Source organism: Pelodiscus sinensis, chromosome 4 (assembly GCF_052426305.1).
Source record: "Pelodiscus sinensis isolate ZL-2025 chromosome 4, ASM5242630v1, whole genome shotgun sequence".
Classification (NCBI taxonomy): Eukaryota; Metazoa; Chordata; order Testudines; family Trionychidae; genus Pelodiscus; species Pelodiscus sinensis.
The window spans coordinates 1,706,326-1,841,173 of NC_143055.1; the positions used below are offsets into that span (position 1 = coordinate 1,706,326).

The window sequence follows — 134,848 nt, forward strand, 5'->3', positions numbered from 1 at the left end:
TGGCGGAGATGCTCAATGACTTCTTTGTTTCGGTCTTCACCGAGAAGTCTGGAGGTGTGCCTAACGTAGTGAATACAAGCAGAGAGAGGGTAAGTTTAGAAGACAGTGTTGGGACCAGGAAAACAAGGCCTGGTCAACGTTATGCTAAGGAAAGTTAACAAAGGCTAATTACGTAGGCCTCTGGGTATTCTTGACCAGAACCAGGAATGTGGTTCAATCAGAGGCGCCCTCCATGCTGGCTTAGGTTATAAAGTAAGATAAGTGATAATTATATATTTGTACCTACTGTAAGTAGAATGGTTTGCTCTGGGAACTGGTCAGTAACTCCCTGTTTTCGTTCCTCTTCGCTAATCTTACCTCCCTATTTTTGCCCTTTGTTTGTACCCGAGTCCTTTGTCTCCTTGTTCCTGGTACCTGCCTTTTGTGATTGATAAGAAAGTTACTGATGCATTATGAAGCGCTTTTGGCCACAATGTATAGTTGGCTAAGATATGCATAGATATTAAAAGTTTCTAGAAAGGGGGGTAAGTGGCCTGGGTGAAGAGCTTATGACGCGACGGAACTGTCTTTATAAGCCTACCTGATACTAAAATCGCGGCTGGTTCTCTTTGGAGACGGGCCGCTCTCTATTGTTGTGTGCACTCTTCAATAAAGAGCTTGTGATTGGACTTTGCTGGTGTTGCCTGTCTCTTTGCGGTCAGACAACGAACCGAGCCGTCTGGGTTAGAGGCCCTGACAACAGGATACACAAAGAACAAGTTAAAAATCACTTAGGAAAGTTAGATGTCAGCAAGTCACCAGGTCCTGATGAAATGCATCCCAGGATACTCAAGGAGCTGATAGAGGAGGTATCTGAGCCTTTAGCTATGATCTTTGAAAAATCATGGCAGACAGGGGAGATTCCAGAAGACTGGAAAAGGGCAAATATTGTGGCCATTTATAAAAAGGGGAATAAGAACAACCCAGGAAACTACAGACCGGTCAGTTTAACGTCTGTCCCAGGGAAGATAATGGAGCAGGTATTTAAGGAAATCCTATGCAAACACTTGGAAGGTAATAAAGTGATAGGGAATAGCCAGCATGGGTTTGTGAAGAACAAGTCATGCCAAACTAATCTGATAGCTTTCTTTGATAGGATAACGAGCCTTGTGGATAAGGGAGAAGCGGTGGATGTCATATACCTAGACTTTAGTAAGGCATTTGATACGGTCTCGCATGATATTCTTATTGATAAACTAGGCAAATATAACTTAGATAGGGCCACGATAAGGTGGGTGCATAATTGGCTGGATAACCATAGTCAGAGAGTTGTTGTTAACGGTTCTAAATCCTGCTGGAAAGGGATAACAGGTGGAGTTCCTCAAGGGTCTGTTTTGGGACCCGTACTGTTCAATATCTTCATCAATGATGTAGATATTGGGATAGAGAGTACGCTTGTTAAGTTTGCAGATGATACCAAACTGGGTGGGGTTGCGACTTCTTTGGAGGATAGGGACATAATTCAAAATGACCTTAGCAAGTTAGAGAAATGGTCAGAGGTAAACAGGATGAGGTTTAATAAAGAGAAATGCAAAGTGCTCCACTTAGGAAGGAACAATCAGTTCCATACATACAAGATGGGAAGCGACTGTCTAGGAAGGAGCATGGCGGAAAGGGATCTAGGGGTCATAGTGGACCACAAGTTGAATATGAGTCAACAGTGTGACGCTGTTGCAAAGAAAGCAAATATGATTCTAGGTTGTATCAACAGGTGTGTTGTAAGCAAAACTCGTGAAGTCATTCTGCCGCTCTACTCTGTACTAGTTAGGCCTCAGCTGGAGTACTGTGTCCAGTTCTGGGCGCCACATTTCAAGAAAGATGTGGAGAAATTGGAAAGGGTACAGAGAAGAGCGACAAGAATGATTAAAGGTTTAGAGAACATGACCTATGAAGCCAGGCTTCATGAACTGGGCTTGTTTAGTTTGGAAAAAAGAAGATTAAGGGGGGGCCATGATAGCGGTTTTCAAATATCTAAAAGGGTGTCACAAGGAGGAAGGAGAAAATTTGTTCCTCTTGGTTTCTGAGGACAGGACAAGGAGTAATGGGCTTAAAGTGAAGCAGGGGAGGTTTAGATTGGACATTAGGAAAAAATTCCTAACTGTCAGGGTGGTCAAATATTGGAATAAATTGCCAAGGGAGGTGGTGGAATCTCCCTCTCTGGAGATATTTAAGAACAGGTTAGATAGACATCTGTCAGGGATGGTGTAGACGGAGCTTGGTCCTGCCTTGAGGGCGGGGGGCTGGACTCGATGACCTCTCGAGGTCCCTTCCAGTCCTGTGATTCTATGATTCTATGATTTCGGCTGGGCTGGCTGGGAGCCCTGCTGCTCCGACCGCCCGAGGGACGCTGACCGTGCCGTGTCCCTGGCCTAGCCGTACCCCCCAGGCCTGTGAGCGCTGCAGGCTGCTCCGGGGAAGTGAGTGACCCGGCGCATTGTCCCCGGGGCTCTCCCACCCAGGCCTCCCCAGGTGCACGCTCTGCCAGGCGGTGTCGGGAAATAACCCAGGGGGGCCCGGCCGATGCTGGGGGGCGCAGACAGGACAGCACACACGTCACGGAAAGCTAAACCGTACGCAGTCCCAAGCACTTTCCTGCATCCGCAGGAGGCTAGTGACCCCCCGGATCATGACCGACATGGGGCCTGGTTCCCGAGCGACAGCAACAGGCTCGGGCGGGCGGCCCTCTGTCTGCCAGTGGTGACCGAAGATGTGTCCAGACGCAGGGTCCCTCAAAGGGTCGCCAAGGAGTCCAGCTCTCCCCAACTTTCCTTGCCTACTCACCCACGAGTATGCCGGGAACACGGCATCCAGCGTCTTAGACCAGCACTCTGGCCAGCTTAGGCGGCAGGCTTTCTTCTGGCCATCACGGCACAACTGGTGGGTGAACTCTGCGAATTCCTCCTCACACACAACTATTTCAGATTTGGTGACAATATACCTCCAGACCAGTGGCCCCCGCATGGCCCCCAATACGCCAACATTTTTATGGCTGACCTGGAACAGCGCTTCCTCAGCTCTCGTCCACTTACGCCCCTCCTCTACCTCGCTACATTGATGACATCTTCATCATCATCTGGACCCATGGGAAGGAGACTCTGGAAGAATTTCACCAGGATTTCAACAGCTTCCACCCCACCATCAACCTCAGCATGGACCAGTCTACACGGGAGGTCCATTTCCTGGACACCACGGTGCAAATAAGTGACGGTCACAAACACCAACCTATACCGAAAGCCTACCGACCGCTATGCTTACCTGCATGCCTCCAGCTTCCATCCCGGACACACCACACGATCCATTGTCTACGGCCAAGCACTGAGGTACAACCGCATATGCTCCAACCCCTCAGACAGAGACCTACACCTACAAGATCTTCAACAAGCATTCTGTAAACTGCGATACCCACACGAGGAAGTGAGGAGACAGATTGACAGAGCCAGACGGGAACCCAGAAGCCTCCTGCTATGGGACAAGCCCAAGAAAGAAACCAACAGAACACCACTGGCCATCACCTACAGTCCCCAGCTAAAACCTCTCCAATGCATCATTAGTGATCTACAGCCCATCCTGGACAATGATCCCTCGCTCTCACAGGCCTTGGGAGGCAGGCCAGTCCTCGCCCACAGACAACCCGCCTACCACCAGCAACTATACACTGCACCATAACTCAGGAACCAATCCTTGCAACAAACCTCGGTGCCAACTCTGCCCACATATCTACACCAGCAACAACATCACAGGACCTAACCAGATCAGCCATACTGTCACTGGTTCATTCTCCTGCACATCCACCAACGTAATATACGCCATTATCGGCCAAACTGGACAGTCCCCATGTAAAAGAATAACTGGACACAAATCAGATATTAGGAACGGCAACATACAAAACCCTGTAGGGAACACTTCCCTCTCCCTGCACACACAATTGCAGATCTAAAGGTAGCCATCCTGCAGCAAAAAAACTTCAGGACCAGACTTCAAAGAGAAACTGCTGAGCTACAGCAAAATGCAGGACAATGTAGCACTTTAAAGACTAACAAGATGGTTTATTAGATGATGAGCTTTCGTGGGCCACCTGCATTCTGCTACAAAGACCTTTTACATCTGCACTTGAAAGGGAATCCTCTGAACTGTCATTCATGTTAAAATTCGACACTCTCCAAAAAGGACTCAACAAACACTTGAACTATCTCACCCATTACCAAGATAGTTTCCCCAATTATCACCTCTAATACCATTAGCTCACAGACGTCCCACTCTCCCCACCTCTAATATCATCGATTCACAGACACTTACCTTCCTTCCCCCCCCCCCCGCATCCCCCTCCTGTTCTGCAATGTGATTTGTCCTTTTCATATGTGTTCATTTTTTTAATTGTATCCTTTGGTATATATGGTTGTGACTACTTTCTTCCACTATTTGATCTGAGGAAGTGGGTCTGGCCCACGAAAGCTCATCACCTAATAAACCATCTTGTTAGTCTTTAAAGTGCTACATTGTCCTGCATTTTGCTTCAGCTACCCCAGACTAACAGGGCTACATTTCTATCACTATGCTGAGCTCCAGTTCATCTGCAAGTTTGACACAATCAACTCTGGATTAAACAAAGACTGTGAATGGCTCGCTAACTACACAAGCAGCTTCTGCTCTCTTGGAATTCACACCTCCAGATCAGCTGCTAGAAGTGGGCCTCATCCTCCCTGATTGGATCCACCTCCTCATCTCCAGCCTGATTCTGGCCTGCATATTTATACCTGCCTCTGGAAATTTCCACTACATGAATGTGCCCGCTCCGTGGCACCCAAACCATGTCCCTCTGTGGCGCAGTGGGGGGGCTGCCCGCTCCGTGGCACCCAAACCATGTCCCCCTGTGGTGCAGTGGGGGGGCTGCCTGCTCCGTGGCACCCAAACCATGTCCCCCTGTGGCGCAGTGGGGGGTCTGCCCGCTCCGTGGCACCCAAACCATGTCCCCCTGTGGCGCAGTGGGGGGGCTGCCCGTTCCGTGGCACCCAAACCATGTCCCCCTGTGGCGCAGTGGGGGGCTGCCCGCTCCGTGGCACCCAAACCATGTCCCCCTGTGGCGCAGTGGGGGGGCTGCCCGCTCCGTGGCACCCAAACCATGTCCCCCTGTGGCGCAGTGGGGGGGCTGCCCGCTCCGTGGCACCCAAACCATGTCCCCCTGTGGCGCAGTGGGGGGGCTGCCCGCTCCGTGGCACCCAAACCATGTCCCCCTGTGGCGCAGTGGGGGGGCTGCCCGCTCCGTGGCACCCAAACCATGTCCCCCTGTGGTGCAGTGGGGGGGCTGCCTGCTCCGTGGCACCCAAACCATGTCCCCCTGTGGCGCAGTGGGGGGTCTGCCCGCTCCGTGGCACCCAAACCATGTCCCCCTGTGGCGCAGTGGGGGGCTGCCCGCTCCGTGGCACCCAAACCATGTCCCCCTGTGGCGCAGTGGGGGGGCTGCCCGCTCCATGGCACCCAAACCATGTCCCTCTGTGGCGCAGTGGGGGGGCTGTCTGCTCCGTGGCACCCAAACCATGTCCCCCTGTGGTGCAGTGGGGGGGCTGCCCGCTCCGTGGCACCCAAACCATGTCCCCCTGTGGTGCAGTGGGGGGGCTGCCTGCTCCGTGGCACCCAAACCATGTCCCCCTGTGGCGCAGTGGGGGGTCTGCCCGCTCCATGGCACCCAAACCATGTCCCCCTGTGGCGCAGTGGGGGGGCTGCCCGCTCCGTGGCACCCAAACCATGTCCCCCTGTGGCGCAGTGGGGGGGCTGCCCGCTCCGTGGCACCCAAACCATGTCCCCCTGTGGCGCAGTGGGGGGTCTGCCCGCTCCGTGGCACCCAAACCATGTCCCCCTGTGGCGCAGTGGGGGGGCTGCCCGCTCCGTGGCACCCAAACCATGTCCCCCTGTGGCGCAGTGGGGGGGCTGCCCGCTCCGTGGCACCCAAACCATGTCCCCCTGTGGTGCAGTGGGGGGGCTGCCCACTCCGTGGCACCCAAACCATGTCCCTCTGTGGCGCAGTGGGGGGCTGCCCACTCCGTGGCACCCAAACCATGTCCCTCTGTGGTGCAGTGGGGGGGGCTGCCTGCTCTGTGGCACCCAAGCCATGTCCCCCTGTGGAGCAGTGGGGGGGCTGCCCGCTCCGTGGCACCCAAGCCATGTCCCCCTGTGGCGCAGTGGGGGGGCTGCCTGCTCTGTGGGTTCAGGGGCAGCGGGGCTGGCCGTGGAAAATCGAGGGAGGGGGGGTCGGGGCAGCGGGGCTGGCTGGGGGAGATCGAGAGGGGTCGAGGGCAGCGGGGCTGGCTGGGGGAGATTGAGGGGGGGGGGGCAGCGGGGCTGGCCGTGGGGAGGGGGGGGGTCGGGGCAGTGGGGCTGGCCAGGGGAGAGAGGGGGGTCTGGGGCAGTGGGGCCGGCCGGGGGAGATCGAGGAGGGTTGGGGGCAGTGGGGCTGGCCGGGGAAGATCGAGGGGGGGGGTCAGGTGCAGCGGGGCTGGCCGGGGGAGATTGAGGGGGGTCGGGGGCAGCGGGGCTGGCCGGGGGAGATCGAGGGGGGTCAGGGGCAGCGGGGCTGGCTGGGGGAGATCGAGGGGGGTCGAGGGCAGCGGGGCTGGCTGGGAGAGATTGAGGGGGGGGTCAGGGGCAGCGGGGCTGGCTGGGGGAGATCGAGGGGGGTCGAGGGCAGCGGGGCTGGCCAGGGAAGATTGAGGGGGGTCGGGGGCAGCGGGGCCGGCCGGGGGAGATTGAGGGGGGTCGGTGGCAGTGGGGCTGGCCGGGGGATATCGAGGGGGGTCGGGGGCAGTGGAGCTGGCCGGGGGAGATTGAGGGGGTCGGTGGCAGCGGGGCTGGCTGGGGGAGATTGAGGGGGTCGGTGGCAGCGGGGCTGGCCAGGGAAGATTGAGGGGTGTCGGGGGCAGTGGAGCCGGCCGGGGGAGATCGAGGGGGGTCGGGGGCAGTGGAGCCGGCCGGGGGAGATTGAGGGGGTCGGGGGCAGTGGAGCCGGCCGGGGCAGATCGAGGGGGGTCGGTGGCAGTGGGGCCGGCCGGGGGATATCGAGGGGGGTCGGGGGCAGTGGGCCGGCCGGGGGAGATCGAGGGGGGTCGGTGGCAGCGGGGCTGGCCAGGGAAGATTGAGGGGGGTCGGTGGCAGCGGGGCCGGCCGGGGGAGATTGAGGGGGGTCGGTGGCAGTGGGGCTGGCCGGGGGATATCGAGGGGGGTCGGGGGCAGTGGAGCCGGCCGGGGGATATCGAGGGGGGTCGGTGGCAGCGGGGCCGGCCGGGGGAGATTGAGGGGGGTCGGTGGCAGCGGGGCTGGCCAGGGAAGATTGAGGGGTGTCGGGGGCAGTGGAGCCGGCCGGGGGAGATCGAGGGGGGTCGGGGCAGTGGGGCCGGCCGGGGGAGAGGGGGGTCGGTGGCAGTGGGGCTGGCCGTGGGAGATTGGGGGGGGGGTCGGGGCAGTGGGGCCGGCCAGGGGAGATGGGGGGGGGGTCGGGGCAGTGGGGCCGGCCGGGGAAGATCGAGGGGGGTCGAGGGCAGTGGGGCCGGCCGGGGGAGATCAAGGGGGTTCAGGGGCAGCGGGGCTGGCCGTGGGAAATCGACAGAGGGGGGTCAGGGGCAGCGGGGCTGGCTGGGGGAGATCGAGGGGGGTCGAGGGCAGCAGGGCTGGCTGGGGGAGATTGAGGGGGTCGGGGGCAGCGGGGCTGGCCGTGGGAGATTGGGGGGGGGGGTCGGGGCAGTGGGGCCGGCCAGGGGAGATGGGGGGGGGTCGGGGCAGTGGGGCCGGCCGGGGGAGATCGAGGGGGGTCGAGGGCAGTGGGGCCGGCCGGGGGAGATCAAGGGGGTCGGTGGCAGTGGGGCTGGCCGGGGGATATCGAGGGGGGTCGGGGGCAGTGGAGCCGGCTGGAGGAGATCGAGGGGGGTCGAGGGCAGTGGGGCCGGCCGGGGGAGATCAAGGGGGTTCAGGGGCAGCGGGGCTGGCCGTGGGAAATCGAGGGAGGGGGGGTCAGGGGCAGCGGGGCTGGCTGGGGGAGATCGAGAGGGGTCGAGGGCAGCGGGGCTGGCTGGGGGAGATTGAGGGGGTCGGGGGCAGCGGGGCTGGCCGTGGGAGATGGGGGGGGGGGGGGGGGCAGTGGGGCCGGCCAGGGGAGATGGGGGGGGGTCGGGGCAGTGGGGCCGGCCGGGGGAGATCGAGGGGGGTTGGGGGCAGTGGGGCTGGCCGGGGGAGATCGAGGGGGGGTCGGGGGCAGTGGGGCTGGCTGGGGGAGATCGAGGGGGGTCGAGGGCAGCGGGGCTGGCCGGGAGACATTGGGGGGGGGTCAGGGGCAGTGGGGCTGGCTGGGGGAGATCGAGGGGGGTCGAGGGCAGCGGGGCTGGCCAGGGAAGATTGAGGGGGGTCGGGGCAGCGGGGCTGGCCGGGGGAGATTGAGGGGGTCGGTGGCAGTGGGGCTGGCCGGGGGATATCGAGGGGGGTCGGGGGCAGTGGAGGCGGCCGGGGGAGATTGAGGGGGGTCGGTGGCAGCGGGGCCGGCCGGGGGAGATTGAGGGGGGTCGGTGGCAGCGGGGCTGGCCAGGGAAGATTGAGGGGGGTCGGGGGCAGTGGAGCCGGCCGGGGGAGATCGAGGGGGGTCGAGGGCAGTGGGGCCGGCCGGGGGAGATTGAGGGGGTCGGTGGCAGTGGGGCTGGCCGGTGGAGATCGAGGGGGGTTGGGGGCAGTGGGGCTGGCCGGGGAGATCGAGGGGGGGTCGGGCCAGCGGGGGCCGCCGGGAGAGATCGAGGGGGGTCGGGGGCAGTGGGGCCGGCCGGTGGAGATCGAGGGGGGGTCGGGGCAGCGGGGCTGGCCGGGGGAGATCGAGGGGGGTCAGGGGCAGTGGGGCTGGTCGGGAGGGGTTGGGGGGAGCGGGGCTAGCCAGGGGAGAGTGTGGGGGGAGGGAGTGGGACTGACCCGGGCACATGCAGATCCCAGGGCGCTGCTCATCCTGCGCACGGTCCCAGCAAAGCACGAGCGAGTCCGGCTTCGGCTCCACAACGTGCTGGACCAGTGCTCAGGAGCATGGACGGGGCTTCTCCTCCCCAAGGCGTCACTCCTACGTCAGACGCAACCAGAGGCTCCCAGCGCCAATCGCACCCCGCCCCCTGCCACTCCCCCCGCCCCCACCAGGTGTCCGTCAGGCGCCCCACTGGAAAACCAGAAAATACCGGAAATTGCACATGTCCAGTATTTTCTGAATATTTTTTACTGGACAGATGGACCAAAAACCAGACTGTCCGGTTGAATACCAGTCACCTGGCAACCCTAATAGCATCTCCTGGAGGCCAGTAACTCTGAATTCCAGTGCACTGTGTTTACACTGCCCCGGTAACTCCGGATTACAATGCACAGTGTTTACACTGCCCCGGTAACTCCGGATTACAATGCACAGTGTTTACACTGCCCCGGTAACTCCGGATTACAATGCACAGTGTTTACACAGCCCCGGTAACTCCGGATTACAATGCGCAGTGTTTACACTGCCCCGGTAACTCCGGATTACAATGCGCAGTGTTTACACTGCCCCGGTAACTCCGGATTACAATGCACTGTGTTTACACTGCCCGGGTAACTCCGGATTACAATGCACAGTGTTTACACTGCCCCGGTAACTCCGGATTACAATGCACAGTGTTTACACTGCCCCGGTAACTCCGGATTACAATGCACAGTGTTTACACAGCCCCGGTAACTCCAGATTACAATGCGCAGTGTTTACACTGCCCCGGTAACTCCGGATTACAATGCGCAGTGTTTACACTGCCCCGGTAACTCCGGGATTACAATGCACAGTGTTTACACAGCCCCGGTAACTCCAGATTACAATGCGCAGTGTTTACACTGCCCCGGTAACTCCGGATTACAATGCACAGTGTTTACACTGCCCCGGTAACTCCGGATTACAATGCGCAGTGTTTACACTGCCCCGGTAACTCCGGGATTACAATGCACAGTGTTTACACAGCCCCGGTAACTCCGGGATTACAATGCACAGTGTTTACACTGCCCCGGTAACTCCGGATTACAATGCACTGTGTTTACACTGCCCCGGTAACTCCGGATTACAATGCACAGTGTTTACACTGCCCCGGTAACTCCGGATTACAATGCACAGTGTTTACACTGCCCCGGTAACTCCGGGTATGTCTACACTACCCCGCTAGTTCGAACTAGCGGGGTAATGTATGCATACCGCACTTGCTAATGAAGCCCGAGATTCGAATTTCCCGGGCTTCATTAGCATAAGCGGGGAGCCGCCATTTTTAAATCCCCGCTGCTTCGAACCCCGTGTAGCGCGGCTACACGGGGCTCGAACTAGGTAGTTCGGACTAGGGTCCTATTCCGAACTACCGGTACTCCTCGTGAAACGAGGTGTACCGGTAGTTCGGAATAGGCACCCTAGTCCGAACTACCTAGTTCGAGCCCCGTGTAGCCGCGCTACACGGGGTTCGAAGCAGCGGGGATTTAAAAAATGGCGGCTCCCCGCTTATGCTAATGAAGCCCGGGAAATTCAAATCCCGGGCTTCATTAGCAAGTGCGGTATGCATACATTACCCTCCTAGTTCGAACTAGGAGGGTAGTGTAGACATACCCTCCGGGATTACAATGCACAGTGTTTACACTGCCCCGGTAACTCCGGATTACAATGCACAGTGTTTACACTGCCCCGGTAACTCCGGATTACAATGCACAGTGTTTACACTGCCCCGGTAACTCCGGATTACAATGCACTGTGTTTACACTGCCCCGGTAACTCCGGATTACAATGCACAGTGTTTACACTGCCCCGGTAACTCCGGATTACAATGCGCAGTGTTTACACTGCCCCGGTAACTCCGGATTACAATGCGCAGTGTTTACACTGCCCCGGTAACTCCGGATTACAATGCGCAGTGTTTACACTGCCCCGGTAACTCCGGATTACAATGCACAGTGTTTACACTGCCCCGGTAACTCCGGATTACAATGCACAGTGTTTACACAGCCCCGGTAACTCCGGATTACAATGCACAGTGTTTACACAGCCCCGGTAACTCCAGATTACAATGCGCAGTGTTTACACTGCCCCGGTAACTCCGGATTACAATGCGCAGTGTTTACACTGCCCCGGTAACTCCGGATTACAATGCACAGTGTTTACACTGCCCCGGTAACTCTGGATTACAATGCACAGTGTTTACACTGCCCCGGTAACTCCGGATTACAATGCACAGTGTTTACACAGCCCCGGTAACTCCGGATTACAATGCACAGTGTTTACACAGCCCCGGTAACTCCAGATTACAATGCGCAGTGTTTACACTGCCCCGGTAACTCCGGATTACAATGCGCAGTGTTTTCACTGCCCCGGTAACTCCGGGATTACAATGCACAGTGTTTACACAGCCCCGGTAACTCCGGATTACAATGCGCAGTGTTTACACTGCCCCGGTAACTCCGGATTACAATGCGCAGTGTTTACACTGCCCCGGTAACTCCGGGATTACAATGCACAGTGTTTACACAGCCCCGGTAACTCCGGGATTACAATGCACAGTGTTTACACTGCCCCGGTAACTCCGGATTACAATGCACTGTGTTTACACTGCCCCGGTAACTCCGGATTACAATGCACAGTGTTTACACTGCCCCGGTAACTCCGGATTACAATGCACAGTGTTTACACTGCCCCGGTAACTCCGGGATTACAATGCACAGTGTTTACACTGCCCCGGTAACTCCGGATTACAATGCACAGTGTTTACACTGCCCCGGTAACTCCGGATTACAATGCGCAGTGTTTACACTGCCCCGGTAACTCCGGATTACAATGCGCAGTGTTTACACTGCCCCGGTAACTCCGGATTACAATGCGCAGTGTTTACACAGCCCCGGTAACTCCGGATTACAATGCACAGTGTTTACACAGCCCCGGTAACTCCGGATTACAATGCGCAGTGTTTACACTGCCCCGGTAACTCCGGGATTACAATGCACTGTGTTTACACTGCCCCGGTAACTCCGGATTACAATGCACAGTGTTTACACTGCCCCGGTAACTCCGGATTACAATGCACAGTGTTTACACTGCCCCGGTAACTCCGGATTACAATGCGCAGTGTTTACACTGCCCCGGTAACTCCGGATTACAATGCACTGTGTTTACACTGCCCCGGTAACTCCGGATTACAATGCACAGTGTTTACACTGCCCCGGTAACTCCGGATTACAATGCGCAGTGTTTACACTGCCCCGGTAACTCCGGATTACAATGCACAGTGTTTACACTGCCCCGGTAACTCCGGATTACAATGCGCAGTGTTTACACTGCCCCGGTAACTCCGGATTACAATGCACTGTGTTTACACTGCCCCGGTAACTCCGGATTACAATGCACTGTGTTTACACTGCCCCGGTAACTCCGGATTACAATGCACTGTGTTTACACTGCCCCGGTAACTCCGGATTACAATGCACAGTGTTTACACTGCCCTAATTCAAGGTCCGAATGTGGCCTCAGGCTTTACTCCACTCCTTCAAGTAGGGAACGGGGGTGGATTAATTCCACCTGAGGCTGAACCCTTTGGCCTAAGCATCTAGTGGAGACCGGCCCGTGGGCACGGAATGAGTCAGGCTGTGTCTACGCTGCGCAGTCACGGCGCTGAGAGCTGGCTAGTGCAGCCGCTGTTTGTGGGCTCTTGCCGCCCCACCCCTGCCGCTCCCAAGGAGCAGCGTCCCGCCAACGGCAGGAGAGCGCTCCGCGGGCCCAAAGCCTTGCTGACCAATGGCCAGTGCAGACAAAGCCTCCGTTGCTGAAAGTTGTGCGTGTGCGTGTCTGTGTGTGCGTGTCTGTGTGTGCGTGTCTGCGTGTGCGTGTCTGCGTGTGCGTGTGTGTGTCTGCGTGTGCGTGTGCGTGTCTGCGTGTGCATGTCTGTGTGTGCGTGCACATGTGTGCACGTACGTATGCGTGTGTGTATGTATGTTTGCATGTGTGTGTGCTCCCAGGAGCTGGGTGTGGAGCAGATTGCGGGGCAGAAGCAGTTAACCCAGGTACTGTCCTTACCCCTGCTGGCAGCGTTGCGGGCGGGGCGGCCTGGTAGAGCCTTTGTCCACAGGCTGGACAGCCCAGGGCCTGGGCAGAGAGCGGGTTGCACCGAACCCAGCCCAAGGGCTCTGTCCCACCTGGCGCTTGGCAGGACTCGCCCAGCCCCGCCTGGGGGCTCTAGAGCTCCTGTCCCTCCCCAGCGCGCGAGGCCAGTCACAAATGCCCCCCGGCAGGAGGAGTGGGGTAGGGACGCCAGGCTCTGGGAGCCGGGGTGTGGGCACGAGGCGATGCCTAGGGCCTTGCCTGGACATGCCCAGATGGGCCTTTTCCATCCTCACCAGGGTTCACCGGAGGAGGCTGGGGGGGGGACATTGCTGCCAGCCAAGAACTGGCGGCCTGTCACAGTTCAGAACATCCGAGCGGCCAGGCTGGGGCCGACCAAAGACCCCTCCAGCCCAGCATCCATCGGCTGCCAGCGGCCAGGGCTCCGAGGAGTGAGAACAGGGAACCACCCAGCGACCCCTCACGCCGCCCGCTCCCCGCTTCTGGCAAGCGCCCGTGGGCCCCAGCGCATGGGGCTGTGGGGTGCGTATGGGAAGCCAGAACATTGTGTCCCAAAGCTGCGGGGGGCTCAGAGCTAGCACCATCGGAGTGAGAGCAATGGGCATCTCCCCCGCCAGCCCGGCCATGGGGTGCCAGGCCCATCTGTGTCCAACGAGGGGCTGTCTGGTTTGGACAGGTGCTACGCAGACTGCTGAACCCAGGAGAGCCAGTGGGCCGGGGCGGGGCTGCTCCCACGCAGGCAGCGAATCTCTGCACTGGGGGTATCCGGCGGCGGAGGGCTGGGCCAGAGAGGATGGGGGGACGTGCACGGAGCCGGGGGGCCCTGCGCTGTGGGGCCAGAGCTCTGGGGTAACAGTCTCCAGGACTCGCTCAGGAGTTGGGGAGCGGAGCGGTGCCCAGCGCCCAGAGTGGGCAGCAGCTGGTGGCTGTGGTGAGTCTTCCCCGGCTCCTCTGTTGCCGGGGGATTTGTGCTCCGCAGCCGCTTGGCAGAGCTGGGGCTGTAGGTTCTAGCCACCGTCTCAGCCGCAGCCGAGTCGTGGTTGTGGAGTTCTGGGTCTGACCGGGAGCCCGGTACACAGGGCGGCAACACTGTGCCGAGGGCAGCGCAAAGTCTGGAGCAATTTCATTGGCCTGGGTGCTCCAGGGCACATAGCCACGTAGCAGAGGTACAGAGCCACCCATGCACGGGCGCCCCTGCTGTTACCCGCACAAATGCCTCTGTCCCTGCCACCTTCACCCAGCTCCTAGGGCTCAGGGAGGAACTTTGCAGGATCTTTAGCCACTGCAAGAGCCTCACCCAGTAATATTCTTATTCTCGATTTACTGACAATTCCCAAGCAAGCAGAAGACACATGCTGGGCACACAGGGTCATGCTCACCAATCCCGATACAGGCAGACTTCCCCTGTTGGCCAGGCAAGGGCCGTCTCTCTGGATCCTGGCTGCTGCACGTCACAGTTGTGCAGAGGAGTCCTGGCCGCTCTGCCTTACGCTGGGTCTAGGAGCGGATTTCTTCTTCCAGGTCTTCTCTCCTTCGTCTCAGTGTTCCTTCCTTCGGGTATGTCTACACTACCCCCCTAATTCGAACTAGGGGGGTAATGTATGCATACAGAATTTGCTAATGAAGCCCGGGATTTGAATTTCCTGGGCTTCATTAGCATAAAGCCGGCGCCACCATTTTTAAAAGCCGGCTAGTGTGAACCCCGTGCCGCGCGGCTACACGCGGCACGGACTAGATAGTTCGGATTAGGCTTCCTAATCCGAACTATCTGTACACCTCGTTCCACCTCGTGTGTCTGTGTGTGCGTGTGTGGAACGAGGTGTACAGATAGTTCGGATTAGGAAGCCTAATCCGAACTATCTAGTCCGTGCCGCATGTAGCCGCGCGGCACGGGGTTCGCACTAGCCGGCTTTTAAAAATGGCGGCGCCGGCTTTATGCTAATGAAGCCTGGGAAATTCAAATCCCGGGCTTCATTAGCAAGTTCGGTATGCATACATTACCCCCCTAGTTCGAACTAGCGGGGTAGCGTAGACATACCCTTCCTCCCTGAGCCCTAGGAAAAACAACTGAGGAGAGTTGGAAGTATTTCAAAGGGACGTTGTTAAGGGCCCAAAAGCAAACAATTCCGCTGTGTAGGAAAGATAGAAAATATGGCAAAAGACCAGCTTGGCTTAACAAGGAGATCTTGCATGATCTCAAAATAAAAAAGGAGTCATATAAAAAATGGAAACTAGGACAACTAACAAAGGATGAATATAGGCAAGCAACACGGGAATGCAGGGGCAAGATTAGAAAGGCAAAGGCACAAAATGAGATCAAACTAGCTACAGGCATTAAGGGAAACAAGAAGACCTTTTATAAATACATTAAAAGCAAGAGGAAGACCAAGGACAGGGTAGGCCCACTGCTTAGTGAGGAGGGAGAAGCAGTAACAGGAAACTTGGAAATGGCGGAGATGCTCAATGACTTCTTTGTTTCGGTCTTCACCGAGAAGTCTGGAGGTGTGCCTAACGTAGTGAATACAAGCAGAGAGAGGGTAAGTTTAGAAGATAGGATACACAAAGAACAAGTTAAAAATCACTTAGGAAAGTTAGATGTCAGCAAGTCACCAGGTCCTGATGAAATGCATCCCAGGATACTCAAGGAGCTGATAGAGGAGGTATCTGAGCCTTTAGCTATGATCTTTGAAAAATCATGGCAGACAGGGGAGATTCCAGAAGACTGGAAAAGCGCAAATATTGTACCCATCTATAAAAAGGGGAATAAGAACAACCCAGGAAACTATAGACCGGTCAGTTTAACGTCTGTCCCAGGGAAGATAATGGAGCAGGTAATTAAGGAAATCCTATGCAAACACTTGGAAGGTAATAAAGTGATAGGGAATAGCCAGCATGGGTTTGTGAAGAACAAGTCATGCCAAACTAATCTGATAGCTTTCTTTGATAGGATAACGAGCCTTGTGGATAAGGGAGAAGCGGTGGATGTCATATACCTAGACTTTAGTAAGGCATTTGATACGGTCTCCCATGATATTCTTATTGATAAACTAGGCAAATATAACTTAGATAGGGCCACGATAAGGTGGGTGCATAACTGGCTGGATAACCGTAGTCAGAGAGTTGTTGCTAACGGTTCTAAATCCTGCTGGAAAGGGATAACGAGTGGAGTTCCGCAAGGGTCTGTTTTGGGACCCGTACTGTTCAATATCTTCATCAATGATGTAGATATTGGGATAGAGAGTACGCTTATTAAGTTTGCAGATGATACCAAACTGGGTGGGGTTGCGACTTCTTTGGAGGATAGGGACATAATTCAAAATGACCTTAGCAAGTTAGAGAAATGGTCAGAGGTAAACAGGATGAGGTTTAATAAAGAGAAATGCAAAGTGCTCCACTTAGGAAGGAACAATCAGTTCCATACATACAAGATGGGAAGCGACTGTCTAGGAAGGAGCATGGCGGAAAGGGATCTAGGGGTCATAGTGGACCACAAGTTGAATATGAGTCAACAGTGTGATGCTGTTGCAAAAAAAGCAAATATGATTCTAGGTTGTATCAACAGGTGTGTTGTAAGCAAAACTCGTGAAGTCATTCTGCCGCTCTACTCTGCACTAGTTAGGCCTCAGCTGGAGTACTGTGTCCAGTTCTGGGCGCCACATTTCAAGAAAGATGTGGAGAAATTGGAAAGGGTACAGAGAAGAGCGACAAGAATGATTAAAGGTTTAGAGAACATGACCTATGAAGCCAGGCTTCATGAACTGGGCTTGTTTAGTTTGGAAAAAAGAAGATTAAGGGGGGACATGATAGCGGTTTTCAAATATCTAAAAGGGTGTCACAAGGAGGAAGGAGAAAATTTGTTCCTCTTGGTTTCTGAGGACAGGACAAGGAGTAATGGGCTTAAAGTGCAGCAGGGGAGGTTTAGATTGGACATTAGGAAAAAATTCCTAACTGTCAGGGTGGTCAAATATTGGAATAAATTGCCAAGGGAGGTGGTGGAATCTCCCTCTCTGGAGATATTTAAGAACAGGTTAGATAGACATCTGTCAGGGATGGTGTAGACGGAGCTTGGTCCTGCCTTGAGGGCGGGGGGCTGGACTCGATGACCTCTCGAGCTCCCTTCCAGTCCTATGATTCTGTGATTCTATGATTCCTTCCTTCCTTCCCCCTTTTTTTTCCTTCCTTCCTTCCTTCCTTCCTTCCTTCCTTCCTTCCTTCCTTCCTTCCTTCCTTCACCCCAGTTTAAAGAGTGAGACTTGAGTCCTGCTTAGCTCTGTGTTAACCAATTCTTTTAGTATAATGTTACTAACCAATCATAACCTACTGTAACAGAATGACCTAACCAATCCTACCCCGCCACCCTGGCTGATTTACACCTGGCAACATTAATTATCCAGCAGACAGAAACAGTGCCCGACCAGACAGGGATCACAGGGACGAGCACGAGGAGCGTGCGGACGATACTCACGGAATGCGGATTCCACAGCCGCACTATGGCACAGTTTCTTGCCAGAGGAAATGCCGTTAATTAGTTTTCTCTACCCGCCTTGAGATCTGTTTCTTATCTGGTGCCAGGGGGGCCATCGGGACAGGATCCTGGGGTGACACTATTTAACGCAGTTTACAAGGAATGGGAGGATGTGACTCCAGGCTTTACAGGAACGGCTGCTGCTCGTCTGTCTGGCTGCAGAAGGAGGCTTTCCTTAACCCTACCAATATGGCTACAGGCCTTCCAAGGCCCCTTACAGCATGCCTTCCGCTGGGGAGCCAGGGCTACCCCGGCCCGAGGGCTGGCTCGCCCTTCCGCCCCGCTCGGGCTTGTCTCGGGGCCTAGAGCCGGGTCTCACAGCACGTTGTTGGGGGGCCTCGAAGCGCAGCCCCTGACTCTCGCAGGCAGCCACTCTCACAGGTTTTCCTCAACCCATCGTTGCCTTCAGGAGAACCGCAGCCACGGAGGCCCACGCAGCCATGCCACCGTGAGAACAGCGCAGTCGTCTGCACCTCCGCAGACCAGACGCACGAGCGAGGTGCCTGTGCCGTCGTGTCTTGTGCGAGAGCGCCACGCGTGGCCATGAGCCAGGCCGGGGTCCCGGGCCTGTGTCAGGGCTGGGAACGGGCGGCGGGGGGCGAAGGTTCCCTGCTGTTCCCTCCCTCTGGGGCCCCGGCAAGGACCCGGGGCTGGCAAGCCTGGGGGCCCCTGCGCCCTGGATGGAGGCGGGGAAGGAGCGCTGGGGCCAGTGGTGATGGGGCACTGGGGGAGGCAGCGGGGGCCCAGGTGATGGGGGTGAGCTCTGGGCCAGGGAGCCTGCAACCCGCACAACCCAGGGGCTAAGCCTGCTCCCCCGGGCCAGGTGGGGAACGCTCTGGCGCCTGCCCCTCCCCCTTTTCTGTCCCGGGGGGGTAGGGCGCACCCACCCCGGTGCTCCGAGGGAGGGGCCGATGCTTTGGGGCTGCCCACCCCCATCGAGGCCGCGGCCCCAGGAGACGCCCCGGGGGCTGTCTGGGAACCTGGGGCTGCCGGGAGTGCTCGTGCAAAGGCCCAGCAGCGTGCCCGGCCACAAGGCCCTTCTGCCCCCAGCGCGGGGGCTGCTGGCTCAGGGACTGCAGCCGATTCGCACACGTCTCTGTCGCCAGGGGAAGTCTGTGGTCGGACCCGCCAGCGTGTTCACTTAAAATAGCCAGGCTCGTTTCGGTTCCGGGTGTCGCTTTGCTCCGGCCTGTGTCCGGGCGCCCAGACACAGGAGCCGGGTTCCTGCCTCCCGCTGCCTCTAGCTCTGTGCGGGGCCCCCTCTGCGAGGTTCCAGGGGACAGGCAGGAGGCCCCCCAACGTGGCAGCAAATGGCTGGCCGGACTCAGAGGCGTGGAACCCTTATCCCCGCAGGCTGGGGCGGAAGCCCTTCGAAAGGTGCAAAGCACCCGCTTTCCAGGGTCAGCACCTGGCTTGAGAAACGGGGGGGGGGTCGCTCCCCTCTCTTCCGCGCTGCTGCTGGCGCTGGAGCTGCCCCGGAGCCAGGCGGCGGGAGAACAGCACCCTCCCTCCGCTCTCCCACAGGCTTCTTGCCGGCACGTGAGGGAGTCTGGCTTGGCTAAGCGGGCTGTGAGGCCGAGAGGAGCCGGCTGGACCGGCGGGCGCTGAGCAGCGGCTGCCGGTCGGTAGGCGGGTGCCCCACGGATCAGTCCTGGGGCTGGTTTTGTTCAGCATCATCCTTAAGGATCCAGGTCTAGGCACTGACTCCTGCTCTGGCTGGGGGGGGGAGGGAGGCTCGAACCCCCCCCCCCCGCTCCACCCCTCCACTCCGCCCTCCCCTCCAACTCCCAACCCCCCACTTCTTCCCATCTCTGCTCCGCCCCTCTTCCAAGCTTCCACCCCTGCCCACCCCTCCCCCAAGCCACCACTGACCTGGGTGCCCCAGTGGTGGGGGCAGTAGGATGAGGCTGCGTCCCATGGCAAGGGCGGATCTGCGGCTGCTGGCAGCAAATCTCTCCAGGGCTGGAGGCACGACGCCAGCTGGGGAGGGCTCGGGGGCCCTGCCAAGGGCTCTTTCCCAGGGGTCTGCCTGGTGGGTCGCGGCAGGGTCGGTGCCACAGAGCCCCTGGGGCGTGCAGCACGGGGCCGGGCACCAGCAGGCAGAGCCGCTCTGGGCGGCGGATTCGCTCTCACCGGGACGGATGACTTGAGTCGACAGTGAGGCAGCCACAGGTGGGGGTCTGTTACGGGGGGGGGGGTCTGTTACGGGGGGTGGGGGTCTGTTACGGGGGGTGGGGGGGTCTGTTATGGGGGGTGGGGGGTCTGTTATGGGGGGGGTCTGTTACGGGGGGTGGGGGGTCTGTTACGGGGGGGGTCGGGCAGTGGCCTGCGACGGGCAGGGCTCCAACTAGACCGTGGTGGTCCCTCCTGGCCTTACAGTCTAGGCCCTGTGCCACAGCAAGTGACACCCACACCCCACGGGGAGCCCCGCCACCGTCCCTCTGAGCGGTGGGACTGGGGCCAAGCAGATTTCCTTGGGCCCAGGACGGACGTGTAACATGGGGCCTCTCCCACACATTCCTCAATCTGCAGCCTGGGCCGGTGTATCCCCTCCCTCCCGCGGGGTCCTGCATGGAGCAGCAGCCTCCTACGCCTCAGCACTCCCCAGAGCTAGGCGCAGCAGCTGGATCTTTGCTCCTTGTGGGCAGCGGGGGCAGGTTCGTGGCAGGGACGCAGGCCAGGGCCCTAGCATCTCACTAGTGCCAAGGCGGTGCTGGGGCCGGGCACTGCCGTGCAGGGCAGCCCAGGCGGCAGAACGCACCGCGGGCCAGGCAGCGAGCAGGGCAGGCTGCACCCAGGGAGGCGCCTGGAGGCATTTCCTGTGGCTGGAAGGGAGGCTCCGGAGCACTAGGCTGTGACAGCAGCAAAACTCTCTGCTGGCTTATCTCGCTCAGGCAGGGCTCCTGGGGGGCGGTTACCCCACGTTCTAGCACCACTCTGGGCCGGTGGCACAGGACACTCTCTAGCAAGTCTGCCTGCTGCCCTGGAAGGGGGTTGATTGTGGGGCCCTGAGAACTGTCCCCCGGTGGGGACCCGGTTACAGCGCAGCGAGGCGCCTGCGTGTCTGTGCGTCTCCCCCGGCCTGGGCGCTCCCTGCAGACCCAGCGGCTCCTATCTGGGTTTATTTTTGGGTGGCCTTGAGGTCTGTCCACTTCCCAGCTAGCCAGCCTTGGCAGCAGGGGAGGCTCTCGTCACACCCCCGCTCTCCCGAACAATAGGAGCAGGCGGGGGGGGGGGGGCGGTTTATGCCCCTCTCTGCCTAGTAGGGGGCTTTGGACAAGTGGGTTTGTTTGCTAAGGCAGGTCGGCTCATCTTGGGTCGCCCCGGGGCTCATGGGTGGTAGCTGAAGGCTCTGACAAGGCTCCTGTGCTGAACCCCAGCCAAGAAACGCAGGGCCAGAGCGTGGCATGGGACGGGGGCTCTGGGAGTCTCCATCTCTCTTCAGTGCCCCACCTCAGGTAGCGTCACAAGGGGCTGCGGGAGGGGGAGAGCATGGCCACATGGGGCATATTTCCCCTGGAGGGCTCTGCTCCGGGGAGGCCTGGGGCCTTCCCCTTCTTGAGCCCGCTAGTACGGGGGGGGAGGGGGATGGTGCAGAGGTCGGTGCCTCCTCTCCGTGCTGCCCCGTCCTGGCTCCTAACTCCCCTTGGCTGGACCCTGCCTCCAGGGGCTCAGTACGGGGGGGGGGGGGCTGGAGCAGAGGTCGGTGCCTCCTTTCTGTGCTTCCGCGTCCTGGCTCCTGACTCCCCTGGGCTGGACCCTGGGGTGGGGGGCTCAGGCCTAGCGCAGCCCATGTCTCCACACGCTGGCCCGGGGGCCCTGACCACTGTGCGCCAGGCATGGGGGAGCTGAGAGCCACTGCTGGGCTGGGCCCCAAGATCCAGCACCCATGGGCCAGTCCCCCCCTGCCAGCTGGTCCCGGCTCCTGCTCCAGTCTCCCCTCCCTGCAGGCGGGCAGGCGGGGGAGGGGGAGGGTCTCCCCGCTGACCTCTGCCCCCGCCCCCTGCCGGCCAACCCCCCCAGCTGGGCTGTCTGCCCCCGCGGGGCACGGCGGGGAGGGAGCCCAGCCAGGCGCCGGCAGCCGAGGAGGAAGCGGCGGAGGGCAGAGCCTGGCGGGCTGCCCGGCCGGGCGCCCCGGGGCAGGTAGGGCACCCCCGGGGCGGGCACGCTGCGGGCCGGGGGGCTGCCCCCGAGGGGGCGGGGCTCGCTCGCTGCCCGGAGCCGGGAGCGACCGGCGGGTGCAGCCAGCCCGGCTTTGCCCCGCTCCCCGCATCGCCCCACGTGGCTGGCCGGGCGGCGAGTGCCCGGTTCGTCCGGCCCTTCCGCGGGGGGCTGCTCTGACCCCCCCACTGGAGCCGGGCAGCGAGCGCGGCTGGTGCCCCCCGGGGGCACGCGGGGCTGTGCGGGGCGCGCCGGGGGGGGGGTGTCAGGGGTTTGTCTCTTTAAATCCCCCCCCGGGCGCACCTGCTCCAATCCCAGCCCCGCATCGGGAACGGGCCGGGGGCGCCGACGGTTCGCGGGCAGCTGGAGCCTGCGCCCCAAGGGCCCCCCCGGGCTGCAGGGACATCGGAGCCCCCGCCCCGCCCCGCCCCACGGCCCGGCCCAGCCCCTCCGGCCGGGGGGGCAGTAACTCGGGCTGGCCCAGTTCAGTGACCGAGGGCCGCGCTCTACCGCGGTATGGACCGAGACGGTGGGGCTGGGATGGGGGGGGGAGGATTGGGGGGCGGGGTCTGGGGTGGAGGCTGGTGCGGGAGGGAGTTCGGGGAGAGGATGGGGGGCGGGGTCTGGGGTGGAGGCTGGTGCGGGAGGGAGTTCGGGGGGGGGGGGGGGAGGATTGGGGGCGGGGTCTGGGATGGAGGCTGGTGAGGGAGGGAGTTCGGGGGGGGGGGGGCGGGGGGGAGGATTGGGGGGCGGGGTCTGGGGTGGAGGCTGGTGAGGGAGGGAGTTCGGGGGGGGGGAGGATTGGGGGGCGGGGTCTGGGGTGGAGGCTGGTGAGGGAGGGAGTTCGGGGGGGGGGAGGATTGGGGGCGGGGTCTGGGGTGGAGGCTGGTGCGGGAGGGAGTTCGGGGGTGGGAGCATTGGGGGGCGGGGTCTGGGGTGGAGGCTGGTGAGGGAGGGAGTTCGGGGGGGGGGATTGGGGGCGGGGTCTGGGGTGGAGGCTGGTGCGGGAGGGAGTTCGGGGTAGGGAATTGTGGGGCGGGGGCTGGGATGGAGGCTGGTGCGGGAGGGAGTTCGGGGGGGGGAGGGGGGGATTGGGGGGCGGGGGGCTGGGATGGAGGCTGGTGCGGGAGGGATTTCGGGGGGAGGATTGGGGGGCGGGGTCTGGGACGGAGGCTGGTGCGGGAGGGAGTTCGGGGGGAGGATTGGGGGGCGGGGTCTGGGATGGAGGCTGGTGCGGGAGGGAGTTCGGGGGGAGGATTGTGGGGCAGGGGCTGGGATGGAGGCTGGTGCGGGAGGGATTTCGGGGGGAGGATTGGGGGGCGGGGTCTGGGACGGAGGCTGGTGCGGGAGGGAGTTCGGGGGGAGGATTGTGGGGCAGGGGCTGGGATGGAGGCTGGTGCGGGAGGGATTTCGGGGGGAGGATTGGGGGGCGGGGTCTGGGACGGAGGCTGGTGCGGGAGGGATTTCGGGGGGGGATTGTGGGGCGGGGGCTGGGATGGAGGCTGGTGCGGGAGGGAGTTCGGGGTAGGGGATTGTGGGGCGGGGGCTGGGATGGAGGCTGGTGCGGGAGGGAGTTCGGGGCAGGGGATTGTGGGGCGGGGGCTGGGATGGAGGCTTGCCCGTCCTTCCGCCCACCTGTCTCCTGGAGGTGGGAGCAGCAGCCTGGGCACCCCCAGCAGCGGGGGCTGAGCCATGCCAGGCATGGATCGCGCCTCAGTTTCCCTTTGTGGGGCTCGGCGTCGTGAGCAAACTTGCTTTGTGTGGCCGCAGTTGGGGTTGCCTGGCAAATCGGCAGCTGGCTCGGGCGGGGGCTGTGAATCTGAGCTCGGGCCGTGTCCTCCCCAGCCCGCAGAGCTGCCCTGCAGATAAGGGGCGATGTGTCCTGGTGCCCTGGGCTCTGCGCTTTCGCCCCCGCCCTTCCGGGTTCCGGCCTCCGGCCCTGGGCGTGCCAGCTTCTTATCTCGCTTCAAACATCCTTCCCAAAGTCAGCTGCACGGCGGCGTCTGGGCCCCTGGCCTCAGCCTGCTGCCCTGCCCCTCCCCTCCCGCCGTGCTGCTGCACCGGGCCTGTGCAGCACCGTTCCCTGGCACCGGCCCTGCTCGCTTGGCCCCCGGGCAAAGTATGTGGGCGGATTCCAGCCGTCTCCCTAGGCACGAGCACAGCGGCCTTGAGGAGAAACGTGACGGGACACTTGTCCCCACTACACGCACCCTGACTCGACACCGGCCCTGCCCGTGGGGGGGTGTCCTTGGGCCGTCCGTGTCCATAGCTGGCAGCTCCACGGAGGTCCCTGGGCCAGTCCTGCCCGTGGCTGGCAGCTCCGGGGGGGTTGGGGAGGGCCCTGGGCCTTCCCTGCCCGTGGCTAGCAGCTCCATGGGGGTCCCTGGGCTGGCCCTGCCCGTGGCTCCGTGGCATTCCTGCTGGCGGTGGCGCAGCGCACCAGCAGCGTGCGTGTTTCTCCGGGCGGGCGCGGTGCCTGGCGCAGGTGGAGGAGGAGGCCGGCCTGAGTCTCTCCCCTCTCTCCGGCAGGGCTGTGCTGGCGGGGGAGCTGCCGGAGCCATGGCCACGTTCTTAACGCGAGAAGTCCAGCAGCTGCTGCACAACAAGTTTGTGGTGATCATGGGGGACTCCAGTGAGTCAGCAACGGGGGACGCCGGGGCCCTGGGGGGGAGGGAGGGTGGCTCCCTGGCCTCTTGATAGCCACGCAGCACGCCTGCCCCCCCATAGCCACGCAGCACAGCTGCCCTGCCCCCCCATAGCCACGCAGCACAGCTGCCCTGCCCCCCCATAGCCACGCAGCACAGCTGCCCTGCCCCCCCATAGCCACGCAGCACGCCTGCCCCCCCATAGCCACGCAGCACAGCTGGCCCGCCCCCCCATAGCCACGCAGCACAGCTGCCCTGCCCCCCCATAGCCACGCAGCACAGCTGCCCTGCCCCCCCATAGCCACGCAGCACGCCTGCCCTGCCCCCCCATAGCCACGCAGCACGCCTGCCCTGCCCCCCCATAGCCACGCAGCACACCTGCCCTGCCCCCCCATAGCCACGCAGCACAGCTGCCCTGTCCCCCCATAGCCACGCAGCAGCCTGCCCTGCCCCCCCATAGCCACGCAGCACAGCTGCCCTGCCCCCCCATAGCCACGCAGCACAGCTGCCCTGCCCCCCCATAGCCACGCAGCACAGCTGCCCTGCTCCCCCATAGCCATGCAGCACAGCTGCCCTGCCCCCCCATAGCCACGCAGCACAGCTGCCCTGCCCCCCCATAGCCACGCAGCACAGCTGCCCTGCCCCCCCCATAGCCACGCAGCACGCCTGCCCCGCCCCCCCATAGCCACGCAGCACGCCTGCCCCCCCATAGCCACGCAGCACACCTGCCCTGCCCCCCCATAGCCACGCAGCACACCTGCCCTGCCCCCCCATAGCCACGCAGCACAGCTGCCCTGTCCCCCCATAGCCACGCAGCACAGCTGCCCTGCCCCCCCATAGCCACGCAGCACAGCCCCCTCGCCCCATGGCTGCTGGCCCATCTGGTTCCTGGCTTTGCAGACATGCTGAGCAGGGCCCCTAACTGCCCCCTCCCCAAGTGAGACCTGGGCTGGTCGTGGGACTAGTTCGCGTCCCAGCGGCTGGGGGCCGGCCCTGGGCCACCTGTCTCCATGTCCCTGCAGTCCAGCGATCCGTCTACAAGGACCTGGTGCTGCTGCTGCAGAAGGACCGTCTCCTCAGCCAGGCCCAGCTGAAAGCCAAGGTACGGTGCTGGGAATCCCCTGGGGCTGACCCACAGCCGGGCCCTGCCCTCCGGCATGTGGCCCGCTGAGGCCGGCTGGGTGTGGGCGCGGGGCGGGTCTGGCGGCCGTAGCCTGGCCTGTGCAGAGCCCGCCGGGCGCTCGGGGGCCTGACCGCGGCGGAGGCAGCGGGGGCTCGGGGCCGGGCGGGGGGGACGCTGGAACCCAGGTGTGGCCCCCTGCTGGCTGGTGTTTGTGTAGCACCCTCAGGACTTGCTGCGCCCAGGGGGCAGGTGAAAGTGGTGATGTGCCAAGGCGGGGAGCTGCCTGGCCGGGCACTGCGGGGATGGGCATTGGGGGGGGCAGAGGGGTGCACAGGCTCTCTGGGGTGCACTCCCGGTCCTTGGCCTGGCTGGCTCCGTGCCCCGGGTCAGGTCTGCAGCGTGGGTCACTCGCTAGCTCCCGAGAGGGCAGCTGGCAGGCAGCTGGGTAGGCTAAGGTTGTCTGACCAGGTGTTAGCCAGAGAACGGCCGCTAGAGGGCAGCGCTGCCCTGTGGGTAGAGCTGGAGACGGGCGGAAGTGGAGCCACAGGACTCTACCGGGAACCGCAGCCGAGTCCTGGCTGTGCCTCCCCAGCCCACCAGCAGCGGTCCCTGCTTGCACTAGTGTGTGCAAGTGGCTCGCACGCTGGACAGTGCCTGGTGAACCTGGTGCCACCCAGTGGGCGGGGCGGGAGGGGTGCAGCCAGCACTGGGCAGAACCCGGCGTCCCTGTGGGTACCGATTGCACCTGGATCCCGCGGTGGGAGGGGCTGGTGCCGTGCAGGCGCGAGGCCGTGTCAGCGTTGGGTCCCGTCTCGGCCAGGGGGAGCTGAGCTTTGAGAACGACTGCCTGGTGGAGGGCGGCGTGCGGGGCGAGCTGACCAACGGCACCCACTACAAGGAGGTGCGGCAGTACCGCACGGACCACCACCTGGTGCGCTTCTACTTCGTCACCCGCATCTACTCCGACTACATGGAGAGCATCCTGGCCGACTTCCAGGCTGGGCCCCAGCCCGACGTCCTCGTCATTAACTCCTGCCTGTGGGACGTGAGCAGGTACCCCCCCCCCCCGCTGGGAACCGCCGTCCCAGGGCTGCTGCCGCCCAAGGGGGATCTGCTGGCAGTACAGGGCTCATGAGACACGGAGCAGCAGTTCTGCGTCTGTCCGGCAGAGGGCAGCACATGGCAGCTGGGTCCTTCTCTTCCCCCCCTCCCCCCGGTGTTGTGGGAGGAGGCCAGGCAGAAAAGGGACCTTGGGCCAGAGGGGTCCCAGTGCAGTGGGGGTGAAAATTGCCTCCTGACTCAGCTCATCTGCCCCGTCAGCGCAAGGGGCCTGCCCCCGGACAGAGCTCCGCTGCCGACCCGCCGGGCTCTGCCTCGCTGCCGGCCGTGTGTGGTGCTCGGGGCGCCCCAGCCGGGGCACGGCCTGGAGGTGCTGGCTCGGCCCACCAGGCTCTGCAAACCTGGCAGCCACGGGGCTGCCCACAGGAGGGAGCCTAGCCGGCGGGTGGGCTCAGAGCGGCGAGCGGGCACCACTCCCGGGGTTGCTGGCATGTCGTGGCGCTGGCCAGGCAGTGGGTCCAGTCGCTGCCCCTTGCCCTACAAACTCCCCGCCTCGCGCTGGGGAAGGTCGGGCAACCTCCCGTCCCTGCCGGGGCTGTGGCTGGCGCCTCGGGGCAGAGCCGCCCGCCAGGCCGGTGGAAATGGGCAGGAGCCGTTCCTGCAAAGGGGCTGGTTGGCAGGCTCCTGGCTTTGCCCAGAGCCGATTCTCCGGGGGGCCGTGGACCCTGCCCCGTGTCCATCCTGCGGCCGTGACGTCCGTCTGCTCCGCCGTCCGCTGCAGGTACGGCCCCCTGTCCATGAAGCAGTACCGGCTGAACCTGGAGAAGGCTTTCAACCGGCTGGACAAGGTGCTGCCCCACGCCTGCCTCCTGGTGTGGAACATGACCATGCCGGTGGGCCACAGAGTCGTCGGGGGCTTCCTCATCCCCGAGGTAAAGCAAACCGTGGCTTCGCCCCGGGGCTGGGGGACGCGCTGAGCCCGGGGCAGGCCGGTCTCTGCTCCCCGTCTGCCAGGGGCCAGGCCCTGGGCCGCCCCGCTCTCCAGCACCCCCCCCCCCCCTCAGCACACAGCCCACCCAGGCACCCTCCTGGGACAGGCCCCCGGGGTTCCCAGCTCCAACCTGAACCCCCCCCCCCCCTTCCCCAGAGTGCTGAGGGGCCTCTGCTCTGACCCGACAGGCCTGGATGGAAACAGGCCTCATCCGCTCTGGGGAGCCGCCGCCTCCTCTGTCCCCGAGCCAGGGGTCCTGGGACGTGGGACCCTCTAGAATGGCCTCCGGCCTGGCCCAGGCTGGAGAAATTCCCCTGCGCTGAGCCCAGCCACATGTGTCCGGGTCGCCAGGCAGAGCGGGCCGACGTCGGGAGATGGAGAATCCGCCGCCCCCTTGGCAGCTTGTCCCGCGGCCGGTCGCCGGACTGTGCCCACTGGATAAGCACGGCCAGGCCGGGCCAGACCCCAGCTCCATCCCGCCCAGTAGCCAATGCCGGGGGCCCCCGGGGGCGCGAACAGAGCAGGGAACCGAGTGATCCGACTCCTGTCTTATTTCTAACGGAACAGCTCGGTTCCAGGCCAGCCGGGGCCGTCCCGATCCTGGTCTGACCTGCCAGCCCAGCCGGGACCGGCCCCCGCCCGTTCCCCGAGCACATGCCAGCGAAACAGCCAGGCCTGACTTCCAAACCCTGTGCTGGAGAGCCCCCCCGCCTTGGGGACTGGTTCCAGGGGCTGTTTACCTTCCCTGTTGCTCTCGGGCAGGTTTCTAGCCCTTTGCGTCTCATGGCTCTTCTCTGACCCCTCCAATTTCGCAACATCCCCCGGTGGTTTTCAGGGTCCCTGCCTTCCAGGGAAGGGACCCCCACCCTGTAACTACAGCCTGCGGACTTTGAAATGTAGCCACATGAAACACACACATGGGGAGCCTGTGCCCTGTTTAGTAAGTGGCCCATTTTGTGTGGCGTCAAACCTGTGTTCATCAGTTCCGTTGCCTTGACCGATGAAGCGTGGTGTCTGAACTGGTCACGCGGACGTGGTGTACTATGCTCAGCTGCATTATGCACCGTTTCATTCATTCATCTGACACGGACGCTCCAGTATCTTGCCTGGCGTTGGTCAGACGGACAGGCACAGAATTCTCTGGGTCATTGTATTTAACCTTTTAAAATATTAGCAAGATGTTATTTTTCTTCTGCAACGTCCCCAGTATTACAAGACTTATTATAATCCAACATGTAATGGTGCAGCAAGTGCCCCAGCCGGTTCCTTTAAAACTCTTGAACACAAGTTATCCAGAGCTGCTGATTTCAAGATGTCTAATTTTATTTGCTTCCGTTTCACATTCTCCAGCGATAGTGGAGTGAGAAGTGTTATCATTGTATAATGAGACCAGATCATCTTCCCTTCCTCTCCCTACATACAGGATAGAAATGATTATTGAAGATATTCATCTTCTCTGCATTACTATTGATAATTGTATCATTTCCATCTAATAATGCACCAATGCCATTGTTAAGATTCTTTTTGTTCCTGATATATTTTAAAATCTTTTTACTGTTCTTAACTCTGCTGCCCATAGATTTCTCATTGCGTCCTTTGGCTTCCCTTATCAATTTTCTACATTTTTTTTGTCATCTGATTTATATTCATTGTTATTCATTTCCCCTATCTTCCATCTTTTACGTTGCTTTCTAGCCATCTTCACTTCCACTCTAAAGCAGATTGTGCATTTTTTTTTTTTAAACCAGCCTTCTTCCTCCAGTCTGGCTTTTGGGACATCCAATCCTTAAACAATCCCCCCCAGTGATCATTCGCATTCTCCTGCTTAAATTCTTCCTCCCAGTTGATTTGTCTCGTGATTGTTTTCACTGACATTGGCCCTATGAGACCCCACCAAGGGCCGGATTATTCTGCCTGCCTCTTGTAACTGTGATCAAGTCATGGGAACTGCTGCCATTCTCCTGGTCACTGGCTACCTGGCCCTGCTGTGAAACCAGCTTCCCTCCCTGCATGCCCGAGCCTGAGCCTGCACGGACAGGTGAGCACCAAGGACCCAAGGGGGTGGCGCTGAAACGTCCAGGCAGGGAAAGCCCCCAGCTGGCCTGGCCCCTCCTGTTCTGCAGCAGGTTGGGGGGGGGGGGGGCTAGCCCTGAGCTGGGGCCTAGCACGTCAACTGGCATTGGTGGGCCCTGCCTTTGCCTGTGGCTATTGGCAGAGGAGCCCTGCACCCCCAGGAATGCCCCGGGGTAGACGCCGTCGTGCACCACTGCCACGAGCGTGGTGCCCTCATGAGGTCTGGTCACCAGCGCGTGCCCCACCCAGTCCATGTGCCCCACGGCCCCTGTCTCTGCCTCCAGCTGCAGCACCGAGGCCAGGAGCTGCGCCAGGACGTGATCGAAGGCAACTTCTACGGGGCGGTGCTGGCCAGCAGCCACCACTTCGACGTGCTGGACCTGCACTACCAGTTCCGCTTCGCCGCCCGCCACCGCAGCAAGGACGGCATCCACTGGGACCAGGCCGCCCACCGCAGGATCAGCCACCTGCTGCTGGCCCACGTGGCCGACGCCTGGGGCGTGGAGGTCCCGGAGAAGGGGCCCCGGGACGGTGAGCGGGAGGGGCTGGTGGTGCCCAGACGCCAGGGGTGATGGGCACACTGGGAGCACCGCGCAGGACTGGACGGGGCTCGTCCCCTGGGGGCGGCGCTTGCCCCTGGCCAGAGGGGAGTCGCTGGACGCAGGGAAGCTGCTGTGGCAGAGCCCGGCTAACGTCCGCTGGCGGCTGAGCAGGGCAGGGAGCTGGCTAGGGGTGCTGAACGGCTGTGATCTGACTAATCGCTGGGGGGGAGGTTGGGGGGGGGGGCCTGCTGCAGGAGGGTGTGGGCAGGGGGCCATGCCTTGGGAGGTGGGGCATGATGTGGGCAGAGGGGCATGCCGCGGGGGGGGGGGGATTGGGTGGGGTGGTGTGTGCTGCGGTGGGGGGGGCCATGCTGAGGGGGGGGGAGTTGAGCGGGGCAGTGCATGCTGTGAGGGGGGCCATGCCCGGGGGAGGGGGGAGATTGGGCAGGGCGGTGCATGCTGCAGAGGGGGACATAGGCGGGGGGCCATGCGGCGGGGGGTAGATTCGGTTGGGCGGTGCGTGACGTGGGGGGGAGATTGGGCAGTGCGGTGTGTGCTCTGGGGGGGACGTGGGCGGGGCAGTGTGCTGCGGGGGGCCATGACATGGGGGAGATGGGGCGATGTGTGCTGCAGGGGGAACGTGGGGGGGGGCCATGCCATGGAGGGGGAGATTGGGTGGGATGATGCGTGCTGGGGGGGAATGTGGGGGGGTGGGGCGGTGCGTGCTGGGGGGAACGTGGGTGGGGTGTGCTGCGGGGGGGGGGCACGGGGGAGCCATGCCACCGGGCGGTGTGTGCGCGGGCGGGACATGGGCAGAGGGGGGTGGCCCTGCTGTTGATGGATTCCCTCTTCCCCTCCTTCAGGTTGCTTTGGGGCAAACTCCCTGGAGTGGGGCTCACAGGCCACCCCACGCCCGGGGCCTCAGGCTGCTCCGCTCCACCCCCAGGGTAAGCTTCCTGGTGGTGGGTGGGGCGGGGGTTGGCTGACCGTGTGGGGGAGGTGGCTGGGAAAGGGACCCTTTCCACTTGGGGGCAGCCCCCGGCCGGCTTCGGTCTCCTCTCCCGGGGGGCTGGCTTCCCCACGCTGCCGAGCAGGGGGGCGTGGCTGGCAGTAGCCTCCTCCCCCAGCTCCATGGTGCTGCACCATGGCTCCAGTTGGGTCGCTGCTGCCGAGAACCAGCAAGGGGCGCCCAGGGCCAATGCGTGGCTGGCGAGGGCGTGGCCCCCACAGGCCCCGCCCCCAGGCGGGTGCATGGGAGGGAGCCCCGGGGGCGGCGGCGCGGGGCCCTATGGCTGAGCTGCGGGTGCAGCAGCAGAGGGCGGTGAGCTGACCCACGTGGATCCCGTGTGACACGCGCCGCCCGGCCCCGCTGCCGTGTCCTGGCAGGCTCCGCGCTCAGTAACTCCTGGCTCTGCAGGGCCCGCGTGGGACAGCAGCTGCCTGGCCTGGACGCCCCGGCCCAGCGCCTGCCTGCCGCCCCCCTCCGACTTCCGCTGCCCCTCCAAGGACCCGGTTTTCCAGGAAGACTCCCCCTTCCTCCCCAACCAGGCGGGGCCTGGGGCACCCCTCTCCGGGTACATCAGCTTTGAGGACTGCCCCAGCTTCAGCATGGAGGGTAGGTCCACGCTCCTGCTGCCCCCCCCCATGCTCCTGGCCCTGGGGGATTCTCACTTGGGGTGGCCGCTGGCGCTGTCGACTTCCTGCCTCTGTTTCTCTCCGCGTTTCTGTCCGGTCTTGCACGGACCCCCCTCTCTCTGCTCCTCCTCTGCAGGTGGCTGCTCAACTGGGCCTGTCTTCTCTGATCTGTGCACAACCCGCTCCTTCCTCTCCGTTCCTACTGCTGCCACCTCTATGCCCTGCTCCTCCGCCACCTTCCTGGCTCTAGCCTGGCTCCCTCACGCCCTGCTGCAGCCAGGCCCTCGAGCCAGGGGCATGCGTAACGAAATGGAACGCGATGGGCCTGTGGAACTCTCCGCCACATGACATGACTTGGCAAGAGCTTAGTGGCTGGCCCTGGTAGGTACGTAATGGCTGCAGGGCTGCTCCAGAGGTTAGAGAGGGTCTAAATCAGGAGGGCAAGAGGCACTAGCAGGCCAGATGTGGCCCTCCAAGCCCCTGGATCCGGCCTGCGGCCACCTGGCCAGCACCCCTGCTACACAGCAGCTCAGGCTGCTTTAAACAGCTGGCTGCTGATTGCTCTGGATGCTGGGGAGGGAGGGGGAGACTTTGTGCACTGTCCCCGCCCCCTCGCAAAATCCCTCAGCTCCCATTGGCCAGTGTCCAGCCAATAGGAGCTGAAAAATTCTGCTGGCGGCAGGGGCAGAGTGAAGCCTCTTTTCTCCCTCCCTTTCCCGTCCCTGTGCTGGAGCCGAGCCCCCTGGAGCAGCCAGTGCAGGGGACAGGCAGGGAGCCTCTCGGGTTCCTGCAGGGCTGCTGGCTGGGAGCTGCCTAGGTAAGCGCCTCCCAGCACGAGCCTGCCTTTGGCATCCCCCCCCCCCAGTTATCTGCCCCAGGCCACCCAAAGCCCCTGCACTAAGGATGTGAAATCTCGGGTAACTGACCAGCCGAGTTACCTGATGAATTCTTATTGGTTAGTCGACTATTCTAGAGCCCCCGGAGGCGGGGCCGGCAGCAGCGCAGGGGGCCGGGCAGGAGTTTAAAAACCACTTGCAGACCGGCTGCTTGTCGCCCTGTGCTGGTACCTCTGATACAGGCAGCAGTGTGGGGGGGCAGCAGCCCCTGGGGGGGGGGGGGGGGTCTGAGTTCCTGGACCCGCAAGCTGGAACGGAGCCGGGCTGCCTGTCCGCCTGGCCCCTAACACACTGAGCGCAGAGCCGCAGCGGGGTAGGCAGGAGCCAGAACTGAGTCGGGCTGCTGGCCAGCCTGCTAAACACCGTGCCGGTCGGGAGGAAGGGAAATGGCGTAGCCGATAGCAGTAACCTGTACGCTTTTGCTTATTGGTTAATCGACTCCACTGTACCCTCCCCACCTCCAGGTCGCAGCTCCCAGGCCCTGCACCCCCAACCCCTCCAGGCCAGAATCCGGTTGTGCACCCCCAACCCCTCCAGGCCAGAATCCGGCCCTGCACCCCCAACCCCTCCTGGACCCCGACCCCAAAGCCCTGTCCCAGATCCCAGCCCCCTCACTCTGACCGCACACTCCCTCCTGCACCCCAGTCCCGTACCCCAAGCTCCCTTGTCCGCCCCACCTGCCGTCCCAGACCCCGCGCCCCCTCCACAGACGCATGGCCCTTGGCCACTTACCAAATCTGGGAGTGGCCCTGTTAAAACCTATCGTCTGGCCCTGCTCCAGTCCCACGTCCGTAGCACTGGCTGGCGGGAGGGCATCTCGCTCTCCCTCCTCCTCGGAAATCGGCGCTTTCGAGAGTTGCTTGAATCCGAACTCTCTGCTGGACCCGGCCGGAGCAGAGACTCTGCGTTCGTGGCCTCCGGGGGCCGGGTTCGCCTGTTTCAGTGCGGAGTAGCGACGTGAGCGCGGGGTCGAGACGCAAAGCCTGTCGGTTAATGCTGTAGCCTACGCGCACGTCCCCCCCTTGCCAGTACGTGCTGGAGCAGCCTGGCCCGCAGACCCCCCCCGCCACCTGGCGCTGCTGTGTCTGTATCAGGGGTACCAGCGTGGGGCCAGGCAGCCGTCTGTGAGGTCAGCTGTTTTGAAACTGGCTCCCCTCGTAGACCAGCTCCCGCCTGGCCCCCGCACTGCTGCTTTGATACAGAGGTGGCAGGGGCCTCCGTGGCCGTGGGGCTGGAGCGTGCTGGCTGTGGCCCCGCCCCAGAGGGATCCCCTGCAGACACGGGGTGCAGAGGGGCTGCCCGGCCCCAGTCGAGTAACCGCCAGGAATCCACGAGGTTCCTCGGCTCTTCCATGAACCGCCGGTTCCCGTCCCATGGCCAGTGGCACTGCTCAGACTGACCCTTTGGGGCGCTGCAAAGGGGGCAGGGCCAGAGGCTGGGCGTGGGGCATCCGTGGGTGTGGTTCCAGCAAGCTGTCAGCCGCTGCCCCCCCCGCCTGCCTCTTACCTCCCCCCTCTGCCCATGACTAGAGAGGTGCTCGCAGACTGACCCTGGACAGAGACGCTAACTGCTCCTGGGGCCAGCCTGTCCCCCCTGGGCCCCTGCCCCAGAGCCCAGGGGGAGGAAGGGCCGGGGGCAGGTCCAGTGCTCGGCTCTCAGACTCTGCCTCCCCCTCTCGCGCGCAGAAGTGTCCGGGGCTCCTGGCCCAGCTCCTGTAGAGTAAAGCCCCATTCGCTTCCACCCCCGGTGCCCTGCCCCGCTGTGTGCTGGTGCGGCACGCCCTGGCCTGAGCTTCCACCCCCCCCCCCCGGCGCCCTGCCCTGCTGTGTGCTGATACGGCACGCCCCGGCCTGAGCTCCCACCCCCACCCGGCGCCCTGCCCTGCTGTGTGCTGATACGGCACGCCCCGGCCTGAGCTTTGTGCGCACGTTCCAGGGCGCTGCCACGCTGCACCCCAGAGCTGGCTGCATGGAGAGCGGCAGGAGAAACGTGAGTGAGTCTGGAGCATGGACGCTCTTCCCACCAGTGGGATCCTGCTGCTCCCTGTGGAGCCTGCTCTGAGGAGGGGCAATGGCGGGGGCAGGCTCGCCGGTGGAACCGAGCCCAGGCCCTAAGGTTCTTGCCCCGGGGCAGGCTGCACAGCCCATAGCAGGGCCCTGGGCGTGCTGAGACCAAAGCCATTTTAAAACGTGGTTACGCTGGACGGGCTCGAAGTCCCTGGACGTGGGAAATGCAGCCGGGCTCCGAGCCCAGGGCTGAGGTACAGCGGGGCTCTGTCTCCAGGCGCCGGCGGTGACGCACCCCCCCCGGGGAGGAGACCAAGGCGAGCCAGGCCTAGGGCCCAGCCGCTCCGGGCCAGCTACTGGCCGAACTGCCGGGCCTCAAGCTAGACTGAGCAGGACACAGTGTAGAGACGCATCCGCCCCCTGCTGCTCTATCCACGTTTCCTGCTCTTCCCCTTCCCTTCACGCCCGGCCCCGCTTCACAAGCACAGGAGCTCGGCTCCGCCTGGGCCCAGCGTAACCCCCCCACTCTGGGGTGCGCTCGCTCCGCCGTGGCCCTGCTATGGGTCTGTGGGGGGCGTGTCCAGCCCCACCCAGCTCCGCTTGCTGCCAGCCCGTTGGCCGCCGGCCTGGTGCTTAGTCCCCACGCAGCCCCTCTGCCGCCCCCAGTCGTCCTTGCTGCAGGGGAAGGCCCCGGCCCCAGGCCCCCCCTTGCCTTAGCTCAGCGCAGGGCCCTGCCTCCCGGCGAGGTCCGATCCCTCCTGCGCACACCCCGAGCCCGCCGCAGGCCAGCCGGGAGGGATCCGCTCGGCCTCTCTCCGGCGCGGCGTGGCCGGGCCCGTGGCTGCAGCAGGGGCACCGACCTGCCCTGGGTGAGGGTCTGCGGCCGAGTGCCTGGTGTAGGTGCCCGTTGTGCTGGGGGACCCCCCCGGATTGACGCGTCTCCCCCTTCTCTTCCTAGACGCCGGCCCTGGCTTCCCAGCGGAGTGGGGCGCGCCGCCTGGCCCCGGGCCCTTCGCCGGCTTCTCGGGAGACCCTCCCCCCGCCCTCCTGCCCCAGCACGGGAGCCCGCCCAGGGGGGGCCGGGGCTGGCGCTCACAGGGCTTCGTGATGAGGCGGCAGCCGGTGAGCTGGAGGTCCGGGCCCCCCTACCACTGGCCCCACCACCGCTGCTACTGAGGGACCCACGGCGCAGGAGAGGAGACCCAGGGCCCCCCAGCCGGGAGCGACGGGGGCTGAGCTGTGACGGGGGGGTTTAGGGGCGGGCGGGCTGGCAGGAGGAAGGGCCGTGTCCCTCCCTCGGGCACCGTGTCTGCCTGGCCCGCTGGGCTGGTGCCAGGGCCCTGAGCCGGTGGCCGTCCCAGCCCTGCATGGGGCTAATGGGGGGGAGCATATTTTAAGTGGGGGCCCCCTGCCAGGCCTTGCCCCAGGGGGGCTGCAGGCGCTGGGCGGGATCGGGCCCTCGCTCGGTGGGAAGCCCCAGCCCAGCGTGGGCTGCGGGGACGCCATGGCAGTGGGGCCGGGGCCGAGCTCAGAGAGTGGCCGTCCCCTCGGGCCCGGGGGTGGCAGGGGGGGGCTTGCCCCGCTGGGCTGGCCGGGGCCTCCCCTGCTCACCACAGGGCTGGCTCCTCGGAGGCTCGGGGCCCGGCCGCCGCGGTCCTGGGGGCGGGGGGTGTTTTACGCCAGCCGGGGAGCTCCGGGCACGTAACCTCCAGTCTCACCCGGCTCGCGGCCCCAGGCCTGCGGTCACCGGAGCTGAGTCCCTGGGGGCGTCCGCCCGCCGGCGCGGAGCAGGAGCTGCTGTTCGACACTGTAAATAATAAAGCTGTGAACGAGGGGAGACTGTGTCCCGCTGCCCTTCCTGCCGGGGGGCTGCTAGTGGCGCCTGCCTCCTGGGCAGCAGGCTGGGCCGGGGGCTGACGGGGCCGGGGCCAGACCCAGCCGAGGCCGTGGGGGGCTGGTTGTGCCCGACGGAGGCGGAGTGGCCCTTTGCTCGGGCCGGCTCCCCGCAGGGCTGCTGTAGCTCTTCAGCCTCCCCGGGACCGGGGGTGGGGCTGGACCCAGCTCTGCCCCATAGCTGCTGTGGGCTGTGAGCAAAGCGCCCCTCCCTACCCCCACCATTGTCACAAGGCCCTTTCCCTGCTGTGGAGCAGACCACGGGCAGGAAGTGTGCCAAGCGGCCAGTGCGCTGGGGGGGGGGGGCGGTGTGCGGAGCTGGGGGTAGTGTGGGGGCTCGGTGGTACTGTGCGAGGCTGTGGGGGAGGGTGTCGTGCAGAGCTGGGGGGTGGTGAGGCTGCAAGGGAGAGGTGGATGACGCTGACGGGGTGGCGTGCAGAGCTGGGGGGTGGCGAGGCTGCGAGGGAGAGGTGGGTGAGGCTGACGGGGTGGTGTGCAGGGCTGGGGGGTGGCGAGGCTGCGAGGGAGAGGTGGGTGAGGCTGACGGGGTGGCGTGCAGAGCTGGGGGGTGGCGAGGCTGCGAGGGAGAGGTGGGTGAGGCTGACGGGGTGGTGTGCAGGGCTGGGGGGTGGCGAGGCTGCGAGGGAGAGGTGGGTGAGGCTGACGGGGTGGCGTGCAGAGCTGGGGGGTGGCGAGGCTGCGAGGGAGAGGTGGGTGAGGCTGACGGGGTGGCGTGCAGAGCTGGGGGGTGGTGAGGCTGCGAGGGAGAGGTGGGTGAGGCTGACGGGGTGGCATGCAGAGCTGGGGGGTGGCGAGGCTGCGAGGGAGAGGTGGGTGAGGCTGACGGGGTGGCGAGGCTGCGAGGGAGAGGTGGGTGAGGCTGACGGGGTGGCGTGCAGAGCTGGGGGGTGGTGAGGCTGCGAGGGAGAGGTGGGTGAGGCTGACGGGGTGGCGTGCAGAGCTGGGGGGTGGCGAGGCTGCGAGGGAGAGGTGGGTGAGGCTGACGGGGTGGCGTGCAGAGCTGGGGGGGTGGCGAGGCTGCGAGGGAGAGGTGGGTGAGGCTGACGGGGTGGCGTGCAGAGCTGGGGGGTGGCGAGGCTGCGAGGGAGAGGTGGGTGAGGCTGACGGGGTGGCATGCAGAGCTGGGGGGTGGCGAGGCTGCGAGGGAGAGGTGGGTGAGGCTGACGGGGTGGCGTTGTGCAGGGCTGGGGGGTAGCAGGGCTATGGAGGGGTGTCATTGTGCTGGCTGTGGGTGGGCATGTGGGATGGGGCAGCCTGGCCCCCTTGGCTCCTCCAGGCCCCGGCCCTGCACTTGCTGGGGCACGTGAAGAATCGGGCACCAGGGTGGCTCCTTTTTGGGCACGCTAGGGTCTGGGGGGAGCTTAGAGTTCTCTGCCCCCACCCCCTGGGAAAAGCTGTAAGCGACTCCGGCCGAGCTCCTCCCCCTGGCCAGTGGCTACCTCAGGCTGGGGGGGCAAGTCCAGCATCAGGCACTAGCGAGGGAGTTTGGCTTGGCTGGTACCTGGTGGCGGTGAGTTCCGCAGGCTCCTGCAGTGTGTGTGTGTGTGTGTGTGTTGCAGCACAGTGTGTGGGAGTGTGACGCAGTGCAAGGGTGTGACACAGGATGGGGGTATGTGACGCAGTGCAAGGGTGTGACACGGGATGGGGGTATGTGACGCGGTGCAAGGGTGTGACACGGGATGGGGGTTATGTGGTGCAGTGCAGGGGTGTGACACGGTGTAAGGGTGTGACATGGTATGGGGGCATGTGGTGCAGTGGAAGGGGTGTGACACGGTATGGGGGTATGTGGTGCAGTGCAAGGGTGTGACACGGGATGGGGGTATGTGACGCGGTGCAAGGGTGTGACACGGTATGGGGGTATGTGGTGCGGTGCAAGGGGGTGACACGGTATGGGGGTATGTGGTGCAGTGCAGGGGTGTGACATGGTATGGGGGTATGTGGTGCAGTGCAAGGGGTGTGACGCGGTGTAAGGGTGTGACATGGTATGGGGGTATGTGGTGCAGTGCAAGGGGTGTGACGCAGTATGGGGGTATGTGGTGCAGTGGAGGGGGTGTGACGCAGTGCAAGGGTGTGACACAGTATGGGGGTATGTGACGCAGTGCAGGGGTGTGACACGGTATGGGGGTATGTGGTGCAGTGGAAGGGGTGTGACGCGGTATGGAGGTATGTGACGCAGTGCAAGGGTGTGACACGGTATGTGGGTATGTGGTGCAGTGCAAGGGGTGTGACGCGGTGTAAGGGTGTGACACAGTATGGGGGTATGTGACGCAGTGCAGGAGTGTGACACGGTATGGGGGTATGTGGTGCAGTGCAAGGGGTGTGACGCGGTGTAAGGGTGTGACATGGTATGGGGGTATGTGGTGCAGTGGAAGGGGTGTGACACGGTATGGGGGTATGTGATGCAGTGCAAGGGTGTGACACGGTATGGAGGTATGTGGTGCGGTGCAAGAGGTGTGACGCGATGCAAGGATGTGACACGGTATGGGGGTATGTGGTGCGGTGCAAGGGGTGTGACGCAGTGCAAGGGTGTGACACAGTATGGGGGTATGTGGTGCAGTGCAAGGGTGTGACACGGTATGGGGGTATGTGGTGCAGTGCAGGGGTGTGACACGGTATGGGGGTATGTGGTGCAGTGCAAGGGGTGTGACGCGGTGTAAGGGTGTGACATGGTATGGGGGTATGTGGTGCAGTGGAAGGGGTGTGACGCGGTATGGCGGTATGTGGTGCGGTGCAAGGGGTGTGACGCGATGCAAGGGTGTGACACGGTATGGGGGTATGTGACGCAGTGGAAGGGGTGTGACGCGGTGCAGGGGTGTGATGAAGCATGCAGGGGTGTGACGCGGTGCAGGGGTGTGACGCGGTGCCCACCGCTTCTCGGGGTTGCTGGGGTGGGTGGGGACAGGCGGCTCGGCCCCACGTGGGAGGTTGGGCGGCGCCGACCCTGGGGCTGGCCACGCACCGAGAGCTGCAGTCCCCGCCCGGCGCGGAAAGCGGGGGGCCGGCTACAGGCAGGAGCGTCGAGGGGCAGCGCTGCCACGTCTGGGGGGGGGGGGAGCTCGACAGCAGGGGCAAACAGGGAAGCTTGTGCAGCTGCCCCGCCCCCATCCCAGCCTGGGCCCTTGTGGCACCAGGTGGGTGTTTGAACACAGCTGCCCCCTCCCCCCACTTGGCAGCCCCTGGGTGGGCAGAACCGACTCCCCCCCACCCCTCCCCCACGAGGGTCGGGGCGTCTCTGCAGGAGCCTTTGCTGGGTCCCCTCACCCTGGCACCTCCCACCTTTTAATGTGGCTGCTCTCTGCTGGGGGCAGGGCCTGAGGTACAACCAGGCTAAGTGAGTGGCCCAGGGCCTCCCAGGCAGGCTGTGGCAGAGCAGGGAGTGGCGCCAGTGCCCTAACCGCCTCACCAGGGCAGGGTTGAAGCCAGGCACTGCTCTGTGGCCTGCGGCAGGGCCTGCTCACCCGCTCTGGGCAGCAGGAAGCTGCCGGCAATGGCAAGGTACCCGGCCAAGGGCCCCGTGCACTGGCGCCTCCTAGGTCCAGTCCGAGCTGGCAGGTCCCTGACACGGGCGTGGGACCAGCCGCCGTGTGGCCACGCCCTTAGTGCCGGGAACACGGCCCTCGGACCGCACTGCGCTGCCGCCATGGGAGGCGCTCTCACCCTACCATGTGCCCTGGGCTGTGGCTCAGGCGGAGAGGCCAAAGAAAGCCAAGCACGTCTGTCCCCCCCGTCCCAGAACATGCCACCATGGAAAGGTGGGACACTGGAAACCCAGCGCAGGAAGCAACATGCAGCCTACCTGTGGAACTCTCTGCTGCTTGACGCTCGTGAGGGCCAAGAGCCAAGGCCTGGCCATTTTAGTGGCTGCCAGGAGATGTGAACCTGTCAAAGTTAAGTGGGTGAAACTGCAAATGGAGGTTTCCTTGCCAGGACTGCCTGATCTGTGTGAGATCAGGCCTCCGTTGGAACTGCTGCGCGAGTGCAGGCGAGTCTGGTCCAGAGCAGCTGAGCTCCCGGGGGCAGTTCAGCCCCAGCAGGTCCAGGGGACGGGTGGGTAACGGGGCCGCTCAAGGACAGCGTCACACACCAGCCTTCTCTGCTCCCTTTATTCCTCAGTGAGAAGGGGGCTCAAAGGGACAAAACCAGCAGCGAGGCCCCGGGCAAAGCGCCCGGCGTGGCCCTGCCTCAGTCAGAGTCTGGCAGCTCAAAGCGGTAGCAGAAGACGGGGAAGCGCAGCAGCTGGGCCAGGCGGGATGGGAAGTACTCGGACTGCTTCCGGAAGCCCACGCTCTCGTACAGATGCTGGGCCGCGCGCTGGGCCAGGGAGGTGCTGAGCACCACGGCGCCGTAGCCGCGCTCCCGGGCAAAGCGCAGGACCGTGCCGCAGAGCGCCCTGGCGATGCCCCGGCCCCGGTGCTCCTGCCCCACCGACATGCGCTTCAGCTCCAGCGCCGTCCCCCCTTCGCTGGGCTTCTCCAGCGGGACAGCGGCCACCATGCCCAGCACCGTCCCGTCAGCCTCCGCCACCCACAGGCAGGAGTCCACGGCCTCCAGGTAGGTCCTCCGGATGTCCAGCAGGTCGCTGGCCAGGGACTGCTGGACATACTGGGCCCAGAGGGAGTGGAGGTGCCACCAGCTCCCGGCCAGGGCCAGCAGCAGCGCCCCCAGGGCCAGCAGCAGGGAGCCGGAGGCCGCCAGCACAGCCAGGAAGAGGCCCAGGAAGAACAGCTGAGCCGGGGGGCTGTTCAGCAGGTGGCGGTAGCTGGTGGGAGCGTGCTCCCTCATGCCGCGGGTGAACAGGGTGCGCACGGCCGCGTAGTCGCTGTCCTCGTACGGCCGGATGCGGTACGGGGCCATGGCGGCCCGGGGCCCTAGGACAGAGCACAGAGCACGGGTAGAGCCGGGGCCCTGACGCTGCGCCAGCGCTTCCCGTGGCGCCGGGGGGCGCGGCAGCAGCCCACGGCCAAAGCGAGTCACTCGGATGCGCCTCAGGCTCCCGCCGCCAGCTAGCGGCACCGCCCCCAGCCCTGCCCCCCAGAGGCACTGCCCCCCGCACCGCCCCCAGCCCTGCCCCCCAGAGGCACCGTCCCCCCTGCACTGCCCCCCATACTGCCCACCCCCAGCCCTGCCCCCCGCACCCCCCCGCACCCCCCCAGCCCTGCCCCCCAGAGGCACCGTCCCCCCTGCACTGCCCCCCCATACTGCCCGCCCCCAGCCCTGCCCCCCAGAGGCACTGCCCCCCGCACCGCCCCCAGCCCTGCCCCCCAGAGGCACCGTCCCCCCTGCACTGCCCCCCATACTGCCCGCCCCCAGCCCTGCCCCCCAGTGGCACTGCCCGCCCCCAGCCCTGCCCCCCAGAGGCACCGTACCCCCTGCACTGCCCCCCCAGCCCGCCCCCAGCCCTGCCCCCCAGAGGCCGTACCCCCTGCACTGCCCCCCATACTGCCCGCCCCCAGCCCTGCCCCCCAGAGGCACCGTACCCCCTGCACTGCCCCCCATACTGCCCGCCCCCAGCCCTGCCCCCCAGAGGCACCGTACCCCCTGCACTGCCCCCCATACTGCCCGCCCCCAGCCCTGCCCCCCAGAGGCACCGTCCTCCCTGCACTGCCCCCCCATACTGCCCGCCCCCAGCCCTGCCCCCCAGAGGCACCGTCCTCCCTGCACTGCCCCCAGCCCTGCCCCCCCAGTGGCACCGCCCCCAGTCTTGCCCCCCAGCGGCACTGCCCCCCATCACTGACACCCGGCAACCTCCCCAGCCCTGCCAGCTACCCGCACTGCCCCCCCATTACTGATGCCTGGCAAACACGCCCCCCCAGCTCTGTCATCTCTTCACCCCCACCTCACCTCTCCCCAGGAGCCTGCTAGTCACCCCACCCCCTGCCTCACGCCTGGGGGGCAGGGGCATGGACAGGGCCAGATTAAGACCTTTCGAGGCACTAAGCACTGAAAAGATTAGGGCCCCCCCATATGACACTAAGCTGGGGGGAGTGGTAGATACGCTTAAGGGCAGAGATAGGGTCCAGAGTGACTTAGACAAATTGGAGGATTGGGCCACTAGAAATCTCATGAGATTCAACAAAGACAAGTGTAGAGTCCTGCACTTGGGACGGAAGAATCCCAAGCATAGTTACAAGCTGGGGACCAGCCAGTTAAGTAGTAGTTCTGCAGAAAAGGCCCTGGGGGTTACAGTGGATGAGAAGCTGGAGATGAGTCAACAGGCGCCCTTGTAGCCAAGAAGGCTAATGGCATATTGGGCTGCATTAAGAGGAGCATTGCCAGCAGATCCAGAGAAGTGATTGTTCCCCTTTATTCGGCTTTGGTGAGGCCACACCTGGAGTATTGTGTCCAGTTCTGGGCCCCCCACTACAGAAAGGATGTGGACTCATTGGAGAGGGTCCAGCGGAGGGCGACCAAAATGATTAGGGGGCTGGAGCATATGACGTATGAGGAGAGACTGAGGGACTTGGGTCTGTTCAGTCTGCAGAAGCGAAGAGAGGGGGGATTTGAGAGCAGCCTTCAACTTCCTGAAGGGAGGTTCCAGAGAGGCTGGAGAGAGGCTGGTCTCAGTAGTGACAGATGCAGAACAAGGAGCAATGGTCTCAAGTTGTGGTGGGAGAGGTCCAGGTTGGAGATTAGGAAAAACTCTTTCCCTAGGAGGGTGGTGAAGCGCTGGGATGGGTTCCCTAGGGAAGTAGTGGAGTCTCCATCCCTAGAGGTGTTTTAGTCTTGGCTTGACAAAGCCCTGGCTGGGTTGATTTAGTTGGGATTGGTCCTGCCTAGAGCAGGGGGGCTGGACTTGACCTTCTGGGGTCTCTTCCAGTTCTATGATTCGATGATAAGGGGATGGTTTGATGAGATAACAGGATCTTGGTAACTAATTGACCATTCATTATCAGTGGGAAATAGGTCAATGGAGGGATGATAGGAGTTGCTATAGAGAACTTTCTGGGTGTCTGGCTGGTGAGTCTTGCCCACATGCTCAGGGTTTAGCTGATCGCCATATTTGGGGTCGGGAAGGAATTTTCCTCCAGGGTAGATTGGCAGAGGCCCTGGAGGTTTTTCGCCTTCCTCTGTAGCATGGGGCACAGATCACAGCTGGAGGATTCTCTGCATCTTGGGACCTTCAAAGTATTTGAAGGCTTCAATATCTGAGATCTAGGTGAGAGGATTATTCTGGGAGGGGTGGGTGAGATTCTGTGGCCTGCACTGTGCAGGGGGTCAGACTAGATGATCATAATGGTCCCTTCTGACCTTAAAGTCTATGAGTCTATGAATACGTAATTCAAAATACAAAGAATACTAGACGGTCAAATATTTATTTATTTTTTGGTGCCCCTGCTTTGCTGGTGCCCTAAGCAAGTGCTTAGTCTGCCTCTTGGGTAATCCAGCCCTGGTCATGGGGCAGCTGCGTCCCAGGGCTAGTGGGGCAACCCAGGCTCCCTGCCCAGCGGCCAGAGAAGGGAACTAGGGCCGCCGCAGCGCAGTCGATTAACCAGCCGCCAAAGCCTCCAGGTTAATGCTACAGCCCCCCCGCCTCCCCCCACTAAGGCTACAGCCCCCCCCACTAAGGCTACAGCCCCCCCACTAAGGCTATAGCCCCCCCCCCCACTAAGGCTACACCTCCATCGCCCAGTCGTGCGCAAGAACACGCAAATGAGCTCCCAGGCACGCTGGTTCTGCGCGATTAGCCCCGCGCAGCCAGGGCGCAGCAGGCCCCGGAGCAGAGACCTGCCGCCCTGGGTGCGGGGCCGCCACGCGCAGGGCAGCTCATGGGAAGGGACCCCGAGGCCCCTGCTCCCTTGTGCAGCCGGTGCCTTCCCAGCGGGCACGGGGCTCCGGGCGGCCTCGCAGGAGCGGCTGGAGGCTGCCGGGGGCAGAGCGCGGTGCCTGTGCCCGACCCTTCGCCTCCGCGGGCCCCTCGCTCGCCCAGCTCGGCCAGGGCCGGGGCAGGCGCTCGGGGCCAGTTTTACTGTGGCCCTGCCTCCAGCTGATGAGTAACGCCCCCGCTTCCCGCCCGGCCGTGCCCTGCCCCCAGCGGCCCTCGGGCAGCGCCGGCCCCGCCTTGCGCCGCGGGGGGAGCCGAGTCGCTGCTCGCCCGGCCCCGCCCGCCCTGAGACCTGGGTCCCGCCTGCTCCCCGCCCCCGCCCGGCCCCCGCCCGGCCAGGCAGCCGGGATGCAGCCGCCGAGCCCGGGCAGCCAGGGGCCGCTTTCGGGCCAAGCCCGCGTCAGCCAGCCGGACCCCGCGGCCCGCACCCGGGGGCTGGGTCTCCCGTGGACCCCGCGGCCCGCACCCGGGGGCTGGGTCTCCCGTGGACCCCGCGCGGCCCGCACTTACCGGGAGCGCAGGGCCAAGGCCCGCGGCGGTCGGTGCCCAGGAGGGCGGGTGCGCGTCGCGGCTGCAGCCCCGCGTCCGTCCGCGTCCTCGCCAGGCAGCGAAAGCGAAAGGGAACCGCGCACCCGCTAGGTCCTCTGCGTGGGGGGCTGGGGGGGGTGTCTGTGTGTGCGCGCATCTCAGTGTGTGTGTGTGTGTCTGTGTGTGCGCGCATCTCAGTGTGTGTGTCTGTGTGCGCGCATCTCAGTGTGTGTGTCTGTGTGCGCGCATCTCAGTGTGTGTGTGTGTGTGTCTGTGCATGCCTTTGTGTGTGTGCGCATCTCAGTGTGTGTGTGTGTCTGCGCGCGCATCTCAGTGTGTGTGTGTATGTGTGTGTCTGTGTGCGTCTTTGTGTGTGCGTGCATCTCTGTGTCTGTGTGTCTGTGTGCGTCTTTGTGTGTACGTGCATCTCTGTGTGTGTGTGTATATGTGTGTCTGTGTATGCGCACGCATCTGTGTGTGTGTATGTGTGTGTCTGTGCGTGCCTTTGTGTGCGCGCGCATCTCTGTATGTGTGTGTGTGTGTATATGTGTGTCTGTGTATGCGCACGCATCTGTGTGTGTGTATGTGTGTGTCTGTGCGTGCCTTTGTGTGTGCGCGCATCTCTGTATGTGTGTCTGTGTGTGCATCTGTGTGTGCGCGCATCTCTGTGTGTGTATGTGTGTGTCTGTGTGCGCGCATCTCAGTGTGTGTGTGTGTGTGTGTCTTTGTGTATGCGCACGCATCTCTGTGTGTGTGTGTGTGTATCTGTGTGTGTGCGCGTGCATCTCAGTGTGTGTGTCTGTGTGTGTGTGGGCGCATCTCTGTGTGTGTATGTGTGTGTCTGTGCGTGTGTCTGTGTGTGCACGCGCATCTCTGTGTGTGTATGTGCGTCTGTGTGTGTGCGCGCATCTCTGTGTGTGTGTATGTGCGTCTGTGTGTGTGCGCGCATCTCTGTGTGTGTGTGTCTGTGCGTGTGCGCGCATCTCTGTGTGTGTGTGTATGTGTGTGTCTGTGCGTATGTCTGTGTGTGTGCGCGCATCTCAGTGTGTGTCTGTGTGTGCGCGCGCATCTCAGTGTGTGTGTGTCTGTGTGCGCGCGCGCGCATCTCAGTGTGTGTGTGTGTGTGTATGTGTGTCTGTGCGTGTGTCTGTGCGCATCCCTGTGTGTGTATATGTGTGTGTCTGTGTGTGTGCGAGCGCATCTGTGTGTCTGTGTATGTGTCTGTGTGCACGCGCATCTCCGTGTGTGTGTGTCTGTGCGTGCGTCTTTGTGTGTGCGCGCCCATGTGTATGTGTGTGTCAGTGAGTGTGTCTGTGTGTGCGCGCATCTCTGTGTGTGTGTATGTGTGTGTCTGTGCGTGTGTGCGCACATCTGTGTGTGTGTGTGTGTGTCTGGCTGTGCGTGTCTTTGTGTGTGTGCGCGCATCTCTGTGTGTGTGTATGTGTATCTGTGCGTGTGTCTGTGTGCGCGCATCTGTGTGTGTCTGTGTGTCTGTGCGTGTGTCTGTGTGTGTGTGGGCGCATCTCTGTGTGTGTGTGTCTGTGCGTGTGTCTGTGTGTGTGTGTGCGCATCTCTGTGTGTGTGTATGTGTGTGTCTGTGCATGTCTTTGTGTGTGCGCGCGTGTGTCTGTGTGTGTATGTGTGTGTCTGTGCATCTTTGTGTGTGTGCGCGCATCTCTGTGTGTGTGTATGTGTGTGCGGGTCTGTGTGTGCGCACATCTCTGTATGTATGTGTCTTTGTGTGTGTGCGCACGCATCTGTGTGTGCGCGTCTGTGTGCGCGCGCGTCTCTGTGTGTGTGCACGCATCTCTGTGTGTGTATGTGTGTGCGTGCGCGCATCTCTCTCTGTGTGTCTGTGTCTGTGTATGTGTGTGCGTGTCTTTGTGTGTGCGCGCGCATCAGTGTGTGTCTGTGTCTCTGTGTGCGCGCGCCTGTGTGTGTGCATGCATCTCAGTGTCTGTGTGTGTGCGCGTCTGTCTGTGTATCTTTCTGTGTGTGCGCGTGCATCTCAGTGTGTGTGTCTCTGTGCATCTGTCTGTGTGTGTGCGCGTGCGTCTGTGCATGCGGGCATGCCTGTGTCTGTGTGTCTGTATGTGCGTCTGTGTGTGTCCGTGTCAAGGTGGCAGGGCTGTAACGAGCTGGCAGAGACGGGGCCTGGCTGCCCCCCACTTTTCCCACTGCACCGGGCTCCCAGGGTGGGTCTGGTCGGGGTGTGTGCGCCAGTCGGGACAGGGCCAGGCAGACTGTGGGGTGTAACCTGCTGCTGCCTGCCAGCCCCGGCCTGCCCCATCTCCTCCCGTTCCGCCCCCGTCCCCCTTCAGCCCTCCGGCCGCCTGGCCAGGGCCTGCCTTGCAGCTCGGACACCCACCGCCCTGGCTCCGTGCTGGCCCAGCGCTAGGGGGCCGTGGCCTGTTGAGGACAAGGGGCGCCGGGGCCAACCCAGCCCTGCCACTGCCCCACAGCCGAGCGGGGCTCCCCTGCAGAGCTGGCCCCAGCCCGGGGCTCTCTGGGAAGGTGGCCCCAGCCCCCAGGAAGGGAAGGGAAGGGATTCGCCACGTGTCAGGGGGTCCCCAACCCTCCTCCCCCACCTGCAGCCAGACGGGATGCTCAGCCGGACCAGGGTTATTGGGTCCCAGGGACCCAGCACAGGATCATCCCCAGCCATCGCCGGCCCCCAGACCCGGGCATGGCCCCATGTTCCCCCCGCCCAGCCATCGCCGGCCCCCAGACCCGGGCATGGCCCCATGTTCCCCCCGCCCAGCCATCGCCGGCCCCCTCGCCCGGCCCCACGTTTTCCCCCGCCCAGCCATCGCCAGCCCCCGCACCCGCGCCTGGCCCCACGTTCCCCCCGCCCAGCCATCGCCGGCCCCCACACCCGGGCACGGCCCCATGTTCCCCCCGCCCAGCCATCGCCGGCCCCCTCGCCTGGCCCCACGTTCCCCCCGCCCAGCCATCGCCAGCTCCCGCGCCCGGCCCCACGTTCCCCCCGCCCAGCCATCGCCGGCCCCCTCGCCCGGCCCCACGTTCCCCCCGCCCAGCCATCGCCAGCTCCCGCGCCCGGCCCCACGTTCCCCCCGCCCAGCCATCGCCGGCCCCCTCGCCCGGCCCCACGTTCCCCCCGCCCAGCCATCGCCGGCCCCCACACCCGGGCACGGCCCCACGTTCCCCCCGCCCAGCCATCGCCGGCCCCCACACCCGGGCACGGCCCCACGTTCCCCCCGCCCAGCCATCGCCGGCCCCCACACCCGCGCCCGGCCCCACGTTCCCCCCGCCCAGCCATCGCCGGCCCCCACACCCGGGCACGGCCCCACGTTCCCCCCGCCCAGCCATCGCCAGCCCCCGCACCCGCGCCCGGCCCCACGTTCCCCCCGCCCAGCCATCGCCGGCCCCCTCGCCCGGCCCCACGTTCCCCCCGCCCAGCCATCGCCGGCCCCCACACCCGGGCACGGCCCCACGTTCCCCCCGCCCAGCCATCGCCGGCCCCCACACCCGGGCACGGCCCCACGTTCCCCCCGCCCAGCCATCGCCAGCCCCCGCACCTGGGCACGGCCCCATGTTCCCCCCGCCCAGCCATCGCCAGCCCCCGCACCCGCGCCCGGCCCCACGTTCCCCCCGCCCAGCCATCGCCGGCCCCCGCGCCCGGGCACGGCCCCACGTTCCCCCCGCCCAGCCATCGCCAGCCCCCGCCCCCCGCCCAGCCCGGGCACGGCCCCACGTTCCCCCCGCCCAGCCATCGCCGGCCCCCGCACCCGCGCCCGGCCCCACGTTCCCCCCGCCCAGCCATCGCCGGCCCCCGCGCCCGGGCACGGCCCCACGTTCCCCCCGCCCAGCCATCGCCGGCCCCCACACCCGGGCACGGCCCCACGTTCCCCCCGCCCAGCCATCGCCGGCCCCCGCGCCCGGGCACGGCCCCACGTTCCCCCCGCCCAGCCATCGCCGGCCCCCACACCTGGGCACGGCCCCATGTTCCCCCCGCCCAGCCATCGCCGGCCCCCTCGCCCGGCCCCACGTTCCCCCCGCCCAGCCATCGCCAGCTCCCGCGCCCGGCCCCACGTTCCCCCCGCCCAGCCATCGCCGGCCCCCACACCCGGGCACGGCCCCACGTTCCCCCCGCCCAGCCATCGCCAGCCCCCGCACCCGCGCCTGGCCCCACGTTCCCCCCGCCCAGCCATCGCCAGCCCCCACACCCGGGCACGGCCCCACGTTCCCCCCGCCCAGCCATCGCCAGCCCCCGCACCCGCGCCCGGCCCCACGTTCCCCCCGCCCAGCCATCGCCAGCCCCCACACCCGGGCACGGCCCCACGTTCCCCCCGCCCAGCCATCGCCAGCCCCCGCACCCGCGCCCGGCCCCACGTTCCCCCCGCCCAGCCATCGCCGGCCCCGCGCCCGGGCACGGCCCCACGTTCCCCCCGCGCAGCCATCGCCGGCCCCCTGGCACGGCCCCACGTTCCCCCCGCCCAGCCATCGCCAGCCCCCGCACCCGCGCCTGGCCCCACGTTCCCCCCGCCCAGCCATCGCCGGCCCCCGCGCCCGGGTACGGCCCCACGTTCCCCCCGCCCAGCCATCGCCGGCCCCCGCGCCCGGCCCCACGTTCCCCCCGCCTAGCCATCGCCGGCCCCCACACCCGGGCACGGCCCCACGTTCCCCCCGCCCAGCCATCGCCAGCCCCCGCACCCGGCCCCACGTTCCCCCCGCCCAGCCATCGCCAGCCCCCGCACCCGCGCCCAGCCCCACGTTCCCCCCGCCCAGCCATCGCCGGCCCCCGTGCCCGGGCACAGCCATCTCCCCGAACTAGTGCAGTCAGGCCCCTGCTGGGCTGGCATCGGCCCACACCAGACTGAAGCCCCCCCGGTGTGAGAAAACGCCTCTTGCTGACGCACAGAGCGACACCTGTGCCGCCTGCCGGCTCCCCCCCCCCGTTTCCTGCCACCCCCAGCGCGAGGCGTTGGCGGGCGCACACAGTGCCCTATGGGGCGGGCTCAGCCCTGCCTGCACGCAGCAGGCACGGGGCAGTGAGTGTGACAGGACAGCCCGCACGGCGGAGCGGGGTGTGCTGGGGGGGGGGCGGCGGGCGCGGGGCAGTGAGTGTGACAGGACAGCCCGCATGGCGGAGCGGGGTGTGCTGGGGGGGGGGCGGCGGGCGCGGGGCAGTGAGTGTGACAGGACAGCCCGCACGGCGGAGCGGGGTGTGCTGGGGGGGGGGGCGGCGGGCGCGGGGCAGTGAGTGTGACAGGACAGCCCGCACGGCGGAGCGGGGTGTGCTGGGGGGGGGGGGCGGCGGGCGCGGGGCAGTGAGTGTGACAGGACAGCCCGCACGGCGGAGCGGGGTGTGCTGGGGGGGGGCGGCGGGCGCGGGGCAGTGAGTGTGACAGGACAGCCCGCACGGCGGAGCGGGGTGTGCTGGGGGGGGGGGGCGGCGGGCGCGGGGCAGTGAGTGTGACAGGACAGCCCGCACGGCGGAGCGGGGTGTGCTGGGGGGGGGGGCGGCGGGCGCGGGGCAGTGAGTGTGACAGGACAGCCCGCACGGCGGAGCGGGGTGTGCTGGGGGGGGGGGGCGGCGGGCGCGGGGCAGTGAGTGTGACAGGACAGCCCGCACGGCGGAGCGGGGTGTGCTGGGGGGGGGGGGCGGCGGGCGCGGGGCAGTGAGTGTGACAGGACAGCCCGCACGGCGGAGCGGGGTGTGCTGGGGGGGGGGGCGGCGGGCGCGGGGCAGTGAGTGTGACAGGACAGCCCGCACGGCGGAGCGGGGTGTGCTGGGGGGGGGCGTGGCGGGCGCGGGGCAGTGAGTGTGACAGGACAGCCCGCACGGCGGAGCGGGGTGTGCTGGGGGGGGGGCAGTGAGTGTGACAGGACAGCCCGCACGGCGGAGCGGGGTGTGCTGGGGGGGGGGGGGGCGGGCGCAGTGAGTGTGACAGGACAGCCCGCACGGCGGAGCGGGGTGTGCTGGGGGGGGGGGCGGCGGGCGCGGGGCAGTGAGTGTGACAGGACAGCCCGCACGGCGGAGCGGGGTGTGCTGGGGGGGGGGGGCGGCGGGCGCGGGGCAGTGAGTGTGACAGGACAGCCCGCACGGCGGAGCGGGGTGTGCTGGGGGGGGGGCGGCGGGCGCGGGGCAGTGAGTGTGACAGGACAGCCCGCACGGCGGAGCGGGGTGTGCTGGGGGGGGGGGGCGGCGGGCGCGGGGCAGTGAGTGTGACAGGACAGCCCGCACGGCGGAGCGGGGTGTGCTGGGGGGGGGGGGGCGGGGGGGGGGGGGGCGCGGGGCAGTGAGTGTGACAGGACAGCCCGCACGGCGGAGCGGGGTGTGCTGGGGGGGGGGGGCGGCGGGCGCGGGGCAGTGAGTGTGACAGGACAGCCCGCACGGCGGAGCGGGGTGTGCTGGGGGGGGGGGGCGGCGGGCGCGGGGCAGTGAGTGTGACAGGACAGCCCGCACGGCGGAGCGGGGTGTGCTGGGGGGGGGGCGGCGGGCGCGGGGCAGTGAGTGTGACAGGACAGCCCGCACGGCGGAGCGGGGTGTGCTGGGGGGGGGGGCGGCGGGCGCGGGGCAGTGAGTGTGACAGGACAGCCCGCACGGCGGAGCGGGGTGTGCTGGGGGGGGGGGCGGCGGGCGCGGGGCAGTGAGTGTGACAGGACAGCCCGCACGGCGGAGCGGGGTGTGCTGGGGGGGGGGCGGCGGGCGCGGGGCAGTGAGTGTGACAGGACAGCCCGCACGGCGGAGCGGGGTGTGCTGGGGGGGGGCGGCGGGCGCGGGGCAGTGAGTGTGACAGGACAGCCCGCACGGCGGAGCGGGGTGTGCTGGGGGGGGGCGGCGGGCGCGGGGCAGTGAGTGTGACAGGACAGCCCGCACGGCGGAGCGGGGTGTGCTGGGGGGGGGGGCGGCGGGCGCGGGGCAGTGAGTGTGACAGGACAGCCCGCACGGCGGAGCGGGGTGTGCTGGGGGGGGGGCGGCGGGCGCGGGGCAGTGAGTGTGACAGGACAGCCCGCACGGCGGAGCGGGGTGTGCTGGGGGGGGGGGGGGGCGGGGGGGGGGCGCGGGGCAGTGAGTGTGACAGGACAGCCCGCACGGCGGAGCGGGGTGTGCTGGGGGGGGGGGCGGGCGCGGGGCAGTGAGTGTGACAGGACAGCCCGCACGGCGGAGCGGGGTGTGCTGGGGGGGGGCGGCGGGCGCGGGGCAGTGAGTGTGACAGGACAGCCCGCACGGCGGAGCGGGGTGTGCTGGGGGGGGCGGGCGGGGGCGCGGGGCAGTGAGTGTGACAGGACAGCCCGCACGGCGGAGCGGGGTGTGCTGGGGGGGGGGGGGCGGGGGGGGGGGGGGCGCGGGGCAGTGAGTGTGACAGGACAGCCCGCACGGCGGAGCGGGGTGTGCTGGGGGGGGGCGGCGGGCGCGGGGCAGTGAGTGTGACAGGACAGCCCGCACGGCGGAGCGGGGTGTGCTGGGGGGGGGCGTGGCGGGCGCGGGGCAGTGAGTGTGACAGGACAGCCCGCACGGCGGAGCGGGGTGTGCTGGGGGGGGGGGGCGGCGGGCGCGGGGCAGTGAGTGTGACAGGACAGCCCGCACGGCGGAGCGGGGTGTGCTGGGGGGGGGAGGGGGTGTGGGGGGGGGCGGCGGGCGCGGGGCAGTGAGTGTGACAGGACAGCCCGCACGGCGGAGCGGGGTGTGCTGGGGGGGGGGGGCGGCGGGCGCGGGGCAGTGAGTGTGACAGGACAGCCCGCACGGCGGAGCGGGGTGTGCTGGGGGGGGGGGGCGGCGGGCGCGGGGCAGTGAGTGTGACAGGACAGCCCGCACGGCGGAGCGGGGTGTGCTGGGGGGGGGGGGGGGGGGCGGCGGGCGCGGGGCAGTGAGTGTGACAGGACAGCCCGCACGGCGGAGCGGGGTGTGCTGGGGGGGGGGGGCGGCGGGCGCGGGGCAGTGAGTGTGACAGGACAGCCCGCACGGCGGAGCGGGGTGTGCTGGGGGGGGGGGGGCGGCGGGCGCGGGGCAGTGAGTGTGACAGGACAGCCCGCACGGCGGAGCGGGGTGTGCTGGGGGGGGGAGGGGGGGGGGGGGGGGCGGGCGCAGGCCCTGGGAAGAGTTGAGAGAAATTCCCACAGCTGGGTCCCAGGACTTGCGGGCGAGTCACGGCCCACGGGCCGAGCGCCCGGCCTGGCCAGCAGGGGGGCCGTGCCCCACACCGGCTCTGGGCAGAGGACGGGGGCGCATCTCACGCAACACCCACCCTGGGGCACGGGGGGCTGCCTGCAGGGGGCACAGGGCCAGGAAGGTGGGGTGGGCCTGGCCTCGGCGCCGCCTTGCTCGGTTTCCCTCTCAGCAGCTGGCTCCAGCATGCCCTGTACGCAGGGGGGTCAGCCCCGGGCCCGCTTCACGCGGCTCCTCAGAGCGCTCCAGCCTCAGGTGCCAGGACTGAGCCCAGGCCGTCTCCCCCGCCCCAGGGCAAGGGGGCAGCGCCTGTGGCAGCAGCAAGGGGAGGTTCTCTCCCTCCCTCCGGCCGCCCTTCTCGCCAAGGGCCCACAGCCTGAGTCCCGCAGACCCCGAGCACAGGCAGGTTTGGGGCCCCGAGAGGGGCTGCACTGCTCACCCGTCGGGCTCTTACCCTCATGCCCGCAGGACCCTGGCGCTCCGGCTGCTCAGCCACCGTGCCCGGGAGAGGGGCCGCCCTGGCGCAAGAAAGCACCAGCAGCAGCAGGTGATGTGCAATTTCTTTATTCACCCGAGGCCCAACAGGCAGCACCGGCCCAGAGCTGGGACGCTGCCCCCGCAGCCGCTGAGCGCAGGATGGAGGTGCTGGCCTGTGGGCAGCCCCACGCTGGGGGCTGGATGCCAGGGAGCTGGGCTGGGTGGAGCCAGGCTCTGCTCACAAAGAGACGGCTTCTGTCCCTGCGGCAGCCTAGGGGTCCTGATGCTGACAAGGGCCCAAGGCTACCCTGCCCCCACTGAACCCAGCCATGGCACCTGGGCATGAGCCAGTGATTTACTGGCATCTCCCCAGAACCCCTGGGGCGAGTGCAGAAACTGCCTGCTGAGGCCACAGGAGTCTCTGGCACCGCAGGCTACATGGCCCCCAAGCCAAGGAACAGCCTGAGCTTCTGCATGAGGGCCTCACCGGAAGCTGGCCCCATGCACACAGCTGCCAGGCCCGGCACAGACCGGCCGCAGGTCGGCGGGACAAGGCTGCCGGGCCCGGCACAGACCGGCCGCAGGTCGGCGGGACAAGGCTGCCGGGCCCGGCACAGACCGGCCGCAGGTCGGCGGGACAAGGCTGCCGGGCCCGGCACAGACCGGCCGCAGGTCGGCGGGACAAGGCTGCCGGGCCCGGCACAGACCGGCCGCAGGTCGGCGGGACAAGGCTGCCGGGCCTGGCTGGAGGTTGGTGGGACAGTGCTGGGGGTCCCAGCTCCCTGGAAAACCCAGCGGCTGCGCCCCAAGATAGCCAGACAACAGGCCCAGAGGACCCAGCTGACCCCCTTGCTCAGACACACCCAGGCAGCCGTCGCTCCATACAGGCCAGGGCTTGGCCCGGGGACCCGCCGGCTCGTCGCCCCGCGCCGCAGACCAGGAGATGCTGGGGTTGGCTCTGGACTGCTCCTGTCAGCTCCGGCGGGCGAGGCTGTACCTGTACTTGGAGACGGTGACGTTGGCCAGCCTCCCGTAGAGGGTGGGCAGCACGTCCTCGCGGTACTTCTCGAAGCCGGCGCGCTCGTACATCGCCCGGGCCTCGTCCTGCACCATCAGGCTGTTGAGCACCACAGCGCTGCAGCCCTGCTGCCGGGCGAAGCCGAGCACCGCCTGGCACAGCGCCGTGGCGACGCCCTGCCTCCGGTAGTCCTTCCGCACCGCCAGCCGCTTCAGCATCAGCTCCCCCTGCTGCGCGCCAGCGGGCCGGGCAGCCACCGTGCCCACCACGCACTCGTCCGCCTCTGCCACCCAGAAGCAGGAGCCCCTGCTGCCCAGGTAGGTGGCGCGGATGTCCAGCAGGTCCCCCTGCAAGCAGTGCTCAATGTACATGGCCCAGGCACGGCCCAGCAGCTGCCGCCCCGTGGCCAGCAGCAGCGTGAGGGCCAGGATGGGCAGCAGCAGGGACTTGGAGCTGGTGAGCAGGAGGCAGAAGGTGCAGGCCAGGACCAGGAGCACCCAGGGCTGCTTGAGCACGTGCACACACAGGGCAGGGACGTGCTCGCTCATGCCGGTGGCAAACACCTCGCGCGCCGCCTCGTAGTCCTCGTCCCGGTACGCCCGGATGCGGTAGTCCCCCATGGCGCCCTGCAAGGAGAGTCGGGCCTCAGCGCCGGGCAGGGGCTGCAGTGCCAGCACCGCTCTGCAAGCCCCTCCCCTCCGTGCCTCAGTGGCCCCATCTGGGAGAAAGGTTCGCGCCCTCCCCTCGTGCACAGGGCATTAGCGTGTGGAACCGGCAGCTCCTGGAACCCTAGTGGAGACCAGAACTAACCGCTGGGCCCGGCCCAGCCCCGCACTGCAGAGCCCTCCTGGGGTCCCACTCCTGTCCCGGCCCACGTCCAGGCCACCCTTGGACACCCAGCAGCACAGAGCCTGAGGCGGGGACAGTTGCTGCCACGTCGCCGACGGGCTGGCTAGGGCAGAGTTAAGGTGAACTGGCCAAGATGAGAGAATGGCAGAGTCAGCCCCAGAGCAGAGACAGGGACACAGGATGCCTGGGGTCTACGGGCCTGCTCAGCTCCCCCCCAACACCCACAACTGCCTGCTCCCCTCCCCGACGCTCCCACCCGCCACACCGAGGCCACGTTTCGTGGCGAGGGTCCAGACTTGAGAACCCCTCTGAGCACAGCAAGTGCCCCATCCAACACGCATGTGCCATGCTGTGCCCCACAGCCAGGGCCATCGCTTCCAGGGCTGAGCGGGTAGCGAGGAGCGGCAGCAGCCTGCCAGGGTCAGTCACAGTGGGAAGAAATGCAGCTGGGGCTGCAGTCAAGCTGGGCCTTTCGGGAGCTACACCAGAGCGTGGCCCTCAGCTGCCACGAGGCACCTGCGCGACCCCCTTCCCACCACGGGAGCAGCTTCCCAGGGCGCTGTGGGGCGGCCTAGAGCTATGGGACGTACGGTTTCCTCGGGGGTTTGCTTGTGCGTTGCTAGAAGGCGCTAGGGTGGGTTCATGCTGCAGTCTGGCAGCAACAGGAGAGACTTACCGGCCACAGGCTGCATGTCGAGCTACGGGAAAATTCCTATTTGTCTGGGCCCTGCCCCCAGAGTGCAGGTAGCTCACACCTGGGCGAGACTGTCCTCCTACACAGAGGCGATAAGGCTGAGGGGCTTCCCATGGCATCCGGGCTGCCAAGAAAACCCTCAACTCTGAAAAAGCCAAAATAACCGGCCGAGAGCAGACCAGCTAACCGGCTAGGACAGAAATACAAAGGAGAGCGGCCACCCAAGGCCCAGGGCATCCCATTGTCATGTGCGAGAATCAGATCAAGGATTTCCTGACCTGCTGGGAAAAGACCCCTGCGTAAGGGGAGGGAACGTGAGCCCAGCCCGCCTCAGGGCGGTAGGGGAGGGAGCTGGAGCCCTTGGGGGTGCTAGAATGAGGCCACAGGTGATGAGGAAGCTGATGGCGAACACCTGGGGCTGTTCTAGAGCACGGGGTGAGCACGTGGTATGGAAACAGATGGACATTGACCTTAGGAAGCTGGCAGGGGCGGTGTGAGGCGAGCTGCCAGCAGCTGGCACCCCAGGCGGAATGCGTGGTCAGCACCCCCGCCTCCACAGCCCTCAGTGGTGTGACGTCATTGGGTGCCCCGTTTAACACGGCGCCCTAGGCGACGGCCTAGTCAGCCTATACGCACGGGCCGCCCCGGGAGCTGGGGTGCTTGTGCCTGCACTAAACGTCTTAGTAAACTCCATTTGCAAACGCACAGGCTCTCCCCAGCCAGGCTCCCAAGCACAGACTAATCGAATGCTGGGCCTGCCCCGGACAAGGGCCTGCCCGCCCTACAGGGGAACTGGGAATTCCTAAGGAACCTCCGAGCAGGCCACACCAGCGTGTGAATTAAGCGTCTGCTTCCCTCTGTGCAGCGCTGCGGCCAATGGGAAGCAAGCATGCTGGCTTCCAAACACTTTTGTACTTAACTTCACTGCCATGAAACACCTTTGATGTCAGGACAGTGAAGTGCAGCGTGCGCGAGGCAGTAAAAGCCACAGCTGCCGTAAGGGAAGTCAGCGTCGGGCCCTTACTAACGCTGCTTTGTGCTTTCATTGGAGCACGGGCCAAGGGAGTTTTACTAGATTATTTCCACATTATCCTTGGGGGTTTTGCTACTGCATTTGAGCAAGACTCGGTTAGCAAGTTAAAACCCAAATGGGCGACACAAAAGCCAAAGCTGTCTGCGCGTCACCGGCACTGGAGCGGAACGATTTCTTGCTATTCGCGGGCAGGTTTCAAGTGGCAGCAGCGCAGAGATGTTCTCATGGCATGAAAAGTGGGCTCCTTCAGCAAACAAACCTTGTTCAGAACTCGGGCATTGGTGCCTATCGCAGAAAATTTTGAAAAAACGAATTAAACAAAAAGGTGGAAAAACCCAACTTCCCCTTTTTTCCATGGTTAGAAGTGGCCACTTCTCCATTTCAAAGCCGGAGCTGCCTTCTCCCTCCCGGTTCCGACGTTCCCTTCCCGCAGCCTCGTTGCATGAGGTCTGTCTCCCGTTCCTTTAGGGCACTGCATCGCCCCCGGGCTGCACTCACAAGGCCACGCTCCTAGCGCCTATGGCCAGGGGCACGGAGCGACGGGAAATCGCTCCCAGGGCGGATCTGTGCCCCCGGTAACCGACCCGAGCAGCCTGGCAGTGCCAGCCCCCCCCCCGGCTGGGCGGGCACCGATAAGATAATAATGGAGATGCCTATCTCCTAGAACTGGAAGGGACCTTGAAAGGTCATTGAGTTCAGTCCCCTGCCCTCACAGCAGGACCAAGTACCATCCCTGATGAATTTCTGCCCCAAATTCCTAAATGGCCTCTGCAAGGATTGAACTCACAACCCTGGGTTTAGCAGGCCAATGCTCAAACCACTAAGCTATCCCTCCCCCAAGGAAAGGCCCATGGAGAGCAGCCCAGGGCATGAACACTCGGTGGGGGGGAGGTAGGGCCCGGATGCTGGAGGGGCAGTGAGCGGGGGGGGGGCCGAGGGGCCAGGGCCCGGATGCTGGGGGGGCAGTGAGCGGGGGGGGGGAGGGGGCAGGGCCCGGATGCTGGGGGGGCAGTGAGCGGGGGGGAGGGGGGCAGGGCTGGGGGCAGTGAGGGGGGGGGCAGGGAGCTGGGGGGGGCAGAGGGGGGGGCAGGGCCCGGATGCTGGGGGGGGCAGTGAGCAGGGGGGGGGCAGGGCCCGGATGCTGGAGGGGCAGTGAGCGGGGGGGGTGGGGGGCGAGGGGGGCAGGGCCGGATGCCGGGGGGGCAGTGAGCGGGGGGGGGGGGGGGCGAGGGGGCAGGGCCCGGATGCTGGGGGGGGCAGTGAGGGGGGGCTGAGGGGGGCAGGGCCCGGAGGGGGGGGGGAGCGGGGCCCGGATGCTGGGGGGGGCAGTGAGCGGGGGGGGGCGAGGGGGCAGGGCCCGGATGCTGGGGGGGGGAGCGGGGGGGGCGGGGGGGCAGGGCCTGGAGCTGGGGGGGGCAGAGGGGGGGGGGCCCGGAGGGGGCAGGGCCCGGATGCTGGGGGGGGCAGTGAGGGGGGGCCCGGATGCTGGGGGGGGCAGTGAGGGGGGGGCTGAGGGGGCAGGGCCCGGATGCTGGGGGGGAGTGGGGGGGTGAGGGGGGCCCGGATGCTGGGGGGGCAGTGCGGGGGGGGGCAGGGGGGGCCCGGGGGGGCAGGGCCCGGATGCTGGGGGGGCAGTGAGGGGGGGCCCGGATGCTGGGGGGGGGGCAGGGGGCGGGGGGGGGCCCGAGGGGGGGCCCGGATGCTGGGGGGGCAGGAGGGGGGCCCGGATGCTGGGGGGGCAGTGAGGGGGGGCCCGGATGCTGGGGGGGGCCCGGATGCTGGGGGGGGCAGTGCTGGGGGGGCGGATGCTGGGGGGGGGCCCGGATGCGGGGGGGGGGGAGGGGGGGCCCGGGGGAGGGGGGGGGCCGTTCCCAGCTCTCCCCGCCGCAGGGCTGAGCCGGGGCCCGGGGGGGGGGGGGAGCCCCAGGCCCAGCCCGTTGGAAGAGCCGGGCCGGGCCCGCCCCCCGCCCCCCGCTCTCCGGGCCCCTCCCCCGCTCACCGTCCGCTCCCGACTCTCTCGCTCGGCCGCGCCGCTTCCGGGGCGCCACGTGACGCCGTCCCGAGCCGCGGCTCTTTGGACACGCCCCCCCCCCAGCCAATAGGCGGCCGGCAGCGCTAGGGCGCGGCTTCCGCCCAGGGGCGGGGCACGCGTTAGGGGCGGAGCCCACGTATGCAAGGAGGGTGCGCGGATTCCAAAGGGGCGGAGCATCATCCGTGCGGCTAGCCCCGCCCACAGCCATTCCCGGGGCGGGGCCTGCTGCGCAGGGCTGTCAGTCACGCCGTGGGGGCGGGGCCATGGGCGGGGGGGGGGGGGTGCAGACGAGTCGCAGTGACACGGCCCAGGCGCTGGCGGGTGGCTCAGCGGAAGTTTATTGGTGCTGGGGTGCCACGTGGCTGCCAGGGCCCCGCCCCCCCGTGCAAGCTGCTCCCCAAGCCTGGTCCCCCCCCCCCATCCAGCCTGGGGCAGAGCCCCGCCCCCAGGAAAAGCCCCTGGACAGGAGGAAGCTCCAAGTCCCCCCCCCCCCCGGGTCACCAGGGACCTGTGCTGGGAACCCCCCCCCAGCGACCCCGCCCTGGGACAGAGACGTCCCTGGGGCGCCCCTGCCACGCCAGGCCCGGGGGGGGGGGGGAGCCGCACGGCCTCTGCCTGGGGGGGTTTGTGCCTCGCACACAGCGCCCGGCCTGTCCTCGTGGGCCCGCCCCAATGGAATCCCCCCTGCACGTGCCGGCCCTGCCCTGCACAAAGCCGCGGGTCCCTCTCGGGCTGGCCCCAGGGAGGCCGCCGCAGGTGGGGCTTTCAGGGAGGGTGCCAGCCCCCCGGCCATTCGCAATGGGCCTGGGAGCCGGGCGAGCGGGTGCTGTCCATTCCACTCCTGGGTCCTTGCCACGGGGAGCACACGGCTACTTCCCTGCCTGCACCAGGAGCCCCAGCCCTGGACTGCGGGAATCCAGCCAGCACACACCCTCGCGGCGGCACCTCCTGTGTCATGGCCAGCACTGACATGCATGTTTGCCCTGGATTCCTGCCAGCCAGACCTGCCTGGGGCCAGGCCATGGAAGGCAGCTTGCGTCATGCCCACCAGGTGCCAGGAGCTATTTTTAGGGTCAGACGCAGCCGCCCTGCGTCTTTCGAGGAACCGGTGGCAGCTGCTTGCTCAAGCCCTCGGAGAGACGCCGCCGCGCAGTTCAGGGGATTGGCAGAGGGCGCCTCTGTCGCTACCCACTGTGCTGCACTGCCCGCCTGCCTCCTGCTCCCCCACCAGCCTGGTCCCCTTTCGCCCTGCGTGCAGTTACCTCCCTGTGTGGCAGAGCACAGCGGCCAACAGCAGCCTTGGAACGACTGAGCCAGCTGCTTGGCTGGGCCCGCGACTGCCTCCCACGGGGCAGTAATCCCCCAGGAACCCAGGCACTGGTTGGAGAAAGCTGGCACCACCCCTCCTTGCAGGGGGTGAGATTCCCCCTCTTCTGTCCTCAGCCCCACTGCGGTGGGGAAAAGCCCCTTCCTGCCCCACGGCTCCTGCTAGAGCCCAGCTCCGCGTGTTCCCCAGGCCCTGCCCCTCGGGCCAGCTGTCAAATGCCCTATGGCCTCGCTGGAGCCCGGAGCTTGCCAAGCGGCGGCCAGGCAGAGCGGTCCGGCGCCGGGCAGGGGCAGCTGGATCGGGAGCTGCAGGATCCAGCCAGAGCTGCCCCGGGCTGGCTAAGACGGCAGCAGGCGGGTGCAGCCCTCCCTGGGGGACGCGGCACCTCGAAGGCCTCACGAAGCCCCCATCTGCAGGCAGAGCCGGCCCAGGGGGACCTGCCGCTGCCTGTGCCCTGCCAGAGCACGCTGCACCAAGAGCCAGCCTGGGCCTGCCACTCTCAGGCCCCCTGCACCAAAGGGGCCGCGGGGCGAGCAGCGGGGGGCGGGCTGGAGGGGACCAGGCAGTGAGGCCTTCGGGGTGCCCTACGCTCTCCCACCGAGCCCCAAAGCTTCACCGCACGGAGGAGCGAGGCGGCGCTAGACTAGAGCGCGGGGGAGGGGCCGCGAGCCGCACCCCCTCCCCACTGTCCAGAGGGCCCTGCCCCCGGTCACTGGGCCCGGCGCTGGGCCTGCAGCTGGCGGAGCCGCTCCCGGCGGAGCCGCAGGATCAGGTCCTTGGGGACCTTGGCCCCCTGGGCCAGGATCTCGCGCAGCCGCTGCTTGGGCGTCTTGGTGAGGCGGAAGTCGCAGAGCGTGGGGGCGTCCTCGTAGGAGACGCGGCACACCCGGCTGGCCGCGTGGTAGCCCTCCGCCGCCGCCGTCACCTCGTACTCGCCCGGGTTCAGCAGCCGCCAGTAGTCCCCGTCGAAAGCTGGGGGGACAAAGGGGCAGCCTCAGCGGGTCCCTGGCCTGGGCTGTGGGGCCGGGTGTGTGCTACCCCTCAGCAACCAGCGGCCCGTGTGGGCACGGCTTTGCCCTGCCCTCCCCAGGGCTGCCCCTCCCTGGTCCACTCCCTAAAGCGGGCCACAGATCTCCCCGGCCGTTCCCCTAAAGTGGGCCACTGGTCCCCCGGCCGCTTCCCTAACGTGGGCCACAGATCCCCCCCGGCCGCTCCTCTAACGGGGGCCACAAATCGCCCCCGGCCGCTCCCCTAATGGGGGCCACAAATCGCCCCCGGCCGCTCCCCTAACGGGGGCCACAGATCCCCCCCGGCCGCTCCTCTAACGGGGGCCACAGATCCCCCCCGGCCGCTCCCCTAACGGGGGCCACAGATCCCCCCCGGCCGCTCCCCTATCGGGGGCCACAGATCCCCCCCGGCCGCTCCCCTAACGTGGGCCACAGATCCCCCCCGACCGCTCCTCTAACGGGGGCCACAAATCCCCCCCGGCCGCTCCCCTAACGGGGGCCACAGATCCCCCCCGGCCGCTCCTCTAACGGGGGCCACAAATCCCCCCTGGCCGCTCCTCTAACGTGGGCCACAGATCCCCCCCCGACCGCTCCTCTAACGTGGGCCACAAATCCCCCCCGGCCACTCCCCTAACGGGGGCCACAGAGCTCCTCCCCCCCCCCGGCCGCTCCTCTAACGGGGGCCACAGATCCCCCCAGCCGCTCCTCTAACGGGGGCCACAAATCCCCCCCGGCTGCTCCCCTAACGGGGGCCACAGATCCCCCCCCCTGGCCGCTCCCCTAACGTGGGCCACAGATCCCCCCTGACCGCTCCCCCAACGTGAGCCACAGTTCCCCCCTGGCTGCTCCCCCAACGTGGGCCACAGTTCCCCCCCGGCTGCTCCCCTAACGTGGGCCACAGATCCCCCCCGGCCACTCCCCTAACGGGAGCCACAGATCCCCCCAGCCGCTCCTCTAACATGAGCCACAGATCCCCCCCCGGCCGCTCCCCTAACATGAGCCACAGATCCCCCCCGGCCGCCCCCCTAACATGAGCCACAGATCCCCCCCGGCCGCTCCTCTAACATGGGCCACGGATCCTGATCCCTGGGGCACCTCCTGTAACGCAGGCCATGGATCCCCCTCTCTGGAGTCTCTGGAGGACTGCTCCCCTAGTGTCCCCATATCCGCAGGTCGTGGTTTGCTCTTGGGCCATGCAAGGGAGAGCCCTGCGCTACCTGTTCTCACGTCGTGGTTGATGCCATCCACTGAAATGATGGCGTCAGCAATTCCCTGCTCCGTGTCCTTGTCCCGAACGACCCCTTTGATGCCGCGGCGGACCTGGACAAACACAGGCGTAGTGGCCCTTTGATGCTCCCGCCCAGGCTCGGCCACGGCAGCTTGGCATGGCCACGTGGGGCTTGCCCGTGGCAGCTGGAGTGGTCCAGCCACATCTGGTGAAGGAACCTAGAGCTGCTGTTTTCTAGCTTTGCCCACGTGGCATTTTGGCTACAAACAGCCCGGCCCGGCGTGGCAGGGCAGCCCCAACCAGCCTGCCGCTGAGCCCTGCACCTGGGCACTCTGGGAACTCATTGCTAACACCTCTGGCTTCCTGCTAGCCAGGCCCGGGCACTGTGTGGGCATGCCTGAGACTACTGCCCTCTGCTGGCTGGAATTAGACGTGCTGTACTTTGTGTCATTGCCCCTACACTGCTATCAGCTAACGGGGATTCCCTTTGGCTCAAGGGGTAGGTGAACCACGCTAGGCCCCAGGTGCTGCAGGCTCCCCACAGGGTCTGCCCCTTTTATAACCAGACTCCGCCGGCTGGAGCACCCGGGAAAGAGGCAGCAGCTGGGCTGAGGGCAGCAGGGATGCTGGCACCTGGAGCAGCTCTGGAGCCAGGCTCTGGGATGGGAGAGGAGCTGCTGACCGGGGCTGGGGGATGCCCCTGGGGGCAGGTTACCAGGCACTTTCCACTCTGCCACTGGCAGAGACTGGCTCGGGGCTAGGCTGACTCTGGGGCAGGGCAGGGCAGCAGGCTGAGCCGGCAGTGGGACCCAGGTATCCTGGCACCTGGCCTGTTCCCTGGGCGCTGGGGTTAGTGCTGAGCCGGGTCTCCCCAGCCCTGGGGCCGTGACACCGGCCGGTCCCGGGCCTCATCCGGCTCCAGGGTATCCAGCCTAGGGACCCACAGCCCAGCCCCAGGCTGCCCCTCGGACCTCGGCCAGGCCGCACCTGCTCCATGAAGACCAGCAGGGACTCCTTGTTGTTCTCCCACTCCCGGGGCAGCTCGGACTCGTGCGGGAACTTGTCGCAGGACAGCTCCACCGTCACCTCGAAGCAGTTGGTGTGCAGGTAGCTGAAGTCGTTCATGCCTGCGCGGGGGCACAGCGCGGGGCCAAGCCTGAGACGGGAGCTCGGCGCCACGGCCGGCCGGGCACTGGCAAATCCACGGCAGCGGGGCCAAGCCTGAGACGGGAGCTCGGCGCCACGGCCGGCCGGGCACTGGCAAATCCACGGCAGCGGGGCCGGTCGCGGCTCGCCCGCCAGCGATGGACCCCGAGCCCGTTTGTAATGGTCGGCTCACCCCGTCAGGCTGCTTTGTTATCGTAGGGTCACTCGCCAGGAACGGTCTGGCGGTTACCGCGGGCGGGGACGGGCCTCTCGGGGTTGTTACCGCGGGGGGGGGGGACGGGCCTCTCGGGGTTGTTACCGCGGGCGGGGACGGGTCTCTCGGGGTTGTTACCGCGGGGGGGGGACGGGCCTCTCGGGGTTGTTACCGCGGGGGGGGGGGGACGGGCCTCTCGGGGTTGTTACCGCGGGGGGGGGACGGGTCTCTCGGGGTTGTTACCGCGGGGGGGGGACGGGCCTCTCGGGGTTGTTACCGCGGGGGGGGACGGGTCTCTCGGGGTTGTTACCGCGGGCGGGGACGGGCCTCTCGGGGTTGTTACCGCGGGGGGGGGACGGGCCTCTCGGGGTTGTTACCGCGGGGGGGGACGGGCCTCTCGGGGTTGTTACCGCGGGGGGGGACGGGTCTCTCGGGGTTGTTACCGCGGGGGGGACGGGCCTCTCGGGGTTGTTACCGCGGGGGGGGGACGGGCCTCTCGGGGTTGTTACCGCGGGCGGGGACGGGCCTCTCGGGGTTGTTACCGCGGGGGGGGACGGGTCTCTCGGGGTTGTTACCGCGGGGGGGGGACGGGCCTCTCGGGGTTGTTACCGCGGGGGGGGACGGGCCTCTCGGGGTTGTTACCGCGGGGCGGGGACGGGCCTCTCGGGGTTGTTACCGCGGGGGGGGACGGGTCTCTCGGGGTTGTTACCGCGGGGGGGGGACGGGCCTCTCGGGGTTGTTACCGCGGGGGGGGGACGGGTCTCTCGGGGTTGTTACCGCGGGGGGGGGGGACGGGTCTCTCGGGGTTGTTACCGCGGGGGGGGACGGGCCTCTCGGGGTTGTTACCGCGGGGGGGACGGGTCTCTCGGGGTTGTTACCGCGGGGGGGGGACGGGCCTCTCGGGGTTGTTACCGCGGGGGGGGGACGGGTCTCTCGGGGTTGTTACCGCGGGGGGGGGGGACGGGTCTCTCGGGGTTGTTACCGCGGGGGGGACGGGCCTCTCGGGGTTGTTACCGCGGGGGGGGACGGGTCTCTCGGGGTTGTTACCGCGGGGGGGACGGGCCTCTCGGGGTTGTTACCGCGGGGGGGGGACGGGCCTCTCGGGGTTGTTACCGCGGGCGGGGACGGGCCTCTCGGGGTTGTTACCGCGGGCGGGGACGGGCCTCTCGGGGTTGTTACCGCGGGGCGGGGACGGGCCTCTCGGGGTTGTTACCGCGGGGGGGGACGGGCCTCTCGGGGTTGTTACCGCGGGAGGGGACGGGCCTCTCGGGGTTGTTACCGCGGGCGGGGACGGGCCTCTCGGGGTTGTTACCGCGGGGGGGGACGGGTCTCTCGGGGTTGTTACCGCGGGGGGGGACGGGCCTCTCGGGGTTGTTACCGCGGGAGGGGACGGGCCTCTCGGGGTTGTTACCGCGGGGGGGGACGGGTCTCTCGGGGTTGTTACCGCGGGAGGGGACGGGCCTCTCGGGGTTGTTACCGCGGGGGGGGGACGGGCCTCTCGGGGTTGTTACCGCGGGAGGGGACGGGCCTCTCGGGGTTGTTACCGCGGGGGGGGACGGGTCTCTCGGGGTTGTTACCGCGGGGGGGGGGACGGGTCTCTCGGGGTTGTTACCGCGGGGGGGGACGGGCCTCTCGGGGTTGTTACCGCGGGAGGGGACGGGCCTCTCGGGGTTGTTACCGCGGGGGGGGACGGGCCTCTCGGGGTTGTTACCGCGGGGGGGGAGTCACTACGGGTCCCCCCGGGCGCCGGAGGCTGCTTCAGCCACGACCGGCTGGAGGGCAGGGGCCAAGGCCTGTCTGCCCCACGGCCCAGACGCTCCATTTCCAACCCCGCGCAAGGCCCTGCTGCTCCCCAGGGCCCGCCCCCCCGGCAGCCCCACCTTGGGACCGGCCCAGCCCGGTCGCGCCAGGGCTCCAGCGACTGCGCCCCGTCTCCCGTGGGGCCCCGGGGCTGCCGGCACCTCCCCGCCCTGCCCCCACCTACTTCCCGGCACCGTGTGCCAGTTGGCCCCGTTGATGATGTTGCCCTCCCTGGTGAAGTCCTCGTAGTGGCAGGGCCGGCGCTCGGCGTCCGCCATGGCCAGGTTGGTGGTGGCGTAGACGGCGGCCAGCCAGCGGAAGACGGGGTCGTCGGGCGTGGGCGTCAGCTCCTGGGCCTTCCAGTAGGAGCGGGCCATGTCGAAGGGGTAGGTCACCACCAGCTCCCCGCCGTGCAGGTTGGCGCTTAGCACGAAGGGGTACTTCTGCATCCAGTCGATGACGGCCCGGGTCTCCGGCGCCACCTGGGCACGCACCGGCCTCAGCGTGGGGGCTGGGGGGCGCGCCCTTCCCTCCCCAGGGTGGCCATGCTGTGTGCGGGCTCCTGGCATGACCCCCTGCTCTGCCCCCTCCCGCTGCTGGCACACGGACCCCTGGGCAGCAGGCCCAGAACTGCCTGGATCTCGTCCCGCACCCGTCCCCGCCTTTCGGCAAGGGCCATCCCTCCGTCTCCCGGTCCCGTCTGTCCCCCACCCTGCAGCCCCCCGGTGTCCCTGCTCCTCACGGCTTCTCCACGTCCCCCGACCCTGCAGCCCCCGTGTCCCTGCACCTCACGGCTTCTCCATGTCCCCCACCCTGCAGCCCCCGTGTCCCTGCACCTCACGGCTTCTCCACGTCCCCCGACCCTGCAGCCCCCCTGTGTCCCTGCACCTCACGGCTTCTCCACGTCCCCCGACCCTGCAGGCCCCCGTGTCCCTGCACCTCACGGCTTCTCCACGTCCCCCGACCCTGCAGGCCCCCGTGTCCCTGCTCCTCACGGCTTCTCCATGTCCCCCGACCCTGCAGCCCCCCTGTGTCCCTGCACCTCACGGCTTCTCCATGTCCCCCGACCCTGCAGGCCCCCGTGTCCCTGCTCCTCACGGCTTCTCCATGTCCCCCGACCCTGCAGGCCCCCGTGTCCCTGCTCCTCACGGCTTCTCCACGTCCCCCGACCCTGCAGCCCCCGTGTCCCTGCTCCTCACGGCTTCTCCACGTCCCCCGACCCTGCAGGCCCCCGTGTCCCTGCACCTCACGGCTTCTCCATGTCCCCCGACCCTGCAGCCCCCCTGTGTCCCTGCTCCTCACGGCTTCTCCACATCCTCCGACCCTGCAGGCCCCCTGTGTCCCTGCACCTCACGGCTTCTCCATGTCCCCCCACCCTGCAGGCCCCCGTGTCCCTGCACCTCACGGCTTCTCCATGTCCCCCGACCCTGCAGGCCCCCGTGTCCCTGCACCTCACGGCTTCTCCATGTCCCCCCACCCTGCAGGCCCCCGTGTCCCTGCTCCTCACGGCTTCTCCACGTCCCCCGACCCTGCAGCCCCCCTGTGTCCCTGCTCCTCACGGCTTCTCCACGTCCCCCGACCCTGCAGCCCCCGTGTCCCTGTTCCTCACGGCTTCTCCATGTCCCCCGACCCTGCAGGCCCCCGTGTCCCTGCACCTCACGGCTTCTCCATGTCCCCCGACCCTGCAGGCCCCCGTGTCCCTGCACCTCACGGCTTCTCCATGTCCCCCGACCCTGCAGCCCCCGTGTCCCTGCACCTCACGGCTTCTCCACGTCCCCCGACCCTGCAGGCCCCCGTGTCCCTGCACCTCACGGCTTCTCCATGTCCCCCGACCCTGCAGCCCCCGTGTCCCTGCACCTCACGGCTTCTCCATGTCCCCCGACCCTGCAGCCCCCGTGTCCCTGCACCTCACGGCTTCTCCACGTCCCCGGACCCTGCAGGCCCCCGTGTCCCTGCTCCTCACGGCTTCTCCACGTCCCCCGACCCTGCAGCCCCCGTGTCCCTGCACCTCACGGCTTCTCCACGTCCCCCGACCCTGCAGGCCCCCGTGTCCCTGCACCTCACGGCTTCTCCACGTCCCCGGACCCTGCAGGCCCCCGTGTCCCTGCACCTCACGGCTTCTCCACGTCCCCCGACCCTGCAGCCCCCCTGTGTCCCTGCTCCTCACGGCTTCTCCACGTCCCCCGACCCTGCAGCCCCCGTGTCCCTGTTCCTCACGGCTTCTCCACGTCCCCCACCCTGCAGCCCCCGTGTCCCTGTTCCTCACGGCTTCTCCACGTCCCCCGACCCTGCAGCCCCCCGGTGTCCCTGCTCCTCACGGCTTCTCCATGTCCCCCGACCCTGCAGCCCCCCTGTGTCCCTGCTCCTCACGGCTTCTCCACGTCCCCCGACCCTGCAGCCCCCCTGTGTCCCTGCTCCTCACGGCTTCTCCACGTCCCCCGACCCTGCAGCCCCCGTGTCCCTGTTCCTCACGGCTTCTCCACGTCCCCCGACCCTGCAGCCCCCGTGTCCCTGTTCCTCACGGCTTCTCCACGTCCCCCGACCCTGCAGCCCCCCGGTGTCCCTGCTCCTCACGGCTTCTCCACGTCCCCCACCCTGCAGCCCCCCTGTGTCCCTGCACCTCACGGCTTCTCCATGTGCCCTGACCCCGCAGGCCCGCCTGTGTCCCCCATACTTCACAGCTCCCGCAGGCCCCCCATCCTGCAGGCCCCCCGGTGGGCGTGCGGGGCGGGGCGGGCTCACCGTGGCGTTGGCGAAGGTGTAGTACTCCGGGATGGGGATGTAGTGGTTGGGGAACTGGTGAGGAACCAGCTCGTTGTCCTCAGCGTCCCACAGGGCCGTGTTGAGGTCGGCGAAGTTGTGGTTCAGGTCGATGCCCTCGTAGGTCCAGCGGCCCGTGGCCCAGCCCGCCAGCTCCGAGCCCTGCGGGGAGGGAGCCCGGCAGGAGAACACGGCGCCCCCACGCCCAGCCACCAGGCAGAGCCCCCACTAACGGCCAGGGCCGGGCCGTCGTGACACCCCCAGCCCGGCACTGCCGCGGCCCGGCTCCGTGTGCGTGGCGGCTCTCTCCCAGCGTGGCTCCACCCCAGCCTGGTCCCCACCGGCCCTCTCCCAGCCCGGCCCCGCTGGCTGGACCCCAGCTTGGGCCCAGAGAGGGACCCAGAGGACAGGCCGGGTCGTCCAGCCACCCCTTGGAGCCAACCTGGCGGCGCCAGTGCAGCTGCAGCACCAGGCCTGGTCCCGAGCCCGGCCCGTAGCCACCCCCGGCGCCTGGCGGGCCCTACCAGCTTGGAGGCGGTCTCGTAGCCGTCGGGGTTCATGGAGGGCAGCAGGTGCAGGCGGGTCTCGCGCACCAGGCGGCGGACGCGCGGGTTGCCCCGGGTGTACTCGGTGCACAGGTACTGCATGAGGTTCAGCACCAGCTCCCGGCCCAGCACCTCGTTCCCGTGCATCCCGGCCACGTAGCGGAACTCCGGCTCGCCTGCCGGGGACACCGCCACAGCTGCCCTCTGAGCCTGCGCCCTCCCGCCCCGTCTGCTGCCCGGCCCGGCCCGGCCCCACTGCCCTGCCTGTCCGCCGCCCGCCCCCACCGCCCTGCCTGTCCGCCGCCGGCCCGCCCCCACTGCCCTGCCTGTCCGCCGCCGGCCCGCCCCCACTGCCCTGCCTGTCCGCCGCCGGCCCGCCCCCACTGCCCTGCCTGTCCGCCGCCGGCCCGCCCCCACTGCCCTGCCTGTCCGCCGCCCTCCCCGCCCGCCCCCACTGCCCTGCCTGTCCGCCGCCCTCCCCGCCCGCCCCCACTGCCCTGCCTGTCCGCCGCCCTCCCCGCCCGCCCCCACCGCCCTGCCTGTCCGCCGCCCTCCCCGCCCGCCCCCACTGCCCTGCCTGTCCGCCGCCCTCCCCGCCCGCCCCCACCGCCCTGCCTGTCCGCCGCCCTCCCCGCCCGCCCCCACCGCCCTGCCTGTCCGCCGCCCTCCCCGCCCGCCCCCACCGCCCTGCCTGTCCGCCGCCCTCCCCGCCCGCCCCCACTGCCCTGCCTGTCCGCCGCCCTCCCCGCCCGCCCCCACCGCCCTGCCTGTCCGCCGCCCTCCCCGCCCGCCCCCACTGCCCTGCCTGTCCGCCGCCCTCCCTCACTGCCCTGCCTGTCTGCTGCCCTCCCCGCCCGCCCCCACTGCTCTGCCTGTCCGCCGCCCTCCCTGCCCACCCCCACTGCCCTGCCTGTCCGCCGCCCCCCCGCCCCCACTGCTCTGCCTGTCTGCCGCCCGCCCGCCCCCACCGCCCTGCCTGTCCGCCGCCCTCCCCGCCCGCCCCCACTGCCCTGCCTGTCCGCCGCCCTCCCCGCCCGCCCCCACCGCCCTGCCTGTCCGCCGCCCTCCCCGCCCGCCCCCACTGCCCTGCCTGTCCGCCGCCCTCCCCGCCCGCCCCCACTGCCCTGCCTGTCCGCCGCCCTCCCCGCCCGCCCCCACCGCCCTGCCTGTCCGCTGCCCTCCCCGCCCGCTCCCACCGCCCTGCCTGTCCGCTGCCCTCCCCGCCCGCCCCCACTGCCCTGCCTGTCCGCCGCCCGCCCGCCCCCACTGCCCTGCCAGTCTGCTGCCCAACCTGCCCCCCACTGCCCTGCCTGTCTGCTACCTGCCTCTGCCTGCCCCCCACTGCCCCTGCCTGTCTGCTACCCCCACCACCCACCCAGCCTGCCCCACACCCACCGTGCTCGCCTGCTGCCTGCCCTCCAGGCAATGGGCTGACAGCTCAGCGCCTGCCCAGTGCCAGGCTGCCTGAAACCTGGCAAATCCCCCCAGAACATCAGAGAAAGCAAACCAGAGACTGGCCCCAGAACAGCCCCAGGCTGGGCCTGAGGCTCAGGGGGTGTTTGGGGCAGACCCAGCAGGTGCCCTGGCTCGGGGAGGTGCCCGGGAGCAGACCCAGCAGGTGCCCTGGCTCGGGGAGGTGCCCGGGGGAGACCCAGCAGGCGCCCTGGCTCGGGGAGGTGCCCGGGGGAGACCCAGCTGGCTCCCTGGCTCGGGGGGGGGTGCCCGGGGGCAGACCCAGCCGGCTCCCTGGCTCGGGTGGGGGTGCCCGGGGGCAGACCCAGCCGGCTCCCTGGCTCGGGGAGGTGCCTGGGGGCAGACCCAGCGGGTGCCCTGGCTCGGGGGGTGGTGCCCGGGGGCAGACCCAGCGGGTGCCCTGGCTCGGGGAGGTGCCCGGGGGCAGACCCAGCCGGCTCCCTAGCTCGGGGAGGTGCCCGGGGGCAGACCCAGCGGGTGCCGTTCGGCTTGGCCAGCCGCGTGGGCCATGGGGCAGCAGAGCAGGACGTGGCTGGCCGACGTGGGACTGGGGGTGGCCGAGGAGCAGTGACCGAGCCCCGCTCTGTCCGTGGGTGGTGCCGGTGCCGTCCCTGCCCAGGCGGACACGCACCCAGCTCGTGCTGCCCGGGGTTGTCCGAGATCTCCATGACGTACAGCTTCAGGCCCCGGTAGCTCTTCCCGATGCTGTAGACCCGGGTGATGTTGGGACACTCCTCGTTCACCTTCTTCATCAGCTGCCAGGGCGAGCGGTGGGGTTAACTTCTCCTGCCGGGGCCCTGCCCGGCTTCCCTGCCCGGGGCCCTGCCTGGCTTCCCTGCCCGCCTCTCCTGCCCGGGGCCCTGCCTGGCTTCCCTGCCCGCCTCTCCTGCCCGGGGCCCTGCCTGGCTTCCCTGCCCGCCTCTCCTGCCCGGGGCCCTGCCTGGCTTCCCTGCCCCCCTCTCCTGCCCGGGGCCCTGCCTGACTTCCCTGTGGGGGGGGGGGCTGCGAGGGTGGGACCCACTTGCCCCAGCCCTGGCGGGGGCGCGAAGGGCCTGCACCTTTCTCATCTCCTTGTAGTTGTGGTGCCTGAAGTCCAGCTTGTCGGCGGGCACCGGCTCGCTCTCCTGGCGGTAGATGTTGTTGGGGTCTGCAGGGAGACGGGCGTGAACGCCGGGCCGGCGCCGGCCCCTTCCCCTCCCCTAAGCGAACTCAGCAGGCCCGTCGTGAGGGCGACACGGGGAGCGGCCGCCATGTTGGCAAGAGGGGGCTCTCGCTGGCGTGGCTAACGGCAATTATTCTGCAGCAACAGTGGCTGGCCCGCGTGAGAACGCCAGGCGCCATCGCTGCCCGGCTCCAGCGCCGCGCCTCAGCCACGCTGCCCGTGCGCCGCCCGGGCCTGAGCTCACAGGGGTGTCTCAAGGGCCCGTTTTCGGAATTCGGCTTTGGTCACGACCCAGCTCTCAGGGCTCTTGGCGATACCTCAGCGCTACGGACCCTGGCCGCCCTGTTCCCCGGGAGACCATCGGCAGCCTCAGGAACATGCATGCTTCTGGGCCTGGCCTGGGGTCAGGCAGGGGCGGCCGGAGCCGCAGGACGCCGGGAGAGGCGCTTGCATTGCAGACCATGCAGAGGCCGCGCCGAGGGAGGGAGGGGAAGGCGGTGGGGCCGGGCCGCTCTCGAGGGAGGGAGGGGAAGGCGGTGGGGCCGGGCCGCTCTCGAGGGAGGGAGGGGAAGGCGGTGGGGCCGGGCCGCTCTCGAGGGAGGGTCCCCGGGCCCGGCGCCGTCCTACCTGGCAGGGGGCACCCCAGGATCTCCGCCCTCAGGCAGATGGTGCCGTTTTCAAACCAGGTCTGGGGGTTGATGCGGATGTAGCGCGCCACCACTGGGGCGGGCAGGGCGTTGAGCACGGGGGTCTCGGGGTCCTTGTTCCCCAGGAACACCTAGGGGCGGGCGGACGGACGTGGCATTGGCTCGGTCCCGTTCCCGTTGGACGCACCCGCGCCAGGCCCAGGGCCTCCAACTCAGCTCCCCACTGTCCCCTGCCCTTAGGGACCCGGGCTCCGCCCTGCGCCCCAGACCGGTGGCTGCTGCCCGCGCCCACGGAGCCTTTGGGGCCACGGTCCAGCCCTGCTCCCCGGCGCGGCCTGGGCACCGGGTCCTCCTCCGGACACGAGCTCGAACAAGAGCCACCCTGGCGCCTGGCGCTGGAGGGCCCAGGGCCCGAAGGGTTACGGCCGGCCCAGCCCCTGGCTCCACTCAGCCCTGACGAGAAGCAGCCAGAGCCAGGCGCTGGACTCTGGCCCATGGCGGGAGGCGGCTCGTGCTCCAGGCCAGCCAGCAGCTGCTCTGCCCCCCAGCCAGAGGGAGCGGGGCGCCGCTGGGGCGGGGGGCTCACAGCTCCCTGGGGCGCCAGGCATGGACACAGAGTGCGGGCCAGGACCCCTCCCATGGCCCCCCTTCCCCACTCAGCGGGGGCCTGCCCGGGCAGCGAAATGTGGGGGAGCAGCCCATCCCCCCCGCCCCACCCCGGCTGATTGCTTTGTGCTGCTAGGAACACTTCGCTTCGCTGCCCAAGAGATTCGGCAGGAGGGGCAGGGAACGGTCAGAGCCGTTCTTCAGCGCAGAAATACAGTGTACTACTTGTGCACACGCGCCGCACGCACGCACGCCCCCACCGCCTGTGAACACGCACCGCACGCACGCCCCACCGCCTGTGCACACGCACCGCACGCACGCACGCCCCCACCGCCTGTGAACACGCGCCGCACGCACGCACGCCCCCACCGCCTGTGCACACGCGCCGCACGCACGCACGCCCCCACCGCCTGTGAACACGCGCCGCACGCACGCACACCCCACCGCCTGTGCACACGCGCCGCACGCACGCACACCCCACCGCCTGTGAACACGCGCCGCACGCACGCACGCCCCCACCGCCTGTGAACACGCGCCGCACGCACGCACGCCCCACCGCCTGTGAACACGCGCCGCACGCACGCACGCCCCCACCGCCTGTGAACACGCGCCGCACGCACGCACGCCCCCACCGCCTGTGCACACGCGCCGCACGCACGCACACCCCACCGCCTGTGCACACGCGCCGCACGCACGCACACCCCACCGCCTGTGAACACGCGCCGCACGCACGCACGCCCCCACCGCCTGTGAACACGCGCCGCACGCACGCACGCCCCACCGCCTGTGAACACGCGCCGCACGCACGCACGCCCCCACCGCCTGTGAACACGCGCCGCACGCACGCACGCCCCCACCGCCTGTGAACACGCGCCGCACGCACGCACGCCCCCACCGCCTGTGCACACGCGCCGCACGCACGCACGCCCCCACCGCCTGTGAACACGCGCCGCACGCACGCACACCCCACCGCCTGTGCACACGCACCGCACGCACGCACACCCCACCGCCTGTGCACACGCACGCACCGCACGCACGCACGCCCCCACCGCCTGTGCACACGCACCGCACGCACGCACACCCCACCGCCTGTGCACACGCGCCGCATGCACGCACGCCCCACCGCCTGTGCACACGCGCCGCACGCACGCACGCCCCAGCGCCTGTGCACACGCACCGCACGCACGCCCCACCGCCTGTGCACACGCGCCGCACGCACGCACACCCCACCGTCTGTGCACACGCGCCGCACGCACGCCCCAGTGCCTGTGCACACGTGCCGCACGCACGCACACCCCAGCGCCTGTGCACACGCGCCGCACGCACGCACGCCCCAGCGCCTGTGCACACGCGCCGCACGCACGCACGCCCCACCGCCTGTGCACACGTGCCGCACGCACGCCCCAGCGCCTGTGCACACGCACCGCACGCACGCCCCACCGCCTGTGCACACCCGCCGCACGCACGCACACCCCACCGCCTGTGCACACCCGCCGCACGCACGCACACCCCACCCCCTGTGCACACGCGCCGCACGCACACTCCACCGCCTGTGCGCACACGCCGCTCGCATGTACCCCCCACTGCTTGTGCACATATGCTGCTCTCACCGCCTCCTGTGTCCCGTTCCTGCCCCCCCACTCACCGCCTCCTGTGTCCCGTTCCTGCCCCCCCACTCACCGCCTCCTGTGTCCCGTTCCTGCCCGCCTGCCAGCTGTGCGTGTCGTTGCTGAACTGCACTTTGTAGGAGGTCACCCAGTCGTACCTACGTGGGGAAGAGGAGCCAGCATGGGGGCCGGAGTCGCCAGCTCTGGGGCTCCCCGGGACTGGTCTGAGAGCCGGGACGCCACGGGGATGGGCTCGCTGGCCCCGCCCAGCCCCCCGCTAGTGGCTTACGTCCAGATGGAATTCAGCCCCTGGGTGATGACGCCGGTGAAGCGGGTCGGCCGCCGGGCATCGATCTCCAGCCACTGGTCCCGGTCCTCGTGGCCGGCGCACCAGCCCCCATCGTAGAAGTCCCCGTCGTGGATCCCGGACTGCGGGGGGCAGAGCGCGGCAGGGGTCAGCGCGGGGGCAGCCGCGGAGCGCGTGAAGGCGTGTGCCGGGCTCCTCGCGCTGGGGGTACCCATCAGTGCCCCGGGCCCCTTGCGGCAGGGACTCACCCTCCCACGTTTGGAAAGCGCCCAGCACACAGGGAGGGGGCCCCGGCTCAGCCCCCAGCACTGCCGCCAGGCGCACCCCTCTGAGCCGTGGGCCAGCTGAATTCTGAGGGGGGTTTGGACAGAAGAGCTACTCTGGCCAGGAGTCACAGGTGCTCCCCTAAGCCCAAGGCGAACACACCTCCCCTCCAGCAGGGGGCCCACTTTCAGCACGTTTGAGTAGAGCACAGTGCACAGGGAAGCTGTGGAACTCCTTGCCACATGACGTAGTGAAGACTAGTAGTTGTAACAGGGTTCAGAAAAGAGCTAGATAGATTCCTGGGGGTTGGGCCCGCCAGTGGCTGTTAGCCGGGCTGGGCAGGGCTGGGGCCCCGGCCGCTGCTCGTCAGGGGTGGGATCACGTGATGGTTCCCTGTTGTGTTCCCTCCCTCTGGGGTATCTGGCCCAGGGACACGGGGCTGCATGGACCCTTGGTCTGACCCGCCTGGCCGTTTCCGTGTGAAGCCAGCCTGGCTGCAGTGGAGATTCACGGATCTGCCCCCCCATGGGCCCGATTGTCTGGCTGCGAATGGGATGGAGAGCGGCGGGGGCTGCCCAGGGGCACCGGTACCTCCGGACATTCAGGGGCTTGTGGTGGGCCCCGACTGGGGAGGAGCAGGGCTCTGGAGACAGCTGCTGCCCTCCACCGGAAGACGAGACGTTAGCGGGGGGCATGGATGGGGGCGACCCTGCGGCAGAGGGCCAGAGCCATCAGGACGGCAGCCCAGAGCAGCTGGAGGGAGCTGTAGCCCTGCTGGCCAGGTGAGAGCCCCGAGGGCACGGCGCAGCACCGCATAGCTCAATGTGGCACAGCACGAAACGGCACGGCGCGGCACAGCTCAACGCGGCACGGCACAGCACGGCACGGCGTGGCACAGCTCAACGCGGCACGGCACGGCATGGCGCGGCACAGCTCAACGCGGCACGGCACAGCATGGCGTGGCAAAGCTCAACGCGGCACGGCACGGCATGGCGCAGCACAGCTCAACGCGGCACGGCACGGCATGGCGCGGCACAGCTCAACGCGGCACGGCACGGCATGGCGCGGCACAGCTCAACGCGGCACAGCACGGCACGGCGTGGCACAGCTCAACGCGGCACGGCACGGCATGGCGCGGCACAGCTCAACGCGGCACGGCACAGCATGGCGTGGCAAAGCTCAACGCGGCACGGCACGGCATGGCGCGGCACAGCTCAACGCGGCACGGCACGGCATGGCGCGGCACAGCTCAACGCGGCACGGCACGGCATGGCGCGGCACAGCTCAACGCGGCACGGCATGGCGCGGCACAGCTCAACGCGGCACAGCACAGCATGGCGTGGCAAAGCTCAACGCGGCACGGCACGGCATGGCGCGGCACAGCTCAACGCGGCACAGCACGGCATGGCGTGGCAAAGCTCAACGCGGCACGGCACGGCATGGCGCGGCACAGCTCAACGCGGCACGGCACGGCATGGCGCGGCACAGCTCAACGCGGCACGGCACGGCATGGCGTGGCAAAGCTCAACGCGGCACGGCATGGCGCGGCACAGCTCAACGCAGCACGGCACGGCATGGCGCGGCACAGCTCAACGCGGCACGGCACGGCGTGGCAAAGCTCAACGCGGCACGGCATGGCGCGGCACAGCTCAACGTGGCACGGCATGGCGCGGCACAGCTCAACGCGGCACGGCACGGCGTGGCAAAGCTCAACGCGGCACGGCACGGCGCGGCACAGCTCAACACGGCACGGCATGGTGCGGCACAGCTCAACGCGGCACGGCATGGCGCGGCACAGCTCAACACGGCACGGCACGGCGCGGCACAGCTCAACGTGGCACACCAGGGCACGGCGCAACACGGCACGGCACACCTGTATATTGAGGCGTCCCCGGTGGGCACCCAGCCCGTAGCGCTTGATGGTGGAGGCTCGCATCTGGGAGTCCGACACCCTCAGCGACTCCAAGCCCAGCGGGGGACACTCTGGCGGGAGGCCGAAGGGGAAGGGGAAGGGGAAGGGAAGGCCAAGTCAGCTTAAAGCGCAGCCGCACACACAGCGCTCTGCCCCCGGAGCCTCGGCCAGCGAGGGAGGCCAGGCTGGGAGCCGCTTCTCCGCTGGAATCTCGCCTGCAATGGGGGGACCCCGCCCTGGGATGGGGGGGTCCGGGCCCATGGGAACAGCCAGCGCGGCATCCGGGGGGACCCTGCTGCCCTCTGCCTCGCCCCTGTCAATCTCCGGAGTCCCCGGCACTGCCGGCTGTGGAACAACCCCCCGACGTGCCGTGCTCCGGACCCCTGGCTCCCTGCCCCAGGCGCTAGGGGTGCCTCTGCGCTGTCCTCGGGCAGTAACGGCCACGGGCCACGCGTGCAGTGACCAGGTACCGCAGCCCGAGGGGCATTTCCTCCCGCCCTGCCCACGCCCTGCGCTCGGTGCCTGCTCCGCCAGGGCCCAGGCTGCTGCTGCGGGAGACCTTGCGCCTGGCTCCTTGCTGCGGCTGCAGCAGCACAGACAGCGCCTCCAGCAGCAGCAGGGAACGAGCCGAGGGGCTCGCCCGTCCCCCCCTTCGGTGCTGCAGCCAGCCAGGCAGGGACAGTGGTGTCTCGCCTGCGGGTGAGCCAGACTAGCACCAGCGCTCCGGCCGGCCCACTTACGCGCCACGTGCCCAACATTTACCCAGCACTTTAACCCACGTCCGCACCTCCTCCTCCAAGGGGGTACGAACGCCGGTCTGCAGCGTCCCTGGTACCTCGGTCACGCCCGCCCACACCTCTAGCTGGGGCAGGGCCAGGCGCTGGCGGCAGGGGCTGGCTCTGTGAACGTGGGGAAGTCAGTGGATGTGATAGACCTTGACTTTAGCAAGGCTTTTGATTCGGTCTCCCACAATATTCTTGCCAGCAAGTTAAGGGAATGTGGATTGGATAAATGGACGGTAAGATGGATAGAAAGTGGCTAGAGGGCCGGGCCCAGCGGGTCGTGATCAATGGCTCGATGTCAGGATGGAGGTCGGTTTCTAGCGGAGTGCCCCAAGGTTCGGTTCTAGGACCGGTTTTGTTCAATATCTTTATTAATGACCTGGCTGAGGGGATGGATTGCACCCTCAGCAAGTTTGCGGATGACACTAAGCTGGGGGGAGAGGTAGATACGCTGGAGGGCAGGGGCAGGGTCCAGAGTGACCTGGACAGATTAGAGGTTTGGGCCAAGAGAAATCTGATGAGGCTCAACAAGGACAAGTGCAGAGTCCTGCCCTTGGGACGGAGGAATCCCAAGCATTGGTACAGGCTGGGGACCAACCGGTTAAGTAGTAGTTCTGCAGAAAAGGACCTGGGGGTTACAGTGGATGAGAAGCTGGATGTGAGTCAAGAGTGTGCCCTTGTAGCCAAGAAGGCTAATGGCATATTAGGGGGCATTAGGAGGAGCATTGCCAGCAGATCCAGAGATGTCATTGTTCCCCTTTATTCGGCTCTGGGGAGGCCACATCTGGAGTATCGTGTCCAGTTCTGGGCCCCCCTTACAGGAAGGCTGTGGACACATTGGAGAGGGGCCAGCGGAGGCGACCAAAATGATTCGGGGGCTGGAGCACATGACCTACGAGGGGGGCTGAGGGATTTGGGTCTGTTCAGTCTGCAGAAGAGCAGAGCGAGGGGGGATTTGAGAGCAGCCGGCAGCTCCCTGCAGGGGGGTTCCCCAGAGGCTGGCGAGAGGCTGTTCTCAGGGGGGCGGATGCAGAACGAGGAGCAATGGGCTCAAGTTGCAGGGGGGGGGGTCTACACTTTTCCCTAACATCCAGCCATTTCCCTAGGACGGTGGGGAAGCCCTGGGCTGGGTTCCCTAGGGAGGGGGGGAATCTCCATCCCCAGAAGGTTTCAGTCCCAGCTGGACCAAGCCCTGGCTGGGCTGATGGAGTTGGGCTGGTCCTGCTCTGCGCAGGGGGCTGGACGCCCTGACTCCTGAGGGCTCTGCCAGCCCCGGGGTTCTAGGATCCAGGGCCAGGGCCGGGGGCACCAGGCGACCCCCTGTGGTCAGCGCCCCACGGGCGAGGACGTACCTGGCTGCTGCTCTGCGACTGGTCCCGGGGCGGGCGCTTTGGGCTTCTTCTTCAAGACTTTTTTCTTGACCACTTTGACCCGCACGGCTTTTCTGGCGGTGACCCTGGCTGGAGACAGGCAGGCCAGGCCCCGGTCACCCCGCTCGTCCTCGGGCAGAGCCGGGGGCCAGGGCACGGGGTGCTGCCAGCTGCCAGGGAGGAGGGGTCAAACCTCGGCCCCCTCGGCCCCGGGGCCCTGCTGCAGGGAGGGGCCATCGCCAGGCCCTGGGCACCTGGAGACCCGGCTGGGAGGTGTCCGGGCACCGAGTCGCCGCTGCCACGTGTCTGGGCCTCCCGCCTGACATCCTGGGGGGCTGCTGCCTCCAGCCCGCGACCGGAGCTCCTGGGCGCCTGCCTAGGGCCCTGCCCAGGGGCTCAGCTCCGGGATCGCCCCCAGGCAGCCAGAGGCCCAGCGGTGCCGGAGCCGTCCTGCCCACTGCTCTCCCTGGGCACGGCCCTGCCGGCTCTGCAGGGGGAAGGGCTGTGTCCCTCCGCACATGGCCAGCGGGGGCCGAGCGGCTAGGGGGAGGTCAGCCTGGGGTGGGGCCAGCGAGGAGGGGTTCAGGGTTGGGGCTCTGGCTGAGGGGCAGGCTGCCCCGGGGAGGGGGAAGCAGCCCGGGCGGGCGGGCGGGCGGGGATCCCCGGCCCAGACACAAAGCCGGCTTCGAGGGCTCTGCCCGGAGCCGCGTGGGGGGCGCCGGGGCAGCCGCGTTAGCTGTGGACGGCTCCAGGCTGTGCCAGCTCCGTGGCTTGGCTCCAGTCCCGGACTCTCCCCGCGGGGCCCTCACGGATCCCCCGTCGCTTCTCCCGGCTTGCGCCAAGCCCAGCCCCCCCCGCCGGCGCACGGCCCCGCTGGGGGGCCTCTGGGGCGCCCCGTCCCTCAGCTGGGCCAGGGCCCGCCAGCCCCAGCCTGCCCCCTGCACTGCGCAGCCGGCTTGTGCCCAGCCCCTGCCAGGGAGCCACAGGGAGCAGCCGCCACCCCATGCACAGCAGGGCAATGCTGGAGGGGAGGGGGCACCGCGGGGTAGGATCGGCCCCCCCATTCCCAGACGCTGACGCCCCCGGCCCAGCGCGGCGCAGCCTGTTTGCAGCTCTGCGGCTCCGCACCGCGCAGGTGTTACGGCCACACGGTGCTGGGCGGGGAACCCTGCAGGGAGATCCCCCTGCCCAGCCGCACACCGCACCACACCGCCACAACGCACACACGGCACACCACACCACACCCCCACAACGCACACACAGCACACCACACCACACCGCCACAACGCACACACGGCACACCGCACCACACCCCCACAACGCACACACGGCACACCGCACCACACTGCCACAACGCACACACGGCACACCACACCACACCCCCACAACGCACACACAGCACACCACACCACACCGCCACAACGCACACACGGCACACCACACCACACCGCCACAACGCACACACGGCACACCACACCACACCCCCACAACGCACACACGGCACACCACACCACACCGCCACAACGCACACACGGCACACCGCACCACACCGCCACAACGCACACACGGCACACCGCACCACACCCCCACAACGCACACACGGCACACCGCACCACACCGCCACAACGCACACACGGCACACCGCACCACACCGCCACAACGCACACACGGCACACCGCACCACACCGCCACAACGCACACACGGCACACCACACCACACCCCCACAACGCACACACAGCACACCACACCACACCCCCACAACGCACACACGGCACACCACACCACACCCCCACAACGCACACACGGCACACCGCACCACACCGCCACAACGCACACACGGCACACCACACCACACCCCCACAACGCACACACAGCACACCACACCACACCGCCACAACGCACACACGGCACACCGCACCACACCGCCACAACGCACACACGGCACACCGCACCACACCGCCACAACGCACACACGGCACACCGCACCACACCGCCACAACGCACACACAGCACACCACACCACACCCCCACAACGCACACACGGCACACCACACCACACCCCCACAACGCACACACAGCACACCACACCACACCGCCACAACGCACACACGGCACACCGCACCACACCGCCACAACGCACACACGGCACACCGCACCACACCGCCACAACGCACACACGGCACACCACACCACACCCCCACAACGCACACACGGCACACCACACCACACCGCCACAACGCACACACAGCACACCACACCACACCCCCACAACGCACACACGGCACACCACACCACACCCCCACAACGCACACACAGCACACCACACCCCCACAACGCACACACAGCACACCACACCACACCGCCACAACGCACACACGGCACACCGCACCACACCGCCACAACGCACACACGGCACACCGCACCACACCGCCACAACGCACACACGGCACACCACACCACACCCCCACAACGCACACACGGCACACCACACCACACCGCCACAACGCACACACAGCACACCACACCACACCCCCACAACGCACACATGGCACACCACACCACACCCCCACAACGCACACACAGCACACCACACCACACCGCCACAACGCACACACGGCACACCGCACCACACCGCCACAACGCACACACGGCACACCGCACCACACCGCCACAACGCACACACGGCACACCACACCACACCCCCACAACGCACACACGGCACACCACACCACACCGCCACAACGCACACACAGCACACCACACCACACCCCCACAACGCACACACGGCACACCACACCACACCCCCAGAACGCACACACAGCACACCACACCACACCGCCACAACGCACACACGGCACACCGCACCACACCGCCACAACGCACACACGGCACACCGCACCACACTGCCACAACACACACACGGCACACCACACCACACTGCCACAACGCACACACGGCACACCGCACCACACTGCCACAACGCACACACGGCACACCACACCACACCCCCACAACGCACACACGGCACACCGCACTACACTGCCACAACGCACACACGGCACACCACACCACACTGCCACAACGCACGCACGGCACACCGCACCACACTGCCACAACGCACACACGGCACACCACACCACACTGCCACAACGCACACACGGCACACCGCACCACACTGCCACAACGCACACACGGCACACCGCACCACACCGCCACAATGCACACACGGCACACCGCACCACACCGCCACAACGCACACACGGCACACCACACCACACCCCCACAACGCACACACGGCACACCACACCACACCGCCACAACGCACACACGGCACACCACACCACACCCCCACAACGCACACACAGCACACCACACCACACCCCCACAACGCACACACAGCACACCGCACCACACCGCCACAACGCACACACGGCACACCACACCACACCCCCACAACGCACACACGGCACACCACACCACACCGCCACAACGCACACACAGCACACCGCACCACACTGCCACAACGCACACACGGCACACCACACCACACCCCCACAACGCACACACAGCACACCACACCACACTGCCACAACGCACACACGGCACACCGCACCACACCGCCACACCGCACACACGGCACACCGCACCTCACCACACCCCCCCACAACGCGCACACAGCACACCGCACCACACACCCCACAACGTGCACACAACACACCGCACTCCACACCCCACAACGCGCACACAGCACACCGAACCCCACACCCCACAACGCACACACAGCACACCGCACCACACCGCACCACACCGCCACAACGCACACACGGCACACCGCACCACACCCCCCACAACGCACACACAGCACACCGCACCTCACCACACCCCCCCACAACGCGCACACAGCACACCGCACCACACCCCCACAACGCGCACACGGCACACCACACCACACCCCCCACAACGTGCACACAGCACACCACACCACACCCCCCACAACGTGCACACAGCACACCGCACCCCACACCCCACACCCCACACACAGCACACCGCACCACACCCCCCAGAACGCGCACACAGCACACCGCACCCCACACCCCACAACGCGCACACAACACACTGCACCCCACCCCCCACAACGTGCACACGGAACACCGCACCCCACACCCCACAACGCGCACACGGCACACCGCACCCCACCCCCCACAACGAGCACACGGCACACCACACCACACCCCCCACAACGTGCACACAGCACACCGCATCCCACACCCCACAACGCGCACACAGCACACCGCACCCCACACCGCGCACACAACACACCGCACCCCACACCGCGCACACAACACACCGCACCCCACACCGCGCACACAACGCACCACACCACACCCCCCACAATGCGCACACAACACACCGCACCCCACACTGCGCACACAATGCACCACACCACACCCCCCACAATGCGCACACAACACACCGCACCCCACAACGCGTACACGGCACACCACATCACACACCCCACAACGCACACACGGCACACCGCACCACACCACACCCCCCCACAATGCGCACACAGCACACTGCACCCCACCACACACCCCACAACGCGCACACGGCACACCGCACCACACATTCCACAACGCGCACATAACACACCGCACCACACCTCCAACAACATGCACACGGCACATCAGAAAGTGCACACAGCACGCCACCCCACACATTCCACAATGCACATACGGCATGCTGTTCCACACCACACACCCCACAATGCGCACACGGCATGCCACACCCCACAATGCACACATGGCACACCGCACCACACAGCCCACAAAGTGCACACGGCACTTGGCGTCACACCACACCACACACTCCAAAGCATAGCACACCACATGGCCCACAAAGAGCACACAACACTGGCCAGTACCACACCACACACCCCATAAGAAGCACACATCACTCAGCACCACACCACATGTCCCAACGAACAGCACATCACACCACATGCACCACAAAGAATACACAACACTGGCCAGCACCACACCAAATGGCCCACAAATCACACATGAACGCTGGACATCATACAACATGGCCCACAAAGCACACACAAGACTCGGTACCACCCCACACACCGCACAAAGCGCACACGGCACTCGGTACCACCCCACACACCGCACAAAGCGCACACGGCACTCGGTACCACCCCACACACCGCACAAAGCGCACACGGCACTCGGTACCACCCCACACAACACTCGGTACCACCCCACACACCACACAAAGCACACACGGCACTCGGTACCACCCCACACAACACTCGGTACCACCCCACACACCCCACAGGCGCACACAAGCCGGCAGGGCCAGGAACACACAAGCAGTAAGTGCGGGGAGCGACGCACCTTCCAGCCCCGGGCGCCTGGGGACCAGAACCCGCTCACAAGCCCGGCCGGCCCCAGCACGAGCCCCGAGAGCCCCGCCCCCGGGACAAGACAGGCAGCCCCCCAGCCCCCCCACCCCCAGTGTGCCGCACAAGGCGCCAGGCACAAGGCTGGAGCATAGAAGGGGACACCCGGGAAAGGACCCTGCCCCGGGCCAGGCTGCGCTCCCCTCCCCACTGCCCCGGGCCAGGCTGCGCTCCCCTCCCCACTGCCCCGGGCCAGGCTGCGCCCCAGCCCCCCCCGCCGCTAGCCCCCCTCCCCACTGCCCCGGGCCAGGCTGCGCTCCCCTCCCCACTACCCCGGGCCAGGCTGCGCCCCAGCCCCCCCCGCCGCTAGCCCCCCTCCCCACTACCCCGGGCCAGGCTGCGCCCCAGCCCCCCCCCTCCCCGCTAGCCCCCCCTCCCCACTGCCCCGGGCCAGGCTGCGCTCCCCTCCCCACTACCCCGGGCCAGGCTGCGCCCCAGCCCCCCCCCCCCGCCGCTAGCCCCCCTCCCCACTGCCCCGGGCCAGGCTGCGCCCCAGCCCCCCCCCCGCCGCTAGCCCCCCTCCCCACTGCCCCGGGCCAGACTGCGCCCCAGCCCCCCCCCCCCCCCCGCCGCTAGCCCCCCTCCCCACTGCCCCCCAGGCCCCCAGCCCCCCCCCCCGCCGCTAGCCCCCCTCCCCACTGCCCCGGGCCGGACTGCGCCCAGCCCCCCCCCCCCGCCGCTAGCCCCCCTCCCCACTGCCCCGGGCCAGGCTGCGCTCCCCTCCCCACTGCCCCGGGCCAGGCTGCGCCCCAGCCCCTACCTTCGCCGCCCGTTGCATTCTCGGCGGGCAGCCGCAGCCGCGCGCCCTGGCCCCCGGCTTCGGGCTCGTGCGGGGCGGTGCTCGGCGCTGCGGGTGCGGCCGTGGGGCCCCGGTCGCGGGCCGGGCGGAGGGTGGTGCGGGGGGCCCCGTGCGCGCCGGGCAGGCGGGCTGCGGGGGCGAGGGCCAGCAGCAGCAGGAGCTGGGGCAGCGCCGGCATGTCGAGGAGCGCAGGGGCAGGCAGGGCGCAGCGCAGCGGATGCGGGGCGCGCACCTCTCCCTGCGCTCTGTCCGCGGCGCAGCGGCTCCCTCCCCCGCCACCCGCGGCCGGGCCCCGGCTCCAGGCAGCTACCGCATTGCGCGGAGTAGCGGGGCCCGCTAAAAGCGTCCTGCTCTCGGCTGGAGCGGGGCTGGGGGCGGCTCCCGCAGCCCCCCAGCTCGGCAGGGCACCGCGCCTGTGCGCCCAGTGCCCTGCAGCGGGGCCAGCCAGGGGGGTGGGCGAAGGGTGCTCGTGGGTGAGGGCCCAGCCTGGCTCTGCAGCCAGAGCCCAGGGCCCACGGGGCTCGTCTGACCCCCCGCGTGGCACAGGCCAGAGACCGGCGCTGGTACTGGGCACTGTTCTAGCCAGGGCCTATGACCTCTCCCGCCCCCTCCACTGGAAAAGTGCCAGGGGGACCTGCCTCCTGTGCCCTCCCTTTGCGGCTTCGGGCGGCCTCAGTTGCCTTGTCTGTAAAATGGGACCGAGCCCCCTGCCGCAGCGACCCAGCTCACACCCGCTAACATGCTGTGACAGCGTTGGGGGTTCCCCGTCTCCTGCACCCCGAAATGGCACAAACAGACTCCACCAGCCGGTGGAATTGAGGGTGGTTTATTGCTCCTCCAGCACAGCGCAGCACAGATGGAATCTGGTTACAGGAACTGGGGCTAAGAGGCCTCAGTGCCCCCTTTGAGATGGGGGAGTCCCAGCCCCCTCCCCAGCTCCTTCTCCCCTGCTTTCCAGCCAGGAACCAACTCCTTCTCCTCCAGCCCTGCCCCCCAGCCAGGGCAGCATCCACCTCCCTTTGTTCCTCTCCATGGGGGTCAGCTGGCCAAACCAGCTGGGATACCCTCTTTGCATAGTGACTCATCGCTTGTCTGCTCGGTGGTGCTACAGACAGCAGCCAGAGAGTTAGCAGGTTCCCCCCACTACGTCACACGTGTCTCCTCCTCATGCCCAGGCATGGCCGGGAGCCATGTGGCACAGACCCAGGACCCCCAAGCAGGTACCCAGACCACAGGCCCACCCTTCCTCTGCCTCCTGCTGCTAGGGAGGTGCGCTGGGCTCCCTGCATGGCAGATGCTAGAGCAGTGGTGGGAGGGGTGCCTTGTACCTCTCCTAGGCCCACAAACCCACGGGCTGCATGTGCCCACACAGCGTCATGCCCACCTCTGGGACTGGGCTGCACCGAGGAGCAACTCACACTGCCCCCATGCGAGCCACCGAGGATGGACATTGGCCCAGCCTTCTCTGCCTGAGAGCAGAGAAATGGGAATGAAACTTGACAGTCTCTCCAGAGCACTTTCCAGAAACAGCAGCTGCTCCCTGGAGGTCCTTTCTGGCTCTAGGACTCAGTGATTCTCAGGCAGACAGGTCAAATCAGCAGGCCCAAGAGTTTGACAAGAGCTGGCCGAGGCGCTGGCCGGCCCGGTGACTGGGATTTCCATCAAGGCCTGGGCATGGGGGAAGGTCCAGCAGACTGGAGGAAAGCGACTGTGGCACCAGTGTGTAACGAGGGAAGGGGGCAAGCAGGGTAAATACATTGTAAATACCACAATGCTTCTGGGCAAAACAAGACAGAAACCAAGGCGGGTGATGCAGTGAATGCCGGTCCCTGGTCACACAGCTGCAGAGAAAGGCGGAGCCCTCACACAAGAGCTGGGAACCACACCCTGCCCCCAGCTGGTGGGAGGCATGAGCCGAGGGCTGGGCCAGCAGTCCCTCCCCAGACCCGTCACCATCTAAGCCACAGCCCAGGCACCCATTGGACAGACCAGCATAGGGACAGAGCGTCCATGGCCAATGGGGATTTCGCTCTGATCCCCAGGGCCCTCCAGTGCTGTCCCCCCAGCCCCAGCCCCCTCTGAGCATGCACCTGCTGGGCTGGACCCCCGGGGCGCCGGGGCGCTCAGCCCCTCTGGGTGGGCTGGGGGTGACACCAGCAAGGCCTGTGCCCTGCAGAGGAGCCAGGAGGCCTCGTCCAGGCTGGGAAAGCGCGTGCAGCCCCGCGCCGGGCGGGAGAGGGTTACAGACCCCGCTCCCAGCCAAGGGGCTGGGTTAGAAAGGCTGGAATTCCTCTCCACGGCTTTTCCTGTTTTCCTTCCCTCCCTCTGCAGCTGAGCCAGGCTCCCCCCAATGGAGCCGCAGCTGGAGCGTTTCCCTCTCCTGCATGTGCCTTAACCCCTGCAGGTCCCCAGCTTGCCCTGTCCGCTGCCGGCGGCTCCTCGCAGACCGGCTCTGTCCCTGGCCATGCCGAGCCCCCTGCAATCGCCTAGCACGTCTGCTCCGGGGCTCCAGCTGTCCCAGACTGACCCTGGCCCCCCGCCAGGCTCTTTCCACTGGCTTCATTGGGAGGGTTTCCTAGGCCTGATGGGCTCCCAGGGGTGCAGGGGAAGATGCACACAAGACAATGCTTGGAACGCCCTGGGCACTGGCGATAGAGTCACAGAACCCACGGACTGGCAGGGACCTCGAGAGGCCGTCAAAGCCCTGTCCCCAAGCTCTGCCTAGCCCGCCCCGGACAGTGTCTGTCCAACCCGCTCCACATAACTCCAGGGACGGGGATTCCACGGCCCCCAGGCACCTTGTTCCAGTGCGTCACCCCCGACAGGCAGGAACTTTTCCCTAATGTCCAACCTCAACCTCCCCTGCTGCAGTTCAAGCCCCTTGCTCCTTGTTCTATCCTCAGGGGGGAAGGAGAACGATTCTTCTCCCTCGTCTTTGTGACACCCTTGAAAACCGCTCTCGTGTCCCCTCTCAAGCTAGGTCTACTCTGGGTTTTTTTGCAGAAGAGGATATGCAAATGAATGCTCATTTGCATATCTTCTTCCGATTCTTTGTGCGGAAGATTTTGCTGCTAAAAAGCCCGGTGTAGACGTGGCTATTTGTCGGGAAAAAACCCTTTTTCGCAAGATCCCTTATGTCTCAAAACTCGAGGTTTACCGGATCCTGCAAAAAAGGGGTTTTTCCTGACAAATAGCCACGTCTACACTGGGCTTTTTAGCGGCAAAATCTTCTGCAAAAAGAATCGGAAGAAGATATGCAAATGAGTGTGCCATTTGCATATTCTCTTCCTCAAAAACCCGCAGGGTAGACGTCGCCTGTCTTCTCTTTTCCAAACTAAGCGCGCCCAGTCCTCCCTCTGAGCTCCTGTTCTCTGGATCTTTCAGCATCCTCGTTGCTCTTCTCTGGACCGTCTCCAAATCTTGCCTGAAATGCGGCGCCCAGACCTGGACACAAGTCTCCAGCTGAGGCCCAACCAGCACAGAGCAGAGCGGAAGGGTGACTCCTCGCGTCTTGCTCACCACACTCCTGTGAATGCAGCCTGGAATCAGGTCTGATTTTTGCAGCAGCATCACCCGGTTGACTCATATTTAGCTTGTGGTCCACTCTGACCCCTGGATCCCTTTCTGCAGAACTCCCTCCTTGGCAGTCGCTTCCCATGTTGTGTGTGTGCGAATGACTATTCCTCCCTAAGTGGAGCACTGCCATGTGACTGATGAACCGCCCGAGTGCCGGCTGTAGCCCACAGCCACTGGGTGCTTGGCAGGGGCAGAATGCACCTCCTGCTGAAAGCACAGGCCCCAGAGACTGAGCTACAGGAGAATCTTCATCCACAGTTAGCAGTATGGGGTTCATGACACACAGCCGATTCCCTCCAGTGGCTGGTGATGACATACCTACCCCCCACCCACATGCACACAGAGAGTAGCCCTCCCCCTCCCAGTTCTAGGGTTTCTCCCCCAGCTGTTTCAAGGCCTTGCTTCCCCCAGGACCAGGTCTGGGGGTTATGCCTGGGCGGAGGCAGGCGGGAGGGGGATTTCGGGCTGGGTCTCTGCCCCTCTCCGGAGAGGCTGGGCCCAGCACTCAGGAGGGCAGTGAAGGTCTGTGCCAGTGCTGCAGCGGGGGGCAGAAAGCACGGCTTGTCTGGCCCTGCGCCGTCCCAGAGCGGCCATGTGGAGCCAGGCAGGGGCAGCTCAGAGCCCCCAGAGTGTCTCCCGCCGGCCACACGGAGCCTTTCAGACATGCCCCAGGCTCATGCTGGCCAAGGAAAAGGCCAGCAGCAGCTGCGGATGGGCCATTGCTAAAGGGCCCTGTGAGCACAGCGGCCCTAGCCGCCCCAAACTGCGCCCTGGGGGGTGAATATTCTTCCTCAGCTGGTGCCATACTTGGGTTCAAGTTCTGCCCAAGTGCCACTCTCCCTACTGCACACATAGGGAAACCGAGGCACAGAGCAGCCATGTGACTCTGCCACGGTCACAGACTGGGGCAGGATGAATGTCCTAGTACCAGATCCTGAGCTCTAATCACTAGGCATCATAGAATCCCAGAACCCCAGGGCCGGCAGAGCCCTCAGGAGCCACTGAGGCCAGTCCCCTGCCCCAGGCAGGACCAGCCCAACGAAACCATCCCAGGTTGGTCCAGCCGGGACATAAACACCCCTAGGGATGGAGATTCCCCCCCTCCCTAGGGAACCCAGCCCAGCTGTGACGGCGCGTTGGGGGTTCCCCGTCTCCTGCACCCCGAAATGGCACAAACAGACTGCACCAGCCAGTGGAATTGAGGGTGGTTTATTGCTCCTCCAGCACAGCGCAGCACAGATGGAATCTGGTCACAGGAACTGGGCTAGGATGCCTCAGGCCCCCTTGAGATGGGGGAGACTGGGCCCCTAAACTCCAGCCCCTTCTCCTAGGCTCTCCTCCATGCCCTCCGACAGCCAGCAACCAACTCCCTCACTTCCAGCCCTGCCCCCCAGCCAAGGCAGCATCCACCTTCCTTTGTTCCTCTCCATGGGGGGTGTCTGGCCACTGGTTTGCATAGTGACTCATCCTGTTTTGCTGGGTCGTGGTACCCACGGCAGCCAGTGGGGGTTACCCCAGAGCCAGCAGCATAGAAACCAGCCAGGTACCCCCACTACGTCACAGTTCTCCCCCCTCCGAGAGCGAACTGAGCAGGGTCACTCCGCTCGTGACCTAGGGAAGTTCGGGTCCTCTGCGTGGGAACCCGCCCTGGGGACATGGGTGCTCCCCTTGACTCGGGCCAGCCGTGGCGAGGCCCCACATGAGCTGGCTTCCCTCTGTCCACTCGCCGCCCCGCTCCAGGGCGACTGGCACAGGCCTGTCCTCGGGGGTCACACCCACCCTTCCACTGGCCTTGATCTCTGGCCAGGGTCTCTCGGGCCGGGGCCATGAGCCCAGCGAGCCTTCTCTGGACAGCCAGGGCGGCTTCCACCCCCGATGCTCCATCCAGGGAGGACTTCCCCTCCCATAACTCTCTCAGCAAGCCCAGAGGGTCTATCTGGGGTAGAGACCCCCAAGCCGCTTTCCTCCTGTCTTGGGCCTTCCCGCCCCTCTGGCAGGAGTCACAGGACCGGCAGTACTGCTGCACGGCTGTAAAGATTCCCGGCCAATAGAAGTGCTGGAGCAGCTTCAGCCGGGTGCTCCGGATCCCCCGGTGGCCCCCAACGGGGACATCGTGGGCCAAATACAGCAGCTTGAGGCGATACTTTCGGGGGATGACCAGCTGCCGCTCTACCCTCCATGCCCTCCCTTCCTGGGGGGAAGCCAGTCCCGGAACAGGAGTCCACGCTCCCGCAGGAATCTCTCCTGGCCACCTCTCCCCCGGGGCTGAGCTGCATGGAGGCCAGCCTGGTCCCTCAGCCTCTGCAAGGAGGGGTCTGCCTGCACCTCAGCCTGGAATTCAGCTGCTGAGGCAGGGATCGGGACCTGTCCCCCACCTCTGCCTAGGTCCGGAGTCCCAGCCTGGCTGGACCCCGTGTCCACTGGGATGGGACCCTGAGGACGCTGCCAGGAGTCCTTCCCTGGACCCACGTTGTCAGCCCCCCGCTGGCTCTGGCTCCGGGTAGTGACTAGAGCCCGCTGGGATTCATGGGGCCACTCCTCTAGGTCATTCCCCATCAGCACCTCGGTGGGCAAGTGCGGGTGCACCCCCACTTCCTTGAGGCCTTCCTTCGCCCCCCATTTCAGATGCACCCGGGCTACAGGCACCTTAAACGGGGACCCATCTATGCCCTTCAGGGTCAGCTGCGCGTGGGGTAGTATCCGCTCCGGGGCCACTATGTCGGATCGGGCCAGCGTCACCTCCGCCCCCGTGTCCCAGAAGCCCGTCACCTTCCTACCATCCACCTCCAGGGGTATGAGGCACTCGCTCCGCAGGGGCCGTCCTGCCCCCACCCGGTACACGGAGAAATCCGCCTCCTGAGAATCAGACCTCCCAGGGGAGGTGCACTGAGCATCCTTCCCCTCTCTCTGAGCTGAGGTTTGCCTGCCAGCCCCTGCCTCTGGGGCAGCCTGCCCTTCCTCCCGCCCCAGCCAGTTAACCCTGGAAAGTCCCCGGTCCTGGGACCTGGTGCACTGAGCCCTCTTGTGGCCTTTTTGCCCACAGCGATGGCAAGTTAGGCTTTGGGCTGTCTCTGTCCAGGCCCTGGCTGGTTCTCTGGGGCACAGACGACCTGTTCCTTGGTCTCGCCCCGTAGTTGACTCCCTCCGTCGCTCAGCCGAGATCCGGTCTCTGCGCGGTTCCCTCTCTCTCCGGGACTCCCGTTCACACCCGGACCGGCTCTCCGTGAACTCATCCGCCAGCCTCCCGGCCTCCTGGGGGTTCTCTGGTCTCCGGTCCTTGAGCCACAGCCTCAGTTTGGGTGGGCACGCTTCATAGAACTGCTCCATCATGACCAGCTTGAGCAGCTCCTCTGCGGTCTGGGCTCCGACTCCAGACACCCACTTGCGGCAGTATTGCGCCAGGCGGGAGGCCAGGTCCACATAGGTCTCCCGTGGCCCTTTCTGTACCCCCCGGAACTTCTTCCTGTACATCTCGGGGGTCAGCCCGAACTTGTGCAGCAGGGCCTCCTTGACTCGGTTGTAATCCCCTGGCTGTAGGTCCTCCAGCTGGCTGAGCACTCCGGCCGCCTCCTGGTTCAGTGCGGGGATGAGCTCCTGCAGCCAGTCAGCTGGGGGGACCCGTTGCAGTCCACAGGCCCTCTCAAAGGCACTGAGGAACCCGTCTATGTCACTCATGTCCTTCAGTTGGGCCACCACGAGCCTCTCCAAGCGTCTGGCAGTCCTGGGACCTTGGGGCCCATCCGCACTTGGCGCAGCCGGTGCCCCGCCGGTTCTCCGCTCTGCCATGGCCAGCTCATGCTGCCGCTGCCTCTCTCGATCTTGGCGCTCCTTCTCTCGATCCTGGCGCTCCTTCTCTCGGTCCTCTACTTCCAATTCCCTGATCCGCAGCTGGATCTCCAGCCGCCGCAGCTCCGCTGGGCTGGCCCCTGCCCTAGATGGGCTACAGCTTGCAGGCCTCCCGGGAGACGCTGTCTCATCTCTCCGGTGGGTTCCAGCGCTCCTCCCCCTCTCTGAGCCTGACACACTCTCAGGGGGGGTCTGGCTGCTTCCCCTGGGGACAAGATCCTGGCCCTGTGGCTGGTCATTATCTTCCAGCTGGGCAATCAGCTGGGCCTTGGTTGCTTTCCGCACAGGCAAGCCCCTCTCTCTGCACAGCCCCACCAGCTCTGCCTTCAAGAGTCGGGCGTAGGCCATCTGCCCGCTGGGCCCCTCGGTGCAGACTCACCAGTCTAGTGCTGCAGCGCCCCACGATTCCCAGGAACCGCTTCGCTCTGTCTCCAGCACGCCTGGCTCCAGGGCTCTTGCTTCTACTGCGCCTTGTCGCTTGCCGCTGGAAGCTCCATCCACGGGGTGCAGTGCATCCCACTTCTGACACCAGTGTGACGGCGCGTTGGGGGTTCCCCGTCTCCTGCACCCCGAAATGGCACAAACAGACTGCACCAGCCAGTGGAATTGAGGGTGGTTTATTGCTCCTCCAGCACAGCGCAGCACAGATGTAATCTGGTTACAGGAACTGGGCTAGGATGCCTCAGGCCCCCTTGAGATGGGGGAGACTGGGCCCCTAAACTCCAGCCCCTTCTCCTAGGCTCTCCTCCATGCCCTCCAACAGCCAGCAACCAACTCACTCACTTCCAGCCCTGCCCCCCAGCCAAGGCAGCATTCCACCTTCCTTTGTTCCTCTCCATGGGGGGTGTCTGGCCACTGGTTTGCATAGTGACTCATCCTGTTTTGCTGGGTCGTGGTACCCACGGCAGCCAGTGGGGGTTCCCCCAGAGCCAGCAGCATAGAAACCAGCCAGGTACCCCCACTACGTCACACCAGCGCTTCCCCACCCGCCTCGGGAAATCGTTTTTCCTAATATCCAATCTAGACCTCCCCCACCGCAACCTGAGCCCATTGCTCCTTGTTCTGCATCCGCCCCACTGAGAACAACCTCTCGCCAGCCTCTTTGGAGCCCCCGGCAGGGAGGTGCAGGCTGCTATCAAATCCCCCCTCACTCTTCTCTCCTGCAGACTGAACAAACCCAAATCCCTCAGCCTCTCCTCGCAGGTCGTGTGATCCAGCCCTGAATCATTTTGGTCGCCCTCCGCTGGACTCTCCAATGCGCCCACATCCTGTGTGTAGTGGGGGGCCCAGAACTGGACACAACACTCCAGATGTGGCCTCACCAAAGCCGAATAAAGGGGAATAATGACATCTCTGGATCTGCTGGCAATGCTCCTCTTAATGCAACCTAATATGCCATTAGCCCTCTTGGCTACAAGGGCCCCTCTTGACTCATCTCCAGCTTCTCATCCACTGTAACCCCCAGGGCCTTTTCTGCAGAACTACTGCTTAGCTGGTTGGTCCCCAGCCTGTACCAATACTTGGGATTCTTCCGTCCCAAGGGCAGGACTCTGCACTTGTCCTTGTTGAATCTCATCAGATTTCTTGTGGCCCAACCCTCCAATTTGTCTAAGTCACTCTGGATCCTATCTCTGCCCTCCAGCGTATCTACCTCTCCCCCCAGCTTAGTGTCATCTGTGAGCTTGCTGAGGGTGCAATCCATCCCCTCATCCAGGTCATTCATACAGATGTTGAACAAAACCGGCCCCAGAACCGAGCCTTGGGGCACGCCGCTTGAAGCCAACAGCAAGCCAGACATCGAGCCATTGATCACTGCCCATTGGGCCTGACAGTCTAGCCAGCTCTCTATCCATCTTACAGTCCAGTTATCCAACCCATGGTTCCTTAACTTGCTGGCAAGAATATTGTGGGAGACCGTATGAAAAGCCTTGCTAAAGTCAAGGTCTATCACATCCACCGCCTTCCCCATGTCCGCAGAGCCAGTTACCTCATCACAGAAGCTACTTGGGTTGGACAGGCAGGACTGGCCCTTGGTGAATCCATGTTGACTATTCGTGGTCACTTTCCCCTCTTCCAAGTGCTTCACAGTGGATTCCTTGAGGATCCCTCCAGGATTTTTCCAGGGACTGCGGTGAGGCTGACTGGTCTGTCGTTCCCTGGATCGTCCGTCTTCCCTTTGTTAAAGCTGGGCCCTACATTTGCCCTTTTCCAGTCATCCAGGATCTCCCCTGATGGCCGTGAGTTTTCAAAGCTAATGGCCAAAGACTCTGCAATGACGTCTGCCAACTCCCTCAGCACCCTTGGATGCTTTAAATCCGGACGCACCCTCTGTCTTAACCAGGTGAGACCCCGGCCTCCCTGGAACCCCATGGGCCTCCCATCTTACGTTGACTTTATCCCAGGAGACCCGAACCCACAAGATGGATTATGCCCAGTTTGTGTAACAAATCCCTGGCCTCCTAGGGCTGCAGGGCCTCACCACGATGCACACCACAGCCATGGCTGCTGGCTGACAGCAGGGCACCTGTCTTTGGCAGCTCCAACTGCCTTGGAGAGGGAGAATCCCTCACAATGACAGTACGGGCCCATGGCCACACAGTTGGGCAGCCCCTTTTCCACCCAGCAGAGGGCAGTGGCACTGAAAACCACCAGCCACTCAGCTCTAGCGACATCTAGAGGACTCCAGGGGAAATGCCTCCCACCCAGAGGCCGAAGCATGGGGGTGTCCACACTCCTGCTGGGACAAGGGGGGCTGGGATGCAGATCTGGGGCTGGTGCGGTGGACCAGAGAGGGCTGGCAAAGGAGCGTGAGGTCCCGGCCTTCGGTGGAGCCCTTCCCACGTCCCCGGCTGGCAGGTTTTGCTCGCTCAGTGCAGTCCCCAGTAGAAGAGTGCAAGGCTGGCCTGGCTCCAGCTGCTGCTCCCCTGGCGCAGAGGGGCGGGGGAGCCAGTGATGGAGCTGGTCTGGAGCCAGGGCTCGCCGGGGGATGGTGCAGCAGGATTCGGAGCCTGAGCTGCTCCGTAGGCCGACACGCCCGGCCCTGCAGGCTCGGTGGTTTGCTGTACCCTGACTCAGCACGGCCAGAGGTTCGTTCATTTCCCCCAAGCACTGGGAAGAGAGTCAAGCGCCAGCCACATCTGTGCGGCTCCCGCGGCTTCCTGTGCCCCTTCCTGCACCACACAAGGCAGGGAATTGTTCTTAAAGGGACGGCGCCGTCGGGCTGCTGCCAAGGACGCTGCCTGTGCAGCGCTGGCTGGGGGCTCCGGGGAGTGGGCGGGAGGGGACGGGGCCAGGCCTGAGTTTGCGCCTTCCAGGGGCCTGCTGCTTCCAAACATACTGGGGTCGGGAGTGACTCTGGCAAGGCCCAGGCGGTGGCAGGCGGGTGGTTCCGTGACTCTCTGGCCTCGCCGGATGCCACAGCTGGCACTTGGCTGCGCCACAGGGCAGGACGTCCAGCAGCAGCTGGGGTAGCACCTGATTCCCAGCGCCCTTGCGTTTGAGCTAACCGAGACTCCCCACCCGCTGGTAGCAGTGCAGGGCTTTTGACACACATCTGGCCAATTCTCACTCTGTCCCGGCAGAGGGACACATACCAACCAGCCAGTGCCTGGGTTTGGGAGGAGGCCTGAGGTGGTGCCAGGCCATGCCAGGCAGGAGGGGCAGCCTGTGTGCGGGGCGCAGGGCAGAGAAAGGGGGCTGTGCAATATTTGGGCCCCCAAGTTCTTACCCTCTTGGCCACTCTCAGCACCCTTCCTGAGCTCTCCATGGCAACGTCGGGGGGCAGGGAGCTCCCCTCCAGGCCATGGGGAGTGGGGAAGGGGGTGCTCAGACAGCAGGAAATGCCCCGACGCAGCCCCACAATCCAGGGCTGCTTTGCTCTGTGCCAAGACCCGCCCTCCCTTCCAGCCTCAGGTTAAACTGCTCAGACCCCCTGCCTGGCACCACCGGGCTCTGGGTCTGCCCCACAGTGTGGCCAGGCCCCATCAATCCCAGCTCGGAATGCTCACACTGCCCTGGCTATGGGTCTGCCCCACGGCACGGCCAGGCCCCATCAATCCCAGCTCGGAATGCTCACACTGCCCTGGCTATGGGTCTGCCCCACGGCACGGCCAGGCCCCATCAATCCCAGCTCGGAATGCTCACACTGCCCTGGCTATGGGTCTGTCCCACGGCACGGCCAGGCCCCATCAATCCCAGCTCGGAATGCTCACACTGCCCTGGCTATGGGTCTGCCCCACGGCACAGCCAGGCCCCATCAATCCCAGCTCGGAATGCTCACACTGCCCTGGCTATGGGTCTGCCCCACGGCACGGCCAGGCCTCATCAATCCCAGCTCGGAATGCTCACACTGCCCTGGCTATGGGTCTGCCCCACGACATGGCCAAGCCCCATTAAGCTTTGCTGGACCCACGTGGGCAAGGCTGCCCGTCCCTCTAGCCCCACAGCGGCCAAACCGCGCCGCACGGCTGAGGCCAAGGCCCCTGCCAAGGCAAACGCTGTGGGGCTGCTCCGATGGGCACAGGGCCCTGGCTCAAAGCAGCTGCCACTTGGGCCGATCTCTCCCCAGGCCGTCTGGGCAGGGCTGGCAGGGGAGCAGCGCAAGTGGCTCCGGCATGTGTCAGCCCCAGGCCGCAGGCCAAAGGGGTCTTGCCCATGGACATGCTAATGAGCAAAGCTCCAGGGAGCAATGGGCCTCTGGAGGCCAAAGACACCCCTGGCCACTGGCCACGTGACTCCCTCCGGCTTGGAAGAAACCTAGAAGGAGGGATAAAGAGGCCACGTGGCCGGCTCCGTGTTGGACTCAGATCTGCCCCGACCCCAGACGCGGCCTCGCAGGGAAAAACAAGCGGGGAAGACCTGTGGACCCATCCTGGCATAGGATGTGCACCAAGGACTTTTAAACCAGCAGCTGCAACATCTCTGCTAGAGCCTGCACCGAGGACTGGGAGATTCGGTGCATGTAACGTACTGTACTTTAATAACCTTACTCTCGTGCTTTTCTTTCTTGTGTTAATAAACCTTTAGTTTTAGATTCTAAAGGATTGGCCCAGCGTGATTTGTGGGTAAGGTCCAGAGGGTAAATTGACCAGGGATCTGTGGCTGGTTTCTTGGAACCGGACAGGACTTGTTCGGGGTAGGTGGGATTGGGTGCTAGGACCCCCCACCTGTGTATGAGGCCCGGGGCCATCTGGGGCACGGATATTGCTGGGGCGTCGGAGGGGTTTTGCTCGGGAGGCTTCAGGCAGGCAGCTGAAGCGCTCTGTGAGACTGGTTTGTGGCCTGGTTGGAGAGGTCACCAGTCGGGGGCTGTAAGGAGCCCCGAGTCTGAGCAATTCGCCCTGAGCGGACGCCCTCAGCTGTGCCCAGACACGGCCCGGTCCGTCACGCCCAGCTCTGCGCGAGGGGCCGGTCTCCAGGCTCCCCCAGCTCCGCGCGAGGGGCCGGTCTCCAGGCTCCCCCAGCTGCGCGCGAGGGGCCGGTCTCCAGGCTCCCCCAGCTGCGCGCGAGGGGCCGGTCTCCAGGCTCCCCCAGCTGCGCGCGAGGGGCCGGTCTCCAGGCTCCCCCAGCTCCGCGCGAGGGGCCGGTCTCCAGGCTCCCCCAGCTGCGCGCGAGGGGCCGGTCTCCAGGCTCCCCCAGCTGCGCGTGAGGGGCCGGTCTCCAGGCTCCCCCAGCTGTGCCCGAGGGGCTGGTCTCCAGGCTCCCCCAGCTGCGCCCAAGGGGCCGGTCTCCAGGCTCCCCCAGCTGCGCGTGAGGGGCCGGTCTCCAGGCTCCCCCAGCTGTGCCCGAGGGGCTGGTCTCCAGGCTCCCCCAGCTGCGCCCAAGGGGCCGGTCTCCAGGCTCCCCCAGCTCCGGGCGAGGGGCCGGTCTCCAGGCTCCCCCAGCTGTGCCCGAGGGGCTGGTCTCCAGGCTCCCCCAGCTGCGCCCAAGGGGCCGGTCTCCAGGCTCCCCCAGCTCCGCGCGAGGGGCCGGTCTCCAGGCTCCCCCAGCTGCACACGAGGGGCCGGTCTCCAGGCTCCCCCAGCTGCGCCCAAGGGGCCGGTCTCCAGGCTCCCCCAGCTGCACACGAGGGGCCGATCTCCAGGCTCCCCCAGCTGCGCCCAAGGGGCCGGTCTCCAGGCTCCCCCAGCTGCACACAAGGGGCCGGTCTCCAGGCTCCCCCAGCTGCGCCCAAGGGGCCGGTCTCCAGGCTCCCCCAGCTGCGCCCAAGGGGCCGGTCTCCAGGCTCCCCCAGCTGCGCCCAAGGGGCCGGTCTCCAGGCTCCCCCAGCTGCACACGAGGGGCTGGCGCGGGCCGGTCCTGGCCTGGGTCCTACGGGAGCTGGACGGAGGCCAGACTGGATAGCGGTCCCTGGGCTCAAGGACTCAGGCACTGCTCAGGTCTCCCGCCGGCGGAAGCGTTCCCCATGCCCGCCAGGTGGAGACAGCGCTCCGCGCACTTGCAGCGAGATGGAGCCGGCCCCCTCCGACTCCTCTCCGCCAGGGGTGGGCGCAGGGCCTGTCCACGGCGCTCTGACCCCGCTGTGTCTCGCTTCCTTGCGGCGACAGAGGGATGCTTCAGAGGCCCCTGATCCCAGGCTGGCCCAAGGAGTGGGGATGGGTCCCGCCGACAGGGACAGTCTCCTCCCCACAGACGGCTGGGCCAGCTCTGAATGGGCCTGGCCACCCTGCTGCTCCTGGCGGCTCTCCAAAGCCTCTCGGGCTGCAGCTGCCTCCTCCTGCCCCTTCCTCATCCTGCTTCTTCCTCATCCTGCCCAGGTGCTGCTTCTTCTTGGAAAGTCAGGGCGGGTATATTGAACTCAGAGGGAGGGGAAGAGCCACACACCTGCGGAACTCACTGCTGCAGGATTTCCAACACAGAATTCTGTCAGCCAGAGCCCCCCCCAGGACAGGGGCTGTAGCACCACCGGAGTTAGTTAGGAGACCCCAGGGCAACTGCTCCCCCGGAAGGGGCCATGGAGCGAGGAGAACCATGACATCGACCCCCACCAAAGCCAGGCAGGGGTGTCACCGAGGGGGGCCCCCACCACCCGGAGCCAGATGGAGTGCAGGGGGGCTCATTGGTCCCCAGGGACCCAGTGTGGCCCAGACTGGACAGCACAGGGACAGGGGCAGCCAGTGCCGCCCATCCTGGGGGGAGGGGCCCAGAGCCAGCGCCCTGCCCCCCACCCTACCCCCAAGCCAGCCAGACTCACTCACCTCCTGCCTGGGGTGGAAAGGTGTCTCCGGGTCACACCCTGCTCCCAGGGGGCCCAGCCCGGCCCTATGGCTCAGTCCAGGGCCGAGGTGCCGCGGCTTGGGGAGTGCCCATGCGAGGGCCTGGCAGGGCTGGTGTGCAGCCCCACGGCCGGGGGAGACCGATTCAGTCAGCCCCCGCACAGGACAGCCGGGGACGTGCTGAGCTCCTAGCGGCCAACAGCCTCGGTGTCCCCTCGCCCCGCCATCCCCCTGGGCTGTGCTGGGAGGACAGCCCCCCGCCGCCCCCCGCCAGGCCCAGGGCAGCGCCCCAGCCGACCCGCGGGGAGGGCACCCGGCCGGCTCTATGACATCGGGGGCTCTGCTCCGTGTCACAATGGGGCTGGCGGCTCAGAGCCGGGGCGCGGGTTCCGGGGGGCGCGGTCGCCAGGGGCAGCCCGACCGCAGAGGCAGCCTGGTCCCGTCCCAGGGCCGCTCGGTGGCTGGAGAAGAGGCAGGCCTGGAGCTGGTGGAGGCTGCTCCCAGCACACGCCTGAGGGGCCCGGGGCCCTGGGGGCAGGGGGAGCTCAGCCCCATCTCCCCCGGGGTGAGTTGGGAACCGGTTCCTGGGAAACCTCCCCCCGCTCCTCCTGTCTCCTGCTGGGGAAAACCCTGCGCACCCCCTCCCTCTGCCCCCCGGTTCCTACCCCTCCCCCCAACCTGCGCCATCCCCTCCCTCTGCCCCCCGGTTCCTACCCCTCCCCTCCGTCCCTCCCCCCAACCTGCGCCATCCCCTCCCTCTGCCCCCCGGTTCCTACCCCTCCCCCCAACCTGCGCCATCCCCTCCCTCTGCCCCCCGGTTCCTACCCCTCCCCTCCGTCCCTCCCCCCAACCTGCGCCATCCCCTCCCTCTGCCCCCCGGTTCCTACCCCTCCCCTCAACTCCTCCCCCCAACCTGCGCCATCCCCTCCCTCTGCCCCCCGGTTCCGACCCCTCCCCTCCGTCCCTCCCCCCAACCTGCGCCATCCCCTCCCTCTGCCCCCCGGTTCCTACCCCTCCCCTCCGTCCCTCCCCCCAACCTGCGCCATCCCCTCCCTCTCCCCCCGGTTCCTACTCCTCCCCTCCACCCCTCCCCCCAACCTGCGCCATCCCCTCCCTCTGCCCCCCGGTTCCTACCCCTCCCCTCCGTCCCTCCCCCGACCTGCGCCATCCACCCACTGATCCGCCAGACCCTGCACCCACCCCTCCCCCAGACCCTGCCCCATCTCTGCTCTCCCCTCCATGATCCTGCCCCCACTGCACCCCCAGATCCTGCACCTGTCACCCCGGAGCCTGTGCCCATTGCCTCAGATTGCCCTTCCCCCCCAGACCTTGCCCCCCCTTTACCCCACTCCATGGGGATCTGCATGTGCCCCCTGCACTGCCCCAGGGCCGCTGCCCCCATCCCCCCTGCACTGCCCCTGCCCCGAATCCTGCCCCCCTCCCCCAGACGGCCGGGCTCTCCCCGGGGCTGCGCCAGGCCCTGCTGTGGAGCCAGAGGCACCGGGGCAGGGGGGTGCCATGAAGGGCCCGGGCGGGTGAGGGGCTTGGCCCAGGCTGGCGGGGGCTGGGCTGCCCCTGGCTGCGTAGGGTGCACTGGGCGAGGAGGGGGCGCTGTCCCCGGGCTCCCTCCCACGGCTCTCCTGTCCCCTGCAGGGCGAGCGCTCCAGCCCGGCGGGAGATGCTGCAGCCCGCGGCACGTGCGGGTGGGACGCCGGCGCCGCCCTCCACTGGCTCCTGCAGCTCACGCTCTTCCTGGCGCTCGGCCAGTGCCTGTCCTGCGCCGGGATCCTTGAGGCCACCGTCCGGGCCCCCGCCGGGCTCCTGCTCTTCGGCCCCATGGCCCCCGTGCTGGGCGAGGCGCTCGGCACCTTCGCCCGCCTGCTGCCCACCTTGCTGGTCTTCTCCACCTCCGTCCTGGCAGCCTCGCTCCTCTGCCTCGGCCTGCCCAGGCTGCGGGCCCTGATCCCCTGCCTGGGCCGGCCAGCCCCGGCTCAATACAGCCGCCCACAGTGACACGGCTCCGGCGCCTTGTGTTCGCTCGCTCGCAGGGGCGGGCGGGAGGGGCAGGCCCGGGGGCACGGCGGGTCCTGCGCTGCGGGGGCGGGCAGGCACACGAGCCGAGACTCACCCAAGCTCCGCGACGCCAACCCCCAGAGCAGGGCGCATGGGAATGGGGGGCGAGGCCCTGTCGCTAGCCCTTTCCACGCCCCCGGGCAGGCCAGGCCGAGCCCCCGGCAGTGAGGACCCGGCCCAGGCAGGCCAGGGCTGTGGCAGGTGAAAGCTTTCGGAGCCAGGCCCCATGGCTCAGCGCCCAGGCGGGATCCTCGCCCCCGGAGCCCTGCGCCCCTCGCTCCCGCCCCAGGGCAGCCGCCTCCGTGGGAACGGCGCTTGTGCCATGGCAGCGGCTCCCTCGGCGGCAGAGCCCCGGTGCCAGGAGCCTGGGGGCGCAGCCCGTGCGGGGGACCACACAGGGACTGGCTGGGCGCTCTGCTGGCTGTGGCCCGGCCCGGCTCCTCTCCCCGCCCTGCTCCCTCCTGCCCCGGCTCCCAGCACCAGCAGGGCCCCATGGCTCCATCAGCGGCTCCCTGGCAGGGTGACCCGCCCGGACTTGGCTCCGTCCTACCCAGGGGCCCATGACCCCCGGGCCCGGGTTCCACACTCGCTCTCCCGGGCGCTCCGGGCCCGGCCCTGCCCTTGCAGGCTCAGGGAGGGGCAGGCGGGTCTTCCTGGCACCTGGGGCTGGCCACCTGAGAAGGAAACAGCCTCCAGCTGCTTAGCCACGCCCCCACCCCTGAGGCCACGCCCTTCTCCGGAGGCCCCGCCCCTTTCTTGACCCTCCCTCCGTTGCTCGCTCTCCATCCTCCCCCCAGCTCACTGCGCTCCCACTGACACGGAACCTACCTGGAGTCCCTGGGACAGAGGGGGGTAGGCCCCATGCCAAGGGGGTGGGGCCAGAGCACCTGAGGCAGGCGGGACACGGGGGGGGGGGGCAGGTTCCCCCCTCAGGCGGCGGCACCAGCTGGGGTTACCAGATGGCTTTCAACAAAACCAGACACACGTGATCTCAGAACGGGAGGGGGCTGGGGACCAGCTGGGAGGGGAAGGGTTGGGGGGAGTGGGGCTGATTGGGAGGGGTTGGGGGGACCGGTGGGCGGGAAGCAGGGCTGGCCGGGAAGGGGTTGGGGGGAGTGGGGCTAGCTGGGGGAGATCGGGGGGAGGAGGACTGGCGGGTGGGAAGCAGGGGGGAGGGTGTCCGGGGGAGCGGGGCTAGCTGGGAGGGGGTTGGGGGGAGTGGGGCTGGCTGGGGGAGATCGGGGGGGGACTGGCGGGTGGGAAGCAGGGGGGAGGGTGTCGGGGGGAGCGGGGCTGGCTGGGGGAGATCGGGGGGGGACTGGCGGGTGGGAAGCAGGGGGGAGGGTGTCCGGGGGAGCGGGGCTGGCTGGGAGGGGGTTGGGGGGAGTGGGGCTGGCTGGGGGTGATCGGGGGGAGGGGACTGGCGGGTGGGAAGCAGGGGGGAGGGTGTCGGGGGGAGCGGGGCTAGCTGGGAGGGGGTTGGGGGGAGTGGGGCTGGCTGGGGGAGATCGGGGGGGGACTGGCGGGTGGGAAGCAGGGGGGAGGGTGTCCGGGGGAGCGGGGCTAGCTGGGAGGGGGTTGGGGGGAGTGGGGCTGGCTGGGGGAGATCGGGGGGGGACTGGCGGGTGGGAAGCAGGGGGGAGGGTGTCGGGGGGGAGCGGGGCTGGCTGGGGGGGAACCAGCTGATGAGGAGGGGGGCTGACCCAGGCGCATGCAGTTCCTGGGGTGCTGCCCGTCCCACGCACGGTCCCGGGTGAGTCCGGCCTGGGGATTCCATCGTCACTGCATAGTCGGCCTGGCTGGTGGACACGCTCGCGCAGGACGCAACTGCGTCTGATACTCATGCTAATAAGAAAACTAACTTAATTCGAAAATACCGGACAGTGATATTTTCTCCGCTTGTTTCCCGGACAGAAAGCTCAAACACTGAACGGTCCGGTTCAAAACCGGACACCTGGCAAGCCTAGCGCCAGCCCTGCTCCCTGCCTGGTGTCACAGCGGGGCAGAGACGGCTCCCCCACGTGCCGCTGCCTGGCCAGCCCCACCCCACCCAGCCCACCCCATTGCGGGGGGCTCCCTGCCCCATATCGCTAAATCCTCTCGCAAACCTGACAGCCCCACAGTTCTGCCCAGCTGTGGGACATGCAGTATCACACACACACACACACACACACCTGCATGGAGAAGCACACCGAGCTCTCCATACACACACACACCAGCACACGGAGCTCTATGTACACACACACACACACACACACACACACCCCTCTAAGTGCACACAGAGCTTTGTGATTTCAGCATATTGACTTTGACCTTTCATATTTTTTAAAATCGTTTTACGTGGGCGGTGGGGCTGAGCGCCGCGGGGCCAGCATGCCACCCCCCCCCAGCCCTGCCACGTGCCCAGGGCCAGCGCCGGCACCCCCCAGCCATGCACCCTCCAGCGAGGCCTAGGGGCCAGCATGCCACCCCCCCCCCAGCCCTGCCACGTGCCTAGGCCCAGTGCCGGCACCCCCCAGCCATGCACCCTCCAGCGAGGCCCAGGGGCCAGCATGCCACCCCCCCCCCAGCCCTGCCACGTGCCTAGGCCCAGTGCCGGCACCCCCCAGCCATGCACCCTCCAGCGAGGCCCGGGGGCCAGCATGCCACCCCCCCCCCAGCCCTGCCACGTGCCTAGGCCCAGTGCCGGCACCCCCCAGCCATGCACCCTCCAGCGAGGCCCAGGGGCCAGCATGCCACCCCTCCCAGCCCTGCCACGGGCCCAGGGCCAGCGCCGGCACCCCCCAGCCATGCACCCTCCAGCGAGGCCCAGGGGTCAGCATGCCACCCCCCCCAGCCCTGCCACTTGCCTAGGCCCAGTGCCGGCACCCCCCAGCCATGCACCCTCCAGCGAGGCCCGGGGGCCAGCATGCCACCCCCCCCAGCCCTGCTACGTGCCTAGGGCCAGCGCCGGCACCCCCCAGCCATGCACCCTCCAGCGAGGCCCGGGGGCCAGCATGCCACCCCCCCCAGCCCTGCCACGGGCCCAGGGCCAGCGCCGGCACCCCCCAGCCATGCACCCTCCAGCGAGGCCCAGGGGCCAGCATGCCACCCCCCCCCCAACCCTGCCACGTGCCTAGGCCCAGTGCCGGCACCCCCCAGCCATGCACCCTCCAGCGAGGCCCAGGGGCCAGCATGCCACCCCCCCCAGCCCTGCCACGGGCCCAGGGCCAGCGCCAGCACCCCCCAGCCATGCACCCTCCAGCGAGGCCCGGGGGCCAGCATGCCACCCCCCCCCAGCCCTGCTACGTGCCTAGGGCCAGCGCCGGCACCCCCCAGCCATGCACCCTCCAGCGAGGCCCAGGGGCCAGCATGCCACCCCTCCCAGCCCTGCCACGGGCCCAGGGCCAGCGCCGGCACCCCCCAGCCATGCACCCTCCAGCGAGGCCCGGGGGCCAGAGCGGGCACCCCCGGCAGGTCCCTGCAGCCGCCCGCCCGGCGCAGAGGCATCGGGCTCTGTATCCGCCCCGCCCCATGCGTAAGGGTTTCACTCCGCCGGCTGCCTGGCTGCCCAAGCCCAGCCTGCTCTCCATTGGCCCCATGGGGAGGCTGGGTACCGCGCTGCCCGCTCCCCTGTGACCAGGGCCTGGCAAAGCCAGGACACCGGGCTGCCCCCTGCCCCTCGCCACCCCCAGCATCCCGCCCCCTCCACCGGCCCAGCGCTGCTCCCTGCGGGCTGCCCCTCTCCCCAGGGCACAGCCCCACTGTGACGTAGTGGGGGTACCTGGCTGGTTTCTATGCTGCTGGCTCTGGGGTAACCCCCACTGGCTGCCGTGGGTACCACGACCCAGCAAAACAGGATGAGTCACTATGCAAACGAGTATGGCCAGACACCCCCCATGGAGAGGAACAAAGGAAGGTGGATGCTGCCCTGGCTGGGGGGCAGGGCTGGAAGAGGGTTAGTGAGTTGCTGGCTGGAAGCATGGAGGAGACAGCCTAGGGAAAGGGACTGGAGTTTAGGGGCCCAGTCTCCCCCATCTCAAGGGGGCCTGAGGCATCCTAGCCCAGCTCTGTGACCAGATTCCATTTGTGCTGTGCTGTATCCTGGAGAGGCAATAAACTTCCTCTATTCCACTGGCTGGTGGAGTCCGTTTGTGCCATTTCGGGGTGCAGGAGACGGGGGACCCCAACGCGCCGTCACACTGGTGTCAGGGGTGGGATGCACTGCACCCCGTGGATGGAGCTTCCAGCGGCGAGCGACAAGGCGCAGTAGAAGCAAGAGCCCTGGAGCCAGGCGTGCTGGAGACAGAGCGAAGCGGTTCCTGGGAATCGTGGGGCGCTGCAGCACTAGACTGGTGAGTCTGCACCGAGGGGCCCAGCGGGCAGATGGCCTACGCCCGACTCTTGAAGGCAGAGCTGGTGGGGCTGTGCAGAGAGAGGGGCTTGCCGGTGCGGAAAGCAACCAAGGCCCAGCTGATTGCCCAGCTGGAAGAGAATGACCAGCCACAGGGCCAGGATCTTGTCCCCAGGGGAAGCAGCCAGACCCCCCCTGAGAGTGTGTCAGGCTCAGAGAGGGGGAGGAGCGCTGGAACCCAACGGAGAGATGAGACAGCATCTCCCGGGAGGCCTGCAAGCTGTAGTCCATCTAGGGCAGGGGCCAGCCCAGCGGAGCTGCGGCAGCTGGAGATCCAGCTGCGGATCAGGGAATTGGAAGTAGAGGACCGAGAGAAGGACCGCCAGGACCGAGAGAGGGAGCGCCAAGATCGAGAGAAGGAGCGCCAAGATCGAGAGAGGCAGCGACAGCATGAGCTGGCCGTGGCAGAGCGGAGAACCGGCGGGGCACCGGCTGCGCCAAGTGAGGATGGGGGCAGGGGTCCTGGGACTGCCAGACGCTTGGAGAGGCTCGTGGTGGCCCAACTGAAGGACATGGGTGACATAGACGGGTTCCTCAGCTCCTTTGAGAGGGCCTGTGGACTGCAACGGGTCCCCCCAGCTGACTGGCTGCAGGAGCTCATCCCCGCACTGAACCAGGAGGCGGCCGGAGTGCTCAGCCAGCTGGAGGACCTACAGCCAGGGGATTACAACCGAGTCAAGGAGGCCCTGCTGCACAAGTTCGGGCTGACCCCCGAGATGTACAGGAAGAGGTTCCGGGGGGTGCAGAAGGAGCCACAGGAGACCTATGTGGATCTGGCCTCCCGCCTGGCGCAATACTGCCGCAAGTGGGTGTCTGGAGTCGGAGCCCAGACCTCAGAGGAGCTGCTCAAGCTGGTCATGATGGAGCAGTTCTATGAAGCGTGCCCACCCAAACTGAGGCTGTGGCTCAAGGACCGGAAACCAGAGACCCCCCAGGAGGCCGGGAGGCTGGTGGATGAGTTCACGGAGAGCCAATCCGGGTGTGAACGAGAGTCCCGGAGAGAAAGGGAACCGCGCAGAGACCGGATCTCGGCTGAGCGATGGAGGGAGTCAACTACGAGGCGAGACCAAGGAACAGGTCGTCTGCGCCCCAGAGAACCAGCCAGGGCCTGGACAGAGACAGCCCAAAGCCTAACTTGCCATCGCTGTGGGCAAAAAGGCCACAAGAGGGCTCAGTGCACCAGGTCCCAGGACCGGGGACTTTCCAGGGTTAACTGGCTGGGGCGGGAGGAAGGGCAGGTTGCCCCAGAGGCAGGGGCTGGCAGGCAAACCTCAGCTCAGAGAGAGGGGAAGGATGCTCAGTGCACCTCCCCTGGGAGGTCTGATTCTCAGGAGGCGGATTTCTCCGTGTACCGGGTGGGGGCAGGACGGCCCCTGCGGAGCGAGTGCCTCATACCCCTGGAGGTGGATGGTAGAAAGGTGACGGGCTTCTGGGACACGGGGGCGGAGGTGACTCTGGCCCGATCCGACATAGTGGCCCCGGAGCGGATACTACCCCACACCCAGCTGACGCTGAAGGGCATAGACGGGTCCCCGTTTAAGGTGCCTGTAGCCCGGGTGCATCTGAAATGGGGGGCGAAGGAAGACCTCAAGGAAGTGGGGGTGCACCCGCACTTGCCCACCGAGGTGCTGATGGGGAATGACCTAGAGGAGTGGCCCCATCAATCCCAGCGGGCTCTAGTCCCTACCCGGAGCCAGAGCCAGCGGGGGGCTGACAACGTGGGTCCAGGGAAGGACTCCGGGCAGCGTCCTCAGGGTCCCATCCCAGTGGACACGGGGTCCAGCCAGGCTGGGACTCCGGACCTAGGCAGAGGTGGGGAACAGGTCCCGATCCCTGCCTCAGCAGCTGAATTCCAGGCTGAGGTGCAGGCAGACCCCTCCTTGCAGAGGCTGAGGGACCAGGCTGGCCTCCATGCAGCTCAGCCCCGGGGGAGAGGTGGCCAGGAGAGATTCCTGCGGGAGCGTGGACTCCTGTTCCGGGACTGGCTTCCCCCCAGGAAGGGAGGGCATGGGGTGTCCAGCGGCAGCTGGTCGTCCCCCGAAAGTATCGCCTCGAGCTGCTGTATTTGGCCCACGATGTCCCCGTTGGGGGCCACCGGGGGATCCGGGGCACCCGGCTGAGGCTGCTCCAGCACTTCTATTGGCCGGGAATCTTTACAGCCGTGCAGCGGTACTGCCGGTCCTGTGACTCCTGCCAGAGGGGCGGGAAGGCCCAAGACAGGAGGAAAGCGGCTTGGGGGTCTCTACCCCAGATAGAGGACCCTCTGGGTTTGCTGAGAGAGTTATGGGAGGGGAAGTCCTCCCTGGATGGAGCATCGGGGATGGAAGCCACCCTGGCTGTCCAGAGAAAGCTCGCTGGGCTCATGGCCCCGGCCCGAGAGACCCTGGCCAGAGATCAAGGCCAGCGGAAGGGTGGGAGTGACCCCCGAGGACAGGCCTGTGCCAGTCGCCCTGGAGCGGGGCGGCTAGTGGACAGAGGGAAGCCAGCTCATGTGGGGCCTCGCCACGGCCGGCCCGAGTCAAGGGGAGCACCCATGGCCCCAGGGCGGGTTCCCACGCAGAGGACCCGAACTTCCCTAGGTCACGAGCGGAGTGACCCTGCTCAGTTCGCTCTCGGAGGGGGGAGAACTGTGACGTAGTGGGGGTACCTGGCTGGTTTCTATGCTGCTGGCTCTGGGGTAACCCCCACTGGCTGCCGTGGGTACCACGACCCAGCAAAACAGGATGAGTCACTATGCAAACCAGTGGCCAGACACCCCCCATGGAGAGGAACAAAGGAAGGTGGAATGCTGCCCTGGCTGAGGGGCAGGGCTGGAAGAGGGTTAGTGAGTTGCTGGCTGGAAGCATGGAGGAGACAGCCTAGGGAGAGGAGCTGGAGTTTAGGGGCCCAGTCTCCCCCATCTCAAGGGGGCCTGAGGCATCCTAGCCCAGCTCTGTGACCAGATTCCATCTGTGCTGGGCTGTATCCTGGAGAGGCAATAAACTTCCTCTATTCCACCGGCTGGTGCGGTCTGTTTGTGCCATTTCGGGGTGCAGGAGACGGGGGACCCCCAACGCGCCATCACACCCACTAGCCCCACCGAGCCGGCCTGCACCAACCGAGGCCTGGGGGCGGGGGCCCCTCCCCCCGCTGGAAATGGTCCGGCCGGGCCGGTTTGTGACATCGTCAGACTCCGTGGGGCGGCTCGCTGGCCCCCCCAGTGCTGCGGCTGCCCGGGATGGCGCAGGGGCGGCTCTGAGGCTTGTGCCAGGCACCTCCATCCTCCAGGGCCACGGGATGCGCCAGCCCACGCTGGGCTCTTGATGGCCACACCGAGGGGCAGGCAAGTGCTGGGTTCTCCCTCTGCCGTGGGGCCAACGCAGCTGGCGGCCGTCACATGGGGGGGGCTGTGGGCAGCTCCCTTGCCAGGCAGAGGTGGGTCCCGTCCATTTCCTGCAGCGCGGGGTCCCCCTTCCCCGAGCCCCCAGCGTGCGGCCACCCCCGGCAGCCAGGCTGACGTGCCGGGCCATGTGCCCGAGCAGTGGCTGGGGCACGGGGTGGGGCAGGGACCCTGCTAGGGTACCCACATGTGCACGCCGGCTGCCCGGGGCTTTGTGGGGCACAGGCTGGTCTGGCTGCCGCAAAGGCTGGGCCGTGGCGCTGGGGCAGGGCCCGGGGCAGGAGCGGGTGTGCAGCACCAGGCAGGAGTGCGAAGGGTCCTGCCCGGTGCATCGTGGCTCGCGGAGCCCGAGTGGGTGCAGTCACGTGCACAGGCTGGCACGGCTGGGGAGAGCAGGGTGGGCGCTGGCCGGGGCCGGACGCCTGCCGGGACCCCTCAGGAGCATGGGTACAGCTACCGGGCGCGTCTCCTCTCTGCTCCCTGCCTGTGAGTGGGGGCGGCTCCCTCGCTGGAGGGCCCATGGGCCCTTCCATTCCCAGCCAAGGCGAGCGGGAGGGAGCCACTCACAAGGGAGGATCCACCCAGCCGGCCTGGGCACGTCGGGGAGGGAGGGAGCCGGGAAGGGAGGTTTTCTTTTCTTTAGATTGGAGCAGCCGTCCCAGCAGCTCACCCGCCCAGGGGCTGGAACGGCCGGCCTCGGGGCCACAGACGGGTGGGGGGTTCTAGGCCGGGGGGACCAGATCCAAGGGCCAGCTGGCCACATAGCACTGACACTGGCCCCCCAGAGCAGATGTGGGGTGATGGGCTCCCCATTGGAGTCACCTCCTGGCCTCAGAGTCAGAGCCGGGTGTAAGCCCTGAAGCCCGCGGACCCTTCCAGATGTGGTGCTGCCGTTAACCAGGGCTACTTGGGGCACACCTCCTCTCCGTAGAAATGGCCAGTCCCTTTCTGAGCTTGCTCGATTCTCGGGCTCCTGGACTCACTGCGGCGGGGAGTTCCGCAGGTCGTATGAAAAGAACACGTCCTGTGGCTGGGTATGAATTTGCTGCCTCTCCGCTTGAGGGCTTGTCCCCTCGCTGTTCCTTGTCTACCGGCTCCAGCCCTTCGCTCATTTGAGACCCGTTTCTCACATGCCCTTGGCTTAGGTAACAGTCCCTGGCAATCGCTCTCCGCAGCGAGCTCTCCCTGCCCTGCTTGGCCCGAGGAGCCTGTGTGGGCTTGGGGGCCATTCTGGGGGCCCCACTTGCAGGAAGGGCCCAGCGACGGGAGAAGGTGCAGGGGCCCGGCCTGCAAGCGGGGTACGGACGGGGCACGTGTGGCTGCGAGGGGCGACGGCGAAGGGGCCCTGGCCCAGCCGTCCCGTCTGTGGCGGGCTGAGAGCAGGAGCGAGGGGCGGAACCTGCCGCAGGGAGCCGTGGGGGGATCTAGCCCCAGTGGCTGAGCTGGGAGCAGGCCTCCCGGGGGGCTGGGGGTCCCCGCCACTGAGGGGCTCAGGAACAGGCCGACAAACCCGTCGGGGCTGGGCCCGGGGAGCCTGGTCCGGCCTCTGCGTAGGGGACTGGACCAGCAGGTCTCCATCCATCCCCGTGCTCCAGCCCCACATTTCTATGGCTCTGGGGCCAGGCACTGCCCTGCGCTGAGCCTCAGTTTCCCCATCTAGCCGGAGGGGATAACACCACAAGCCTCCTGCGTTTTCCGGTCAGGGCTTGTGAGGCTCGTGCCCTCGAGCTCCTTCTGTAGCAGGGCAAAGTCCCCGAGTCCAGGGTCTTGCCTCTGCCAGCGGCACCGGCCAGGGCTCCAGGGCCCCATGAGCCCAGCCCCACACGCACCTGGCCAGATGCCGGGCGGAACCCTTCCCGACCCTGCCCACCGCGGGCCCTGCCGATCGAGGGTTGGCCACACTTGCCTGGCTCCGTCGCTGTCCCACCCTCTGCCCCCGGCCTCATCCCGCCTTCCCCTCGCGCCCCCCAGGGACAGCGCCATGGCTCCTCCGAAGCCGCAGCCGACGGCCCGGCCCGGCCGCAGGGTGATCCGGAGGCCCCACTACGCCGGGGGGATCCTGAGGGACCTGCTGGACGGGGTCAAGATGCTGCTGAACATCGTCCTCTTCCTGGCGCTCTGCGTCTTCACCAGCTACGTGGGCGTCCTCTTCTCCGCCCTGCTGGTGGCGGCCGTCCACGTCTTCTTCAGCAGCCTGCTGCCCTCCGTCCTGCTCCTGCTGCAGTTCGGGCTCTCCGCCCTGCTCCTCCTCTTCTGCCTGCAGTGGCTGGGCGAGCTCCTGGCGCTGCCGCGGCCCAGCTCCGGCTCAATACAGCAGTGAGGCGCAGGCCGGCTCCGGGCTTCACTCCCGCCGGGGCAGGGCGCGGAGAGCCCCCTTCTGGCTGCCCTGGGTGGGGGCGGGGGGGACCGGTCTTGGGTCGGGGCCCCGGCTGAGGAGACAGACGCTGCCCCTTCCCCTCGCGCGCCTGAGCCTGGGGCCCGGGGCAGGAGACTTCGGGGCGCCGGGTCCTGCCGTGTGGCTCCGTGTGTGCAGACGGGGGCTCCGAGAGTTTGGCTTCTCTACGCAGCTTCCGCCAACGCCTGCTCCTGGCCGGGGAAGCGCCAGCCTGGGGCCCGGAGAAGAGGCGCCACAGCGAGTGCCTGGCCTAGGCCGCGGGGCCCGGGGCCCGAGCCGCTGGGCTCACGCTGGCGCAGGCGGGGCTCTGGGAGCGGCTGGGGGGCAGCCAGGCTGGTCACACCCGGCTTTGTCCTCCCCGGCCCCCGGCCCAGCCCGGCGCTGCCCCCACCCACCACCTCTGCGCGCCGAGACCCACAGGTCTGCGTGGCCCAGGCCAGCCGGGCGCCTGTGAGCATGGGACCTGCCCTCCCGGAGCCCTGCCCCACGGCAACCGAGAGCAGAGCCGCAGGGAGGGGGAACCGCCGGCCTGGGGTAAAACGTGCCATGCGGGAGAATCGCCCCGCTCCCGGGGGGTGCCCCTTGGGACTGTGTCCGGCTTCGGCTTCCAGCCACTGGCCGGGCTCCCCCTGCCTCTGCCGGCCGGCCCGGGGGCTCAGCACGGCCCCTCCGCCGCGTCCCCGTTGCGGTGCCACGACGGATCCTGCATCGGTCGCCGCCAGGCCGGTTCCCAACCCTTCCCCCCCCCGGCTCTGAGCTACGCTCGGCCCACCCCGGAGCCGGGGGATCCCCTCTCTGCACCTCCTCCAGGCTCCCCCGTTTGGGGCCCGCCCAGCCAGCCTGGGCTCCCCATGTCCTTGGCCTGCTCCCTGTGTGCTCGAGCTACGCGCCCTGCCTGTGTGTTTCTGCACAGTCGCTTCTGCCGCTCTCCCAGGCTGGGCGCCGAGGGGCCGATGGTACCCGGGGGGGGGGGGGGGGGCTGTGCACAGTCTCTGCCGCTCTCCCAGGCTGGGCGCCGAGGGGCCGATGGTACCCGGGACGGGGGGGGGGGGGCTCTGCACGGTCTCTGCCGCTCTCCCAGGCTGGGCGCCGAGGGGCCGATGGTACCCGGGGGGGGGGGGGGGGCTCTGCACGGTCTCTGCCGCTCTCCCAGGCTGGGCGCCGAGGGGCCGATGGTACCCGGGGGGGGGGGGGGCTCTGCACGGTCTCTGCCGCTCTCCCAGGCTGGGCGCCGAGGGGCCGATGGTACCCGGGGGGAGGGAGGGGGGCTCTGCACGGTCTCTGCCGCTCTCCGAGGCTGGGCGCCGAGGGGCCGATGGTACCCGGGACGGGGGGGGGGGGGGGGGGGGCTCTGCACGGTCTCTGCCGCTCTCCCAGGCCGGGCGCCGAGGGGCCGATGGTACCCGGGACGAGGGGGGGGGGGGGGCTCTGCACGGTCACTACTACTCTCCCAGGCCGGGCGCCGAGGGGCTGCCGTGGAAACGCTGCAGCGACGGGAACGTTCCCTGGTGCCCAGGACACCACTGCGCAGCGCCGCAGCCGGGCTGAGGACGGTGTGACAGACTGGGCCGTGTCTGGACACAGCTGAGGGCGTCCGCTCAGGGCGAATTGCTCAAATCCGGGGCTCCTTACAGCCCCCTTGACTGGCGACCTCTCCAAACAGGCCACAAACCAGTCCCACAGAGCGCTTCAGCTGCCTGCCTGAAGCCTCCCGAGCAAAACCCCTCCGACACCCCAGCAATATCCGTGCCCCAGATGGCCCCGGGCCTCATACACAGGTGGGGGGTCCTAGCACCCAATCCCACCTACCCCGAACAAGTTCTGTCCGGTTCCAAGAAACCAGCCACAGATCCCTGGTCAATTTACCCTCTGGACCTTACCACAAATCACGCTGGGCCAATCCTTTAGAATCTACATCTAAAGGTTTATTATTACAAGAAAGAAAAGCCTGAGAGTAAGGTTATTAAAGTACAGTACGTTACATGCACCGAATCTCCCAGTTCTCGATGCAGGCTCTAGCAGAGATGTTGCAGCTGCTGGTTTAAAAGTTCTTGTTGCACATCCTACGATCAGGATGGGTTCACAGGTCTTCCGGGCTCTTCAATCCCTGCAGTGCTGCCTCTGGGATGAAGTGCTGAGCTGAGAACAAAATGGCATCGACCACATGGCCTCTTTTATTCCCTTCCTGGCCTCTTCTTGTATGCAGCAAGTCACCTGGTCAGAGGCCAATCTCTATGTTCCCTGCTGGCTGCCCTCAGGTGACAAACCCCATTCTTTGGGTGTGTCCATAGCCTATTGAGAGTCATTGTTCCACAGGGCTTCGCTACTCAGCCTGTCCATAGCCATGCTTAACCACATTCACAGAAATATTCAGCTTCCACACAGATTACAGATTCCTACCTACACACACAGACATTATACACTCACATAAATAGCATAAATAAGATCAACAAACAATAAGCTCCCATTCAATACCCCACATGGCTCCCCCCATACCAATTTCTGGGGCCAACACCCCCACCTAGGGGTGCAGCAGCGATCTGGCTGCTTCCCTCCAATTCAGCAACGTGACAGACGGGTCCCTGGCTCCGGGCATTGGGGCCCTGCCCCGCAGCCTAGGGAGCCCCGAACAAGAGCAAACACTTGGGGGGTGTCACGGCTCTCAGGTCGTGCCCACGCTCGGCCCGTCTGGCCCCGGGCAGGCGCCCCTCCCGCGCGGCAGCCCCTTCTCAGGGGCCACTCCAGCGCAGTGACTCTCTTTGGGGGGCCCTTCTCACCGGGGGGTCCGCCCCCCCACCTCCAGGACGCTGCCTCTCAGGGCCTCCAGCCGCCTGCCTCCGCGTGAGCCCCTCGGATAGCCCCCCTGTTCTCTAGAGCAGAGCACTATCAGCCAGCACAAAACAGGGGGGTCTATTGAGCTTTGACCAGCAAAGGACCCCTCAGCCTGGGCCCCAGCCCCACGACAGCCACCCCACAGCCGGCTGGGTCCTGCCTGCCCTGCCCTCAGCCTGGGCCCCAGCCCCACGACAGCCACCCCACAGCCGGCTGGGTCCTGCCTGCCCTGCCCTCAGCCTGGGCCCCAGCCCCACGACAGCCACCCCACAGCCGGCTGGGTCCTGCCTGCCCTGTCCTCAGCCCCCAACACAGCCCCCGTCTCCCAGCAGAGCCTCAGTACCCCAGCCACAGCCCCTCCCCCGTCCAGTGTCTCTCCCCAGGTAAGAGGGTCGCCTGGGCCCCTCTTCTCCCCCCTCCCCGTCCAATGTTCCCCCCTCGCTGGGCTCAGCTGGGTGGGTCTCTAGGGTCCCCTCTGCTGCCCCTTGTCTGTCTCTGGCCAGAACCGGCCGTGTCCTCTGAGCAGGGTGGGGGGCACCAGCGCACCAGACCCCCCCGGCTCCAACTCTGGGCTGTTCTCTGACACCACAAACTGCCTCCGCCCAGTCACATTGAACCAGTAACCTCCAGGCACTGAGCCCCCCCCCCCCCCGTGTGCAACCCCCCTTTGAACCTCCTGTGATGGGCCGGGCTGGGGCTGGGCACAGCTGAGGGCGTCCGCTCAGGGCGAATTGCTCAAGTCCGGGGCTCCTTACAGCCCCAGACTGGTGACCTTTCCAAACAGGCCACAAACCAGTCCCACAGAGCGCTTCAGCTGCCTGCCTGGAGCCTCCCGAGCAAAACCCCTCCGACACCCCAGCAATATCCGGGCCCCACAAATCTCGCTGAGCCAGTCCTTTAGCATCGAACATCTAAAGGTTTATTACTAAGAGAAAGAAAAGCCTGAGAGTGAGGTTGCTAAAGTATCGTACATTACATGCATCGAATCTCCCAGTTCTCGATTCTGGCTTAAAATGCTTAAAATCCTAGGATCAGGATGGGTCCACAGTTCTTCCTGGCTCTTCGATCCCTGCACTGCTGCCTCTGGGATGAAGTGCTGAGCTGAGAACCAAGATGGAGTCAGCCACATGACCTATTTATACATCCTTCCTGGTCTCTTCTTGGCTGCAGCAGGTCACCTGGCCAGCGGCCTATCCCTGTGTTCCCTGCTGGTAGCCCTTAGGTGTCAGCCCTCATTCCCAAGGTGTGTCCTTGGCCCCTTGAGTGTTATTGTCCCACAGGGCCTCGCTAAGTAGCATGTGTGATGTAGTGGGGGGTACCTGGCTGTTTCTATGCTGGGGCTGTGGGTGACCCCCACTGGCTGCTGTCTGTAGCAGGGCCCAGCAGGACAGGGGATGAGTCACTAGGCAAGGTGTGACGTACTGGGGGTGCTTGCTGGGCTGTGGTGACCCCTGCTGTCTGGAGCAAGACCCAGCAGGGAAAACCTCACTATGCAAAGGTGATGCCAAACCTGTTGAACCAGACACCCCCCATGGAGAGGAACAAAGGAAGGTGGATGCTGCCCTGGCTGGGGGGCAGGGCTGGAAGAGGGTTAGTTAGTGGCTGTCTGGGAGCATGGAGGAGACAGCCTAGGGAAGGGACTGGAGTTTAGGGGCCCAGTCTCCCCCATCTCAAGGGGGCCTGAGGCATCCTAGCCCAGCTCTGTGACCAGATTCCATCTGTGCTGTGTCCTGGAGAGGCAATAAACTTCCTCTATTCCACCGGCTGGTGCAGTCTGTTTGTGCCATTTCGGGGTGCAGGAGACGGGGGACCCCCAACGCGCCGTCACACAAGGGTCTCTCAATCTGTCTGACCAGCTACCCCCCAGGGAGAGGAACAAAGGAAGGTGGATGCCGCCCCTGGCTGGGGGCAGGGCTGGAAGAGAGTTTTAGTTTCGGTCTGGCAGCCTAGGGAAAGGGGCTGGGATTTCGGGGCCCAGTCTCCCCCATCTCAAGGGGGGGCTGAGGCATCCCAGGCCTGCCCTGTAACAGATGACATCTGTGCTGAGCTGTATCGTGGAGAAGCAATAAACTCCCTCTGTTCTACTGGCTGTAGAGTCTGTTCATGCCACTACAGGGGTGCAGGAGGCGGGGGAACCCCAACGCGCCGTCACAGCATGTCCATAGGCCGGGCTCTGCCCAATACTCAAGCACATTCAGAGAGACTTCCAGTCTCCATCCAGAGTACAGACCCCTAACTGCACACCCAGACATACAGAGGGTCTGTCTACACTACCCCCCTAGTTCGAACTAGCGGGGTAATGTAGGCATACCGCACTTGCAAATGAAGCCCGGGATTTGAATTTCCCGGGCTTCATTTGCATAAGCGGGGAGCCGCCATTTTTAAATCCCCACTGGTTCGGACCCCGTGCAGCGCGGCTACACGGGGCGCGAACTAGGTAGTTCGGACTAGGGTGCCTATTCCGAACTACCGGTACACCCCATTTCACGAGGAGTAACGGTAGTTCGAACTAGGAGGGTGGTGTAGACATACCCAGATACATGAAGAGCAGATACAGAATCAGAAGACAGTAAGCTTTTGTTTGACCCCTCACATGACCCCCTTGGTACCACTTTTGGGGTGAACCCCCCCCCATGGGTGCAGCAGTGATCCGGCTGCTCCCCTCACAATCCAATAATGTGACACCCCCAAAACTCCCCACTGCCTCATGGGGGATTAGCTCCCTGCCCCCCGCCCCAGCAGGTGCCGCTGCAGCCCAGAGGGTCTGAGCGGGAGCCCCAGGCAGAGGGGAGGGCGGGACGGCCGTGGCTGGCGGGATGTGGGGAGGGCGGGACGGCCGTGGCTGGCGGGATGTGGGGAGGGCGGGGCGGCCGTGGCTGGCGGGATGTGGGGAGGGCAGGACGGCCGTGGCTGGCGGGATGTGGGGAGGGCGGGATGGCCGTGGCTGGCGGGATGTGGGGAGGGCGGGATGGCCGTGGCTGGCGGGATGTGGGGAGGGCGGGACGGCCGTGGCTGGCGGGATGTGGAGAGGGCTGGACGGCCGTGGCTGGCGGGATGTGGGGAGGGCGGGACGGCCGTGGCTGGCGGGATGTGGGGAGGGCGGGACGGCCGTGGCTGGCGGGATGTGGGGAGGGCAGGACGGCCGTGGCTGGCGGGATGTGGGGAGGGCGGGACGGCCGTGGCTGGCGGGATGTGGGGAGGGCGGGACGGCCGTGGCTGGCGGGATGTGTGTGCAGGGCGGGATGGCCGTGGCTGGCGGGATGTGGGGAGGGCGGGACGGCCGTGGCTGGCGGGATGTGGGGAGGGCGGGACGGCCGTGGCTGGCGGGATGTGGGGAGGGCGGGATGGCCGTGGCTGGCGGGATGTGGGGAGGGCGGGACGGCCGTGGCTGGCGGGATGTGTGTGCAGGGCGGGACGACCGTGGCTGGCGGGATGTGGGGAGGGCGGGACGGCCGTGGCTGGCGGGATGTGGGGAGGGCGGGACGGCCGTGGCTGGCGGGATGTGGGGAGGGCAGGACGGCCGTGGCTGGCGGGATGTGGGGAGGGCGGGACGGCCGTGGCTGGCGGGATGTGGGGAGGGCGGGAAGGCCGTGGCTGGCGGGATGTGGGGAGGGCGGGACGGCCGTGGCTGGCGGGATGTGGGGAGGGCGGGATGGCCGTGGCTGGCGGGATGTGGGGAGGGCGGGACGGCCGTGGCTGGCGGGATGTGGGGAGGGCGGGAAGGCCGTGGCTGGCGGAATGTGGGGAGGGCAGGACGGCCGTGGCTGGCGGGATGTGGGGAGGGCGGGATGGCCGTGGCTGGCGGGATGTGGGGAGGGCGGGACGGCCGTGGCTGGCGGGATGTGGGGAGGGCGGGAAGGCCGTGGCTGGCGGGATGTGGGGAGGGCGGGATGGCCGTGGCTGGCGGGATGTGGGGAGGGTGGGATGGCCGTGGCTGGCGGGATGTGTGTGCAGGGCGGGATGGCCGTGGCTGGCGGGATGTGGGGAGGGCGGGACGACCGTGGCTGGCGGGATGTGGGGAGGGCGGGACGGCCGTGGCTGGCCATTGCCCATTGCTGGGCCGGGGCTGAAGCTGGAGGGTGCCCTCACTGGGGATGGCCGCCCTGGCGGGAGTCCCCATCCCAGTGGCACTGCCCTAGGGAAGAGGGCGGCGCCTGTGGCTCTGTGGAGAGGCAGCTGGGGAGGGCCAGGGCATTGGGGAAGGGGGGCAGGGCGACGTGGAGGCGACTGGGGGCGGTCGGGGGCGGGGCTGCAGGAGAAGGAGGGATGCGCCTGCATCGGACAAGGGGGAGATACACGGGGGGGGGGGGCAGGCCTGGGGCAGGAGATGCAGGGCCTGGGGAGAGGGGGAGTGAGGCCGGCCATGGGTGGGGAGGTGGCAGAGGGGTGGACGGGGCTGCCGAGGGGGCCATGGGGCGCCCGGAGCGGAGGGCTGGCCGGTTTGCATTTGCTGCCATGGGGCTGCTGAACTTTGACCCGGGAATGGTCTCACGTGAGCTGAGGCCTACCCCCCACCACCCTTTGTGACAGTAACAGGGCAGCAAGGCCAGTGCCGTGTGTGTGTCACAAGGCCAGGGGGGGCCGTGGCTCATGGCGGTGGGGCACCGTGTGTGTCACAAGGCCAGGGGGGGCCGTGGCTCCTGGCGGTGGGGCGCTGCGTGTGTCACAAGGCCGTGGGGGGGCCGTGGCTCATGGCGGTGGGGCGCTGCGTGTGTCACAAGGCCGGGGGGGCCGTGGCTCCTGGCGGTGGGGCGCTGCATGTGTCACAAGGCCAGGGGGGGCCGTGGCTCATGGCGGTGGGGCGCTGCGTGTGTAACAAGGCCGGGGGGGCCGTGGCTCCTGGCGGTGGGGCGCTGCGTGTGTCACAAGGCCAGGGGGGACTGTGGCTCAGAGCAGTGGGGCACCGTATGTGTCACAAGGCCAGGGGGGGCCGTGGCTCCTGGCGGTGGGGCGCTGCGTGTGTCACAAGGCCATGGGGGGGGGGCCGTGGCTCATGGCGGTGGGGCGCTGCGTGTGTCACAAGGCCGGGGGGGGCGTGGCTCCTGGCGGTGGGGCGCTGCATGTGTCACAAGGCCGGGGGGGGGGCCGTGGCTCATGGCGGTGGGGCGCTGCGTGTGTCACAAGGCCGGGGGGGCCATGGCTCATGGCGGTGGGGCACCGTGTGTGTCACAAAGCCAGGGCAGGGCCCTGGCTCATGGCGGTGGGGCGCTGCGTGTGTCACAAGGCCGGGGGGGGCCATGACTCATGGGGGTGGGGCACCGTGTGTGTCACAAAGCTGGGGGGGGCCGTGGCTCATGGCGGTGGGGCGCCGTGTGTGTCACAAGGCCAGGGGGGGCCGTGGCTCATGGCAGTGGGGCGCCGTGTGTGTCACAAGGCCAGGGGGGGCCGTGGCTCATGGCGGTGGGGCGCCGTGTGTGTCACAAGGCCAGGGGGGGCTGTGGCTCAGAGCAGTGGGGCACCGTGTGTGTCACAAGGCCAGGGGGGGCCGTGGCTCATGGCGGTGGGGCACCGTGTGTGTCACAAGGCCGGGGGGTCCATGGCTCATGGCGGTGGGGCACCGTGTGTGTCACAAGGCCAGGGGGGGCTGTGGCTCAGAGCAGTGGGGGACCGTGTGTGTCACAAGGCCAGGGGGGGCCGTGGCTCATGGCGGTGGGGCACCGTGTGTGTCACAAGGCCGGGGGGGCCATGGCTCATGGCGGTGGGGCACCGTGTGTGTCACAAAGCCAGGGCAGGGCCGTGGCTCAGAGCAGTGGGGCACCGTGTGTGTCACAAGGCCAGGGGGGGCCGTGGCTCATGGCAGTGGGGCGCCGTGTGTGTCACAAGGCCAGGGGGGGCTGTGGCTCAGAGCAGTGGGGCACCGTGTGTGTCACAAGGCCAGGGGGGGCCGTGGCTCATGGCGGTGGGGCACCGTGTGTGTCACAAGGCCGGGGGGTCCATGGCTCATGGCGGTGGGGCACCGTGTGTGTCACAAAGCCGGGGGGGGCCGTGGCTCATGGCGGTGGGGCACCATGTGTGTCACAAGGCCAGGGGGGGCCGTGGCTCATGGCGGTGGGGCACCGTGTGTGTCACAAGGCCGGGGGGGGCCATGGCTCATGGCGGTGGGGCACCGTGTGTGTCACAAGGCCGGGGGGGGCCATGGCTCATGGCGGTGGGGCGCTGCGTGTGTCACAAGGCCGGGGGGGGGCCATGGCTCATGGCGGTGGGGCGCTGCGTGTGTCACAAAGCCAGGGCAGGGCCGTGGCTCATGGCGGTGGGGCACCGTGTGTGTCACAAAGCCGGGGGGGGGCCATGGCTCATGGCGGTGGGGCGCTGCGTGTGTCACAAAGCCAGGGCAGGGCTGTGGTTCATGGCGGTGGGGCACCGTGTGTGTCACAAAGCCAGGACAGGGCCGTGGCTCATGGCGGTGGGGCGCTGCGTGTGTCACAAAGCCAGGGGGGGCCGTGGCTCATGGCGGTGGGGCACCGTGTGTGTTACAAAGCCAGGGCAGGGCCGTGGCTCATGGTGGTGGGGCGCTGCGTGTGTCACAAAGCCAGGGCAGGGCTGTGGTTCATGGCGGTGGGGCACCGTGTGTGTCACAAAGCCAGGACAGGGCCATGGCTCATGGCGGTGGGGCGCTGCGTGTGTCACAAAGCCAGGGCAGAGCCATGGCTCATGGCAGTGGGGCGCTGCGTGTGTCACAAAGCCAGGACAGGGCCGTGGCTCATGGCGGTGGGGCGCTGCATGTGTCACAAGGACAGGACAGGGCCGTGGCTCATGGCGGTGGGGCACCGTGTGTGTTACAAAGCCAGGACAGGGCCGTGGCTCATGGCGGTGGGGCGCTGCGTGTGTCACAAGGCCAGGACAGGGCCGTGGCTCATGGCGGTGGGGCACCGTGTGTGTTACAAAGCCAGGACAGGGCCGTGGCTCATGGCGGTGGGGCGCTGCGTGTGTCACAAGGCCAGGGGGGGCCGTGGCTCATGGCGGTGGGGCACCGTGTGTGTTACAAAGCCAGGGCAGGGCCGTGGCTCATGGTGGTGGGGCGCTGCGTGTGTCACAAAGCCAGGGCAGGGCTGTGGTTCATGGCGGTGGGGCACCGTGTGTGTCACAAAGCCAGGACAGGGCCGTGGCTCATGGCGGTGGGGCGCTGCGTGTGTCACAAAGCCAGGGCAGAGCCATGGCTCATGGCAGTGGGGCGCTGCGTGTGTCACAAAGCCAGGACAGGGCCGTGGCTCATGGCGGTGGGGCGCTGCATGTGTCACAAGGACAGGACAGGGCCGTGGCTCATGGCGGTGGGGCACCGTGTGTGTTACAAAGCCAGGACAGGGCCGTGGCTCATGGCGGTGGGGCGCTGCGTGTGTCACAAGGCCAGGACAGGGCCGTGGCTCATGGCGGTGGGGCACCGTGTGTGTTACAAAGCCAGGACAGGGCCGTGGCTCATGGCGGTGGGGCGCTGCGTGTGTCACAAGGCCAGGGGGGGCCGTGGCTCATGGCGGTGGGGCACCGTGTGTGTTACAAAGCCAGGACAGGGCCGTGGCTCATGGCGGTGGGGCGCTGCGTGTGTCACAAAGCCAGGGCAGGGCCTTGGCTCATGGCGGTGGGGCGCTGCGTGTGTCACAAGGCCGGGGGGGCCGTGGCTCCTGGCGGTGGGGCGCTGCGTGTGTCACAAAGCCAGGGCAGGGCCTTGGCTCATGGCGGTGGGGCGCTGCGTGTGTCACAAGGCCAGGGGGGGCCGTGGCTCCTGGCGGTGGGGCGCTGCGTGTGTCACAAAGCCAGGGCAGGGCCTTGGCTCATGGCGGTGGGGCGCTGCGTGTGTCACAAGGCCAGGGGGGGCCGTGGCTCCTGGCGGTGGGGCGCTGCGTGTGTCACAAAGCCAGGGCAGGGCCTTGGCTCATGGCGGTCGGGCGCTGCGTGTGTCACAAAGCCGGGGGGGCCGTGGCTCGGGAGTGGAAGTGGCTGCTGGCGAGGTATCAGGGTCTGGCACAGGGGCAGGGGGAGGTTAATGTAGTCGGTGCCACTGCTCCGTCGCCAGGCCCCAGCCCTCCCCCAAAGCCGACTCCTTTACACGGGGACGCTTTGCAGAGGTCCCGGTGGCTCCATGGGACTTGCCACGTGGGATCAGACCCCTGGGCCGGGAGCCTGCCTGTGGCAAGCGCAAGTCTCGGTGCTCGGGTGGAAGGAAACCAACGCCCAGCGATATCTGGGGGTGGCTGCTCCCCTGCCGAGCCTCATGCGCGACCCACGGCCGGGGGAGCCGCGGGCTGACAGCGGGCAGGGATCTGCCCTGCGCTAGGGCAGCAACCGGGGACATGGGAGCCAGGCCGGGGCTGTCTGGGCTCTGCCGCTCCGGCGACCAGGCTGGGCGTGGGGCCTTCGCTTCCGGGCACTGGGCTCGTGACAGATAAACTCTGTGTGTGTGTGTATCTGTGTGACTGTGTGTGTATCTGTGTGACTGTGTGTGTGTGTGTGTATCTGTGTGACTGTGTGTGTGTGTGTGTGTGTATCTGTGTGACTGTGTGTGTGTATGGGCATCTGTGTGTGTGTGTGTGTGTATCTGTGTGACTGTGTGTGTGTGTGTGTATCTGTGTGACTGTCTGTGTGTATGGGCGTCTGTGTGTGTATCTGTGTGACTGTCTGTGTGTATGGGCGTCTGTGTGTGTGTGTATCTGTGTGACTGTGTGTATGGGAGTCTGTGTATGTGTGTATCTGTGTGACTGTCTGTGTGTATGGGCGTCTGTGTGTGTGTGTGTATCTGTGTGACTGTCTGTGTGTATGGGCGTCTGTGTGTGTGTGTGTGTATCTGTGTGACTGTCTGTGTGTATGGGCGTCTGTGTGTCTCTGTGTGTGTGTGTGTGCCTGAGTATGTATGTCTGCATGTGTGCATGTGAGTGTGTGTGAGAGAGAAGAGCCTGTAACTGGCAGGAGGGTTGGTGCGAGGGCGACGTGGGCCCAGTGAGGCCGGGGGGTGGGAGAAGTGGTGCGACAGTGACGTGGGTCCAGCGGGTCCAGGGGGGGAGCGGTGCGAGGGCGACGTGGGCCCAGTGCGGCCGGGGGGGGAGAGTTGCGAGGGCGACGTGGGCCCAGTGCGGCCGGGGAGGGAGAGTTGCGAGGGCGACGTGGGCCCAGTGCGGACGGGGGGGGGGGGGAGCGGTGCGAGGGCGACGTGGGCCCAGTGCGGCCGGGGGGGGAGCGGTGCGAGGGCGACGTGGGCCCAGTGCGGCCGGGGGGAGCGGTGAGCGGGCGACGTGGGCCCAGTGCGGCCGGGGGAAGCGGTGCGAGGGCGACGTGGGCCCAGTGCGGCCGGGGGGGGAGCGGTGCGAGGGCAACGTGGGCCCAGTGCGGACGGGGGGGGGAGCGGTGCGAGGGCGACGTGGGCCCAGTGCGGCCGGGGGGGGGAGCGGTGCGAGGGCGACGTGGGCCCAGTGCGGCCGGGGGGGGAGCGGTGCGAGGGCGACGTGGGCCCAGTGCGGCCGGCGGGGGAGCGGTGCGAGGGCGACGTGGGCCCAGTGCAGCCGGGGGGGGAGCGGTGCGAGGGCGACGTGGGCCCAGTGTGGCCGGGGGGGGAGCGGAGCGAGGGCGACGTGGGCCCAGCGGGGGCCGGGGGGGGCGGTGCTAGGGCAACGTGGGCCCAGTGCGGCCGGGGGCGGGGGAGCGGTGCGAGGGCGACGTGGGCCCAGTGCGGCCGGGGGGGGGGGGGGAGCGGTGCGAGGGCGACGTGGGCCCAGTGCGGCCGGGGGGGGAGCGGTGCGAGGGCGACGTGGGCCCAGTGCGGCCGGGGGAGGGAGAGTTGCGAGGGCGACGTGGGCCCAGTGCGGCCGGGGGGGGAGAGTTGCGAGGGCGACGTGGGCCCAGTGCGGCCGGGGGGGGGGGGAGCGGTGCGAGGGCGACGTGGGCCCAGTGCGGCCGGGGGGGGGAGCGGTGCGAGGGCGACGTGGGCCCAGTGCGGCCAGGGCGGGGAGCGGTGCGAGGGCGACGTGGGCTGAGTGGGGGCCGGGGGGGGAGTGGTGCGAGGGCGACGTGGGCCCAGTGCGGCCGGGGGGGGGAGAGTTGCGAGGGCGACGTGGGCCCAGTGCGGCCAGGGCGGGAGCGGTGCAAGGGCGACGTGGGCTGAGTGGGGGCCGGGGAGGGGGGAGCGGTGCGAGGGCGACGTAGGCCCAGTGCGGCTGGGGGGGGAGCGGTGCGAGGGCGACGTGGGCCCAGTACGGCCAGGGGGGGAGCGGTGCGAGGGCGACGTGGGCCCAGTGCGGCCGGTGGGGGAGCGGTGCGAGGGCGACGTGGGCCCAGTGTGGCCAGGGGGGGAGCGGTGCGAGGGCGACGTGGGCCCAGTGTGGCCAGGGGGGGAGCGGTGCGAGGGCGACGTGGGCCCAGTGTGGCCAGGGGGGGAGCGGTGCGAGGGCGACGTGGGCCCAGTGTGGCCAGGGGGGGAGCGGTGCGAGGGCGACGTGGGCCCAGTGTGGCCGGGGGGGGAGTGGTGCGAGGGCGACGTGGGCCCAGTGTGGCCGGGGGGGGAGCGGTGCGAGGGCGACGTGGGCCCAGCGGGGCCGGGGGGGGAGCGGTGCGAGGGCGACGTGGGCCCAGCGGGGGCCGGGGGGGGGAGCGGTGCGAGGGCGACGTGGGCCCAGCGGGGCCGGGGGGGGAGCGGTGCGAGGGCGACGTGGGCCCAGCGGGGCCGGGGGGGAGGGGTGCGAGGGCGACGTGGGCCCAGCGGGGCCGGGGGGGGAGGGGTGCGAGGGCGACGTGGGCCCAGTGGGGCCAGGGGGGGAGCGGTGCGAGGGCGACGTGGGCCCAGTGGGGCCGGGGGGGGAGCGGTGCGAGGGCGACGTGGGCCCAGTGTGGCCAGGGGGGGAGCGGTGCGAGGGCGACGTGGGCCCAGCGTGGCCGGGGGGGGAGCGGTGCGAGGGCGACGTGGGCCCAGCGGGGCCGGGGGGGGGAGGGGTGCGAGGGCGACGTGGGCCCAGTGCAGCCGGGGAAGGGGGGGCGTCGCGCAGGTCCCCGGATGCCGGAGGGGCAGGACCCCATGGTGGGGGGGGCGGCAGGCGTAACGGAAGGGAGGGCCGTGGGAAGCTGGGGGGTCACTGCAGCCCGGCCGCCCCCACTCGGAGCAGAGCAGGCGTGGGGCCGAGGAGCCGTCACCTGGGGCCGCGCCGGGAGCCCCCTGCTCAGGGCTGCGGGGCTGGCTGGACACGCCGGGGGGGCTCATAGGGAACAACGGGGGGGGGCAGCTGCCTGGGGGCCAGGGATTTAAAAGGGCCTGGGGCTCCTGGCTGCTGCAGTGACCGGCCCCCCGGGCCCTTGACATCGCCGGCGGGGCTGACAGGCAGTGGGGGAGGGGCGCCCAGCTCCGCCCCTTCCCACTGAGGCCCCGCCCCTTTGCCTTGTTCCCTGGTGGGGACAAGGCTGCCCTGGGCCCCGCCGGCTTTTCCCCTCCCGGACCCCTGTGCCGGGTGGCTGGCGAGCGCCGGCGCGCAGGGGGTCTCCACGGACCCTCTCCTCTCCCCGCCCTTCAGGCCGCTCGGCCCGGCAGCCCCCTGGGGAGGAGACCCCCTGCCTCTGCGCTGGCCGCGTGCCCGGCCCCGCCACACCCAGCGCCGAGGGGGCCCCTGCTCGCGAGGGCGGCGCGACCCCCAAGCCTTGCTGGCGAGCCGCAGCGCTCCTGGGGGGCTCTCCGTTCACCGCGCGGCCTCTCCTTGTGCGCCCGCAGGGGGGCACGGGCCCCGCGGAGAGACCCCTGCTCCTGGCCGAGGCCTGAGGCATGCATCCCCTAGGCAGAGGCCTCCTCCGCGGGCTCCAGCGAGCGCTCTGCTGCCTGGCCGCCACCGTCGCCTTCGTCCTGCTCATCCGCCTCGCGAGCATCCTGCTCTTCTCCCTCTGCCTGCCCGGGATCGTCCTGGTCCGGAAGGTGCTCCCCGCCGTCCTCGCCTGCCTGCGCTCCCTGCTGCCCGCCGCCGAGGTGCTGCTGAACGAGCTCTTCCGGGCGCTGGTGGTCTTCCTCATTTCCCTCTCCCCGCCCGTCTTCCTCTACCTCTGCCTGCGCAGGGTCCTGCTGCCGGTCTTCCTCAAGCTGCTTCGGCTCACGTGGTGAGCGCACGGCGCGGCGCAGTGCAGGGGTCTGGCCACGCCCCGGGCCGGCGTCCACGGGCACCGACGGGGCAAGGAACCACGCCGCGCCCATCGCCAGTGGCTTCAGCTGCACCGAGCGCCGGACAGAACAAAGAGCTCCTAACGAAGCGGAGCTCGCTCTTTCTTTGCGCTGTGGGGAGGGACAGGTCGGGGGAGCTGCCTCCCCCCAGCGGGGACACCTGTCCCCACCCCCCACTTTCAGCCGAGGGGGACCCCTCCTTAGGGCAGGTCACGCCCGGCCCTGCTGCCCTGTATCCTGCGCTCTGTGGGATCAGGACTGGCAGCCCCAGCCGCCGCGGGTCACTTGGCGCCACCGCGCTCGGCCGGCCGGGTACCCACCAGAGCAGGGGGCATGTACATGGTGTGCTCCGAAAGCCCCGCCCCTCCCCGCTGCGGGGGCGGAGCTCATCCAGGCCCCGCGGGCCCCAGGAGTGAGCGCCAGGGACAGGTGGGACGGGGAAGGAAGGTCTCTTGGCCGCAGAGACCCGCCGGGGAGTTACAGGGTAACGGGCATTTCCGGTTAGCAAGCCCCGGGTGAGCTCGGGGGCCAGCTCAGCTGGGATCTTGTGTCCCGCTCTGGGCCCGGCATTTCAGGCAAGATGTGGAGAAACTGGAGACGGTCCAGAGAAGAGCAACGAGGGGGATGAAAGCTCCAGGGAACAGGAGTCTGACAGAGACTGGGCTGGTTTAGCTGGGAAAGGAGACGCTGAGCGGGGACGTGAGAGCCGTGTTCAGGGATCTAAAAGGGGGTCACAGGGAGGAGGGGGGGAAATTGTCCCCCTTGGCCTCTGGGGACAGAACAAGCAGCAAGGGGCTTGAGCTGCAGCCGGGGAGGTTGAGGTTGGACATTAGGGAAAAGTTCCTGCCTGTCGGGGGTGACGCACTGGAGTAAATCGCCTGGGGGCCGTGGAATCCCCGTCCCTGGATACTGAAGAGCAGGTTGCACAGACCCCTGCCAGGGCTGCTCTAGAGGGAGCTTGGTCCTGCCAGGAGGGCCGGGGACTGGCCTTGGTGCCCTCGCGAGGCCCCTGCCAGTCCTAGGGCTCTGTGGTTCTCTGCAGCGACCAGGCGCCTCGCCCCCGAGTCCTGAGTTCCTGAGCTCCCCAGCCGTTGTCCTGAGCTGCTAGGAGCCCGCCCAGGTCTCAGTGTCCCGGGAGGAGAGCGGGGCAGGCGAGGCCTGGTCCTTTGGGCGGCGTCTCACCCCAGGGGCGGGAGGTCCAGCGCCTGCCTGCCTGGCGCTGGGTCTCCTCCCTGGGGAGGGGCGCACCTGTGTCCGCGGGAGAGTCGCTCCACACTGGTCCGGCCAGCCGGGGGCCTCCCTGCCTAGTCCCCTGCGCTCCCAGGTGGAGCCAGGCCTTGGCTGGACTGGCCTGGGGATCCCGGTGCCCTAGAGTGACTCTTCCGGGCGAGATTCCTCCCTGCCCCCGGGCGGGAATCTCCTGCAGCCCGGGCCGGCAGCTGCAGGGCAGTGAAATCGTGCCCGGGCCAGGGAACCGGAGCACCACGGTGTCTCCCCTCCCTGGGCGGCGGGCGGGGGTGGGCAGGCCAATAGCCGGGCAGCCCCTGGCAGGGTGACGTGGCCCAGGGCCTGTGAGATTTGCCGCGCGTCGGGGCCGGCCCACCCGCCCCGGAAGGGCCGAAAGCCGAGCAGCGCCTGTGCCCGGGGCCCTGCAGAGCTACCGCAGCCCACAGCCGTCTGTGACGTCACAAGTGGGCAGCAGGGCCACCGGCCCCGGGCTGCTGAGCTGGGTGGGCCGTGGTGTCTGCGCACGCCCGGGCCAGGGCGCGTCTGCCCCACGCCGCAGCAGGGCGCAGTGGCTGCCCCAGGCCACACCGGGCGTCTGTGACCGAGCAGGGGACAGGCCCGGTCGTTCCCAAGCCCAAATCCCCACAGCTGCCTTCCGCCCAAGCGGCTGGGTGCGGCTGTGCCCCTGTCCCTCCCGCTCGGGTCGTACGGGCGTGGGGGGGCCTGCCGCTTCCAGCCCGGGCTCCCGGCCCTCCGCGTGGCCTGGCTCTCACGCTCCTTTGGGGGTGGTGACCTCCTGGCGCGCCTGCCTCGCCCTGGCCGGGAGACGCGCTGGAGTTACCCCTGGCCGGGAGAGGGGCTGTTTTCTCCCCAGCCCTGCCCACTGCGCAGCACTGCCCCTCGTACTCCTCCGCCCACCTGTGTCTCCTCCCCAGGCTGGGCGCGTGGCCGGAGACACTGCGGTGGCCGCCCTGAGGCCTGCGCCATGCAGCCCGCCTGCCGCACTCTGCTCCGCGTCCTCCGCAGGCTGCTGGCCCTCCTGGCCCTCGGGGTGGGCTACCACCTCGCTCTCCGCGCGTCCTGCGTCCTCCTCGTGCTCCTCGGCCTGCCGGGCGTCGTCTTCTGCCGGCAGGTGCTGCCAGCCGCGCGCCTCCTGGGCCAGAGCCTGGCGCCGTGCGGAGAAGCGCTGCTCATGCGCCTGCTGCCCGCGCTGGGCGTCTTCCTCGCCTCCCTGTGCCTCCCCGTCTTCCTCGCCGCCTGCCTGCACCGCGGCCTGCTGCCCTGCGGCCGCCGGCTCTTCCGCCTGCTCTTCCCGGCAGCCTGACCGGCCCCTGATCAGCTGCCCAGGTAAGCGCCCCGCACCCCAACCCCCACCCACTGCACCCAGGGGAGGTTATAACCCATCCCCCACTTCCCCTCGGACATCCCAGTGCTCCCTGTGCCCCCCAGCCCCCCTCACACAGGGGAGAGGTTCTAACCCATCCCCCACCTCCCAACAGGTTCTCTGGTCCCGAAGGACCCACCACAGTCCCAAGCGCTCTATACCTCGCGTCTCACCCAAAGGGCTCTCTGGGCCGGCTCTTTAGCGTTTGACTTGGAAAGGTTTATTCGGGACAGACAGGTCTGTGAGGACGGGGCCTCCGTCCTTCCGGGCTCGCTTCACAGCAGAGCTGCTCCTGGCGCGAGGAGGCGCCCGCGGGGCCTCGTTCCTCCCTTGCCCGTGTGGAGGGAACCCCATGGCTCTGGCTGGGTGGCTCCCAGCCCGGACGGAGTGAGGCACCTGGGCACGTCCCTTCACCTGGCCGGACTCGGGGCAGGCAGGGCTCCGGCTGTCTGACGGGAAAGCTTCTTGGAAGCCGGTGACTCCCCCGTACGAACGGCGTGGGGCCATTCACCGTGCACTAGGCATGGCTGCCTCCACCGCCAGCCCCGCCCTGGCCTGTCCTGCATCTGTCTGGCCTCTCGCCAGAGCACCCTAAGGACATAAGAACGGCCGTACTGGGTCAGACCAAAGGTCCATCCAGCCCAGTACCCTGTCTGCCCACAGCGGCCAGCACCAGCTGCTCCAGAGGGGATGGACCGAAGACAATGATCAAGCGATTTGTCTCCTGCCATCCCTCTCCAGCCTCTGACAAACAGAGGCCAAGGACACCATTTTATCCCCTGGCTAATAGCCTTTATGGACCTAACCTCCATGAATTTATCCAGCTTCTCTTTAAACTCTATTCTAGTCCTAGCCTTCACAGCCTCCTCTGGCAAGGAGTTCCACAGGTTGACTACACGCTGTGTGAAGAAGAACTTTCTTTTATTAGTTTTAAACCAGCTACCTGTTAATTTCATTGGTGCCCGCGCCCCCTTGGCCTTGCCCATGGCTCCCTGCTTGCCCTGTGCCCCGAAATCGCTCAGCAGGCCCGCCCCTTCCTCTCCCCCCCCCCCCCCCCCCGCACAGCTCCTGCCCCGAGGGCAAATCCCAGGGGCAGGAGAGGGCCGCTGCACGCCCATGTATGGTCATGGCCATATATGGGCGAGGCCAGTCCCAGCCCATTGTGATGCGCCAGGAGCCCTGCGTGTCACTCACTGCCCAGCTGGCCGGGCAGAGGCAGAGCGCCCATGTGAGAGCCGGCCGGCTCGGTGCCGCGGGACCATGGTCAGGTACATTCGCTATCTCAGCCCGTGCCGGCGACGGAGGCCTCGCAGGAGACCCCGGCGCCGCGGGAGGAGGCGAGCCCGGAGGCGGCGGCGAGGCAGGAGGCGAGGTACCGCCACGGGGTTGCGCGTCCTCGCGGGGGGACGGCCGGGTCCCTTCCGCGCGTGCGGCCCGAACTCAGCTCCTTCCCTCTTCTCTCCCCAGGCCGACGCTTCTATTACCGGCGGAGCGTGATCTTCTGAGGCCCCAGCGCCTCCGCTCGTCCCGCTCCTGGCGTGAGCCTCGCAACACCGAGCCAACGGGAGAGCCGGGCCCCCGGCCAGGCCCAGGAGCACCCGCCGCCGGAGCCGCTGATCAATAAACCAGCTTAGTGCAAGTTGTGCTGTGACTGTTGCCTTCCTGCTGCCTCCAGGGCCCTGGTAGCCCCCCCGCGCCCTCCAGGCTCTGTGGGGGGCTCGGTCCCGGGCGGGAGAAGGTCCCTGATGGGGAGGGACGTACAGAGCCCAGCTGGGTTAGCTGATCCCCAAGGCTCGAGGGGCGATGGTCCACAGGGTCAAAATGCCAGGCCCAAAGGGCCCCCCAGCCTGGCAGAACAGGCGCGGCAGGGTCCCGGCAGGGAGGTGAACCTCGGAAGTGCTGGAGGCTCCTGGCCTCGGACCTCGGAAGCGCTGGAGGCTCCTGGCCTTGAACCTCGGAAGCGCTGGAGGCTCCTGGCCTCGGACCTCGGAAGCGCTGGAGGCTCCTGGCCTTGAACCTCGGAAGCGCTGGAGGCTCCTGGCCTTGGACCTCGGAAGCGCTGGAGGCTCCTGGCCTTGGACCTCGGAAGCGCTGGAGGCTCCTGGCCTCGGACCTCGGAAGCGCTGGAGGCTCCTGGCCTTGAACCTCGGAAGCGCTGGAGGCTCCTGGCCTTGAACCTCGGAAGCGCTGGAGGCTCCTGGCCTTGGACCTCGGAAGCGCTGGAGGCTCCTGGCATTGAACCTCGGAAGCGCTGGAGGCTCCAGCCTTGGTGTGCGTGGTGCTGGTCTGGCTCTGTCCGGTGGATGCTCTAGTCAAACCCAAGTTATCTGGCTCTTTGCTGGGTGACAGTTTCCAGCCTGGGCTACCCGGGAGCTCCCAGTCCCTCCTGGCCTTCACACCCAGAACGGAACGGCGCTGCCCCCCACGCCAGGCCGCGCCGCGACACCAGGCTACAAATGCTGGGCAGAGAATACGCCCAACGGGGCTCTGAGAGCTGAGGCTCCCAGCGCCACGTGGGCCGGCGAAGCACCCGGTAACTCTGACCCCGAGTCCTGCTGCCGAGGTCAAGCCTCTCTGACCCTAGGACACTGGAATGGGAAGGGACCCGGCGCCGTCTAGACCATCCTGCCTGACCGTCTGTCCAGCCTGCTCGTCAGTCTCCAGGGATGGGGATTCCCCAACCCCCGGCAACTTATCCCCGTGTCCCCCCCAGCAGGCAGGACGTCTTTCCTCGTGTCCACCCCAACCCTCCCCTGCTGCAGTTTGAGCCCCTCGCTTAACCCCCGTGTGTGCGCCGGGCCCCAGCGGGATCCGTCTCGCAGCGCAGAAGGAGCTCCCCAGCTGGAGACACAAGCGCACACGTGCACGTTGCCTCCCGGCTCCCGCCTTGCCTGGTACAGGGGGCCTCGGCCATGCGAAGGGGCTGGCCGGGAGCGAGCCTGGGGGAGCTCGCACTCCTCATAGACCCCAAGAGGCCATGGAGTCCAGCCCCGATTCGTCCCCTTCTGAACAGAACCGTGTCCTCGGCGGCTCACGCGGAGCCTCGCCCAGGACCCCCGCTGCCTCTTCTCCGGTAGGTTCCCCGAGGGACGGGGCCACGCCGGCAGGCGAGAAACACGCGGCACCCAGAGCAGGCAATGCGGCTGCAGGTTTAATGAGGGCTCGGGCTTTGCTCCTTCGCTTGCAGGGCTCCTGCACCTGGCGGGGCCGGAGAAGGGGAGCGGCGGGTTATTTCTTCCTCCGGTAGTAGTACACAGTGCGCGTGGTGAAGCCTGGGGAGAGAAGACAGCATGAAGGAGGAGGGGGGCATTTGGAAACGGGGGGGGCATTGGAACTGAAACCGGGACGGGGCGCAAGCCGGGAATGGCGGCTGGGCACTGGCTGTGCAGCGGCGCCAGCCTGCCCGGCGGGTTCCGTTCCCACTCACCTCTCCTCCGCCTCCTGTGCCTCCTGCGCCGGGCTCGCCGTCTCCTCCCCCGGCAGCTCCGCCGCCGGTTCCTTCGGGTGGGCGGCATGCAGTGGCACCGCGCCATGGCTGGTTCCTGGGGTGGTGTTAGCCCTCCGGCGACTGGAGCATCCCTGCCCGCCCCGCCAGGCCGCTTCTATGCCAGGCTGGCCCTGCGCTCAGGGGCGGCGCCTGCATTTAAAGGGGCAGCTGTGACCCGGAACAATGGCGCCAGCATCCCGGGTCATTTCAGCACGCCCATATAAGGCAGAGACCACCCCTGGGAGCCATGGCCGGGCGAGGCCGGAGGGATGACCCAGGCGAGGCAGGGCCAGGCTTAGCAGCCTGGGTGGGGTGAGGAACAGGCCCTGTGCCCTTCCCAGAGGCTTTCAGACAAATCCCCAGGCGTCTGGCACCTCCAGTGTTTATCTGGCCCCATCACGGCCACCTTGGTGCGCCTCACAATCGGTAGTCGCCACCGCAAGGCTTGTTTTTCTAATTTCCAGTCGCCAAACTTCAGTAACAACAACATCGCCCCTCAGACGCTGTGCTTCTAACATACGTGTAAGAAGACAGTGAACAAATACGCATTATAAAGAGGTCACTCTGCAGTGTAGAAAATTGATAAGGAAAGCTAAAGACATTAGGGATGAATCCATGACCGGCAGGCTAAGGACTGTGAGAAAGAGTTTTTAAGTGTCAGAGGGACCCAAGAAACACTACGAGTGGCATATACCCATGTGACGACGCAGTCGGGGTTCCCCCGTTCCTGCATCCCTGTAGCAACAAGAACAGACCGTGCCAGTGGTAGAATAGAGAGGGGTTTATTGTTCCTTCAGGACACAGCCCAGCACAGACGTGATGTGGCTACAGGGCCCAGGGCCAGGATGCCTCAGACCCCAGGGTTAGGGGTCCATCGCCCCTAGGCCCCCGCTTAACCTCCTCTCTCCATGCTTCCCCGACAGCCACTGCCTCCCCTCCAGCCAGGTGCTGGTCTCCGCCTTCCTCCCTCTGTCTCCCTCCCTGGGAGGCTGAACCTAAGTGTCTGGGTTAATGCACATTTGGCTGCATGGAACGGTCACACGGCTAGAATGAAGCAGGAGAGACGAAGGCGTTTGCCTTCCAACGCGTCCCTGTACAGCACACACCAAGTCCGAGTGAAACAGGTTCAGGACCGTCTGCCTGAGAAACCTGCAGAAGAGCTGTCACTGAGGACTGAGTCGGGGCTGTGTCACGTTGCT

At 66.9% G+C, this 134,848-nt stretch overlaps 6 protein-coding genes and 3 long non-coding RNA genes across 18 annotated transcripts; 5 read left to right on the forward strand and 4 right to left on the reverse strand.

The window, feature by feature from the left end:
* Positions 1 to 19,617: 19,617 nt before the first annotated feature.
* Positions 19,618 to 36,568, forward strand: PCED1A (PC-esterase domain containing 1A). Of its 6 annotated transcripts, none has more exons than XM_075916071.2 (10): positions 20,950 to 21,133; positions 24,366 to 24,468; positions 25,504 to 25,583; positions 26,425 to 26,657; positions 27,445 to 27,595; positions 30,012 to 30,258; positions 31,133 to 31,216; positions 31,687 to 31,884; positions 32,041 to 32,289; positions 35,765 to 35,896. In XM_075916071.2, the coding sequence occupies exons 1-9, from the start codon at positions 21,083 to 21,085 to the stop codon at positions 32,250 to 32,252; spliced, it is 1,359 nt and encodes a 452-aa protein (XP_075772186.2). In that variant the 5' UTR covers positions 20,950 to 21,082; the 3' UTR covers positions 32,253 to 32,289; positions 35,765 to 35,896. The 6 variants fall into 6 exon arrangements, with proteins under 6 accessions (XP_075772189.1, XP_075772186.2, XP_075772187.2 ...); XM_075916072.2 differs by having other exon boundaries at positions 32,041 to 32,285; positions 35,765 to 35,886; XM_075916074.2 differs by lacking the exons at positions 20,950 to 21,133; positions 32,041 to 32,289 and adding an exon at positions 19,618 to 19,847 and having other exon boundaries at positions 35,765 to 36,568.
* Positions 36,569 to 36,718: 150 nt separating this feature from the next.
* On the reverse strand, positions 36,719 to 45,305 carry LOC142824301 (N-acetyltransferase family 8 member 3-like). 2 transcript variants are annotated; one of them, XM_075916068.2, is made up of 2 exons: positions 45,053 to 45,305; positions 36,719 to 40,599 (listed from the first exon to the last, which is right to left on the reverse strand). In XM_075916068.2, the coding sequence occupies exon 2, from the start codon at positions 37,935 to 37,937 to the stop codon at positions 36,927 to 36,929; it is 1,011 nt and encodes a 336-aa protein (XP_075772183.2). In that variant the 5' UTR covers positions 37,938 to 40,599; positions 45,053 to 45,305; the 3' UTR covers positions 36,719 to 36,926. The 2 variants fall into 2 exon arrangements, with proteins under 2 accessions (XP_075772183.2, XP_075772184.1); XM_075916069.2 differs by lacking the exon at positions 36,719 to 40,599 and adding an exon at positions 40,808 to 41,588 and having other exon boundaries at positions 45,053 to 45,211.
* An 8,447-nt stretch (positions 45,306 to 53,752) lies between these two features.
* LOC102460069 (putative N-acetyltransferase camello) lies at positions 53,753 to 59,652 on the reverse strand. 3 transcript variants are annotated; one of them, XM_075916106.2, is made up of 3 exons: positions 59,275 to 59,652; positions 57,535 to 57,560; positions 53,753 to 55,325 (listed from the first exon to the last, which is right to left on the reverse strand). In XM_075916106.2, exons 1-3 carry the CDS (start codon positions 59,513 to 59,515, stop codon positions 54,654 to 54,656), a joined length of 939 nt encoding a protein of 312 aa, XP_075772221.2. In that variant the 5' UTR covers positions 59,516 to 59,652; the 3' UTR covers positions 53,753 to 54,653. The 3 variants fall into 3 exon arrangements, with proteins under 3 accessions (XP_075772221.2, XP_075772220.2, XP_089633829.1); XM_075916105.2 differs by lacking the exon at positions 57,535 to 57,560 and having other exon boundaries at positions 59,275 to 59,637; XM_089777703.1 differs by lacking the exon at positions 59,275 to 59,652 and having other exon boundaries at positions 57,428 to 58,163.
* A 280-nt stretch (positions 59,653 to 59,932) lies between these two features.
* On the reverse strand, positions 59,933 to 86,013 carry CPXM1 (carboxypeptidase X, M14 family member 1). Its single transcript, XM_089777702.1, has 14 exons — positions 85,690 to 86,013; positions 79,447 to 79,554; positions 77,274 to 77,383; positions 75,119 to 75,258; positions 74,903 to 74,987; positions 72,597 to 72,747; positions 71,866 to 71,954; positions 71,439 to 71,562; positions 69,314 to 69,510; positions 68,772 to 68,951; positions 66,214 to 66,511; positions 63,857 to 63,996; positions 62,859 to 62,961; positions 59,933 to 61,606 (listed from the first exon to the last, which is right to left on the reverse strand). The coding sequence occupies exons 1-14, from the start codon at positions 85,904 to 85,906 to the stop codon at positions 61,344 to 61,346; spliced, it is 2,205 nt and encodes a 734-aa protein (XP_089633828.1). The 5' UTR covers positions 85,907 to 86,013; the 3' UTR covers positions 59,933 to 61,343.
* A 13,412-nt stretch (positions 86,014 to 99,425) lies between these two features.
* LOC142824311 (uncharacterized) lies at positions 99,426 to 102,377 on the forward strand. Its single transcript, XR_012899232.2, has 2 exons — positions 99,426 to 100,929; positions 102,018 to 102,377. It is a non-coding gene; the product is annotated as an uncharacterized LOC142824311 (long non-coding RNA).
* A 7,625-nt stretch (positions 102,378 to 110,002) lies between these two features.
* Positions 110,003 to 112,535, forward strand: LOC149524472 (uncharacterized). Of its 2 annotated transcripts, none has more exons than XM_089777639.1 (2): positions 110,003 to 110,152; positions 112,181 to 112,535. In XM_089777639.1, the coding sequence occupies exons 1-2, from the start codon at positions 110,133 to 110,135 to the stop codon at positions 112,527 to 112,529; spliced, it is 369 nt and encodes a 122-aa protein (XP_089633765.1). In that variant the 5' UTR covers positions 110,003 to 110,132; the 3' UTR covers positions 112,530 to 112,535. The 2 variants fall into 2 exon arrangements, with proteins under 2 accessions (XP_089633765.1, XP_089633764.1); XM_089777638.1 differs by having other exon boundaries at positions 110,031 to 110,244.
* Positions 112,536 to 119,846: 7,311 nt separating this feature from the next.
* On the forward strand, positions 119,847 to 129,123 carry LOC142824314 (uncharacterized). The gene is made up of 3 exons (XM_089777654.1): positions 119,847 to 119,928; positions 121,215 to 121,295; positions 127,114 to 129,123. The coding sequence occupies exons 1-3, from the start codon at positions 119,847 to 119,849 to the stop codon at positions 127,965 to 127,967; spliced, it is 1,017 nt and encodes a 338-aa protein (XP_089633780.1). The 3' UTR covers positions 127,968 to 129,123.
* Positions 129,124 to 131,335: 2,212 nt separating this feature from the next.
* On the forward strand, positions 131,336 to 131,801 carry LOC142824313 (uncharacterized). The gene is made up of 2 exons (XR_012899235.2): positions 131,336 to 131,534; positions 131,630 to 131,801. It is a non-coding gene; the product is annotated as an uncharacterized LOC142824313 (long non-coding RNA).
* A 1,499-nt stretch (positions 131,802 to 133,300) lies between these two features.
* Positions 133,301 to 134,719, reverse strand: LOC142824312 (uncharacterized). Its single transcript, XR_012899233.2, has 2 exons — positions 133,590 to 134,719; positions 133,301 to 133,434 (listed from the first exon to the last, which is right to left on the reverse strand). It is a non-coding gene; the product is annotated as an uncharacterized LOC142824312 (long non-coding RNA).
* Positions 134,720 to 134,848: the final 129 nt, after the last annotated feature.

Bases quoted from the DNA above. Each gene is read 5' to 3' on its own strand.
- CPXM1 (XM_089777702.1), bottom strand. From the start codon at position 85,906: ATGCCGGCGCTGCCCCAGCTCCTGCTGCTGCTGGCCCTCGCCCCCGCA. The intron at 71,955-72,596 runs GTAGGACGGCGC...GTCTCCCTGCAG, and splicing joins CCTGGGGTGCCCCCTGCCAG to ACCCCAACAACATCTACCGC. The intron at 61,607-62,858 runs GTAGCGCAGGGC...TTGTCCCCCCAG, and splicing joins CAACCACGACGTGAGAACAG to CTTTCGACGGGGACTACTGG.
- LOC102460069 (XM_075916106.2), bottom strand. From the start codon at position 59,515: ATGGCTGTGGGCGGGGCTAGCCGCACGGATGATGCTCCGCCCCTTTGG. The intron at 57,561-59,274 runs GTGAGCGGGGGA...TTTCTGCGATAG, and splicing joins GAGAGAGTCGGGAGCGGACG to GCACCAATGCCCGAGTTCTG. The intron at 55,326-57,534 runs GTTTGTTTGCTG...CTCTCCTTGCAG, and splicing joins ATGCCCGAGTTCTGAACAAG to GGCGCCATGGGGGACTACCG.
- LOC149524472 (XM_089777638.1), top strand. From the start codon at position 110,207: ATGGGGGGGGCTGTGGGCAGCTCCCTTGCCAGGCAGAG. The intron at 110,245-112,180 runs GTGGGTCCCGTC...CGCGCCCCCCAG, and splicing joins AGCTCCCTTGCCAGGCAGAG to GGACAGCGCCATGGCTCCTC.
- LOC142824314 (XM_089777654.1), top strand. From the start codon at position 119,847: ATGGGGCGCCCGGAGCGGAGGGCTGGCCGGTTTGCATTTGCTGCCATG. The intron at 119,929-121,214 runs GTGAGCTGAGGC...TCACAAGGCCAG, and splicing joins TGACCCGGGAATGGTCTCAC to GGGGGGCCGTGGCTCATGGC. The intron at 121,296-127,113 runs GTGTGTGTCACA...GTGCGCCCGCAG, and splicing joins GCTCAGAGCAGTGGGGCACC to GGGGGCACGGGCCCCGCGGA.
- LOC142824301 (XM_075916068.2), bottom strand. From the start codon at position 37,937: ATGACACCCCTCCATAGCCCTGCTACCCCCCAGCCCTGCACAACGCCA.
- PCED1A (XM_075916070.2), top strand. From the start codon at position 21,083: ATGGGACGGGGGCTCTGGGAGTCTCCATCTCTCTTCAGTGCCCCACCT. The intron at 26,658-27,444 runs GTACCCCCCCCC...CGTCCGCTGCAG, and splicing joins TGCCTGTGGGACGTGAGCAG to GTACGGCCCCCTGTCCATGA. The intron at 30,259-31,132 runs GTGAGCGGGAGG...CCCCTCCTTCAG, and splicing joins GGAGAAGGGGCCCCGGGACG to GTTGCTTTGGGGCAAACTCC.